Source organism: Cyclopterus lumpus, chromosome 5 (assembly GCF_009769545.1).
Source record: "Cyclopterus lumpus isolate fCycLum1 chromosome 5, fCycLum1.pri, whole genome shotgun sequence".
NCBI lineage: Eukaryota > Metazoa > Chordata > Actinopteri > Perciformes > Cyclopteridae > Cyclopterus > Cyclopterus lumpus.
The window spans coordinates 3098445-3228340 of NC_046970.1; the positions used below are offsets into that span (position 1 = coordinate 3098445).

Here is a 129896-nt window from a genome sequence, read left to right on the forward strand (position 1 = left end):
TATTTATAATATAACTTCTTAATAATATATATTCACATTCCTGCCCACTGCTATTAGGCTTTATAATAAATCACCTCTGGCCAGATCCTCCTCAAATGAACATCAATAAACGTTGCACCGCTTTCACTTTATACTTTGGATACACTTTAATTTTCTTTATTTAAATTCTTAAATGTAATATGCCCTGCTATTTTATTGTATTGTATATTTGTAAACATGTTTGCTGCTGCTTCACGTAATTTCCCCCTGGGGATGAATAAAGTAAAATCTAATATAATTAATTAATTAATTAAATATATAAATATATATTAATTAAATATTTATATACAGTATGTCTATTTTTATTATATAAACTTCTATATTTAATAACTTCTTAATATATAAAGTACAAAAAAATGTTTTATATATATATTTAATTCACACATGTGCTGATATTATAAATATTACAATGTAAACGCATATATTTGAAAAATAACTTTTACCATGACACATTAAACTAAAAAGGTGTAAAATACAATATTAAATACCATATGCTCATAGTCAAGAACAATGGTGGAGGAACGCGTTTTAAAAAGAGGTTTTAAGATGATTCTATCATCTTAATAAATGCATAACGCTGTCATCTGTAAAATGACATTTAACTATACACTACCAGCTTAATTTGAGGATATCATTTTGGAAAACACATTCTACAAAAATATTAGTACTTTAATCTCAGTATTGTTGAGTTTTACCATATTCCAGATGTTGAATCTGCCGATCCAAAACCATCCGATGTTTTATTGAGAGCAAATGCATTCTGCATTAGCCCCAAAGATTATGATGAATGTGGAAAACACTCTCTCTCTCCCTTTCTTTTTTAAATAATGTGTACATATTTTACAGAGCACGAAGGAAACATTAAGAAAGCAACTGCAAATGACGTAGCGTTCACAATATAATTTACTATTTAAAAAAAGAAAGAAAAAAGCAGTACAAGATGCACACATAACTTATTTAGTCCAAAAGACGTACGGTACACATGACAACGCTGTCGACACGGTGTCCAATGCTGCTGGCGAAAAGATGAGAGGGTTCACCGCAAGAAACTTCAGCTTCATTTTGGGGGCTGAGAGACAGAATTTGGGGTCAAACGACTATTCAAAAAGGTGTAATAATGGTAAAGGGTCCTCGAGTAAGAGTGCACCTCAACCAACGGCACACTTACCACACTCCGTCCGTCACAATGCCCCCAAAATCTTGACATAACAGTCATGAAGAGAAGACCTACAACACCAGAAGACATCCGAGAAGACGCCTGGGTTACAACGTCCCAGCTCCTGGAATGCCTTTGGTGACTCCTCAAATGATCACACCATACTCTTACAGTCTGGAGGTGACTCTGTAAAATGTCATCTCTATATCTATATGTAGCACAACGTTGCACCGGAGAATCGGTGGTCTCCACTGTGGGTCCAGGCGGTCTTCTGCCTCGGCTGAGGTTAAAGTCCTTGCAGCGCTCTGCAGTTGGCACAGACGCTCACCTTCTTCCTCACTAAGAAATCGCACGTCGACGCTCGCTCCAGTATGATCGGGTTTGTGTTCGACAACGGCTCTTTGGGGGGCAGTCCCTGGCACACCACGTAGTCCTCCAGGCCCAACAGCAGACTGACCACTTGCGTCACCGAGGTCATGCGCGCCGGGTACTGGTCGTACAGCGGGTGGGTGGGGAGCAGCGGCTGCTTCTGGACGGTGACCTGGTAGCAGAAGCCCGGGTCGATCAGCACGATGGTGTCGCTCAGGCTGGACTGTTTGGAGCACTGGATGAGCTGCAGCTGCGGGCCCTCCACCATGATGGCGTACCACATGATTGGCATTGCAGAGGAGCGCAACGACTGGAGCAGTGTCATAAGCTGGTTCTCTATGTCCGCACCACTCCCAGACGGGGTTTCAGCCAAACTGAAGATCTGTGTGATCTGCAGAGAGCAACTGAGGGCATTATTATGTGGAGAGATAGATTATATATATATATATATATATATATATATATATATATATATATATATATATATATATTATGACAACTAATGTGAAAAATGTAAGCAGGACAATTACCATGGGCAACTCCTCCTCATCCTCCTCCTCCTCCTCCTCATCTTCTTCATCCTCCTCATCCTCTTCTTCTTCTTCTTCTTCCTCCCCCTCCTCGTCGTCGTCGTCCTCTTCATCGTCATCGTCATCATCCTCCATTTCTTCGGCATGCTTTCGACCATCCTTGCCTGAATGCGATTTCATTGCATCCCATCTGCTTAGCTGGTCCTGAATGGATAAGGGGGAACTCCTGAGCTCAACTATTAACCACTACAGTAATTCATGTGCAATTAAAAACATAAAATCAAGTGGAATTTCAGCCGCATCAAAATCAGCTTTCAAGTGCAGAGCGCTGTATTGATTACAACAAATATCTATTGTGTTGCATTAGATCATGGGACAGTTCTAAACCAGTAATAAAACCTCAATGGTACTACATTTTCCAGTGGAAGTGTTAGTGGAGTATAAAGTGGCTTTGAGCCAGCGGTATAAGCTCACACTCAGCTGTTTATACAACAGTCCTGCGATAAAGCCTGAAGCCTGCGATAAAGTACATGAAGGTTAAAATGTTGCCTTTGATCGTGGAGGAGGGTCTAGTGGGGAGCCGTTTAATTATACAGACACACAAATATTTCAGACACCTCTTAGTCAATGCAACAGCTTCAGAAACTACAGCCTTCAACATGACCATGACAAGAAAAACACTATGAGCACCATTAAAGCTCAATTAGTGTATTGGCAGAAGTTTGTAAATGTGTGACAGCCTGACTAGCTACACTATATGTTGCTTACCTGGCACAACCTACAACAATATCTAATCTATCGAGACAAATACTTAAAGCAGAATATGGGCGCCATCAGTATTTGCACTAGAACCAGGATTATATGAAAATATGAAGCTTAATTCAGTCTTTGCCAGAAGACACTGTACCTAACAACAAACAGGTGAGGTGGCAAGCGCCACTTTATTTATATTTTGATGGAATGGTGCAGCCATAAAGGTCACGTGTAGTCTTGGTTTAAATGAAACATGCGAACAAGCCGATACAGAACACAAGATACTGTTAAGACGGTTTGTTTTTCTCTCCATTGACTACTTTGTTAAGACCTTGTTTGGATAGTAAGGGCCCAAAACACCCAATGCTAGATAATCAGATCAAGTGACAGACATGTTATAAAGAAGAGATGGGTGAGCAGGAACAGCTTGTCAGTGACATGCATCCTTTATAAGGAGATCAGTTTCCCTTTCGGGGGTGGCCTGGTGCCTAGAATGCACAGAATGGCGACATCCCCAGTTTTTATTCAGACCGGCTTTGTTGCATGTCAAGCACCCGCCTCTTCCTCTGCATCTAATGTGTACGTTGTCAACCCGTGCAATGAAGGCACCAATGTCCCACCAAATGAACACATGTGCCTTCACATTGCAGACTCATAAGAGAGCAGAGGACCGGGGGGGGAGCAGGACGGGTCCAACTTGAGACAAGACAAGGAAAAAGATCCATCAACCTCGAAAAAGGAACACAGGAGGTACAGATTGCTAATGACCATGGACTGGTAAAAATAAAAATAAAATTAAAAAAATAGGAATTGGAGGCAGGCCTGGATTCATCCCACTGAGCCACAGGACAAAACACAGCTTTTGAAACATAAGGAATTGGGACACGGTGCCAAAAGCATTCGCGAAGGAAAGTGTAAACAGGAAGCTCACATGATGCAATTGAGCTTTTGAAAACCATCCCGAAATCATCTCAAGCAAAAGGCTCCTGAACTTAAAAAAACAGACAGACGCACGACTACCAAATCACAAAATTAAAAAACACATTTTGTGCATAATTGCTACAACAACAAAAAAAGGAGGGCAGAATGTAAACTTACCAGTTCAGAGTTGCTGCTGATGAGGGGAACTCCGTCAGGAAGCCCATTCAGCAGTCGGAGATCCATCGAATTCAACTGCTGAAATAAAGCGCGTCAGCGTGGCGAGATAAGCGTGACATAACCAAAACACGGAGACAATAATCAATTTTTCAAACCTGCGCAGACGTTGTGTGGTTCCTTACATCCAGTCCATCGAAATATTTGCTACCGCTGGCCGCCGCTGTGTTCCAGTTTAACTGAAGCAGTGGAAGAATAAGGGTTGAAAGAAGAAAACCCCCCAAAAAAACCAACCACGACAAGAAAAAAAGAAGAAAAATCACCAAAGTCATGGACAACTCACTGGTTTTAAGTTACAGTCATCGTCTTCATTGTCGGTGAAGTCCAAGCCGTATTGTGATCCTCTACTTCTCTTAAAATCTGACTTCCGGCTATACGTGTAGTGAGGTCGCGGCCTGCCCGGCAGCAATTGGCCATCTGGCCCGTGGTCACCGTGTCCCCTTTGGTAAGGCAGCAAGTGTCTCTGCCAAAACGTTGCAGTGATATTTAAAAACCAAACACTGTGACATCCTTACTACGAGAAACAACACATTTGCTCAAACAGAATAAAGCCCTACCATTGCCTGTCTCTGACACTGGCGTAGTCGACACTTCTGCCTCTTCTTGTTGCTGCCTCCAAACTTGGGTTTGTCTACACAGAAATCACAAGTGCCGCAGTCTTTCCTGCAGAGACAGGCTTTACATTCTCCGCAGGACCGTCGCTTCCGCTTCTTATGCCACTGAATAATAAAGAAGGCGAACCCAAATGATCAAATCGCAACATACGACGCAATTTTATTTATTTTTTTTTTTTTTTTGAATGCTACGAGACACCAAAATGTGTTTTTTTTTTATGCCCATTTTTACAAAAATAAACACTAGACTTGGAGGAGAAAAAAAAAAAAAAATCAATATACATTACAAGAACGTTTTTATGTTTGGTTGAGGTGCGCATTGAGTTAGTGCACGGGGGGAAACAGCCTTAATAAATACACACTCGGGGTGTCTGTGTGGAGCGATGAGGAGGCCGTAACCGTCATCACATGTTGTTGTTTAATCATTTTAGGTTTTGACTCTTTAAATCACAGTCGTGGATGGAAACATGCATTCTTTCGCGTTTGGTTTTTCGCCGGTTTTCTGTATATAATATTAAGAGCTACATTGTGCACGAGTGTACTACTGGCTCCCTTTCATGAAACTTAGGATTCATCTTTAACACATGTCAACAAAAAACAACAACTTAAATCCTGAACTGGGAAAATTCTGTTCCCCATTGCTGGGAAAGTTCAATATGGGTTATTGTTCCACATTTATCAGCATATTTAGCGACATTCTGACTGTGACCATGCGGAGAATACAAACAGGCAGCAAAGCATGACACGACTACGACTTGTGTGGGTTTTTTAAATAACTCACGTCGTCATCATCGTCGGTTGACATGTCCTCGTCCTCGTCCACGTCCACGTTGACCGAGAAGTTCTCCGTGTCGCTGCTTTTGAGACTCGGGTGCTGTGCGAGTTAAACATGATCAGTCAAAGGGGGAAAAATATGTCCGCGATAACATCGAGTAGTATGATTAGAGGTGGACATTTTTGGTCTCGTATTACAACAAAAAAAAGAGAACTCACCTGCGAGTCTGTAAATTCACTCTGTAAAATAGAAATGGATGTTGTGAGAACTTACATGAATCCAATGAATTATTACAACCTTACATTGTGGGAAATTTGGAATAACTGAAACAAGTCGGACCCTGACTGTAAACATAGAAAAGCGGATTATTCTCGGGCCAATCGTCACTTTATTTTAAAGATAGTGACTGAACTAACAGGCAGTTGAAACTTATAGAAAGAAAATAGGAAAGAAATGATTATACAACAAACAAAATCTCCAGCGGTTTACATGCGCAGTTCAGCAAGAGCACACGGCTTGTGATCTTTGATCTGATCTCTTATATGTACATATTAGTGGATCATTTACCTGGAAACTCATGCTGTCCTCGTACATGTCAGGAATGTCATTATAAGGCTTTTGCGGCAGGAAGCCTCCACCTCCAGGACCCTGGTGGAAGATACACATGTAGAAGAAAGAACAAGGCATGAATGCACAAAGTAACAAACAATAAGCATCCAAATAAACAATAACCGTCATGTACCCGGCTGCTCACCTTGCGAATGGGACATATACATTTGCGTTTCCGACACAAGCGTTTCCTAGATTCTGGGCTCTGCAGTCCATGCTTGCAGTTGGCACACTGCCCACAGTTTGTTGTGTTGTGGCATCCCACGCATTGTCCACAAGGAATCCACTTTAGTTGGAAAAAAAGGGAGAGATTTGTTTATTCAATAATATCCATGTCTTATTTTGTTTGTTTTTTCGCACATTTTCATCAGTATTCTAATGCTGGAAACAACAGTATAGATAATATAGATTGTCTCACATTGCCAAATGTTATAAACACATTCGGTCTGTTTGCACAACGCAACTCGCTCACATAAATAATAATGTGTGAATTTTGAAATCCATGCTTTAAATAACGTGTTATTTGAAGCATTACATCCTAATTGGCCCTGTGCTTAATATGTTGGATGGTTAAAACGGGTGAAACGTGTAGATTTACCTTTCTGAAACGAACCATCGGATGTTCTTTAGACTTTGAGGCTGCTGGAATGAACAGAAATAAACAAATTGGATGAGCGCCCGTACCTCAGTTATTATTTTGACACTAAATTTTGCTCAGAATCGTGACGAGTGAACCGACTTACCCCAACAGTTGGGGCAGCAGGGCCTCTTCCGTTGTTTGTCGTACCATGTGCCCGTGAAGGAAATCCCACATCTGGCACAGACCCTGCAGGGAAGCACGATAACATTATTTATAACGCAACTCAAAACAAACCATTTTGATTTATAAGTGTCCTGATAATGACGTCAGCAGTTAAATGCTGAACATGTCAAATCAAGTAAATAATGGACTAACAGTGTGCTGTCCTCGGACCCAAATTCCCCATTTATGGAGGGGAGCAGGAGCGGTCTGGATGATGAGGGGAGGGGAAGTTTAATTGCATCTTCAGCTGGTGGATCCTCATTGCGTGAGCCTTTATTCAGCGTTGCTACTGCACTGTTCAAGGGGAGACTGGTCTGGCTGGATTGGAGGTTTTTGGGACCCAGGCTGGGGGTGGACATGTGGTGGGAGTCGGGAGTGTCGGCCCCGTCGCCTCTCTCCATCCAGCTGGACTCTGAGGAAGAACGCTCACGGACTTTTCTCTAACGGGATAAGAAACAGGGAGAAACTAACCGTTAAAACACACACACATAATGTTAAAATGATTTTTTAAATTTTTTTTATTAAAAAGGCCTTTACCTTTGTTCTGTGTCGAATTCTTATGGGTGGTGCTTCGCCATTGTAGAACTTTCCTGACTTGTATTCAAAGGTTGACAAGTCGAGCTGTCCCTCCATCAAAGAAATCAGCTCTACTCGGCTTCTCACTCGATCGCCACGCGGACTGTGAATAAATACCTAAATTACAACTTCAAATAGCTGGATGACGACCACTAAAATGGGAGAAAATCCTTTAGCTGCAACTAACAATTATTGTAATTGATTTATCCAGAGGTTATTCTTTTGATTCGTCGATAGTTTATTCTACAAAATGTAAAACGCCAATCAAAGGTTCCAAGAAATATATATATATATATATATATATATATATATATATATATATATATATATATATATATATATATATATATTCAAACTACAACCACATAAAAAGAGAAACGGCATCAAATTCTGCCCCATGAATGTCAAACAAGTGTGAGTTGAGATTGTTTACGTTTCTTCTCTGCAGCATTTACCTCAGGTAATACACATCCTTCTGTCCAATGCTAGAACCGGAGCGCCGGACGACTTCTTTGCGTTTCCAGCCCTCTCCGAGGATCGACCACTCGTCCCACCCTTCATCGGGATGCGATCGCTTGCGGCGGGGCATTTGAAACCTGAATATAAAACAGAGAGGAGACGAGAATTACACGCGCCAGAAATCTTTACACCACATGGGGAAAAAGAGGAAAACACTGTTGTGTGATGTATATTGAACACCACTATTTACCCTCTGAAAAAAAAAAAAAAAACATGCGATTATACTCTATTTCCGACCAAGCAGCAATAAACGTCAACCTCCATGCCAGTGAAACCATGCAATCATTGTATTTCAGAAAATGAGTGCAGCATCTGAGCACCACTGGCAGCTCCATGGTGAGAGGAGGAAACGATGCTTGGCCATGCAAACTGACTCTAATCCAGTATGACTGCTGCTCGTTACCAGACAAACAGGACAACACACAAGGGAAACCTACTGGTACACTTTTTTGAAGACCGTCTCGCTGCCGGCCACGCTCTCACTCCTTTCACTTTCTCCTGCCAGGCTTTCATCGTCGTAGTCATCATCCTCAAGGGGCTCAAACCAGTCGACGGGAGGCTCGCAGCCAGCGGCCTTAGCCGCCTCGTCCGCTTCCTCTGGCGTCTTCCTGACGGGGTCCGAGCCGACGACACTGGTCAAGGCTGCCGGCGGCTCCAGTGCAGGTGTCGGTTCAAAGGTCCATTCTGCTTCCCCGCTTATCTTCTGTGTGCTTTGCCCCCCCACGTCTTCCTCCACGGGCGCTCCGCCGGGGACCGGGGTCACCAGCGGTCCTTCGTTCATCGTCGCACCCGTTCAGGCTCCGAGCCGTTGCCGGTTGTCGTTTCCCCGCAGACAGTGGACGTCGCGTGCCATTTTATAAAAAGTTGTGTGTTTCCAGACTGTCCGTGGATGCAGCCCCCCCCCCCCCCCCCCCCGACTGAGCAGTCAGGCTGGGTGACAGCCGTTCAGTGAGTCATGACAGAACCTGGAGGGGGAGAAAGACCACGACGTTTAAAGGAAGTTTAAAACATGCCGTATGGCTCGTTGTGTTACTGTGACGTAACGTAAACAGACCTCGCCGCGAGGTCAACGCGTATGCGGGGCGGAGCGGCTGAAGGGACGGGGGTGACAGTAAAAGCCGGCCGTCATGTTTAGTTAACGAAACATAGACTTCCACACTTTAAAGAAACGCGAGCGGACGTCAGCGCTGGGTTGTAACGTGAGGAAATACTAAAAGCAGCCACACACACACACACACACACACACACACACACACACAAGCTAGCCGCAGATGCTCAAAAGTGCCGTTACGGCTCTGGTTCTCTGGTACCGGGGGTTGTTTTCTCGACGCGTCGTTCAGCGACACGCCGCGTAACGCCAGCAGCTTAAAGCAGAAACAATGGAGCTGGAAGCGGGAGTAACGTTAGCGCAAATAAGTAGTGTTAACGTTAGCCGCCGTTAGCTACAACGTCCCCCCGTGGCTCCTGTGTCACTGTGCTGGAACGGCTCCTCTGAGTGGAGCGACGTGTATCGCAACCGGTTTAGATTACGAAGGCCACACGCACCTTTTGGGGGTAATATCACCCAGATGCTTGGCACACTGGTCACAGGCACTACTTTCCGAGGCAGAGCTAACGTAGCTAGCTGGCTCCCATGCAACTGCCACTAGCGGAAACGGTTGTGGGGCCAAAGAAGAACTCGACAGCCAAGATGGTAATCGGCACGCTTGGACCTCCGGAGAGGACTGTCAACACCACACAGCGCTGCATACGTCTAACAACTAGGTTATACTTTACATAAATAAGAACAGTTACTCAATTTTTTGTTTTTAATGCTAAGTGGCTTAAGAAGTATAACGCGACGGAAAAAACTACTGAACAACAGCAGACAGGCGACGGTAGGAGTTAGCTAACGTTATATCAGCGAGCAACTCGGGCTAGTAATCCCATTAAATAACACCGAATGAGACATGTTGACTTCGATTCGTTGCTTACTCGTTTGAAACGTCACTGGTCCATATTCTGTTTTGGGCCACGGGGAAAGCAGACTGCACAGGGAAGTAAGACCTGGCCAATAAACAGGCGAACCGGGGGGATTTCTCTCTCATCCCGTTTTCATCCTCTTTAATAGCACGCTTCGTTTGTCATTTAGGTGCGCTGCGTTCACGGGTCATTCAAAAGAGGTGTGTGTGCGCGCGCTCAAGAGAGGCATTTGAAGTCTAGTTTATTAAGTTTTTTTTTTTTTAAAAGGTAGTGAAATTCAACTCATTCACTGCTATTCAGGCAATACACAAGCGTGGAGTGGACTCGAGTTTCTCCGTTGTAGAATGTAAACATTTGAGGTGGGAGGAGTGTAATATTAACATGTCAGTAGTTTTTATGAGGGAAATAAATTGTGTTTATTTACTTAATCAATATATGCGTGTATTCATTTTAATCAAGGAAAACATTCATTATGATGAGAAATCCTGTCTCTAAATTATACCAATCATAGAGCTCGGTGTCTGATTATTGACCAACCACGGACACCCCATCCCATTAGGAGGAGCATAGTAATGAGGTTTAAAATGTTCTGCGTTATGAATAAAGATCTGTTGTCCCGTCAGTAAGTCCTTTAAATAATTTATAGTATAAGTTCGATATGGAAAGTTTAGTTCTTCAGTATCTCACTGTTCAGTTGCTATGAACCTACACATGGTTATTTAGTTATTAAAGCTTGAACAAAGAAAAGAACAAAACACAACAACAGGGCATTAGTATGTCTTGCAACATCCTTTCACGTCACTGTTCTTGATGCAGTCTTTCTCTGCCGTTCCTCGGTCACATCCACTGATGCAACTAATCCCATTTGAAGACGGCAGTGATTGTTCTGGCTCGATTGTACTGGACTCTTTTTAATGGTCGTGAAGGATGGACCATCAACAGGACTTTGTGTCATTTTAAGCAACATATAAAAGTACACATTCTTTGTTTGGCAAGTTGTAATTGCATAATAATCACAGCACTCTGTGTACATTGTGTGTGCAAAGGCGAATAGAAACGACAAAGCAAGTTTACGGTGTTTATTTGTGGCAATCATACCAACAGCTGTCATTCATCTACCAGTCAGAAAAAATATATATATCATTTTATAGTTAATTATCATACAAAGATTTTAAAATAATTATCTAGTTAGAAAATCAGCTTTCATCCAAATGGTAGGAACTTTTTTAATCCTCAACACTCAAATATCCACAGTGGCCCACAGATCAGAGAACAGGTGGTGTCAACGTCGACTACCTATCCTTGTTGCTACGGAGATCGGTCGTCACAGGGTCGTGTTGAATGGTCTGGTGCAGCATCAGAGCGAGCAGACCGGCTCTGTTCGTCATGGCGGTCCTGACATTGCGCTCCTGTTCGAAGAGCTCGTCCAACTTGTACCACTGTGGGCGAGAAGAGGCGTAACGTCACGTAGGAGGCGTCGACAAAGAGGTCGTCCTCTTATCGGGATCAATCGACAACATGCTGGATTTCCAGTTCCTGTCCGCTGAAACCAACGCGACAGATGCAGCGTTTGACTCACCACCCTGACTCGCTCCAAGTCCACCTCTGCTCTCCTCAGCTTTTCCCAGTTGTAATGCTTGTTGCACTTCCTTTTGGGGACCCTACAGTAGTCTCCCGTCAGCTCGAACACGTTCTTCACGAGAGGACATCCACACACCTCATCCAATGAGATCTGGTCACCAAAACAGACGGAAAAAATAATGTAAAAACAAATGTTGACATGATTTCATGTTTGGCAGATAATAGCCTTCAACATTTTGGGGTTTTAGACCAAGAAGGCAGTTTTTAGTGCATCGAGGTACTCGTACAAGCGGCTGACCTTAGGATCTCTGGAATGTTCTGGACACAACACCTGCAGCCTCTTACAATAGGTTTTGCTTTGGGGATTGTACACGTCACAGAAGAGTCTGGTTGCTCTGTGGGGGAAGAAAAAAAACAAAACATGTTAGCAACGGAACTAAAATCAGGAAAGTCTTTTTATACTTTGAGAGTGTTTCTTCTTCTTACCCTTCTATCCGTGTAGGGTACATGGAGCCAAAGGAGGTCTGACTCTCATACTGTCAAGAAAATCCCGAGGGAAAGAAATTTTACAAGTATTATAGAACAGGTCAAATAGCAATACAATGTCAAGAATTGTCTTTATTCTTGACATTGTATTGCTAAGATTTGAATGCAATAACTTATTATTTAAATAAAATAAATAGGACAACAGAGGGGCCGCGGGTTGCTGACCCCTGGTATGGGATATAGTCACCTTTGCGTAACATCTCTCCATATGTCTCAGCGCCACTTTGGGATTGATGGGATGACTACAAGACACACAGAATATCTGCAGGTCCGTGTCCTCGCTGTCGCCTTCATTCGCCTGCAAATAGAAATGCAAAGACAATTTTTTTTTTCAGCAAAAAAGCATTACCTCTGCTTTTCCTCAACAGCCTCAAGTAAACGAAAAGCCCTGAACCGTGACGAGAGCCACAGGGAAATATCACGAGAAAAAGCAGTTGCAACAGAAACAAGCTGCGTGGAGCCGGAGACACCAACAGACTTAACAAACTGGTAAAGAAGTCCATATTGGAGCACTCGGGCCACCTCTCCACTCACTTACTGCAGGGACAGCGGAGCACGTTCTCCAACAGACTCATCCAGCTCCGCTGTCACAAGGACAGAGACAGGAGAACATTCCTGCCCACTACAATAAGATTATATAATAAATCCCGATAACAAAATCCTATAACACCGTTACACTGTTGTTGGTTTGGCTAAATATTTACACTGTAGTTTTGTTAATTAATTTAATATTATTCCATTATATATTGTGCATTTTATAGATTTGTCTTGCTTACCTGCATGTATGAATGCTGCTCTAGTGAAAACATGTCCCCTTGTGGGATCACTAAAGTAACCATCTCTCTCTCGTCAGCTCACCTCCTCGTCCTGCAGCGCCGCCTGCTGCTTGGCCTTGGCGATGATGCCTTCCAGTTCGTGGAAGCGCCGCTCCATCTCCGTGAGGCGCAGCCGGGCGTTCTGCTGCTCCCGGCGGATGCGCTCCAGCTGCTTCTTGCCATGCTCCTCAGCGATGCAGGGACTCTGCTGCCACTGCTGGATGCGTTGAGGGAGGATCTCGTAGATCCGACTGGAGAACAAAAGATCAATGCATTTAAATGGTGAAGAATAAAAACAGGTCAACATGAGGATTGTGATTCAGTTAGCTGAGATGCAAAAAAGCCTCAAACACTTTCCATGGGAGAGTACACCAAGGATGATGATGGGGGAGATAAAGAGGCAGAAGAATAAATAGTAATACTTAGTGACAAATCAAATCAAATCAGGTTGAGAAGTTTCCAACAAAAACTAATGTAATAAAACAGATAATTTTACCGACATTTCATCCTTGTTACACTAGGTGGAGCAATAGTACCAGAACAGTAATTATGTCGTTTGAGTACAACCAGGATATAAAGCAAATATTTTTTGACCATGGCGTTTATTCTAAACATAAGTCGTTCCAATTTTTTATTTATGGGGAAAAATCTCCAATAAAGCAGCAAATAAATTAAGCTTCTATTTAAAATTCACTTGAGACATCTGGATTACAGGATCCAGCCTTAAACACGAGTATGAAAAGGTGAAAGTAATCGTTCTCACTTGGCAGCCAGCTTCATGCCACAGTCCTCGGAGCAGTATTTGGAGTTGGGTCTCGTTGTCTCCACACAGCTCGGTCCCAGACACTGACGCTGCCCGGTGTTATCCCGGAGCTCGCCCTTCTCGCTGGTTCTGGTTCTGTCTTTGTGCTTCTGTTTCTGCTTGTGGCGCCGTGATTCCTTCTGGATAGTAACAAAAAAGAGGTGGACAGGATGTTATGGATATGTGGTATTACCATCTGCCATGTTAACGCCTGGCAGCACTCGAAATAATAATAATTTCTCTTAAAAAAAAAAAAACTTACTTTCTTGTCAAACTTCTTTTCTCTTCTCTTGACATGCTTCACCTTCACAGCTTTTTTACGCACCACAGGACTGAAGGGCTGCTCATCGTCTTCATCGCTATTCCATGCCTGAGTGAGAGGAGTGCAAAAAATAATAATGAAGAGACTAAACACACAGCTGCTGATTGAGTGCGTCTGGAACGTGCAGGTTTATATCCATCAAGATGGTGTCACGTGTTCTGCTACCATGTTGTTGTTATTCCCCGATGCCTTGTACTGCTGGTAGAGATCCGCCTCACTGTCGTAGTCGTCAGAGTATAGTCTCCGTCTGTGGTAGGAATTGTCTCTCCTTTCTTGCAAAGACATTTCCTCATCCTTCACACGCAGCATTTTCTATACAAAAACAACAAGCAAGAGGTTGCACGTTTCCAAAGATAGATATATAGATCTATATCTATCTATATATCTCCTTGGAAATGGCTTTGTGTGTGTGTGTGTGTGTGTGTGTGTGTGTGTGTGTGTGTGTGTGTGTGTGTGTGTGTGTGTGTGTGTGTGTGTGTGTGTGTGTGTGTGTGTGCATGCGTGTGCGTGCGTCTGTTGCATTGTTATTACTACAGAACAACATTCTAGTAATGGGACTTTAAGACCTATCAATATCAAAAAGATGAAAATGTAAAAAGTGAACAGGGCGAGTAATGTTAAATATTCTCCTACACTTGGGTGGAATAATCGTGTTTAAAAATTTTTAAAAAAGAGATGAAACGACATACCCTGGCTCGAACCTCACATTGCCTAAACCTGCACTTCTGTCTGATTTTGTTGGGGCCTCCAAACTTCTTCATATCCTTGCAGAAGTCACACAGGGCACAGTCCTCCGTCCTTCTGCAGGGCTCACATTCGCCACACATTCGCACCGAGCGCTTCACCTAAGGTAAATCAAACGACGGACAGTAAGCGCCATTGCAGCTGAAGAAATGTTGATTGTTTTACATCCTACTCTATTCAACGAACACTTGAAAACGGTTATGCATCGGTGTGACAAAAAGCTACATTATTTTATCATGTTCACTTGCGTCGGTGAAAAATAGTTATTTCAAAAGTCAAACTGCCTGAATGAATACTAATGCTAAAAGCAATGCATGTTGTTCCTCGTGTCAGTAAGGAAGGGATGCTTTTAATTTGGAGATCCAATTATCTAATTTTTTTGATGCTCTTCAGACATTGCATTCAAACCTAAATATTCATGTCAACTTACTTTAGATCCACGCCGCCTTTCACTCTTATAGTCAGGAGTACTCGGGGTGCTGTACTGTCTATCAGATCCTCTGTCATACTCCACCTCCTTCTCTCGGTTTTTCTTTGTTCTATACTTTATTTCCAGCGAGGAGTTTTTATCTGGTGACGGGGAGAAAAAAACGCAATAACGTCTTGTTAATTTTTGATTATTTGTGATGTATTCAACGTTGAGCGCAGCACTCTTAAAAGGCTGTGAAAAAAACAGATGTTTTTCCATCACCTTTGCATCTCGTGCAATACCATTCCCGGATTGCTTTCGCCTTCTTTTCAGTGATGTTAATGCAGTGGCCATGGAACCACTCATTACAGTTATCGCAGCCACTGTCAGTGAGGAGAAAACCGAAGGAAACCATGTTGATCATTGTTGCATCCATAGCCAGCCAAGTTATTGAAACTACAGGACTGCTGCTGTGAACTCACATCATGAAACAGTTGATGTCTGGTTTCCGGCAGATGCAGTAGAGGGGTGCGTTCTCCCCCTCCATACTGCTGGTCTCAGGCCCCGGTGCATGGTCAATGTCAGACAACTCGCTGTCCTAAGAAACAAATATATATAATAAAAAATAAGCATATCACAATCGGTGGAATTATAGTCAACGTCACCGATAACTGGTTGCTGTTACAGGAGAACAGAAGGCTTTATGTTGCATTTTCAATTATAAAACAATATTTTTGTTTCTAAAGTAGCATTTCACTTTGAAGAGTAGCTCTGCTGTCATTAAAAAACAAGCTGTCTGCTCGGTAACATGGGATGGTTCCTACTCTTTGACTGTCCCACTCATACATTCTTTAATGCAGAATATAGCTTTGACATATGTAATAATACACAGTGAGGAACAATGCATGGTGCCTAGTCTACATTTGAACATTAACAGTTGTAGCATCAGTAGTATCAGTTAGGTTAGTTAGTTAGCTAACGTCGTTGACCCTAACCAACACCATCTGTCATGACGTCGTCACAGCACTAGATATGTAACATTAGCTAGCATAATATCATCATTACATTGTAACGTATATAAAGATAATGTAATGTGTTGAAATGCGGATATACAGTTAGAAATACAAGGAGTTGGTCAGCTAACACGCAACCACAGTAAACTCCCGATTAATATTAATAACGACTTTGTTTCCATACAACTGTATGTTCCTTTCTGTCCTGCAGTTATTCGTAAGCTAGTCAGTTAGCATCCGCTAGCTAGCTAGCTAAATTGTCAGTTAAAGATAGAGCTGATGTTTTCCAGCCGATACTACCTTTACGATACCACACGAACACAGCTCGTCATGTATCCAACACCGTAGTGGTATTATTAGACATTTACACGACTTAACAGTTATATTTAAACGATATACGCTAACCTAAATGGGACCACAACATGCTCCTCCTGTGGGATGTAACTAAACTTACGGCCGTGTAGCAAACGCTAACCGACTCGTCACCAAAATTAAATTAACTTAACTAACTTTTGCCAAATGGTCTTTTTTGTCAACGTACCATTGTGAGAGATCCGTGACGTGAACCTGTTGGTCGTCCTGTAAATATAATGGGAGGGAAACCAACGCAACGCCGAACCCGGTGAACCTACTCGCTCGATAGCTAGCGCTCGTTTATTAAGGTTTACCCGGAATTAACATCGCTCACAATCGTCTGAACTCGGAACCACTCGGAAGAAATATCGTTAGTCCGTTGGTTAAGATTTCTTCTTCTCTGGTGGCAAATCACCACCGAGCGGCACACGACCGCCACCTGCTGTGTGTGTTAGAAGTTGCGTCTCTTAAGGATGTACATACAGACACCATTCAAATCAGTGTTAACGTTATTGTCATATTATCTCCATATCACACATGGAGATTTCGTGATATACAACTAAGTTATATCCTAATTTGATTGCTCTGTATTTGTGTGCATGTAGTGTATAGCTGGAAACATGAATCTGCTTTTCTCTCATTTCACATGAAATATTTATATATTTAATTACTAGAAAATATAATGTATCGGCATATATATTGCTATTGAGATAGGAAGATAGGAAATTAGCTATTGTGATTGAAGATTTTGAGCATAATACATCTACAGTAAATAAGCAATATTAGCACAACCATTGTGCGCGTTCCTGTTTGTACACGAGAGAGAGAGAGAGAGAGAGAGAGAGAGGGGGGGGGGGGGGGGGGGGAGGTAGAGAAAGAGGGATGTAGTTAAACCTCACAGCTGACATGTGCAGGATGCATCTGCAACGATATGCTGGATCGCCTGCTTCTATGGCCTGAAAAGTGAGTATAACTAGTTTATGACAACATTCTTATCACGCAGAGAGAAATACACAATGCAGGCTTTTTATGTATTCCTGTAAATGAATGATGCATCATATAAAATGTATTTAGAGGCACAGGGTTCAAGGTTTTATTGCTGTGGCTATTGATTCCATCCATCCGATGAACTGAATTAAAGTATAGTACATGTTAATTGTATTTTATTTAAGGTTGTCTTGCTATACCTTATTTACATCATTTGTATCCCCTAAATAAAAAACTAAACACTATTTGTCAAATTATAACAAATAGCTTGAAATGTGGATAAAATACTTCAGATGGACAAATAAATATCTGCAAATAAAAATAAAAATGCCACATAAGGTGAGTCTTATACTTATAGACATTAATTGTTAATGAATATAAAAATCAAGATCTCACATTCTCATATAACTGTCAGGATATCCCAACGCCGCCTTTCATCTACATTATAAATGTTGCCTAAATGGTGATAAATAATAGATTAACTTCTCTGCCATTTCCAAGATGTCCACTCACCACTAACGGCTTCAAAAGTGGCAACACACGTGGCTCTGTTGTATCTGCAGAATGATGACGTTTAATTGTACATCAGGTCAACTATAATAACGTAAGTGAATTTAGCAATATATAAATATATATATACATATATAAATATATATATTTATATACAAATATATATATATTTAATAAAGGAATTGTGCATGTTCCTTTCAGATGAACAGGTGTAGGTGACATGTGCTGTGCCACAATGGATACAAAACAGGATTCTGCAGATATGAATGAAAAGAAGGGTGATGGAAGTGATGGCAACCCAAAGTCCAATGACTCCCTGGCCACGGCTTCAGTGCCCGGTACCGACGACCCAACAGGTGGGTTCACAGATCGGTTCATGGTCATAAACCAACAAGGGTCGAATTGTGGTTTCTTCTAACAGCTGACGTCACCGTGTTTCCAGAGCGGATCTCCACTGAGGACCATGAGCCGTCTCCTACCGACACCTCTGTGAACGGGTTCCCAGAAGGTACTTTGACCTGTGACCTCTAAACAAGCTGCGTTTCTCCACGTGGGAGTTGTTGTTCTCTCGTGTGTTCACGTCCATGTTGTCACGGTGCAGAAACCAGCTCCCACCGAGACCCGACAGGTGGAGCGACCGGAGCTCCCATCGGCTGCCCGGTGGAGCGAGACCAGCCCCGGTGCGCCGCTGCGGAGGCCCGCCGTGACCGTGATGCGAGTCGGTCCCTCACGTCAACCCGCAGGAGTCCGCAAAGCCTCAAAGTCACCGGCGTCCACGCGCAGCCGGGTGGTGACGGTAGGACGCCAAACGGTTGTGCATCCCTTCTTGGTCTCCTCTTTCTCCCTCAAATTGATGCCTCACCTCGCTTCCTTTTCTTTCTCACCCCCTCGAGACCTTTGCGCCGCCATCCTCTTGGCCTGCCTCTTCTGTCACCCGCTGGACTGCTTACCGGCCGCGGCGAGAGGGTGCGCCGAGTGCGCGCGGTGGCTGTGCGGGTTCCTGTGCGGCTGCGAGCCCGGCACCCTGCGGCCCCTCCTGGAGGCCGCCGGCCGCCGCCGTGACCTCTGCGGCGGCCCGTGCGCCTGTCCCGGCTGCCTCCAGGCGTCCGAGTGCCTGGACCTCTCCATGGAGATCTCTCAGATGCTTTACCACTAACACCGAATGACCACAAGACACCGGAAACCAATGGGAATCATTTTTATTCGTTTAAAATCTCCCGGAAAAAGAAAGAAAAAGCCAAACTTGGGAAGGACAAGACACAAAAAGCTACGTCTGTTTATGGTTAACAGTCAGTGTGAGCACTCAGACGTGTCACGTGATTAGTAGCGCTGAGATGTGGAGCAAACCGGTCTGAACGACCAGAGGACACTTTTAAGAACCACCACCAAAACGCAATGGGGTTTTTTTTTTGGCTGCTTGAATAGTTTAAAAAAAAAAAGAAAGAAATGTATGCATATCAATATCTTGGAGGTTGTGTTCAGTGCGTCAGTGTTAACAAAACAAACATATGCAGGTATACTTTCTCAAACACACATTCATGTACTGTTAAATAAGGTCGCGTTGACCTTTGGACAGATTAAATGCCTTTTTCCCCCCAAAAAAATCTGTGGCTATTGTTTTATTTTTATTGAATAATAAATTGCATTGCAGGGGTTTTTCCACACAACAAACAGGTTATGACAGACGTGAGGCTAGTGGTTGGTTTTAAAAAAGGAGGCCAAAGCCCTGAGCATGAGATGCATCAGCTTTTTGATCGTCAACCCCCCCCCCCCCCCCCCCCCCCCCCGAAAGAAGCCACAATCTTGGTAGAGCATGCTAAATCAGTAAAGTCCCCCCAGTGACCGGACGCCAAGGAAAACAAGAGACAAATCACTGAAGACACAGATGTTAGGAGAAAACTACCAAGTAAACTGTTATTAAGGTATCCAAAGAACCGCACTGTAATGAACTACAGTACTATTGTAAAATTGTTCTGCATCTCTCGTTCGGTCTTGCATTTCCACTGGACTTCGTGAATATATTTAAAAAATAAAAACCGCTGATTTGTAATTTGTCGCTACTGTGGAAGAAGTCCCGCTTTGGCCGACTAGCTGCAGCAGCGAGTGAAGGTGCCATTGCTTTTTCTTTTCTTTTCTTATGTATTACAAATACATGCAATCCGGGCATCAGCTGTCCACCGTGTGCGATAGTAATAAAAACAGACAAACGCTCTCATAAAATGCATAGAACTGCCATAAAATAAGGTGCAATTAAATTGCTCAAAATAAAATATTCTTATATACAATATGCAGTAAATATCTCACAAATGTGCCAATTCACCGTAGAAAGATCCCTTCTGTAGCTGCTGGTGAGACAACCCAACGAACCCTGATTCCAGTCAGTCGGAAAAAAAGAAAATAGACTGCATGTGTTGGCATCTCATAATCAAGTTTTCTGTCTTCTTTTTCTTTTTATGCCGGTGTTGTGTTGTGAAAAAAGAAACCTCACAGCTTTCTTCCCTACAAACGGAGCACATAATAAATTCAAGCAAACTTTATATCCCTCTTAAATCTCTGAAGAAAATCTTTACACTATATAAGAATGGAAATATGTCTTAATGCTAAGTCCCCGATGATACAATATTTCATTCGAATAAGATTGCATGTGTGAACCCAGACATAATTATCTGACCAGCTCCAAACAGGGACAATAATAATTAGGCCTGTATGGCAAAAGAAAAACAAACAAAAATCAAGAACAACATGTTAGTTTTGATCTCAATCTTAGCTATTTTTTTGCTTTTTGAAGTTCAAATGCACAGTCCTATAAACAGGCTGACGTTTTTTGTTTTTTTTTAAGGATAGACTGCACATCCTGACATTCTCGTCCCGACAGACAGTCTGTGACCGACCACACGGGGCGCATCACAAGTCCTCGTCCATTTCAAGGCTGCTCCTGCGACTGCTGCTTTTCGAGGCACCTGGTGACAAGGGGGAAAAGAGCGGCTCCGCCATCCTGTCCGGGGACAGGGTGCACCCCTCGTCCATGAGAAAGTCCCCCAAGCCCACGTCCGGGTAGAGGGCCGAGGCCGAGGAGTCGTCCAGCTCGGCGAAGCTCAGGCTGCCCAGGTCCAGGGGGCTGTTGATGGTGACTCCTGCGGGAGAGTCCGAGGAGGGCGGGGACAGGAAGGAGGCCGGCAGCGGCTGCCCGATGCCGGCCGCGCCCAGGCCGAGGAGGTTTTGGGAGGACGCGCACTCTGCGCCGGGGGGCAGAGACGGACCGCCGTGCGGGACCTGCTGCTGTTGGAGCACAGATGGATCAGGACTCAGGCCGTGGAGCCGCGCCTGCATCTCCAGTTCCTGAAGAGAGCAGCAGCAGATGGACATTTCAGACGCCACGTTCCGGGGTGACTGGGATGAAACCTCGGGGCTCTTTGCATGTGAAAAGTGATTTCCTCCCGACAGTAAACAATACCGTAACGCGGCAATAGACAAGTGCTTTGCTTTGACTGATCAGTGTGGAGGCAGACTTAAGCTATAATAACTCAGTGAAACCAATCTTTAACACAGAGTATCACGCCACACATTTATCATCTCTGTGGTTCACTCGACCTGTATTTTCATATTTTGCTGCATTAGTTTCTGGGCGTCAACTTCTATGAAATAACGTAGCGACCAGGTGCCAGATCGTGAGCACCTATGAAAAGAGGAAGCTAAGACAAATGGCGGAAACTGCACCAAAAAAAAAAGAAGCAAAATATAGCGAGCAGCCTTATTCTGTCACACCTCGTTGAATCCAACTTGAAATATTGTAGTTGCCAACCACGGCCGACCAATCCGACCCATTCGGAGTTTAACCACCAGAACCAGCTGTCGCATTGCAAGTTATGGATCGGCCAATGAACACTGACCTGGATGCGCAACATGAGGCCGTGATTCGTCAGCTCCAGCTTATTCTGACGCATGTCGATGTCCTTGGCTCTCTGCTGCTCCTTCTGCAGCTTCCTGATGTAGTCCACGGAGGCTTTCAGTATGGTGCCTTTATTCCAGCGCATCTCGCTGACATCATTGTGATATCAGTATACGTGTATTTTACAGACAAGGGGGGGGGGACGCACAACAGAAAGATTTTTACTACACAACAGTTGCGCGGAGTGATAGTTCTGTAATAGTCAAGTGACTCGGGAAAGAAAAATGAATTTCCAGAACAATCGTACTGCGCTTACGGTTCATTCGTCTTGGGTATCAGAGTACCGAGCTCCTTTATGCGGTCGTTGATGTTGAATCTCCGCCTCCTCTCAACTGCCATGAGCAACACACGTTAGTTTACCTTCAACAATGAGCAATCAGTAATGCAAGCTTCGTCAGAAATAACTGGAAATGTGCAGAAGGAAATAGAAAATGGGGTGTCCTCAAGTTGAAACAGGCAAAATAAATCATTTCAACGGGATGTTGTGATTATTTTTATTTATTTTTTTTATCTAGATGGCACATTCGTTCCAACTGTATTTCCGAGGTGAACAGTTTTTTCCCCATTCAACGAATTGCTCAAAATAAATAAAGCTCGACTCACTGAGGTTATGGTTGTCTTTCTTCTGCCTTTCTTTCATTAGCGTCTTGGTTTCGACATCTGAAAGACAAATGCATCGTGTTCCAAAACGATTAAACATTACACATCTGAAGAAAGAAAGGAAAAATAGTTCTCCTCACACTAAAGAACAACCGGAGACGCGCACGTTTATAAAAGTTAAGATACTGTACCGATAATTTCCCTTTTAATTTTTGGAAGATCGGCAGGGCAGGAGTTGCTAACGGCGAAAGTCGGTGCTGCCATTCCAGAGCTGTTGTAGACATCCAACAGATTCCCCGGGAGCTGCAGGAAATTGAGCATGTTTTCATGTCATAGAGGGCAACTGATTACCATAAACATACAAGAAAATGTAAACAAAATTCAAAATAGAATCAAAGCTGGTGAGACGAACGCTACTCTATGGAGACATCGAGTTATTATTCCCTTTTTAAACTAGACTGTAATCAACGGACGCTGCTTGAGGATAAAGCACTGAATCAGAGCATTAAATATTATATATTAAAAGCTAATACCAGGAGATATTTTTAAAAAAAATAATTATATATATATATATATTCTTTTTTTTCTGTTAAATCACAAAAAGCATTTACCTTACTGAGCTTCTTTTTCTTGTCTTCCAAAAGCATCACCATAATCCTCATTTTATTTATTTTTTTAAAGGCAAAAAGTTTGTCAACACTCTTCTTCTGATCTGTCTTATCTTCTTATCTGTCAAATTAATGGTTAAACTGGCCGCAACGAACTTTCTTTCACGAGTGCAATCCACTCGCTTTCCCCGGCCTTGTGTCCTCGTATAGCTTTACCCCGCCCAGGCAGCACTTTTGTGACGAATAGTAACCGGGTGCCAAAAGTATATATTTACTCCTACGGCTTCAGAATTCCACACACGAAAGAGACCATCCATTCAGAGAATAAACACTCTGGGTAAAAAAAAAAAGGCTAATTGGTTGGACTTCCACAGCGAGAACAGGAAGTACATCAAATGAAGAACCAGTACATATTGGAGAAAACATCTTTTAAAAAAAAAAAGAAGGAAGTATTCACGGTTAAAAAATAAAATCAATACATTGATCTACATACCGTGCTAGGCAACTGAAGCCCTGAGTCAATCAACGTAATGATGTCGTCATTAAAACTGGATTCAAGACTAATGATGTCGTCAATCACGTCGTCAATCTAGATAAAGCAGACGGGAGGAAAAACACCATTGTTACTTAATCAGTGAAGCCCTTTGGGGTTAAATGTGTCGACATGTCTAGACATCGTGTGCTTTGTGACCTAAAACAGCCTCGTGGAAGTACACTCTGTAAGGACGGACACTAAACTTTTCACCCAGTTTAACTGAAGAGGCCTGACTTCACAGAAAGGGGGGTGTGCAAGAGAAGCGCTGGCATGGTTAAACTGTAAGTGCGGTATTTCACATCTTATAGTGACGACAGGCCAACACGGGTACGATGACAAAAAGGCATGCAGCGGGACCGTTGGACAAATCCTTCCAGAGCAAACAAAAAAAGTAATTAAGCTCGAAGTGAGCGAAAGGTTAGACATTTAACTTCTCCAAAAATTGCACTCCAAGTTTGCGGAAAGACGAGGTTTTGCAATCTGCAAATCACCAAAGCCACGCATGAGAAGTTAGAGGGAATTTCCCATACTTCCTCCTTGTTGGATCCGATGTTGAGCAGAGCCATTGGACTGTTGGGGACACTGCTGGCAGTGGGGGCAACTTCAGGGGCCGAACTAGACTGCGGCACAGGCGACAACCCCATGGTCTGAGTCACCGCGTTGTTGCCCAGGGTGGTGGAGAGGTACTGCTTCACCTGCTGCCTCTGTGCCTGCTGGATGTGGTACCTGGTGGGGTTCTCCAAGTGGGTCTGCACCTGAACGTTTAAAGAGTACGTTAATGTTCCGAGATAATCCGACTGCAGTGGACGGACATACGAACAAGGGCGCGCTTACTTTCAGCACCTCCACGGGCACCTGTGCCGGAGGGGGGCGGGCAGCATTCGGGGGCAGTGTGACGGAGATGGCTGGAGTGGAGTCGGAGGCCCGGAGCTGGGAGGCAGAGGTCTGCTGCTGGGCCTCGCGTCTCTCCTGCTCCTGGGCTTGTTCCCGCATCAGCTGCTGCCGCAGCAGCACGCGGGACGACATGGCGGAAGAGCGAGAGAGATGGAGATCTGGGGATGGAGCTGGAAACCAAACAGAGAAACAAAGAGGAGCGTTATCGATTGGTAATGACAGCAGTATTTGTGTTATTAAACAGCTCAATCCTTAAATCAACCTCCATAGTACTCCGGTGATGATGCTTCGGCTATCCAGATGTTACTTCCATTATTGCTACCTACGACATAATTACCAATTTGTATCATCATAATTTAAGATAAGCTATAATGTGGGCAATATCTTAACCAGAGCGTTAGTCAGCTGTTCTTTGGCAACCTATGGAATCTTGCTTGAAACAGCTCGTAAAGCCAACCAGGACGCGATTGTGAAACAACCAGACTGTCTTTGTCAATACAATTGATCACATCTGGGCCAACATCAGCATTCTTATTTCTCAGTGTGCATTCACAGAATTGCCCTCAGCTCGTGTACACTGTGCTGCACATAAAGGTCAACCCTCTCCAGACCATCTGGCCCCGTCGTGTCCTCCTTTTATCCGAGATGGTGTGGGCTCTCCAGGCTCCAACTAAAAGCGTGGATAGGTTGACTTACTTGACGCACACACCAGCCTTGACGCCTCACGGACTTCCGACTTGACACACGGGGGACTTCTCCGAGTAGAAATCAATTTAAAAAAAGGCACCCGACACACGTTTCCAAAAACAAAAAAAATGCAGGCATAGAATTCCCAAAACAGGCTGTCACAAGTTATGCAAAAGTCAACGTTACACGACGGCAGAGTGCTCCACGTTAACTGGTCGTCGGTGTCGCTTCCTTCTCGGGGGGGGGAGGGGGGGGTCGTCGTCTCCACACTGACAACAGTGACGTGTTCATTGAGGACCGGTGCTAATCATCTACTTTAGCCGTGTAGCTACTTTACTTTGAGCGCTTTTCGTAATCACTATTCGTGGTGGAGCTCTAAATCTCGCGTCACCACAGCAGTTATTGACGGCCGCGCGCTGCTCAGCGGCCCACGGCAGCCGAGGCTCGGAGCTACTGTTAGCTAGCTCGCGAGTATTCACGTCGGCGTCCGTTACCGGGACGTCGCCAGTCGCCAGCTGGAAGGAGGTTGGAGGTTCAGCGTGTCTAGTAAAAGGCAGCTGTGCGTTAGGAGCAACTTAAGACACGGTCACGGCAACGTAAACATAGGAAGTTGCATGTTAGCCAAACTAGCTAACGTTACCTAGCACCCGTTAGTCGCCCCCAAAAAGCGGACATAACCTCCAACTGGCGTTTTTTTTAGAGGAAAGGGCAGCACCTACTGTGGCAATGGGGTTGGTTTCGTTAGGTAATCACAGCCATAAATCTCCGAAGTCCTCCGGTTTCTTTGCCATAGTTGAAGTCGTTGCACACGAGCTCCGCAACAGCAGTTAGCCGCAGCACCCGACGGTGTTGTTTATCTCGCGCGGCGGGGTCATCCGTCGCGAGTTACCCGGAACTTGTTGACTGCTGTGAGGTTGCACACACTTGAAAACCGGCCTATTCAGTGTGCAGGTGTTTACTTGTAGGTGGGTTTATAGTTCAAATAAGATACAACTGTAAAGGTTTCGATTAAAACCAGTGCAAGAAAAGAAAAAGAAAAACTTTAGATCTGTATTTAAAGTGATTAAATTCTGATGCAAGTATCAGACATGCAGGAGAAAATCATTTTGTTCACATTTTCCAGTGATTTTAAAGGACCAGTGGCTGAACAGGGATATAATTAACCTTCTGAAAAACAACCATAAACATCTTCATTTTTATAATGAAATGAACAAAAGTATCACGGTTCACCTTTACTAGATGAATCTGAATACTGCTAACTTACATCAAAACGGACACAAATAATGTTTTTCATTTAATCTTTTTATTTAAAAAAAATCAGCCATCTGAAAATGAGAAGTCCATTGCAGCTGTCAAGGTGTCGGAGAGTTTGGTGGCAATTTTGTCTGCAGAGAAAACCAAAACAAATATTAGTTTAATTTTGCATGATTAAACATTAGTGTAAGGTAGAGTGAAAATGCATTACTCCTAACAGAAGCTCGCCTTTATGTGTGTGGGATTACATGCTGATCTTCTGCTACATGGGAGGTGGAAATAAATAAACTACAGACCAATAAAACCTTTTACACAGGAATAGAGGTCTCCGTCACGTCTAAGGCTTGCAGGGTTTTACATTCCCTCTAAATCTCGGGTGGCCTTGAATGCCGTTTGTTTCAATGAGAACAGAGAAAATGAGCCTTGTTGGCCCGTTTACAACCAAACTAACATGAGGCTGTGGAGTCATTTTGTTTCTTTACTTTTTCACAGATTAGGGTAATAGTGTGTTTCAAGAAGTCCTAGCATGATCACACCACAGACAACATTATAAATAGCATTTGGCTGAGACCAATATTCATACAAACCAGCTCTTTTTTGCTGCTTTTTCCTCTTCTTGCCGGCAGCCCGGAGTGCCTGACCCTGCTGTAGAGGATCTACATCAAAGATATCCTTCAAATCTGGAGGCCTGGCTGCAGCATCCTTTGCACGCGAGTTAGTCTTTGACCTCTGAGATTTTATCTCCACTGTCATTGGTCCAAACTATAGGAAAAGTTAAGTTAAAAGGAGACACATTTCTACAAATGTGCTAATTGCATACAGCATACTGTTATCAAGTAAACACTGCAAGGACTGTGCCGTTTCACACCTCTAGGTCCTTGCCATCCTCCATAGATTCAGTTTTGTCTTCAAATTCCGGCTCTTCCAAGAACCCCCCGACCACTTCCAGTTCAGACGGTGGTTCAACCGGGCCACCTTCTGTCATTCCAGTGGTTTCCATGCAAAATCCCATTTGGATATCAGGACAAGAGGATTCTAAAAGACAGCGAAGGTGTGGGGGGGGGGGGGGGGGTTACAACGGAAGGCATAACATTATGTTCTCACTTAAATCTAGTGGTGTGCAGACTTCTGGTTCATGATCTGGGGTTTTTGAAATACCAGCCCCTGAAACTACTTTACCGAACCCAAAAAAAAAAAGGACAAAACTTTTTACCTGCAAGAACCTCCCGGTTTCCTTTTTCCAGCTCATCCCAGTCAAACGCTTTACCCATCTCTGTGACAATCTCAGCGCTGACGTGTGTGGGAAGGGTGTGTGTCTCTGGAGGGTGTGTGAAGTAGCTGATCCTTCCACTAAATAACAGAACATGCGAAAGTTAGCACAATGTTACGACCTATTTGAATACGATTAGTCAAAACATCGAAAAATCGAATTGTTGACTTGCCCTGTCCAATCCATTAGCACACTCTTTGCAGCTTTGTCTGAGTCTGGCAGTCCTCCCTTCCTCAGTTTGCCTTGCCGTCGAGCAAGCATGGCCAAGAACTCCAGAGCGGTGTGAAAGTCTGAAACCCCGTAGTGCTCCATGATCTGTAGGGTCAGAAATATTACTGTAAGGGAGGTGTGCAAAAGACACAATCAGGCAACGCACAGAAAAGGGTTTAAGGGTTTGCTCCGACGCGACGGACCTGCGCCTTGTTGCAGCGTCGAAGGATGGCCTCAACGGGCGGCAGAGGATCTACGAGCTGTTCGATTTTCACACAGTTGCGGAGAATCATTGCCGCGTCAGTCGTTGAAGTCGCCATGACGATGCCGGGGCAATCCAAAAGCTTGATGTGTTTGTCCAGATGCACCTGTTGAAGGCACCTGAAAAAAAAAAAAAAATCCAACCCCGTCAGCAAGACTTAGACATGGACGAGCAGGACTTCAGGATCAGCAGCTCACGGTGTGCTTACTTGGTGACGCCGGGAGTGGCGCCGACATTACACGCTCGCGCCCGCTTCAGACTGTTGATCAAACTACTCTTTCCCACGTTAGGAAATCCTACAAAACAGAAGGGGGGGGGGGGGGGGGGGGGCAAATTATTTCACGTTGGACAACCTCGCCTCACACAAAGAAAGGACCCGGTGCACTGCCGGACGCGGCGCTTACCGACAACACCGACGGTGATCGCCGTCTTTATGTCTAGGTTGCGGCAGTAGTTGGCGAGAAGCTTCATCAAGCAGTCGGCGCCGATACAAGCACTGGTACTGAGCAGCTCCGCGGTGGCTTGCGTCACTGGTACATTGCTGCGTTTCTGTCCGTGGAAATAATGGGAAATGTTATTGTGGCTTCGATCTTAAATGTTCATTTTTAAATGATCAAGGTATACGTTTTAAAACTGCATACCAAGTTCTTGTTCTGTTGTTGAGTAGATGCTTTGAAAGCTACTGTGGGGAACTCATTACGGAGATATTTAATCCACTTTTCCACGATTTCCTTTGACACCAAATCTATAACCAAAGTATTGAAATAATTTCACAGAATAAATATAAACACCAACTACTTTGTCAGCCATTGAAATTGCAGAAATACAGACAATCCCTGAGAGATATACTTTCAAAATGTATTTAGTTAACGTACCAATTTTATTAAGCACTAAAACTATCTTCTTGTTCATTCCACTTTGAATGACTGCCTGCTCCACCTGAGGACATCTGCAGCCAAGAGGGTCACGTGCATCCAAAACCTCCAAAATCACATCTGAGGCCTCCACTACCTTTAAAGAAAAATGTTTTGTTTGGTGTTTAAAATCCACTTCACCGTGGTCTATCACAGCTGAAGGAATAGTGTGATACTGTTTTTCAACATTCATTGACTTCTGATTGCTTTAAATAAAAGGTGAAGAGAAAAAGTGTTGTGTATATGCCGTCAGGAATGAGCACGTATGCAGCATCTCCGTACCTTTTTAAATTCTCTGTAATATGTCTTTCTCGAATTCTCATTTTCGAAATTGACATTCTTCTCCAAGCTCTGCATGTCCATCTCCTGTGAACACAAAGAAGAAAACCCCAAGTCAACACAGTGGCAATTATGCACAGTACGCAGTCTATTTACGCTAAAAAGACGGACATCTTACCTTCTGATCGAACGCCCTCTGTCGCTGCACAATGTCATTCTGAAAGCTTTGCAAATTCCTCCTCTTCATCAGATCTTGTTCTCTGGAGATTTTCTGCCTGTCCTGGAGTTCCTGAAGCTAATGAGGAAATATATATATATATAAATTGAGAGATTGGTTTACCTCAAGATAATATCAGCAATGTAACCTCAAATGGGAGCACAAGCGAGACTTTCAAATATTCACCCTTTGCTTCCGGATTTCTTCTGGTTGTCGGGCATGTGATGTCTGCCCCGAAGCAGCGGCATTTTTTTGTCCGTCTTTAGACTGCAGGGAGAAAAAAAAACATACGAATAGCCTATATTGTATCATAATATATATTATTTTAGTTAATTATAAAAAGGAATCACAGTGCAACCAAAGTCATGTAACAATCCTGTTATTGCTAAATCTGCGAGGACTTGTAAATTGAACCAGAAGCGTACGCAATCAATCAATCAGAGATTACATTACAACCAAAATCTGACTTGTGAATTACATATCGTAAAATGTAGTGCCCCCATACACAAAGAGTGTATCTGCTATTAGTGTGTGTGTTAGCATGCTATACACAACCATCCAACAGTATTGAATCATCTGTTACATTTATGTTTTTCTTCTTTCCATCAATAATGACTATTTTAACAAATACAATTAATTAAAAAAACTTTATTCAGACACTAAATGTATTATTTGCACTAGAAAAAGTTTTATACCCAAAAGAAAAAGAATAAAACTATCCAATTGGTCGTGTTCCCACGTCGGGGTGATTACTGTAGTGTTGTGATAAATGTACACTCGAGTATGGCGATGCAGGGAGCTGGGACGGGATCTTCCAGTCCTCGCGATACTTGGCAGTCTGCGGGTAGTTTTAGATGAGCAACTCTTTACAGTCTCAGTGGCGCTTGGGTTGTCTTGACATTAGCACGTGACATGTTCATTAAAACCGAGACTGAAGCTCACAGCAGGTTTGGACTCGCAACGTTGAGCTCGAGTTAAAAAAGTTAGCCACGTTAGCCGGAGCTCGCGCTTACCTTAAACTTCTCGAGGAAGCCGAGACGTTTGGCTCGTTTTTGTTCTGTAAGAAACAAAAGAGTTCATATAAAAACCAGCCGCAGACAACGGAGTGAATACATTCTGTCAAAGATGTAAACACAAATCAAATACGTACTAGTTTTGGACATGGCTTCTCCGACGTCTCCTTCCTCCTATCGCAGTTCACGTGTGTGGCGAGAGGGTGAACACGCGCGCATGGTGATGACACCCACAACATCCGGGTACATTTCAAAATAAAAGAAGGGTCAAGCCAAAAGACGTGTGTTCAGTGTTTAGAGGAAACAAAACATAGCATGCAGAAGGAGAATGCTGACAGAAGCCTGCGAGGAGCCTGCTGGGTGGCTGAAACTGACCTTTGACCTGCCTGTGGAAGAGAGCAAGGGGGGGGGGGGGGGGAGGAGTTGTGTAATATTCTAAGCAGTGGTGTAAAGTAAAAAAGTAGATGTAAGTGTATGTTGGTTTTCTCTTACTTGATACTTAAGCTCTACTACATTTCAGTTGTTTTCAATTACTTCAATGTCATGCAATACCTTTAATACTCACATAATATCTAATTTCAAACAAAGCCTTTGAAACAAGGGAACACATTGATCTAATATTTAGGCTTTGTTTATGGATTGTCATGTTAAACCATTGGAGCATTTCATTTGAATCAATAATACATAAGTAAAGGCTGTCGATTTTTTAATTTTTTATTATTGTCATGTGTTAGAACTATGAGCAACTGTGCAAGGAGGAAAACCAGTGCCTCAAAAAGTTGACTGTATTACAAAAGATCCGACGACATGGTTCCCAGTCTCCAGCCACACCTTTACTCCACATCTAAATGGAGATGATGCACATGTTCTTGGCACTAATACATGAAACATGGAAGACTAATGTATATAAAGCACATCTCAAAGTAAGTAATACATTTAACCACAAGATGATTTATCGTTTACAGTTAATGTAATTTTCACATATTCATGTTTTAATTAGTGTGTAATCACCTGAAACTAAGCAACCTTTTGTTTTTGTTGGCTTAGAATGAGCCCTTCATATCTACATAATGGGGGCAGATCCTCTTCACAGAGTTATCCATGTTGCACTGCTGTGGCTAAGTTTCTAAGTAAACCCAGAACGGACACACCGAACACTGACACTGTTGTTATGTCACCTGAAGGAGATGCTAGTTCTCGACATGCTTGGAAAGGAGGGGTAAGCAGGAGTATTCAGGGGGTTGGAATCTGCCACCTCGACACTAGATGTCATTAGTCCAACTTTAGGAGATAATCCTCTCTGTATTTTCACTTTAGAACCGCATGTTGGTCACGTTGTGGTTTGCCTCTATAGCCAATGTCCATAAACTGCTCTTCCGCATTGACAATTCATAGAGCTAGGACTATATTTTAAGAGAATTATTTTGTTTTCAGTTGTGAAAATCATGCAGTCTTTTTCAGTTCATCCCAGGTGGAGGTTACAGAGAATCTGGAAGGGTGATCGTGGACTTCTGACTCATAGAATGAATCCCCGACTTAGTCAAGTACTTCTACAGTGTAATATTGATAGTATGTCAACACGAATGTTTCTGTTAGCCTAAACTACCACCAAGCTGGAGCTGCTACATAACCCTATTTTAAAAAGGGGTTTTAACACCTTTAAATATGTGTACGGTCTCGTACTAAACGGGAACATTCACACCAGTTCTAACGGCATCCGATGATCTCTGCACCACCAAAAATAAAACTTTCAGTATGCTTCACATTTATGTTCATTTGAAAAAAGACGTAAGTCATATCATAGTTCATTTGCAATATATATATTTTTTATGTTGTTTTTGTCTTTTGCCAGAAAGCTATATTTACTAAAAAAAAAAAAAGAAAAATGAAACGATACATATATACTGTACAAATCACAATGGTTCTCATTTGTTTCCCCAAAAAAGAGAATATCAACATCTTTATGCAGGAGCCACGGAGGAGACCTCTGTCTTTGATGTGGATACTTCAGAGCCATCATCTGCTTCTTTGCCAAAGAGCTGCATGATACATGTACGGAACTGACGGGGAGAGAATAACAACACGCATGTTAAAAATAAAAAAAAGAGTCTGATTTGGACATAGAAAAAGCTGACCAATGTTACAGTTGTGCTCACCTGCCGGTTCATAAAGACGTAGATAACTGGGTTGTAGATGGTGGCGCTCTTGGCAAAGTATGCAGGCATGGCAGCGGCCAGAGGATGGAAGGCATATCCAGGGTTAGCCGCGGCGAAGCAAGCAAAAGCTGTGTAAGGACCCCAGCAGACACAATATGCCACAATCATGACGACGACCATTCTGGATACTTCTCTCTCAGCCTTCTGGGTGGACTCTGATTCCTTCTGCTGCATGGCAACCTGTGATCCGCAAAGCAACACAGTGTGAGACGCTGCCCGGCGACGATCTGCTTTGCATCGAGCATACGACTGCTGGTGAGATTACTTACGGCACGGATAGCCAACCAGACGGCAAGGTAGCACAAGATGATGATGGCCAGAGGAATTAAGCAGCATGTAATCATCAGAACAACCATGTAGGACTGGACTCCAGGGTCCTCGCTTCCGCTGAATACATCCGGGCCGCAGGAAGTCTTTAGTCCGTGAGGCCAGTACCTGTTGCAAGAAAATGTTTATTTTACCGTTCTGATTCATTAAAAAAAAGCGTTAAAAAAAACAAAACACCAGGTTACCTGCTCCATCCAAATATGGGGGGAGCACACCACACGGCAGACCAGACCCAGGAGAACACTATGCCACTTGTGGCCCATTTGGCATCAAACTTGACGTTTCCAAAAGGTTTGCACACAACTATCCATCTCTCCCAGGAGATGATAGTCAGGGACCAGAGAGCGGTGATACCTGTGTAAAGAATAAGATGCTCAGTAAAGGTTAATTCAAAACACCTTCCAATCAAAGAGGAAAACACAGCGACCGCTTACCACAGACGGAGACGACGTAGCCCTCAAAGATGCACATTGGGTGTCCCAGGATGAAGTAACCAAAAAACTGGTTGCACACACTGATGGTGCTGGCAAACACTGTCTCTCCAAGATCAGCAATCGCAAGATTGACCAAGATCCAGTTCAGAGGGTGTTGGAGTTTCTTGAACTTGGCTGTGGCCACCAGGACGAGACCGTTGGTGAAGACTGACAGGCCGACCACGATGAACATCCAGAGGGTAGCGATGTTGTAAATCCATCGAGGAGCGATGTGGTAGTTGGGACCCTCGAAGGGATCTGAAAGAACAAAAAAAAAGGAATCTCATATTTAGTCCCACAGTTTAGAATCTCAATCTTCTTTTCAGCCCTTATTTATATATTCAATGTTGAACACAGCGTATGTAATGATCATGGAACCCGATGATCTGTCTTGTATTAGGAATGAGACAAAGGTATTTTTATTTTATTGTAATTTTAACTCTAAATGAATTCGGTTAAAATTATCATTTTTAAGACTTTGTAACTCCAAATGTCTGAATGAGTGTGTGAGTATTTCAAATAATTACCAAATTTGATTATTATTTTAAGTCTATCAAATTAAACCACATACTGACTTGTACTAAAGCCGCTGAATTCGCTTTTAACACAATAAAGTCGTGAATCATTGCATCTGAATCCGGTTCCATCGGCACAAACATCGCGTCGATTTCGCTCCGGGTGAAAACACAACCTTTGAGTTATTAAGAAGCCGATACCGTACCTCTGGTGTGATTGCTGTTTGTGTAGACGAAGACAGATCCTCGCGTCGTATCTTCATTGTACCGCCTGGCAGCGAACGCCTGTTTCCCCCACTCTTCTGCCATTCTGATCGTAAAGGGAGGTCCTCAGCAGTTGACCTTTCTTGTCACTTGCAACCTCCGTGGGTGCCTGGTGCTCCACATCTGACTTTAGCTTTTATACTCTGAAGCAGACGTGGACCTCTGATTGGATAAGGAGGTCAGGTTATCCGCGGCGTCCTGCTTGGCAGTGATACGGTGGCAAAGCCACCACAAGGAAAACTTATTTGAACTGTAATTAAAACTATTAGCTTATGACCTTAAGACGCAAAATGCCCAAATAATCTTGAAAGCGGATTGCCGCCCGCTCCCGTTAAAAAGGGAATTAGCTGCCGGACCTTTGACTGACACACAAAAGTAAACGTCGAGCCATCGTTTGATTTCGTCGACACTTGCAGTGGACAACATTGTCTTTTTTTTCTATTCAACTACAGCAATTTAGAATAAGTAATAAAGCAACCCCGAGTGTATCAAACGGTAACGTAAGCTTCAAAGCAAAAAAACGATTATTTTCTTATACTTTTGGATGAAGAGGAATAATTCCACATTGGGACGGACTAATATCATGAAATGCATCCGTTGTGAAGAACTGTGCATATTAAACGTGAGTTCATATTGTGTGTGTGTGATGTCGTGGTAAGTACGGAGATGCGGACCCCGGTGGGCACGAGAGGACAGCCAAGTCTTAAAGCAGCTTAATTGGACAAGTAGCGGAACTATAATAGTCGGTCAGTATTTAAGGTTGAGGCGGGGGAAGTAAGACACTTCTAATCCGTGCAGATTTGAGAGTTCACATCAGTACATTGGGGTTTTTAGACTCTGCTTTGACCCCTACAAGTCACGTCATAATCCCAGCATCAAAGGCAAAGGGGCGAGGGTATCTCATCACCATCTCTGAGCTGGCTTCTGTCTAAAAACACGTTTAAAAAAAGGATGCCGTGATGTGCACGCACGTTGTCTGTCTTGAGTCAGTAAACAGAGGGGGGGGGGGGGGGGGGGGCAGCGTTATTGGCTTGAATAAGAATGAGCAAAAAGAAACACGGAAATAATCAGAAATCAATATCATTGGGCATATTTGACCACGACACACTGGTTTTCAGTATTCGTAGTATTTAGTTGTGAATTTAAGATGGTTTGTTTTGGCAAAATGACGCCCGGCGGCAGCTGTGTCTGTCCAAAGCTCTCCAGGAAAGACACAGCCCAACAGGATAGTGTGCATTTAGCGGATCAGAGGAGCCAGTGATTAAGGAATTTGGCGTCCTCTTGCATTCTTAATTACTTACAGCTTATGTTGCTTTCTAACATAGTTTTAGAAAATGCCATTTAAATGATGCATTGCTCTCTATTTATTTTACATAAAGGCCAACTAGCATCCAACTAGCCCCGGCATGTCATGTTACGTGGTCCCCCTTCACAATACTTCAAAGGAGTGTGTGTGCAAGGGTTCTCTTGTCTCTTTAAGCGGACTAATTCTTCACACAACGGGTTCTGTCACTTTGTAATGTGCACGACCGATGGCAACAACAAGAAGGCTTTTCAAGCGTAGTGCCGCTTTCCTTATTTGTGCAATTCCATCACGCGGAGACAAAAGATGCAGACGTTTTGGGGAGAGGTCAGATCCGGGAGGCAGTGGGTTGCATCCGGGAGGAGGCTGTGAATACACACAAAGCAGGAGAGACAAACTGACCTCCAAAAGCAAGCGGACTGCCCGCAAATCCATAAATATTATCAGAAAGAATTCTCCAGAATGTGGCTTTTTCTCTCGAGGTTGACGGCCCTTCCGTCTGTTTCTGGACTTTTAGGGCACGCGGCACGAGACGGTGGTGTTACACTGAGGTGTGTGTGACTGCACCTTTCATCCTTTTAACAGCAATGTTGCTCAACTGAGATCGACAGCACTTGACACTCATATGTTCTCTCGTGTTTTTAACAACCATGCGGGGTCCATAGTTTAAAGTGTGAAATCAGTACACTTCTTACCCTAATCTACAGTTAATTAGACCCAAATGGGTCGGAACGCAGTAGCTGGTGCTCTGCCAGAGGGTTCAGAGGTTACACAGTTACTATCATGCACCACATCGTACAGTTTGAACCATTCGTTCACACATTGGCCTCTCAAAGAAGGAAAGGAGTTAACATTTAGCGCCTCTTCTTCAAGTCACGGGATCTTTTTGAATGGGTTTTTGGTTAGATGCCTGACATTTGATGGGGTTTTTTTTACGACATAAAGTACATCAGTAATTTGAAGCTTTTATGTGTCTATAACACGTCATCAGGCTGAACACCAGTCTGCCTCCAGCTCAGTGGGGACACGTGAAGTCCACTGTGGTGTCGTTTATATTCCCTTTGGCTTTTATCGAAGGGAATATCTTCCGGAGATGACCCACACAAACACACCATCTCGGCAGCGCTCTTTGTGATTCGCATTGTGCCGTTCACGCCGGTCTGGTGACCCACAGCCACACCAACAACAAAGGGGGATGGTGCGCTCATTCAGAGTCGCCGTTTCTCATTGTTTTGATTACATTTCTTAACAGTCTTTAGCAGTTTTGTGAGTGGAGACAATCGGAGGAGCCGGAGGAACCAGACATTCATTCAGGTGTCAGCCTCTGCACCAAGCAACTATAACCATTGATTAAAAGTGCCACTATATGTAAATGAATCTAAGCAAAGCATTAAGCCACACAACTAGGGCAGCAGCTTGTCCTCGCGGGTTCTCCCCATCTTAGCGTTGAACCGCTAATCAGAAGTGGGTTGACGCAGGTGAAGGTTTCTCATCCAGCACACCAAAGCAGATTATGCGGACAATTCAGGTTCTTCCATAAAACTGATTAACACAGAGTAATTACTTCTGGCGTGCTCACTCCGTAACGAGTTAATCTTTCCGGAGCGACAGTTCAGCTCAGATCACAGCCAGTTTATCTTAATCCCGTTGACGCTGTGTTTCTCGCGAGTCCACTTCTCGCTCTCTTGTGTCCGGCTCGCAGATTTTTGGTAAGAACTCCAAGTGGGAGGAGGTCTGCACGCCAGGGAGAAGACGGATCCTGAAAGGAAAGAAATTTGTGAACTTTTCTCCTATTTTTTTCCTTTATTTAAAAAAACAAAAACCAAAGTGTGTTTCCTCGTGTTTGACTTTGAATGTTCGTTGTTGTTGGTCGGCTTGGTTGTCTGAGGGGAGAGGATTCTGCTACGCATGTCATCATCCAAGATAACCGCTCATGTTCTTTTTATTCCTATTTCCCATGTGACGCCGCCATGTTTTTTTTCGAGGGTAGGTCTGGAATTCCGCTAGTTCTGAACTATTCGTGATTGGTAAAAGTTCACTACTAGCAGAACTCAGATTTGCTCCCGACCACCGACGGGAATCTGCGTGAACCTCCTGGAGCCGGTGTGGAGGTCTTGCTCCCTGGGCCCGGCTCGTCTGAAGAGCAGGTGGTCTGCTGCACTCATTACCTGGTGCGAAGTGAAGTCCACCTCCTCTACGGCGTTCACTTCGCACCAGGTAACGCTCCACGTCTCTCACGTGTTGTGCTGCCGGGTGTTGTCGAGGGACGTCGTGATTGAACTCATTGTTCTTGTTTTCGCCCTTTTTGCTTCTCCAGCTGACCCGCGGCGGCCTGAAAAACCCAGAAGCAACGCCGTCGACGTATCGATCGGCCCGATTGATTTTCATCGGGCAGGACACATGTAAACACGTGGGTTTGGTTGTGACATTCATCATTTTCAGATGTAAAACAACAAAATATTTGAAATATATATTTTTTGTCCATAGCTTGGCATGTGTAGATGTATTGTGTTTGATATATATTGTATGTTTATGAGCATATACAGGCCACAGTTGGTCAGAATAGTGAGGCGCACGCATTGTGAAATGGAAACTTGTGTGACTACACAGATTAATGGGTAATCCTATTCAGTTAACCCCCTTTAGCTTATTGTCTTAACGATGACATAGCTTGTTTCTGCTGCACATAATTTGTAGAAAAGTGTGTGTGTGTGTGTGTGTGTGTGTGTGTTTGTGCGTGTATGCACGTGTGTGTGTAAACTTGTGAACCACGCAGCTGCAACATTGTGACTGGATTTGATAGGAGTACGGCAGTGTTTTCAGTAGAAAGAAGACTTCATAATTATATTATAATAAATAATGTAATAGTATAATATATAATATGATATGGTGTGTTATATTATATATATTGGCTCGGCTTCTTTGTCAAAGTGGTGAGAAAAAAAATTGTTTTGACATGCCAGTTTATTATTATTATTATTATATTTATTTATTCTCATGAGTCCATAAAACACATATGGAGGAACATGTCTTTTAATTACTGGGACACGCATTACATATGGACCCAAGAACATCCCACTAATATCAGAAACTATCTGAATTTGTGTTGTTGCCCAATATTGTCAGTAACTGTCTCTCAAGCAGATATGAGCTGTAAAGTTGTGTGTCTGCTGTTTATTAACTCTAAGTTTAACTATAGTAAGCAATAATAATAATAATAATAATAATACTTAGAATGCCCTAGATGGACTAGCGGCCTGTCCAGGGTGTCCCCTGCCTTCGCCCTATGTCAGCTGGGATAGGCTCCAGCGCCCCCGCGACCCTAATGAGGATAAGCGGTATTGAAAATGGATGGATGGATGGATAATACTTAGAATTTTTATATAGCGCTTTTCTAGACACTCAAAGACGCTTTACATAAGACATAAACAAACAGAACAAAACTAAATAGAAAGACAAGGAGCAAACAAAACAAACAAACAAACAAACAAAAAGTGACTCCCAATAAAACAAATACAGTACAACTTTTCAAACTCTTTCCCAAAGATTTATTAAATACTACAAGCATTTGCATGCCAATGTTAATTGATTCATAATCAATTAATAATAATAATTCATTCATTAATCTGAATGTCTTAAGAAAAAACAAGACGTTAAAACAAAATGGGAAATCTGGCACAAATAATCACAAATCAGCGTTGAACTATTTAGAGAATAACACAATTCCATTTATCATGCTTTGTGTTTGTTCAGTATTATTTACAATATTTAAATCATCAACATTGAAAACCTAAGAATGTCCAACTTTAGAGACTTCAGTGACGGATTGGCTCATCGATGACTCCTCGTCTTCGCCTGCACTCAGGCCCAACATCTTCCTCAAGCATTCGCAGAACTGAAAGGGTAAAAAGGGGAAATATCATTTAATAACACGCAGAACCTTTCAGGTAACTCTCTTCAGAGATTAACGCCGTAACAATACACAGTGAATATATCTGTCCATGTAATCCAAAAATGAATAAAGAACGACATCTGCAGTTGTTAAACGCTTGTCAGGTTTTCTGTGTATGTTTTGCCACCACTAGAGGGCGCCAACCTGTTTATTGAGGAAGATGTAGATAAGAGGGTTGTAGACTGTGGAGGCTTTCGACAGACAGGAGGGTATGGTCGCCAGTCTCAGGTCGAATGGATGCCCGCGGTTGTTGATCACCCAGAGAGCGAAGGAGGCGTACGGCATCCAGCACACCAGGAAGCCCAGCACCATGATGACCACCATCCTGCTCACCTCCCGCTCCGCCTTCTGGGTGGAGGCCGACTCTTCCTGGGCCTTCACTGCCTGTTGGGGGAGAAGTAGTAAAAGTGGTTAGTCTGGATGGAAGCAGACACAGACACACAAGGTGTCACCCCATCGCCTACCGATTTCAGCATTCGAAGCAGCTGGGAGTAGCAGAAAATGATGGTGCAGAAAGGGACGGAAAAGCAGAAGCAGAAGAGGAACATCACGTAGGACTCGTTGTTGTATTTGTTGTTGGTTGTGTACCAGTCCGGTCCACAGGAACACTGCATGCCCTCTGGGATGTACCTGGAGAGACACACAAGATCCCGACAAGAGAGGGGAGGATTTTTTACTCCAAGATTGTATTCATTCAAAAATGTCTTATCTCAATTATTACACCAGTTATTAAAAACTGATACAACTGCATGTGTGTGTTTGGCCTTTGTTTACTGACCTACTCCACCCAACCAGAGGAGGAACGGCAGCAAACAAAGCAAAGACCCAGGTCATTGCGCAGCAGGCCGCAGCGTGGGAGGGCTTGAAGATGAAGCTGCCGAGCGGCTTGCAGATGACCAGCCATCTTTCAAACGCCACCACAGCCAGAGACCACAGGCTCACCATACCTGGACGGAGACAGACGTGTTATGTTGCGGATCTCTAATCGAAGCCGAAAACATAACAAAGCAGAGTAATCGGCTCTATAATGACCTATTTACACATCACAAGTTTTCATTTAAAGAAGTGAACTGCACTTGAATTCTAATCGTTTTAAAGTGTTTTACGTTAACAGGTGAAACCGTAACACAGTGTCTGATCGCACAATTGTTTTTGAGTTTAGACAGAAACATGAGGGCCAGTCCTCTTCAAAATATATGGCTGAACAGTTGTCCATTAAAGATTGTTATTGGCCGTTCTGACAACAGAATCCGCACAGTGGGGTTGTAAGAAAGATCTCAGATCAGTGTAAGCATCCACTTTTAACCAAAGGCACAATATTACATTACATTACATGTCATTTAGCTGACACTTTTATCCAAAGCGACTTACAATAAGTGCATTAAACCATGAGTCTAAACTCAGAACAACAAGAATCGAGAAAGTACAATTTCTTCAATAAAGTTAAACTACAAAGTGCTATCAGTAAGAGACATTTAAGTGCTGCCAAAGTGCTACTACGGCGCTACATTCCCTATTCAAGGTATAGTCGAAAAGATGTGTTTTTAGTTTGCAACAGAAGGTGTAAAGACTTTCTGCTGTCCTGATGTCAATGGGGAGCTTATTCCACCATTGACAATATATTACAATATAAACCTCAAAACACACATAAGCAGACGTCTTTGCCTCAACGGTCAAATGAGATATAAAGCACTCCCTCTATGATCGTATCATATTTAACAACCCTGGTCTTTAAATGAATAGAATGCGTGTGACTCCTTACCACCGACGGTTGCTGTGAATCCTTCAATCTTGCACCCCAGAGGACCAAGAATCATGTATCTGAAGGCGAAGCAGTAGAAGCAGGTGAAGGAGCCCACGGAGGCCACGAGGAGGTTCGCCACGGCCAAGTTCAGCAGGATGTAGTTCAGGTGAGATCGGAGCTTCTTATATAGAACGGTGCATGCGATAGTGAGGGTATTGATGGCTGTGCCGGCCACAAATAGGAAGAACATAAATGCCGACAAGGAGTAAAAGAGCGCCCGGCTCCCTAGGTGGTCTTGGGGAACCAGGTACGGGCTGAGGGACGTGATGTTGTTGGTGTCCAGAGGGATGGGAATCCAGAAGTCTTCTGGAAGCTCTGTTGAGCGAATCCCCCTCATTTCTTTCCTCTAGTTGTGTGTCAAATAAAGAAAGAAAACTAATTTAAATAGCACTGGCACACTGGATATGTTCAGTCTTCTCAACGAGGCTTGTCTCTCGCTGATGGGGCGTAAAAAAGTGCATTTATAGGACCTTCCAAAATGACTGATTAGGCTTTAAGGAGAGGCTTTAAAGCTTTGTTCACACAGTCAGACTAAATATATACGCATACACAACATGACCTCTCCCATCGCAACATGCGTTAATAGAGATTAGAGTCTCAGTACCAGAGCTCAAAGACCATATCTTTTACATCCTACACATAAGAACCGTATGTTTGTGGACTCATCTGATCATAAATGATGGTGAAGGTCATTCGGATGCATTCAGCCCTCATAAAGCCTTACAGGTACTTCTTCAATAACTGATTAAAAAACATTACTCAGAAACCGTTTCTTTAGGCTTTTAGGAGACATTAGTAAACGTGAAACTGTGAACAATTAAAACCCAAACCAGTAAAACAAATTATTTGATAAAGAAACATCTAAATAAATTCTTTTGCAACATGAAAGCACGTTTTGAACTAATATTTCAAAGAATCGGTTGATTTAATGAAATAATAAAAATGTGTTCTCAAAGACCCATGAAACTGGATTTTCTAATATTTTGTGAGAGTTTTAAATCATTAACAGCAACAACTAATTTTTCATATGACAACACAACTTGTACATTTACTGTTACATACAATTAACAATCATTAGTGGCAAATCTTGATGTTCAGGCTCAGCTGGACCAACTTTTGAGACTTCGGTCACTGACGATGACGTTGACGACTCTTCATCGTCACCTCCAGCCATCCCATTGAAACTGAAAGGGAAAACAACAGATCATCAAAGTAGTTCAAATATACATATTTGATTGTTTTCCTCTTGTATGAAGAAAACAGAAAATAATAAAGACGACGATCGAAATGTTGAACGTGAACCCTGCAATGGACAGGCACCCTGCAATGGACAGGCACCCTGCAATGGACTGGCACCCTGCAATGGACAGGCACCCTGCAATGGACTGGCACCCTGCAATGGACTGGCACCCTGCAATGGACTGGCATCCTGCAATGGACTGGCACCCTGCAATGGACTGGCATCCTGCAATGGACTGGCACCCTGCAATGGACTGGCACCCTGCAATGGACTGGCATCCTGCAATGGACAGGCATCCTGCAATGGACTGGCATCCGGCAATGGACTGGCATCCTGCAATGGACTGGCACCCGGTCCAGCTGGGATCGTCAGATATTCAAGATTTGGTAAAATCGTATACAAACATTATCTACAGGTATCTGAATCAAGGGCCACACAAGCATATGAATGTGTACACATGTATATGAATGTGTACACAAGCATATGAATGTGTACACAAGCATATGAATGTGTACACAAGCATATGAATGTGTACACATGTAAATCAAGGGCCACACAAGCATATGAATGTGTACACATGTATATGAATGTGTACACAAGCATATGAATGTGTACACATTCATATGAATGTGTACACATGCACTCTTGTTCTTAACAAGCCTGTTAATCCTACTGTTTCAAGCACGTTAATCCCACTTTCCAAAAGGAAGATCGCAGCAGGTGATCTGGTTTCCAATCTAATCTCATGCCCTGTAGCCCTTCATAATCCACTCTGCTGGGTTGAATTGAGCTTTGTGTTACCTTTCTGGCATTGTGCCCCCTTCCCTGAGTTCAAAGAGGGTGTTGGAGCTATTTAATTGATTTTATTATTTAGTTGTTTTATTGACAAGTAGTATTGTTTAATCATTCAGGTTGTTTGCTTATTTAGGTTAGATGTTTTGATATATTAGAATAGCTTTTTTCTTGTGATAGTTTTTAGTTTAGTTTAATTCTTTATTGTTGTTGTCTAGATATATTTAGTCTTTTGGTTGTTCATTGGTTCGTTAATTGGGTAACACTGTGGGCACCTGTGGTTATATGTAGGAGTAGGCAGGTACAGGACCAGCATGCACCTGGGTAGGCCTATGGTTTTTTACCAGTGCAGGAGAGGCAGCGTTAGGAGTTCCTTTGTTCTTTTGTTTGTTTGCTTGTTTTGTTTAGTTAAATAAATTATCAGAAAAACGGAATCCTGAATGGACAATGCTTTCTTTTGGCTGCGTAAACCACAAACCCATGGTGCGTCAGTGGCAATTTGATTTATGTTTGTTTTTGATTTGTTGGACAAATGGCCACTACATAAAGTAAAAAACCTTGCCTTTTGAACTCAGAGACGGATCCCGCACCAATGGACGGGTCGGGTCGTATTGGATTTCGGAAAGACGGGCAGAACGGATTATTGTATTCATAACTTTGGATCATCGACGGGGAAACTGCATTGGCCCGGATCAACTAAGAGCTCAACCTTCTCACAAGAAACTGGTACGTGATACGACCGCTGTAGAGGACAACGGCCAAACGAGTGGAGTTTAAAAGTCGCTGTTTACATCCATGTTTCGTGAAGTTTGAGTGACAGCGGTGAATCGCTGCATAGGATCATTGCGCAATACCTGCGCACCACCGTCATCGGCTTTGATTAAAAGCCCGACTTCAGTGTGTGTCTGTGTGTGTGATGAAACGGATCGGATCGGCCAGTGAGCACTCTGTTTGCTGCCCTTCAACCGTATTTATGTCCGATTGCGGATTTTGATTGCTGTGCAACAAGCAGTTTAGAAGAAGCGTTCAACATGTCTGACGTGGAGGCGAGTGACGTTGAATCGACGTCAGCAAAAAGGAACATTCAATTAACTTCTAAGGGCTTGGGCTTCTACACGGAAATGTGCCAGCAAAAGAGGAGTACAAAATGTAAACAAGCCAAAAGGTGTTTGGGAAACATACGTGCGTTGATGGCATCAAATGAAAATGTCAATTCAGTGACTGCTGAGCTTACTAAGTTCATCACGTGTTACCAAGACGCAAATGAAATACATGAATCTTTTGTGAACTTACCTTTACCACCAGATGAAGTTGCAAGGCAAAATAAGAACCACGAAGAAAAAATGACAATGTTCCATGATTTCACTGAAAAAGTAAAAGGCTGGCTGTCTGAAATGGGTCAACCATATGTGCAGCCAAATGAAGACCTCAACGACCAGCGTGTCGCAGATGAGAGAAACCCTGAAGATAGTGCTTCTAACGTGTCAAGGGTAAAGGTCAACTCTGTGAGGACACACTCCCAGCTATCACGGATTTCATCAACATCATCTGCACGCATTGAAGCTAAAGCCGACAGGGCTGCTTTGATGGAGCGGGTTGCTGATCTAAAAAGGAAACATTTAATAGAGGGTCAAGAGGAACGTTTGGAGAAAGAAAAGTTACGTTTGAGGAAAGAAAAGGAACAATTGGAGCTTGATACAGAATTGGCAGTAACAAATGCAAAGCTTCATGTCTTGGAAATCAATTCATCACAGTCTGTCTCAAAATGTTCGGACGGCATGAACTCTTATTTTGAAAACAATTCAATTAAGTCCCCATGCCCACACCTTTGTTCCAGTTAACATGGATGAAAGAGATCATGGGGTTTCTGTTTCTGATCCCATAACTCAACCACAGGTTGTCAGGCCTAAGCAAAGGCCAGCCACACAAACTATGAAAACCAAGCAGGACGTGTGCAACCTCAAACCCAAACTCTGACTGAGAACTATCAGAATGATATTGTAAATGTTATGCAAAGACAAAATGACATCGCTGCTCTGCTGGTTCAGCAAAATCTGTGCTCTGTCCTTCCTGTACGAAATATTCCTGTCTTTGATGGAGACCCTCTTCAATACAGGTCTTTCATCAGAGCTTTTGAAAATGGAGTGGAGGAGAAGACAACTAATTGGAGTGACTGTTTACACTTTCTCGAACAATACACCAGGGGGCAGCCAAGAGACCTGGTGTGCAGTTGTCAACATTTACCTTCAGAACAAGGATACCAAAGAGCCAAAAGTCTAGCAGAGCACTTTGGAAACGAGTACAAAATTGCATCTGCCTATATGGAAAAAATTCTCAGCTGGACACCTGTTAAAAGTGAAGATCTTAAAGCATTAAAATCATTCTCTCTCTTTCTTCGAGGATGCTCAAATCTAACAGAGCAAATGATGCATATGAAGGAACTGGACCTACCATCCATTATTAGGAGCATCATCTTGAAACTTCCTTATAAATTAAGGGAAAGGTGGAGAAATGTTGCTTGTGATCTGCAGGAGCGAAGTGGCCGGAGAGCACTGTTTAATGATCTTGTTGTTTTCATTGAAAAGCAGGTCAGAATTGCCTCGGATCCACTTTTTGGAAACATTCAGGATTCACAATCCACCAACTTGAGAGCCTCTAACATTGGTCATTTGACACAAAGGAAAAAGGGAAGCAGCTTTGCCACCAATGTTACTGCAGTAAAAGGAGTCGTCAGTACTCCGTATACAGAAAACAAGACCAAGTCTTTCTCTATTCACAACTGTCTGTTTTGCTTCAAAAGTTGTCACCCGATAGATAAATGTCCACAGTTTAAAGAGAAAGGACGTCGTGATAAGATCAATTTTATCAAGGAACAGGGTATTTGTTTTGGTTGCCTGAAAGTAGGCCACATAAGCAAAGACTGCAGGAGTCGCTTGGATTGCAATGTGTGTCACCAGAAGCACCCAGGAGTCCTTCATATAGAACGACAGGATAAAGGAACAGCCTTACATCAACCCCAACAGTCTGTGAGCCCTCCAAGTGTTTCAACTGCAATGTCTCAGACCTGTGGCCATATTGGGGCTGGTTATGAAGATAATTCCATCTTTTCTATTGTTGCAGTCAAAGTCAAGAGCCAGAGGGGCAACAAAACGGTGCAGACATATGCCTTTTTGGATCCAGGAAGTTCAGGCACATTCTGTACCGAGAACTTGGCAAGAAAATTGAACTTGAGGGGTAAAAGAACGAGTATTCTATTGAGAACAATGGGTCAAAAGAAGGTTGTAAATGCACATATTCTGTCAGGTCTTGAGGTGTCTGGCATGAGTGCAAATGATTTCATTGAGTTACCTGATGTTTTAACTCAAAAGACCATACCTGTTTCTACACTGAATGTCCCACGACAGGAGGATCTTGATCAATGGTCCTATCTCAAGGATGTTAAGCTCCATGACATTGATGCAGATGTTGCGCTACTAATTGGAACTGATGCTTCAAAAGTGATGGAGCCTTGGGAGCTGATAAACAGCCAGGATGAAGGACCCTATGCAGTGAGAACCAGAGTTGGTTGGGTCATTAATGGTCCACTGCGTGGCAGAAGCAGTACAAGTAAGAGTGGCTGCCCTGCTGTAACAGCCAATCGAATCTCTGTGGAACATCTGCAAGAAATGCTGGTTAAACAGTATAACCATGACTTTAATGAGAGATCATCAGAGGAGCAGATTGAAATGTCCAGAGAAGATATCAAGTTCATGAATGTTATGAGCACCACAACAGTATTAACAGGAGACCATTACTGTATTGATTTACCTTTCAGACAGGAAAATTCTGTCTTGCCTAACAATCGCTGTGTTGCAGAACAGCGCCTACAGAGCCTGAAAAAAAAAATGGATAAGAATGGCCCATTTAAGGATGAATACACCACATTTCTAAACAACATGATAACTCAAGGATATGCTGAGATGGTACCTGCTGATCAACTAGAACAAAGTGATGGAAAGGTGTGGTATATCCCTCATCATGGAGTCTATCATCCCAGGAAAGGCAAACTGAGGGTTGTTTTTGATTGTGGAGCAACTTATGAAGGGATATCACTGAACTGCCAGCTCTTGCAGGGCCCTGATCTTACTAACACTCTTATTGGAGTTCTCATCCGATTTAGGCAAGAGCCTGTTGCAGTAATGGCTGACATCCAAGCCATGTTTCATCAAGTGCATGTCTCAGAGGAGCACATCAACTTTCTTCGCTTTCTCTGGTGGCCTGATGGTGACACTGCACAGTCTCCACTGGAGTATCGGATGAAAGTACATCTGTTTGGAGCTGTATCCTCACCAAGTTGTGCAAATTATGCTTTGAGGAGAACTGCAGATGATAATGTCAAAAATTTCCCTGCGGAAGTGATAAATACAGTCAAAAATAATTTCTATGTTGATGACTGCCTGAAATCCATGGCTTCAGAGGAAGAAGCACTACAAATGATCAAGGACTTGAACGCTCTTTGTCATAAAGGAGGGTTCAATCTTTCAGGATGGATCAGCAACAGCCGCAGAGTACTGCGGTCAATCGCAGAAGACAAACGACCAAAAGAAATGGTGGAACTGGATCTGGATACAGACCAACTTCCAATGGAGCAAGCACTAGGACTACAGTGGAGCATTGAAACTGACACATTCAAGTTCAGGACCTCATTACGACAACAGCCACAGACCAGAAGAGGCATCTTGTCAGTGGTCAGCTCACTTTATGACCCTTTAGGATTTCTATCCCCATTTAGTATGCCAGCCAAGCTTTTGCTGCAGGAGCTTTGTAAGAGAAACTTGGGATGGGATGACGCTATTCCCCACTCCTTCTCTGAGCAATGGTCTAATTGGCTTGAGGACCTTCGAAGGATGTCTGAGTTCAAAGTGGACCGCTGTATTAAGCCCAGAGACTTTAGAGACCCTGCTACAGCCCAACTTCACCACTTTTCTGATGCCAGTCAGGTTGGATATGGAACTGTGTCCTATGTGAGATTGGAAAAAGACTGTAAAGTACATGTTGCATTTCTCTTAGGAAAGGCCAGAGTGGCTCCACTAAAGCAGACTACAATTCCTCGACTGGAACTCACAGCCGCAGTTCTTGCTGTTCGAGTTGATAAAATGCTTCGGAAGGAGTTACAATTTAAACTTGAGAAGTCAGTTTTTTGGACTGACAGTACAACTGTTCTTAAATATATCTCCAGTGAAACCAGGCGATTCCACACTTTTGTGGCAAACAGAACCGCTTTTATCAGAGAAACGGCCGATGTGGATCAGTGGAGATATGTGGGTTCTAAGGAGAATCCAGCAGATGAAGCATCAAGAGGATTAAGAGCTGAGGATTTCCTGAAAAGCAGGAGATGGATAAAAGGACCGGAATTTCTATTCAAGTCAAAGGAGGCGTGGCCTAAACTGGAGGTGGATCTCGATGCGATTTTAGCAGATGACCCAGAAGTCAAAAGGGACTTAATGGTGAATGCTATCATCAAGGACTTGGAGAATTCCACCAACCACCTGATCTCTTATTTTTCATCTTGGATTAGCCTAAAAAGATCTGTGGCTTGGTTTCTGAAGGTCAAGGAAATGCTCTTGTTATTGAGACAGAAGAGAAAGGAGTTTTGTGCTTCTGCAGGCCTCAGAAAGGACAATCTAAAGATTCAGGAACAAGAAGTGGAAAGAAGAATTCAGAGCTTTAAAGTCACACTCAAGGGACAAAGCCTAGCTCCTGAAGATCTTACAAAGGCAGAAAAATCAATCATTCAATATGTACAAAAACACAAGTTCACAGTTGAAATTGCCTCACTCAAGGGTGGCTGTAAAAACGTCCCCAAAGAAAGTCCACTGTACAAACTGGACCCAGTCATGGATGATGACCTCCTCAGAGTTGGAGGACGGTTGAGTAGAGCAGCATTGCCAGCAGAATCCAAACATCCGGTCATTTTGTCAAAAGATCTGCATGTATCCAAACTCATTCTGAGCCATATCCATCATCAGCTGGGACATGCAGGAAGAAATCACATGTTGTCCAGGTTACAGCAAAAGTACTGGATCATTAATGCAAACTCTGCTGCCAGGAAAGTCATATCTGACTGTGTTGTTTGTAGACGCAATCGAGGAAAGCTTGGTGAACAGAAGATGGCAGACTTGCCTGAGACGAGAGTGTTGCCTGACAAAGCTCCTTTTACAAATGTTGGAGTTGACTATTTTGGGACCATCAATGTTAAGCGAGGAAGAAGTCTTCTTAAAAGATATGGAGTACTTTTTACCTGCCTTACCAGTCGTGCCGTCCACTTGGAAGTGGCTTATACATTGGATACAGACTCCTGTTTAAATGCAGTAAGGAGATTCATCTGCAGACGAGGTCCAGTCGCCTCAATCAGGACTGATAACGGCACAAACTTTGTTGGAGCCAACCGAGAGCTGAAGGAAAGTCTGGCTGTTGTGAATCATAGCAAAATTCAGAGGTCTTTGGTCCAGGAGGGTATACAATGGAACTTTAACACTCCAGCAGCTTCCCATCAAGGTGGCATCTGGGAGCGCCTGATTCGTTCAGTGAAAAGTGTCCTCACCTCAATTCTTCAACAGCAAACTCTGGACGACGAAGGGCTCCAGACCATTTTCTGTGAGGTTGAGGCAATACTAAATGATAGACCCATTACAAGAGTGTCAGACGACCCAGATGACCTTGAAGCGCTCACACCAAACCACATTCTAATGTTAAAGGGCAAACCAATCATACCACCAGGACCGTTTGATAATGATGATCTATACATCAGGAAAAGATGGAGGCAAATACAGTACATGGCTGAACTGTTTTGGAAGAGATGGATCTCTGAGTACCTACCGATGATGCAAGAGAGACAAAAATGGACAAGGCCAAGAAGAAGCCTCACTATTGGAGACATTGTTCTTGTTGCGGACTCCACAGCTCCAAGAGGATCTTGGATGATGGGAAAAGTGTTGGATGTAAGACCAGATGCAAAGGGTCTGGTGCGCTCTGTGCGGCTTCAAACAAGAACAAGCATTCTAGAGAGGCCGGTGACAAAGCTCTGTCTGCTATTGGAAGCAGCAGTTTAGCATCATGGACTAATGCTTTCTCTACCTCTATTTTCTCTCATTTTTCTTTTTGTAGGTTCATCAAGAAGATTCACTTAAGGTTAAATGCATGGCACATAGAATAGTCCCTAATATTTCCTAGTTTGCCATTGAATTGTATGTTGCAGGAATAGCTCCGTTTGAGAATAGTATGTAATTGTGATTGTATGCACAATTAGGGGCCGGAATGTTGGAGCTATTTAATTGATATTAGTATTTAGTTGTTTTATTGACAAGTAGTATTGTTTAATCATTCAGGTTGTTTGCTTATTTAGGTTAGATGTTTTGATATATTAGAATAGCTTTTTTCTTGTGATAGTTTTTAGTTTAGTTTAATTCTTTATTGTTGTTGTCTAGATATATTTAGTCTTTTGGTTGTTCATTGGTTCGTTAATTGGGTAACACTGTGGGCACCTGTGGTTATATGTAGGAGTAGGCAGGTACAGGACCAGCATGCACCTGGGTAGGCCTATGGTTTTTTACCAGTGCAGGAGAGGCAGCGTTAGGAGTTCCTTTGTTCTTTTGTTTGTTTGCTTGTTTTGTTTAGTTAAATAAATTATCAGAAAAACAGAATCCTGAATGGACAATGCATTCTTTTGGCTGCGTAAACCACAAACCCATGGTGCGTCAGTGGCAATTTGATTTATGTTTGTTTTTGATTTGTTGGACAAATGGCCACTACAGAGGGGTTAAGATGTTGCAGAAGACGCTGACCGTCCGGTAGCTCTATAATATCACCTGCCTCCCCAAATGCAGTGCATTGCACGGTCCTTGTCTGCATCGGGTTGTTGGATTGACAGAGACGGAGGTTGAATACTTAGAAATTAACAAATGGAAAAGTTGTTGTTGAACTGCATAAGGACATTCAGAGCAACACAATCATATAAAACAATATGAACGCAGACGGTCAGTCGGCTCTGCAGCAGTATCGTTAGAAATAACAGAGCTTGATATCATTAACAGCGACCAAAATAACGTTAATAATAATAATAGTAAATAGTAAAGTTACTTTCACAACACAGCTTGTGTAACAGCTCACAAGTTGCAAAGCCATACAACACAACACCCAACAAAGGAAACTGCAGTCCAAGCCACTGACACCCAAAAAACATACAGACACCATATTCAATGGTTGTTAATTTTTTTTTATTTCATTTTTACACTTTGCAGATTATTTATATTTCTTTATTTTTAATCGCATATACCTTTTTTGTTGTTGTTCATATAACACACATACATTTACTGTTATTTACAATCATTAGTGGCAGAGAAGTCGACGGTCTCGATGTTCAGTTTAAGCCGGCCCGACTTTGGAGACTTCAGTCACTGACGATGTCGACGACTCTTCATCATCGGCTCCGCCCATCCCCATCATCTTCATCATGCATGACCGGAACTGAAAGACATCAAAAGGGAAAATACATTTACAAAAAAGCCTTATAAAGCATACGTGTTGTGGTTTTTTATTCAATGTGACGGGACGTCCAACTGACCTGTTTGTTGAGGATGACATAAATGAACGGGTTGTAGACTGCCGAGGACTTGGAAAAGATGGACGGTAATGAAGCTAACCTCAAGTCAAAAACCTGCCCACGGTTGTTGACCACCCAAATAGCAAAGGAGGCATAAGGCAACCAGCACACCAGGAAGCCCGCCACCATGAGGACCACCATCCTGGTCACCTCCCGCTCCGCCTTCTGGGTGGAGGCGGACTCTGCCTGGGCCTTCGCTGCCTGTTGGGAGAGAGAAAGGTGAGCCGAGTCTCATGACTCATGGCTTCTTCGTGTTTAGTGGTCCAATGCGCAAAATAGCAGCAATGTGACACGATTATTGGCCCAAACAACATTCTTTCATACCATTTTCAGTGTGATGAGGAGCTGGGCGTAGCAAAAGACAATGACTGCGAGAGGAAGAGCAAAGTGGGCGATGAAGAGATACATCACGTAGGATTCATTGTTGTATTTGTTGTTGGCGGTGTACCAGTCTGGACCACAGGAGCACTGCAGGCCTTCTGGGATGTACCTGGAGAGATAAACAGAAAGGTGAGCATGGCAACTTTGCCTCCCTGGTATCAGTGTCCACGATGTAAGGGTGATACTGACCTGCTCCATCCAAACAGAGGGGGAGCTGAGGCAAGCAGTGACAACACCCAGGTGATTGCACAGCAGCCTAGAGCATGGTCGGGCTTGAAAATAAAGGTGCCGAGTGGCTTGCAGATGACCAGCCATCTTTCAAAAGCAATCACACAGAGAGACCACAGGCTTACCATACCTGGAATGACATGAAGTGGGATTAAAAACAGGTTTTACCTCGTCAAAAAAGAAAAAGTGTCTCAAAGTTTGTCTTACCGCCAAGTGTTGCAATGAAACCTTCTATCTTGCATGCTAGTGGTCCCATGATGAAATATTTGTTTGAAAAGGAGCAGAGGGCAGTGAAGGAGCCCACACCGGACACAAGAAGGTTTGACACGGCCAGGTTCACCAGGATGTAGTTGAGGTGGGACCGGAGCTTCTTGTTTTGCATGGTGCATGCAATCGTAAGAGTATTGATGAAAGTGCCCACAACAAATATAAAAAGCATGAATACAGCCATTACATAGAAGACGCCTGAGCTTGCTAGATGGTCCTGGGGGACCAGGAAGGGGCTGAGAGATGTGATGTTGTCCGTATCCAGGGGGATGGGGATAAAGAAATCCTCCGGTAGCTCCATGACACGGCTGTGCTTCATTTTGACCCGAATGTGAATGAGGAAAAAATCAAAATGTGCTTTTCATGTGATGGTCCGCAAAGCGTCTCCTGCTCTATGGCTATGGCAGTCCACAACAGATGACAAGAGCCCCTTTATAAGGCGGTCCGATGGAACTTTTAATTAATTGAATGATTAAATAATGAATTGATTGGGTAAATAGTAAACCCCCGAGGATTTTCAAGGAGATTAGAGTATCTACTATTAGTAGTAGAAAGCAATGCGAGCTTTACAGACAGTGGAAGAAAACCAGGCCAGGACACGATTTAGGATATTATCAATCACAACAGTGAACTGATGTCATTACTTGGATGCTATTTCAGGTCAAACGCACAGTACATTGAGAAACACACATTGATGCTAGACGTGTATTTACCCATGAGTAAACATTTTAGTTGAGTGGACCAAGCTGGTTCAATTGGATCCAATTTGCAAGGAAGGCCATTGTTTCAGCTAATCCAGTCCTCATTGCTATTAGGACGGCTAATGCCATTGAGCCTGTCCTTTGGTAGCCTGCTTATTGCTGGTATTAGGAGGGATGATCTCTACCGTCATTATCGTATCAGGATCAAGAAAGGATTACCGTTGAGCGTGGATCTCAACACAAAGCGCCGCTTTTCCATTTTTTACACATCAGAATCAAATATTGCAGCGAGAGCTTTCGTTTGAGGTGAACTTTAAGGAAGATTCTGTTATAACCTGCTTCCCGTTATGGAAGTGGAGCCTCTTATACTGTATGGGAGCGTAAGTCTGCACTTCCTGTCTGAAAGGCCGCGCGAGGGGTTCTGCAATTTCTATCGGATGCAAACTTGTGTTATTACATTACATTACATGTCATTTAGCTTTTATCCAAAGCGACTTACAATAAGTGCATTAAACCATGAGTCCAAACTCAGAACAACAAGAATCAAGCAAGTACAATTTCTTCAATATCGTTAAACTACAAAGTACTATCCGTAAGTGCCATTTAAGTGCTACTAAAGTGCTAAACTACAAAGTGCTATCAGTAAGAGATATTTAAGTGCTACTAGAGTGTTAAACTACAAAGTGCTATCAGTAAGAGATATTTAAGTGCTACTACGGCTCTACCTTCCCTATTCAAGCTATAGTCGAAAAGATGTGTTTTTAGTTTGCGACGGAAGATGTAGAGACTTTCTGCTGTCCTGATGTCAATGGGGAGCTCGTTCCACCAATGAGGAGCCAGCACAGCAAACAGTCGTGACTTCGTAGAGTGTTTAGCTCGAAGTGAAGGAGCTACAAGCCGATTGGCAGAAGCCGAGCGAAGTGAACGAGCTGGGGTGTGAGATTAGACCATGTCCTGGATGTAGACCGGACCCGATCTGTTCGCAGCACGGTACGCAAGTACCAATGTTTTGAAGCGGATGCGGGCGGCCACCGGTAACCAGTGAAGGTCACGGAGGAGCGGAGTAGTGTGGGTAAACTTCGGAAGGTTGAAGACCAGTCGAGCAGCTGCATTCTGGATGAGCTGTAGAGGTCGAATGGCATTAGCAGGTAGACCTGCCAGGAGGGAGTTACAATAGTCTGCACCGAGCGACATCTCACACGGTGAACAGCACATGTTGGTTTCTGCTGCTCCGCCTAAAGGTCGAGTTGTGCCAAATATCTAAATTAAAAAAACAATTCAAAGGAGATTTGGCCTAATTGACTCCTTTATTTTGAAAGATGGTTGAAATAAAGGACTGAGACAGGACGGAGACGTACTAAAGTAAATTTAAATGTAATACTGATAGCAGGGTTGTTGTATAAAGTATATGAACAGACTTTTAGAATAAAAGGTCCGTTGGAAAAACTCCCTGGGTTCTTTGAGCAATATCAAAAGTAAGTTGTTCATAGACAAACAAAATATTGGACCTAAAGAAACTCAAATAAATGTTGTTTATAGGCTACATTAATTGAAAAAACTGTCAACCATGAATTCAACAAGTATTTGCACATCATTGATTTAATCTTTCAGCAGGTTAAAAGGGTTTTGCATATGATGCCATCTTAAATAATGTATGGGCCTAAGCAATAAGGATATTTTACATTTAGAATAAAAACATAGCAATGGAAATGTTCAAAACAGCTTCATTCCTCTGGCTGTGAGATTCCTGAACTGATCCTCCAACCTCCATATATATATATATAGTGTTTGTGTTTTCTCGTGAAGCAAAATGGGAGTAACGATCTGCATTGCGTTTGCGCAACCCTGTTGTACAATAACAATAAAATAAACTTGTGACCTTGTAAAACTCTTATGATTTCGTGACTTCTGGATAATAACGATTGTTTGTACTTTAGAAGGTTGATGGAAGAAAAAAGGCTCACACACTGATCTGCTGGGATGCTTCTACGCGTGAGAACCCACGTACATCTCCGCGACAACCGCCATCATCCTCGGACCGACGTCACTTGTGAGGATTTGACACGATGATCTCTTTAGGCTTCTAACGTTTAGTTCTCGAGCCGCTTCCTAAGACTCTTACCGTTCTGTAAACCATTACCGGAAGGTGTTTGTCTGAGCTCCATTGACCTGTTTAACCCGCTAACGAGATTCACATACATGTTGGCGAACGCCGGCTCTGTGACATGTGAAAAGGAACGGTGGGCCTGTGAGAGAACCGGCATGCCCTCGATGATCCAAACCCGTGTAGCTTCAGCAGGTGGTGAACTGTAAAGACCGCTCACTTAGTTAAACGGTAGATGATGTTTTGGAAGTTCAGATATCTCCACTATTTCTTTCTGTAGACCGATTCCAATGTTGGTGGGTTTTCTTCGAGTTACAATCTTAATTGTGAGTCTCTTGTGACTCTGAATAAGTCCCTCTCCTGGTCAGGAAAGAGAGTTCCTGCATGAGGAGCCAAGGAAAGAAGAGATTTGGATTAAAAGGAGCACACATGACACATTTGCAAAGATTTGGAGCTCATTTATGGAGTTTTTGGAGGGGGAAGATTTTGTTGTAACCCTGTAGTCTATCGTTTGTCACATCAGGGAATGTGAGAGCATTCTATTTGTGGGGTCTAATATGTATCTATCCGTGCATAAGATAAGATAATCCTTTATTAGTCCCTCAGTGGGGAAATTACAGGATTACAGCAGCATTGCTCACAGTAATAAGTAAAAAACAAGTAACAATAACAGAAATAAGATAAAAGAGTAAAAAAACAAGAAGAATATTATATTATATATCCAGGTTGTTGTGCATGTACATATCTGTGACCCTCTACTGTTATCTTTTATTTTTTTTAATTTATTTATCTATTTTGTTTTTGCTGAGAAACAGTCAGTAATGCCGAACAACAAATCATCTCTATTTGAAATACCTTATATATGTACTCTTTGATGTGCCTTGTCTTGTCTTGTGTTTGTGTGTAAAGTGAAAAAAACATTAAAAAACATTTGTCAAAAAAAAAAAAAAAAGGACTACACATTCCATATACATGTTACAACGGTTTGTGTTGTTGAACAATTGATCTGTTAAATTGCTGCTATATTAATACACACGACACTAAGTATCACTACTTAAGCACATTATGTATTGTGTCCGCTGTTTACACTTTTTAACTCGATGCTGTGAAACACGCCTTGACCTTATCTTTTATTGCTCTGGTGTATTCATTTGTATTGTGTGTTTACATTTTAACTTCTATTCTTATGCTAGCTGTAAATTCCTTTTATTTAATTTATAATGTTTTCTGTATTTATTTCTGTCTTGCGCTGCTCCAACACAATGGGGATGGAGAAGGGCTTATTTAATCTTAGTATTGGGTTTTAAACAAGTCTTCATACAATTGAACAGATTGCCTGTGTGACCGGCCCATCCAGGTTGTTGTCACTCATTAGCATGGCATGCCATTCAATTAGGCTCTAAACTCAGCCGCTGCATTAGTGCTGACCTTAAAGCTTAAATGAGAAAAAATCATGAACTGCTTACTGTACAATAACAAAAGGGCATTTATAAAACTACAATCTTGTAGCTACACATTAAAAAACTACTTCTGCAAACAATTGATATATAAATGTACACATCTGTCTGGGCTGTGTGAGATGGGATAGAATGTGGCTGTACTCTGTAAGTCAATTGTTGTGGTGTTTGTTCCTGTGACCTTTTCATCTTTCAGTCGACACATCGTTAATTGCTCGCTTTGGTATTGCACTATTACTGCTCCATGAACTCAACTAAAACAGACCAATTGAAATGCCAGGCACACCCAAACAGGTGAGTTTGATTGCCAGGCAATTAGACCTATCAGGGTGTCTGCAGTCTGTGCTTGATTGACATCTCCCTGTATCTTGTTGCAATTGGGAACAATAAACAATTATCTTTTTTTACTTTGCACTGGTGATCAGCCTCTCGTCAACCTGAGCAGAAACTTAATCAGAATAAGTAGTAACTCTTGATTTTATTCGAGTACACTGACAGCACACTAAATCATGAATAAAATATTTAACTGATGAGAAGCACAACTCCCTGGCCCTGTTGTATTCATAACTTAATCAAGTCTGCTATCTGATCTAATGTGTTGCAAAAAAAAGGATCAGTGTGCATTTGAATGAAACTGTAAGCGCATGCAGTCATTTAAATATGCATTAGATGGCTTCTTTTTTAAATTTCTATTTAGCATTGAAGCAATAATGAATACTATGTATTTGATTTTACATCAACAATTAATATCTTGTAAAATAAGACTATTTCAGTGTACTGACAAAACATAAACCGAACTGGAGATTGGAGATGAAATGTGAACATGAACTGTTTTGAAGAGAGATGTGGACAGTAATGCAGTACTTGTATCAGAGGAGGGCGCACTAACGATGGGTGTGGGCGTGGTAACTGCAGAGTAGCCTGCATGTGAGCGCTAATCTGTAAATAAGTGTGTTTACACTATTAGTGTGCATGTACAGGCATATCTAAGTAGGTATACAGCGGAATAAAATCAGCATCACCTTCAATATTAAAATAAAAGTGGTTTCAGCGCGGATGTCGCCATCTTTACTAAGGGACAATAAGCCGAGTGCTATAACACAAGTTGTTGTAAATTTCTGAAACCCGTCATATGTTTAGTTTCCATCGATTTCAATCGTTTCCAAAAGCACCTCGCGACGCAGAGCATCCTTCGCCTATTTAAAATGGCAAGTGACAAAAAACGTTATGCGTTTCTGTCGGAAATGGTTAGTGAGCAGGGTCTCCGTCGCCATGTTTACTTTGGGTGACGCCAACTCTCTTCCATTTTCCTCCGCCTCTGGTTGTCAAGAAGATGGCAGCTTCCAGGCAGGCATGAGAGGAAATACTTCTTCAAAAATCGAATGAATTTGGATTATTGCCTCAAGATAAGACCACATACGCGTGTTTTTGCAATTTCTGCATCGAAATAAGTAAGTGAAATTCGGAAATATTTGCGCCTTTTTCGGTTTGTTATGTTTTGTTGTGGCAGACCGCCCGGCCATTTTTCTTGTGGGAGCTGTAGAACTAGGCCGATTGTCGAAAAGATGGCTGCTTCCAGAGACGGCATGAAACATAATAACACTCTGTTTATGCAGTTTCACTCCGTTTAGCTGCGTTTTAAGACCGTTGTTGCAACTACACTTGTATCAGGTAAAATGTGCATTTCATAATATAACGCAATTACATTGCATTTAATTGTAATATTCGGCGACGCTCTGACAGATGCCAGCCTTATAGCTAACGCTTTTAGCTTGTGCAAATTAAGGGCAGCGACTAGCCGCTAGTGCTAACGGACTAAAGCTAACGTTAGAATCCATTCGATTACCACGATTGGGCTCAATTTGTTTGAATAGTTCAACAAGATATCCAGTGGCCGTTGTGGCGCGTGCCCCTTAAGCTGTTAAACCAAGCTTCTAGTATGTATTTAGTGTTACTAATTACGTTAAACTGACTGTAGATAATGCTAGGCTCGTTAGCTACAATATGGCGACTCCCAGAGAGGCATGAAAATAGCCGACTCTTGTTCACAGCTCTAACTGTGGATTACGTTTGTGGCGCGACTACGTGAGGTTCTGCTTTGTTGGCGTACTACCATTTCATTGTGTTTGTTTTTATATTTAGTGCGTTTCTTCGCTTGTGTGGCCGGCTAGCTTTCATCTATTTTTCTTTTTCGTTCGCTTCCGCCATTTTTCAGACGGGCAGTCGCGTTAGCGGCGGTTTGTTTGGTTACAAGATGGCGGCTTCCATGGGTGGAATTCAATGGTTAGAAACAACTAAGACACAACTCTATGAAAGATTCGATGTATTTATCAGCACGGCTGCATCGTCAAACAAACAGTATGAGCTATAAACCAGCAATTGAACTCAAGCTCGGTCTCCACGTTTTTATATGCGTTTTGGATTGATTGTGTTCAATAACCAACAGCTAGCTGCTAACACAAGCGAGCATTAGCTGGCACACAACGACCGCACAAACAGTGTTTAAAGTTAGCCGACGTTACGCGGCACAGTCGGTTCCTGCGGATGAGTTTCCGGAGTGGTTAACTCGGGAACACCACAGTTACTTCAGCAGTCAAGTGTAATGTTGTGTAATTATTCTCTTTGACAGAATCATGTCTGTCACTGGCTCCGCGGTGTCTGGGACCACAGCGTCGGTTCTGCAGCCGCGGTGGAAACGGGTCCTCGGATGGTCCGGTCCCGTTCCCCGGCCCAGGCATGGGCACCGAGCTGTTGCTATAAAGGAGCTTATGGTTGTCTTTGGCGGTGGAAACGAAGGGATTGTGGATGAATTGCATGTATACAACACTGGTAAGACACACACACACACACACTGCATGTCAAACTTTACCGAGTATTCGTTGCAGCAAAGCACCGCGTTGAACTCCGCAGATGTGAAATAACATGCAACTCTTTTTCTCACGTTGAGTCTTCGCCCTAAACGGATCTACGTTGTGTCTAAAGACCGATTCGTGATGTGCAGAACTGTGTGGCGTACAGGCCTCAGCAGGCCAAGCAAGTCCGTGACGGATTAAATGTGGCCCCCTCTACCGGAGACGGGGTGCACGTGCACGTTAAAAAAGGCGGGCTAAAATAAAATGGATGATGCTGGTTGGTTTAAGTATATCCTTGTGCCCCAATTTCCTGCACATAAACCAATAAGGACAGACAAATTCAGCACATTTTCTTCATGTATCCCTATCATTAAATGCCGATTTGGGTTTATGTTTAACGCTCATAGGAGGGTTGTTTCAGGGTTCTTCCAGCAGTTCACAGCCATGTTTAGGTCATAACATTAAGCCATGTTTAGGTCATGAGCCTCAGCTGTTAACCCCCATCGTCATTGTGTTTTTCATTTCTAGCAACGAACCAGTGGTTTATCCCAGCGGTCCGTGGTGATATCCCCCCTGGTTGTGCTGCATATGGTTTTGTCTGTGACGGCACCAGATTGCTGGTGTTCGGTGGAATGGTGGAGTACGGAAAGTACAGCAATGATCTCTATGAGCTACAGGTAATGAAAAAACATGAACCCACATTTGTATCTTACATTGAGACGATGCAATTGTTTTGATGTGTTCACAATTGTATAGTTATATTTGAAATGGCTGTCGTTGAAACTTATTCAAGCATGAAATGGAGATGAATATGTTTTACAATACAAACAAACCGTTTACACATATATATATATATATATATTTTTTTATAGATTAAAGCAAAGTGCACATTTTCATTCGGGAGAGATTGTTGATGTAGAAAAAGAGTTTTACTGGCAAAGATATAGTTTTAATGTTATGGTGTAGCTTTTTACATAAGCAGAGGAACAAGTCAAATAAAACAAATTAAATCCAGCATTATTACTTGTAAATTACACTGTTGTGCATGTTAATGTAAATGTACTCATAAAAAATAATGAATGATTCAGAGGATTCGCTAAGTTTCAGCAATTGACTGAATGTGATGCTAATCGGCCCAAGTTATTCTGCACCACTTCAAAAGCTTCAGTCTGCACAATGAAGGATATTTTAAATTGTAAATATGTTCTGTTTCTGGTTCTCACATAAAATAGATATTTTCCAATCAGGTTTTGTCAACCAGAGTCCAGATGATTTTCAGTCACTGGAAAATGAAATGGATCAATATTAAGTGGAAAATAAAATAACAAAGATAAAAGCCATATCAGATTGCCAGAATAGGCAATGAGGTCAACTTGAGTTTGTTACCGTTTCTGCCGACACCGGATGATAACATTTCGTCTTGACCATGTTTTTTGTTACAGGCCAGCAGATGGGAATGGAAAAAGTTGAAAGCAAAAAACCCGAAGAACGGTCCCCCTCCTTGCCCTCGTCTTGGCCACAGCTTCTCGCTGGTTGGCAACAAGTGCTACCTGTTTGGTGGACTAGCCAATGACAGCGAAGACCCAAAAAACAACATTCCCAGGTACATACGTTTTTACCGGCATGGCCTTTTGCTGCACGAGATGCTCGAGCTCCAACTCTAACGAGCTAGATTGTGACTTCTGTCTTCATCGGTCCTTTTCAGATACCTGAATGATCTGTACACACTTGAGCTTCGCGCGGGCTCCAGCGTGGTTGGCTGGGATATCCCAATCACATACGGCGTTCTGCCTCCTCCTCGTGAGAGCCACACTGCTGTTGTATACACGGAAAAGACGAGCAGGAAATCTCGCCTCATAATCTACGGAGGAATGAGTGGTTGTCGCCTTGGAGATCTGTGGACACTTGATATTGGTATGTTTGTACAAGTGGGCATAGAAAAATTATACCACTCGGAGAGAAAGTGCTGCTATTTATACCCAATTCGACCATCATCACACTGAGAGTACCACACTTTTCAGAGAGGTCTAAAAGTTTGTCAGTCATGTGTGAGAACATGCCTTACTCGAGGTATTTTAATGTATCTGGTTGCACGTCAAAATACAAAGGGGCTTTTGTGTAACATTCTGCTGCTGGTCCGTGTCTCCAGATACCCTGACATGGAACAAACCATCAGTAAGCGGCACGGCACCGCTCCCCAGAAGTCTTCACTCTGCCACCACCATCACAAACAAGTGAGACGACTGCGCCACCGAAGCAATAACACATGGAATGTTGTATTTAATCACGTCCGAACTCCCAGAAGATCGGGCCGTGTTTGATGGCAGCAATTCACTTTCACCTCACTGATTCCTTTTTTCTTCTCATTTTGCAGAATGTATGTTTTTGGAGGATGGGTTCCTTTGGTAATGGACGACGTCAAAGTGGCCACACACGAGAAGGAGTGGAAGTGCACAAACACTCTCGCCTGCCTAAATCTAGGTGAGTCTAACTCTGTATTTATGACACTTAGTTTCACTTGGAAGAAGTTTTGAGTAAAACGACCTTCACTGGAGTTAACGTTTGTACTTCGTGTATGTCTGTAGACGGCATGTGTTGGGAGACGGTGTTGATGGACACGCTTGAAGACAACATCCCGAGGGCCCGTGCTGGCCACTGTGCTGTGGCCATCAATTCTAGACTCTATGTATGGAGCGGCCGCGACGGTTATCGTAAAGCGTGGAACAACCAAGTCTGTTGTAAAGACCTCTGGTACCTGGAAACAGGTACGTGTCGCGTTAACACGGCTTTGTCATTTAAAGGGACTTCTGTGGATCAGCTTGTCAAATAGTGTCATTGTTGTTAAATGTATTGTCCTCCACCTCCCCAGAGCGGCCACACGCCCCTGCCAGGGTCCAGTTAGTCCGTGCCAACACAAACTCTCTTGAGGTGAGCTGGGGTGCCGTCTCAACTGCCGACACCTACTTACTGCAGCTGCAGAAATATGACATCCCTGCAACTCCAGCTGCAGCCTCGCCAGTCATGAGTGCCAGCCCCGTGCAGCCTTTGAACACCCCAAAGAGCCCTGCACCGGCTGCTGTAGCCCTCTCTGCTCAGAGCCTAACCCAGACAGGTATTGGAACGCCCGTGACCAATGATTCCTCTTTTCCAACGCTTCCAAATCCATCGTCATAACCAAACCCAGAAAACTCAGAGACTGCAAAAACACTGCACATAAAGTCTGACCATCGGTTCCCTTGTGTTCCAGCTGTCTTGAAGGTTGCAGCTCAACAGTCTGCCACGGGCACGTCTATTGTCACAGTCCGCCCCAGCCAGCCTGGGAAATCCCCCGTCACTTTGACATCCCTTCCACCAGGTGTTCGTATGGTAGTGCCTGCCCAGACCGTCCAAGGAACGGTACGACCGGCAATTTTGCACTGCATTTTTATCATATTAAAGATTATTTCTACAGTAAATATCATTATCAGGCGAGTGCATGTGGCTAATAATGTGTTTTGTTGTTGTTGTTTTTTCAGCCAATTGGGGGTAGCCCTCAGATGAGTGGCATGGCAGCTTTGGCTGCAGCCGCTGCAGCAACACAGAAGATCCCGCCCTCTTCTGCAGGCACTCTCCTCAATGTTCCTGCAGGTGCCACCATTCTCAAAACAGTAGCCGTTTCCCCGGGCACAACCACAATGAAGATGGCTTCTCCACTCATGGTACAGATCTCACTAAACATTCTCATTTCTAATATTCTGTGCGTTCTGCCTGTCCTGGGTCAATTCTGAAAATCACGTTGTGCTTGTAGGTCAGTAACCCGGCCACCCGGATGCTGAAGACTGCTGCAGCCCAGGTGGGCACGGCGACTCAGTCCTCCCCCACCACCACCAGACCAATCATCACTGTGCACAAGTCTGGTGCAGTCACAGTGGCCCAGCAGGCCCAGGTGGTAACCACTGTGGTGGGAGGAGTCACCAAGACCATCACCCTGGTCAAGAGTCCACTCACCATGGGGAGCGGTGGCACTCTGGTAGGACGATGTGGAAATTCTGTAGCACAATTTAAACCACCACGCACCCGTTGGTGATTTCACATGCATGCTGTAAATTGTGGGTTCTGTAAATTGCATTTTTCACATGTTTTTGGTTATTTATGTCTTGTCCCATGATTGTGACAACATGCACTGAGCTTTATCTAACGGGGGAGGGAGTAAATGTTGGACGACAGTGACTGTTGGTGGATTCTACTAAGAAAAAAAGCATGCATGCATGCTGTGAGTGATTTGCATGACTCGTGGTCAGTTAGTGCTGGAGTGATTTGTAGAGCCGCCAGTGGTCCAGCTTCCCACTGAACTCCCAGTGCTGTCCAATGTTTTCTGGCGACTCGTGAACTCGAGTCTCTCTTGTGTTGGCAGATCTCCAACCTCGGCAAGATGATGTCTGTGGTACAAACCAAGCCGCAGACATCAACCATCACAGGCCAGGCTTCCAATAACCCTCTCGCACAGCTCATACAGGTCAGCTATATGTGCGACTGCTGAAAAAAACAAAACAGGAGGTAGCTTAAAACTCCTGAGACAGGCAACAGATGCCTTTCTCCAAATGGTTTGCATAACTTGTGCCCGTCTCCCCAGTCAAAGGGTGCCCTCCCGGCCGGCACCATCCTGAAGCTGGTGACCTCCGCAGATGGCAAGCCCACAACCATCATCACCACCTCCCAGGCTGGAGGCGCAGGAAATAAGCCCACGATCCTCAACATCAGCGGCGTGTCTCCGGCTACCACTAAGCAGGGCACCACCATTATCAAGACCATCCCCATGTCGGCCATCATGGGCCAGGCTGGAGCTGCAGGTCTAAACTCACGCAAGTTCACGTTCCTAATTACATAACACAACGGCCTGCAAGTTTATGACTGAGATCAGTACAACAACAGAAGGGATGTTGAAGCAAAGGGTTCACAAGCTTTTTGCTGGTTGGATTTTCATCCATCCAGATCTTGAGTTGGCATAATCGGATGTAAATTAACTTGAGGCATACGTGCGTTGGTCCTTGCAGGTGTGACCACCAGTGCAGGCATGAAAACGCCGATCACAATCCTCACCACCAAAATGATGACCACTGGAACTCCTGGTAAAATCATCACCGCCATGCCCAAACTTGCCACTGCAGCCGGCCAACAGGGACTGACACAGGTAATCTGGCAGCAGTCTTTCTAGCCATCGTCATTTATGTTGCACGTGAGCAGACTGACCCTGAATTGTGTGTTTCTAGGTGGTTCTGAAGGGTGCTCACGGGCAACCGGGAACGATTCTGCGCACCGTGCCTATGAGCACAGTCGGTGGCGTTCGACTTGTCACACCAGTGACGGTATCTGCCGTTAAGCCCACTGTCACCACTCTGGTTGTCAAGGGGACTACTGGTAAGAATGACTGCGTATTTGTGATTTTTGTTTTTAATGCTTTTTATTATTAGATTACATTAATATGATCTTTGTACAATATACTTTGACCCGTTTTTGGTTTACATCTTTTTAATGCCACGTGTCTTCCTTCCAGGTATTGCCACTCTTGGGACGGTCACTGGCACAGTCTCCTCGAGCCTCGCCGGAGGCACGGTGGACAGTTCCAACGCCTCTCTGGTCACCCCCATCACCACACTGGGAACCATCGCCACCCTGTCCAGCCAGGTCATCAGCCCAGCTGCCATAACTGTCTCAGCTGCTCAGACCAACCTGACTTCTGCCTCCACATTGCCCTCCTCCACCATGACGGTGCAAGTAAGACCCTGCAGATTGTTGTCCATCGGGTTGTGTTTAGCAGTGTGATCGTCATGGCAACAGCATGTGCTGTACGGTTGTAATCACTAAGTTAAAAGTTGGGTTGTGCTAATGCCCATTTCTGTTACTACATGGCAATGCTACTGCTTTTAAAAAAACAATTGGATGAGAGTTCGAGAGAGACTATAAAAGGGCTTCCTTTTGAGCTGTAAGACTTACAGATAACTTAAATTGATTTACTGTCTTCTGCCTAGAACCAGCCCACCCAGGTGACTCTGATCACAACTCCCAGTGGTGTAGAAGCTCAACCAGTGCAGGATCTACCCGTGTCCATCCTGGCTTCACCAACCTCAGAGCAGCCCAGCTCTACTGATGCTGGAGCAGCTGGAGAAGGCTCTGGGACCGTCACCCTGGTCTGCTCCAACCCGCCCTGCGAGACCCACGAGACGGGAACCACCAACACAGCCACCACCTCCTCAGCTGCAATGGGAGCAGGACAGGTCTGTTCTAACCCGCCCTGCGAGACCCACGAGACGGGAACCACCAACACAGCCACCACCTCCTCAGCTGCAATGGGAGCAGGACCGGTCTGTTCTAACCCGCCCTGCGAGACCCACGAGACGGGGACCACCAACACAGCCACCACCTCCTCAGCTGCAATGGGAGCAGGACCGGTCTGTTCTAACCCGCCCTGCGAGACCCACGAGACGGGGACCACTAACACGGCCACAACTGCATCATCAAACATGTCTGCGCCGCGTGTATGCTCCAACCCGCCGTGCGAGACCCACGAAACCGGGACAACTAACACGGCTACCACAGCGTCGTCTAACATGGGAGGAGTCCAGCCGCCGTGCTCCAACCCACCCTGTGAGACCCACGTGACGGGCACCACCAACACAGCCACCCAGTCGTCCTCTACCATGAACGCAGGCCAGACGAGCACCGTGCAGAGGGTGTGCTCCAACCCGCCCTGCGAAACGCACGAGACGGGGACCACCAACACCCCGTCCACGGCCACCTCCAGCATTGGCGGCGACCAGACCAGCACTGCGGCAGGCCAAGTCCAGAGGGTGTGCTCCAACCCGCCCTGTGAAACACACGAAACTGGGACCACCAACACAGCCACCACTGCCACCTGCAGCATGGAGACAGGCGAAGGCACGAGTACACCCAAGTGCATTTAAATTGAATTGATTCTGAAATAAATGTATTGGTTTCAAGTCTAACTTAAATTATGTGTTTGTGTTCGTCAGAAGCCCAGCAGACAGAGGAGGGAGCGGAAGGTACCAGCAGCCCAGAGGTGGCCACCACCACCACCGCTGCTGCAGCAGCAGCAGCGACAGCAGCAGCAGCAACAGCAGCAGCAGCGACAGCAGCAGCAACAGTTGGCATGGTTACCACGGCTCAGGGCAGGGCCATCACTACTGTCACTCAGTCCACACCAGCCCCTGGACCCTCTGTACCTGTAAGAAATGCACTAATACACCAGCAAAATTAATAATAAGCGATCTAACAACCGCTGCTAAATTGTGGTAATCTCGGCCAATGTCTTCCTGAAACATAATTTCCCGTTGCGACCAATCTGTATGTTTTTTTTAAATCTTTTGTTTCTCTCCAGTCGATCTCGTCAATCACAGAGGGCGTGAGTACCGCTGCCGGCTCCACGGAGGAACCCATGCAAACTGATGAAACGACGTCAGCAGAAGCTGCAGAGGGGGCAGCCACCGCGATGGAAACACAAGCAGAGGTGAATAACAGTGATGTCACACAAAGCCGGTCCAACCGAAGAGTTATAGAGTGCATGTATGACCTGTAATGTGTTCTCCCAGGGAGGAGCAGCCACAGCTACGGCCATGAATCTACCCTCGGAGCTGATGTCTGAGGGTCAGGGTGCCACTCTCATGGTGACCGGGCTGTCGGACGAGGAGCTAGCTGTGACTGCAGCAGCGGAGGCCGCCGCTCAGGCAGCAGCCACGGAAGAAGCCCAAGCCCTCGCTATCCAGGCCGTCCTGCAGGCAGCCCAGCAAGCAGTCATGAGTGAGTTCAGCCATCGTATAGTCGGACCTCTCTGCAAACTTGTTTTTTAAATGTAGTGTCCTGGCTGTCTAGTAAAGTGGGGAAAGGGCATGGGAGGATTCATGTAGTCATACTCTCGATGTCTCAATTCTTACATCTTCTCTGTTTCATAGATGAGGGCAATGCCACCGGAGAGAGCCAGCAGCCCACCAGCATCCCCATCATGTTGACCCAGCAGGAACTCGCAGCGCTGGTCCATCAGCAGCAACAGCTGCAGCTGCAGGAGGCTCAGGCTGCCGCACAGCAGGCCGCCGTGGACTCGAGCGTGCCCACTGAGGGCCTCGCCCCCGCTGACAGCCTCAACGACCCCTCTGTCGAGAGCAACGGGCACAATGAGATGGCCGCGGCCGTCACCAGTGCCGTGGCGTCACTGCTGCCACGTGCCACAGCTGAGAGTAAGAGCGATTGCTTCTTTTACTTTACTTTTAGATGTTTACTTTAGATGTCTTTTAAACCAAGATTGCCTATTCCTTATCCTTCCACAGCACTTGCTCCATCGAGCACATTTGCACCCTCTGTATCGGTGGCCAGTCCAGCGAAGCTGCAGGCAGCCGCCGCTCTAGCAGAGGTCGCCAATGGGATCGAGGGAGAGGTGCGGTATTGGACAACATCCGGCTGGTCCAGCTTTGTCAAACAGGAGAAATGTAACCGTTTACCTCTTTTGTTTGTTTTGTTTTCTTCCAGAAACAAGCTCCTCAGCCAACTCCAGTGAAGCCTGTTGCAAAAAAAGAGAACCAGTGGTTTGATGTTGGAATTGTTAAAGTGACCAACATGGTGGTCACCCACTTCTATATGCCAGGAGACAATTCTCAAGGAGATGTAAGTTTCTCAGGAGGCTCCTCTCACGCTTCGATGACTTGACGTCGGAGTGCTCGGTGCATCTCTGACCTGTGTTGTGTTTGGCAGGATGACTCTGGCGTCATGCCAGACTACGGCCAGATGAAGAAAATGGAGCTGCAGCCCGGCACGGCTTACAAGTTCCGTGTGGCTGGAATCAACGCTTGCGGTCGCGGCGCTTTCTCCGAGATTTCTGCTTTCAAGACTTGCCTACCAGGCTTCCCAGGGGCACCTTGTGCCATCAAAATCAGCAAGGTAAACACCGCTTTCCTCGTGTGTGTGTGTGTGTGTGTGTGTGTGTGTGTACACAAAAAAATGTCGACGGCACCAGCTGTTCCACTGAGCCGTGCTCCCGGGCACCGAGTAGTAATCGTCCACTGTCCCGATGCAGAGCCCAGATGGCGCCCACTTGACCTGGGAGCCGCCCTCGGTGACGTCGGGGAAGATCATCGAGTACTCTGTGTACCTGGCGATCCAGAGCAACCAGACCGCCGAGGCCAAGGCCTCCACCCCGGCACAGCTGGCCTTCATGCGCGTGTACTGTGGACCCAACCCCTCTTGCTTGGTGCAGTCGTCCAGCCTCTCCAACGCCCACATCGACTACACCACCAAGCCGGCCATCATCTTCCGCATTGCCGCCCGCAATGAGAAGGGCTACGGTCCCGCCACCCAAGTGCGATGGCTGCAAGGTGCGCTGTCACAAACTTAATTATCAGATGTCTTTATTCTTGTCTGTGAGCAATTAATTGTCGTTGGATGCGTTTCAACTGTTTTTATGCTCTTTTTTTTTTAGAATCCGGCAAAGATGCCGCCTCTGCAAAACCGGCCGCCAAAAGACCCGGCACCTCCCCTGATACGTGAGTAGTGTCTCCATCCGGTGCACCATTGATACGGCGCTGATGAATACATTAAAATGAACACATGCAATACTTATTCTTGTTATGTGTGTGTGTGCTCTTGCAGTAAGGCTACTGGTCCAAAGAAAGCGAGGACGGACCAGTGAGGTTGCCCAGAGCCCCCCCACCCCACCACCCCCACCCCTCCCCCTGTCTTTTGTCCTTTTTTCCACTCGCTGTCCTTTTTATCAGGAAGACTGACCTTCACCCCGCCTCCACCTCCTCATCCTCATCCTAATCTCATCCTCCACCCTTCAAGTCTCAGACCAAGACGGCAAAGGAGGCAGAACAAGCGTATGAAGCCGAGATGAAAGTCAATCTGAGAGATGTTTCTGTAGATAAAAACCCTCCTTCCTCCTCGTTCTGTTGGTTGTACTATTTCTAGAGCAACGCAAACTTAGAAGCACATTATCTTTTTTCAGTCACATCCCCCTCCCATCGTTTAACATCTATTTTTGGCTTGTTTCAGTAGTTAAAGCAGAGTAGAGAACTGGGAGCCAGCCTGAGCTCATTGTTACCTTTTTGTCTTGTTTTGTGAATCCTGGGGGGATGTAGAGAGAGACTACACGAAATGATGTACAGTGTTGGAAAAAAAAAAAGAAAAAGAAAGCTGTGGAGGCATTAGTTTAGATAAGAGGAAAAAATCGGTATGGATACAAATAAAGCACTTGTCCTCAACGACAGAGGACATCATTCTTTTTCCCTTTTTTTTTTTTTTTTTTTTCAAAAACAAATTTGCTTCATCGAGAACCAAGTCTGTATTCATCGTGCTGGACTTGGGTCTCCTGTAAATGTCATCACTGCGCTTTTTACCCCCAAGAGGAGGACTGGTGGCAGACACTTCAAAGTGGACACACACAAAAAAAACAACAAAAAAAGAGAATGACGAAGAGATTTGTAGAGAATGAATGACAGACATTGCTAGGACTGAGACTTGCAGCACACACACACACACACACACACACACACACAATCGTCAAAATCTTCCCAAAAAATTAGCAAGCAATGACGCAGAAGATCTTTTGTGTAGTTTATTTTTGTATTTTTTAAGCTTTTTTTTTTTTTCTTCTTCTTCCTTTTTTCCTCCTGTGTGTCTGTATGTTGTGCATTTTAAACAAACAAAAAAAAAAAACATCACTTTTTAACAGTTGTTCATCCCCATAAGTTTGTGTTCGTGGGAAGATCGGTGGCTGTGTTGCGGTCGCCACTCTATTTTTAAAAAGAAAAGAAATCTTCATTCAAGTTGGTTGTGTGTTCTTGTTCACAGACGGTGGTGAAAGAGAAAGACTTTTTGCATTTGTTCCATCGTAGAACCCTCGGAGGTTTATAGGACTGAAGGGAACTTTGGACCCAGGGAGAGTTTTTACTTTGTTTACTTCTCAATGCTTGTGTTGCTTTGTTTGCCAAACATGGAGTTTTTCACGGGGTGTGATGAAAACAACATCCGATCTCTTTTTCGTACCTCTCGCTGCCCGACACCCCCCTCGCCCCCTCGCCCACCCAAATATCCCGATCAGTTGTCCTACGCTTTTTTTCATGCTCACCTCTTTAATTTTTTCTTTTTTTTTTTAGAAATGGCAAATTATATTAGTCGACATATTCTCCCCCCCCCCCCCCCCCCCATCCTATTTGATGTATGTGAATCCATTTAATAAATTTTAATTTGTTTTCCTTCCACGGCTCTGTATTTCAGACTACAGATGGTGTGCAGCTTACTATGATGTGTTAAACCGTGCATCTTGGAATGGGGATGTCTCGGGGAGAAAAGGCTTACATAGCTGGAGTGTACTCACTTGTAAATTAGTTCGTTCATAGAGCAAGAATAAAACAAACAAAAACACGACAACATCTTGGCCTTTTATATAAATTACCTGTAACAAAACTGTTTTTACATGTTGGTCATCTCTTGATTGCCTTTTGTGTCTTTACTTATAAAAGAAACAAATATATATATATACATATAAATATATATATATATATATAGTCTCCCTGATGGTTCTAATTTGCTTCTGTCGAGCTGATTCACTGCTATTTTCATTACAATGTGAGAAGTTGTACAGGGAGGTGGTTTCTGGACGTGAGTGTATATCTGCTTTGTAAGGGCGGTTTCAGTTGTCACGGTAACGGCCGGGGAGATCCGAGCCCGAGGTTTTTCCGCACGCCATGTTTTCTTCTGGCTGGCGCCTTTTTTTTGGGGGGGGGGTGGGGGGGGAGTGTTTTTTTTGTTTGTTTGTTTTTTTTCCATGTTTTGTGGGTTCCTCCCGATTTCAAACTCTTCATATGCATTCATCATTTTTGTGTGTGTGTGTGTCAGTGTGTCTGTTGAACAAAAACTAGACATGCATGCAAAACACAGTGTAATTTAGTAGTGATGCCTTAAGTTAGACCATAAGCTGAAGGTTCTCGAAAACAAGAAAAAAAAAAAAACTTTACTGAGTTTGTTCCTCTCTCTCTCTCTCTCTACGTGGTATACAATTGTGTCCTTTCCTTCCACAGTACCTTTGCCGGGTCACTATTTTTGCACCCTCGTTAGATAGGTCATCATCAGCAGTGCCGAGGTCTCTCTGAACTTTCCCTCCCCGACTGGGACGAGTGCTGCTCTCAGCACTCGCAGGTGTTGCGAGTTTCTCTCGGCTGTTTGCAGGTTATCTGGAAATGTCCTGTATTTTCCAATGTGTGTTTTTTGTACTGTAGGGAGTAATGTATCTTTTATCATCAAAAAATAAACATGTTAAACATAAAAAAAAAATACAAAAAATAAAGAGGTGCTGCATCTTTTTCTTTCGGGTTTGAAAAGTGCCGGGCTCACCTGTTGCACGGCGCTGCGAGCGGCTGCCAGGAACGGCCTCTCCACGTCCACGCCGTCTCTCGCGCTCCCTTCGAAGTACTCGGCGCCCACCTCCACGCACCACTGCAGGGCCCTGCTGGCCGACACCTGCGTCACAGAGCATCACACTGATGACCAGGGTGTTGGAATAATAATTTCATTATCATAAAGCTGTAAACAACAGCTGCCCTGCACACTTTGAATTGCATTCTAAAAAGGCAGATATTACAGCTCACAGGTGGTGGAAGCTGCTTTGTACTTACGTTTGTAAAGGAACCGTCGATAGATGTATTTATGTTTAAAAGGATGATTACCGGGCCTTATTTTCATTATTGATCAATCTGCCAACTATTTTCTCAATGTCATGAAAAGGCCGGCTTGATTTTTATAAATCCCTGCCACGAAAGAGTCTGATTTCATTATTTCTTTTTAAATACTGATGCTTTTATCACCTTTCAGAAGACACCCGTTAACCCCCCTCTCGTTTCCTTTCCCCCCTCTTGCACAACTCTTTGACACACCGGCTGACCTCGCGGGTGCTGAGGTCAGTCTTGTTGCCCAGCACAATGAAGGGGAAGTGTTGAGGGTCCTGAGGCTCGCCCTGGACCAGGAACTCCATCCTCCACTGCTCCAGAGCGGAGAAACTGGCCGCGGATGTGACGTCGAACACCAGCATGCAGCAGTGGGCTGCCCTGTACAGAGGAGTGCCCAGAGACTGGAACCTCTCCGTCCCTGCCGTGTCCCAGATCTGAGGGGAGATGAACGCACATGTTATAGCATCAGCAGCACTGCGCGTCACCGTGGAGGACAGGTGGAGGACAGGTGGAGAGGTGGACATGTGGACAGGTGGAGAGGTAGACATGTGAACAGGTGGAGAGGTGGACATGTGGACAGGTGGAGAGGTGGACAGGTAGACATGTGGACAGGTGGACATGTAAACAGGTGGAGAGGTAGACATGTGAACAGGTGGAGAGGTGGACATGTGGACAGGTGGACAGGTGGAGAGGTGGACAGGTGGAGAGGTAGACATGTGGACAGGTGGACATGTAAACAGGTGGAGAGGTAGACATGTGAACAGGTGGACATGTGGAGAGGTGGACATGTGGACAGGTAAACATGTGGAGAGGTGGACATGTGAACAGGTGGACATGTGGAGAGGTGGACATGTGAACAGGTGGACAGGTGGACATGTGGAGAGGTGGACATGTGGACATGTGGAGAGGTGGACATGTGAACAGGTGGACATGTGGAGAGGTGGACATGTGGAGAGGTGGACATGTGAACAGGTGGAGAGGTGGACATGTGAACAGGTGGACATGTGGAGAGGTGGACATGTGAACAGGTGGAGAGGTGGACATGTGAACAGGTGGACATGTGAACAGGTGGACAGGTGGACATGTGGAGAGCTGGACAGGTGGACATGTGGAGAGCTGGACATGTGAACAGGTGGACAGGTGGACATGTGAACAGGTGGACAGGTGGACAGGTGGACATGTGAACAGGTGGACAGGTGGACAGGTGGACAGGTGGACATGTGAACAGGTGGACAGGTGGACATGTGAACAGGTGGACAGGTGGACAGGTGGACATGTGAACAGGTGGACAGGTGGACATGTGGAGAGCTGGACAGGTGGACATGTGGAGAGCTGGACATGTGAACAGGTGGACAGGTGGACATGTGAACAGGTGGACAGGTGGACAGGTGGACATGTGAACAGGTGGACAGGTGGACAGGTGGACAGGTGGACAGGTGGAGAGGTGGACATGTGAACAGGTGGACAGGTGGCGCTACCTGAAGGGTGACCGCGTCCCCGTCTACGTTGATCGTTTTGGAGAGGAAGTCCGTCCCCACCGTGGCCCGGTACATTTTGGTGAAGCGGTGATTCACGTACCTGTTCATGAAGGAGGATTTCCCCACCCTGTGTCAACACACACACACGCTCATTGGTTAAAGGTGTAACGCACTCAGAGACATTTAGGCTATATATATATACATATATATATATATATATATATATATATATATATATATATATTTAGGTTTCACCTTTTTATCTCATTGCATTGGAATTTTTCTTCAACTTTTCCTCTCAGAATGTACTAATTAAAAAAAGTTGTAATGACTCTAATACATTCATAAAATACAATACTTTCTCTTAGAATATATAATATATATTTTTAATTATATGTTTAACAATTACAGACATCATTGCTCAAACCCACAGATTATGGAGTAAATGAAAGTGAAACTGCTGAAGTGCAGCGAGATAAAAAGTGTACAACGTGATATTAATAAAAGGCTCGTCGACGTTACCCGGAGCTTCCGATCAGGATTATTTTCAGTGTCAGCGGACTTTTCCTGTCGTTCATGTTCAGGTCGGTTCAGGTTCTGTTTGCACCTGAGCTTCAGCCGCTGGCGCCTTCAAGAGCTCCTCGGAAAGCTGCCACCTCTGTAGTTTGAGGATTTCAAAAGCCCTCGAGGAATCAAATTATGGTTTGGGGAAATAAATAAAAACCCACACCGGTGGCCTACAGTTCAAACACGTCTGAGTCTAAACATATTTGCATCACAATTGAATTGAATGTCCACGATATGTCGTCGTTTGTAGAATGTAGGAATTTATGAACCTGTATTATTTTGTACTCGTACTTAATGCACTTTTAATTGAAAATGTTCATGTAGCCAACGAAGCACTTTAGTGTCCAACTACCCAAACTCCACAAGTGTCACTTTGCTTCATTGTTCGCTGTCATGTCCGGGGGAAATTACACTATTTCCTACAGACCACGAAGGCACCATAAAACAGCTGCTTTGTCTGGTTGGCACTTAGCTGACCTCTGACCGGTGTGAGTCGCACCACAAAGGTACAGATGATTTCAGAATAAAAGTCTAAAGAGGCTGGAAACAAAATATAATACTCAGATAATTATAAAACACACAGATAGATGTTACCTGCGCTTATCTTTTTTTTAATGTTTTGTTTTGTTTTGCCATGTATATCGTTCTGCGGAAATTGAAGCACAACAAATATCTTAATTTAATACTTTTTTTTAAATTTTAGGAGATGCAGTCGTATAAAAGATTCAAGTGTGAATTTATTAAATAAATCTACTTGATTCTGAAGAAAAAATCATCTGCTCTGATTTTTTAACGACACAGTAAATCAGTAATTTTTTAATTAAAATAAATTACTGTAATCTCCTGCAGATGATATTTGATAATGTGTTGATGTGCCACTAGGGGGAAGTATAGGCCTCACCTTTCAGACAGGATTTCCTTTCTGCTGGAGCCGTGCAGGTGGTTGTATCTACAGTACAATATTTGAGGTTATTCGTTGTTTTTCATCTTTATTTTTCAACTGAATGTGAAGCTTCTTTATTTAACGCTCGGGAAAATCCTCAATATTGGAAGTAAACAGACAGAAAAGTCATCAGAGAAGAAGAAGTTCAAATACTCATATTTACTCACATTTTTCCTTTTCCTCTCAAAAGGTTTCAATGAATCTGCATTCATAAAATACAATACTTTCTTTCAAATCTTTCAGTATGACAAATATCACAATACAACTTTTGAATATATTGGAACATTTTATTATGTTTAACAACTTTATATACCACAAAAGATCCTATAGCAATAACACACCCGTGCACCCAAACAATGTTCAAACACACAGATCTGTGTTTTATATTTTTGTTGAGATGCAAAATGTTATGATATCTCACCATGAATGAAAAAGAAGGATATGTAATGTTTATAAGGGGACACACGTGTCGTCTAGATTATTTCCATTTCATGTATTTAATTGTAAATGTTTATATAAGATGTAATTTAATGTGCTGCCTTCACCAGGCCTCTCTAATAAAAGAGGTTTTGGATCTCAGTGGGACTTCCTGTAAAATAAATAAATGAAAAACATGTTGTCTTGGTTTTTAAACGTTTCACTCGGTGTAAACATCATGAAGCTGAAACCAAGAGCTGAAACTAACTACTGTATTATATGATACAGTCAGACAAAGAGTGTAACAACCTAAAAGCTACTTAATGGTAAAGAAAAGGGAAACAAACGGGATGTTAGGGGGTTGGAATAATGCCATAAAGTATAGTTAGATTACTATTGACACATCGACATGAATAAATACATTATAGAAAAACACTCCGGTTGAACTAGAAAAATGAATGACCAAAATACCAAAGTAAAAAAGAGAGGAATGTTCTACACACGTTGAGGTAACGCTCACATGCTTTTTACACAAAATCATGAATATAAAAAAGCTCTATGACACCTCAGTGAATGACAGTGGAGGGCCAAGCTCAACCACCCAACTTTATTAGTCATTGCAGGAGACACAACACACTCACACACGCAACACACTGCCTGATGCACCAAACATCACGGGAAAGAAGACCACGTGGATATCAGTTATGTGTTGACTAATGTGAGTAACTGATGAGGTACACAGGGGCAAAACAAAAATGAGGGAGAGAACAGTGTGTGTGTGCGTGTGCGTGCGTGTGTGTGCGTGTGTGTGTGTGTGTGTGTGTGTGTGTGTGTGTGTGCTCTCCTGCGGGGCAGAGATAAGACCACCGCCTACACAAAAGCCTGTTTCTTGGGAATTAGAACACTGTCCCTGAAGTCCACCGGTGACACACAGCAGCACCATCCGTCACCCGGCTACGACCTCCAACCTCCAAACTGTCCGTCAAGATGCTCCGGGGTCAGCTCAAACTGCTCCTGTCGAGATACCGTCTCCAGAGTGGGCATGTCGTGTGTGTGTGTGTGTGTGTGTGTGTGCGTGTGTGTGGGTATGCAGGTTTATGACTTACACGACCACAAACCTGCTGCAATGTCCCCCTCTGTGTGTGTGTGTGTGTGTGTGTGTGTTATAGAGCGCCGCTGCCCTATAATTCCTGGCCTCCTCCTTTCATCTTGATAACCTCTTATCAGAGCCGAGCAGCCCGTCCCTCTGAGAGGCAGCAGCCACATCCCTGCCCAGCTGTCCGCGCTGCCTCACAGACCTCGTCTCACTCTTTCCGTCGCGCGATGCCACTCTCGTTCACACGGGCTGGCGTGCTCTTTCAAAAGCGCACGTGAAAAACATTCACAAAAGCGAGTGAAAAGTAGATAACACACACACAAAAATTAGCCTCGGCAACCATCTTTCCATATGTTCTCAGTATTCTGTTCAGCTTGGAGCCTACCCAGCATGCACTGGGAGAGAGGAAGGGCACGGTTCACACATAGAGGCACCTTTGAGTTTTCATTCACCTGTATGCTTCAAACCCAGGGCCTTCTGTCTGGGGCAGCAGCAACAAGCGTACAGACCATAAACCAGGCTGGAACATAAACAGAGGCGAGATGCTTCAAATATCGCTCTAAAGAACTTCGCCACAGCGGCCTCCTTCCAACAATGCAGTTAATACATCCACTTGCTGGATAACCGAGCCCGCACCCACACTTTCAGATTGACTTTATTCATTAATCAGTCAATTACACTTCTTAAAAATGAACTAAATATCATAATTCTGTGCAAATACCGCAAACAATGCCATCCTGATAACCACACGGGTCACAGGGGAGCCTTAGTGGTCATTAGTGGACGACTTCCACACCTCTCAATACCTGTCTGTATTTCCTGATCCCTGATCTGGTCTAAAGTTCTGTGGACTCGCTCTGAACCCGGTTCTTCTGAACCCGGTTCTTCTACGGGTTGGTCTCTGTGAGTGCAGGAGACGTTCATGCCCGGTGACTCATTTACAAACGTGACCTCCATCGATTTGCATCTGACCCGACTCACGCGGTGCATCTCGCACCTCGCTACATCATTCGTTTTAAATGACTCTTTTTTTTTTTTTTTTAAAGGCCTCAATTAATTCCCAACAGTTTTTTCTCTCCCCCCCTGATTTCCCTGAAAACTGTAAAATGAACAAAGAGGGAGGAAAGTCGAGGATCTGCTTTGACTACCAAATGGCCGGCACAGTGACGGGCTTGTGCGGGGCCGGGCCGCGTCCAGACCGCGTCCAGACCGCGTCCAGACCGCGTCCAGACCGCGTCCAGACCGCGTCCAGACCATATCCCCCCTCCAGACCATATCGACCCCCCCCCCCCCCCCCCCATGACCGCAGCTCCTCTCCTCGATTTGCATTACTAAATCGGTCTCATCGGGGGTCCGTATGCACATTTCATGAACAGCTCACTGCTCTTCCGCCTCTATTTTACATTGAAGCGCGCATATCTGGTCACGCATGAAAATCTTAGAAATATGAACCCAGTCACATGTTTCTTTCTATCAGCCACAACTAATTGTTCGATTGTGGCTAATAGTGTGTGCATCATCAGACACAAGGCTGTTATCAGTCCGCTGCCGGCCCACAAAGGAAGAGCAGGGGGAACGAAGATTTAAAGAGGGCACCTTTAACCTCCGCATCAAAATGAGACGTCGACGAGACAAACACTTTACTGGTTGGATGAATTGCACAGTTTGAAATGATTTTACTTTTGAGAGTTTTAAATATGTCATATCATGCCCTCATTAGTGGTTTTTCTTCTCTCTGGCCCAAAGAGGAGTGTCTTCCAAACGTTGTCCCCCCCGACCCCTCCCACGGACTGTCTCCTAGCCCTAAACTTTGCTGCTGGGAGGAGAAGTTGTTCTTGTAGCCGGCGGTGGTGTCATAGTGAGACAGACGGTCCACCTGCTCCACACATTAAGACCCCCGAGGCCGACACCGCTCACATCCACTCAGGTAGGTGACCCCCTACGGCTCTCTGTCTCCTCTTGGTTCCGGTTCTTCTGCCGGCACCAGAATATAATCCGGTTGGCTGAGTAGAGAATATGAATATCTGTCTTTGTGAAACTTTCACTGCTGAGCTTTTACCTCAGGCCATGTGTTGCTTGGTGTGACTTGTAGAGGTGTGAAGACTTTGCTTTGGGGGGGGGGGGGGGGCCGAGACAGATTCCAGCTTTTCTTCATACCATTATTGTTATCATCTCGTCGTTTTTTATTTGCGGTTCTTCCTTCAATACATATTGCCATGGGTCTGTGTCATCATGACGACCATCAAGTCGTTTATATCCAATTTAAATCCATTCATCTTCTCAATCACGATGATTTCGTTTTTTTAATGATTAAATCTAAATGGGATTATTTCCGCCTGTTTTCATCACTGGCTGCTCAGTGGCTTCTATAAGTGTGATGGTCCTTCACACTCGGCCGTGTTCTTACACTCTCTCACACTTCTAGTCCGACGGGTTTCTATGAATCAGACGCGTTCAGGGCCGCGTTGTATCAGCGGGTAAATTTAGCATTATAATAACGCCGTCTATCAGATTTTTCTCAGACTTTATCAGACGCCATCAGCCTCTTCTCTTTCCTCTTTCTCTTTCCTCTGAAGATATGGAGCAACAAGGGTTCCTGAGTGCTTTTGCAGCGCTCAAAGAAATCGATTTGACATTGTGCGCTTTCATAATTCTTATTTTATTTTTTCTTCTCAAGTTTCAGCGTTTTTTACAAAGCGGTCTTCTTTTAAAAAAATTAATATTTTTAGTTCGTTGAATGGTCGTCTACTCTATACGACTAAACAGCGTATCATGAGTTATTCACCACCACGGGAAAAATGATCAAATGAGAACATCCCTCACAAATTGAGAAGGCTGGTGTGAAAATGTCACATAATCTTTGCAGCAGTGTGACAGGGGCTGCTGCTAATAATTTCACTGTTGTTAGTGTGTGTGTGTGTGTGTGTGTGTGTGTGTGGTTTAAGTGGAGTGCTGTTTGTTCAGGGCGTCTCCGAGGACATGTCCGTTACATTCTCCTAACTGGCACACGTATTGTAGAAAGGCCACCGGGTAACCGTTTGGTCACTGGCTGCATCGCGACATTTATAGACCCAGATATTTTTAGTTTTTACTTTCAGCCGCAGTCAAATGAGGATCCTAGAAAAGGAAGTTTGAAGAAGCCTGCTGTCGAGAGATCGCGTCCCTGATAACTTCGAGTTGCATTGGTTGATTTGAAGAGCGGAGTGTGGCGATAATAACGCAGGCCGGAATCAAAACAGTGGAATCAGACACAGTTATTGTGGCTTTTGAAAGAAGTCTCAAAGCGCTGTTGGTTTCTCACATGCCCGCTATGGTCGCGCCGCAGGTGCATCTGTCAGCATGGAGGATTTGTCCGAGCAGTCCCACTGGGCTTCTCCGGCTCTGCTCATCTCCGATCCTCTGGCCGGTTTCTCCTCTGAGCCCGGCCTCCTGCCTCCAGGAGAAGAGGGGGAAGTCTTCTTCTCCGGCCAGGACTCAGACTACAGCGGCCTGCCCTCCTTCTTCTCCACTCCGAGCCACAGCCGAGCGCCGCCCGCCTACAGACACAGCTCGGGTGAGTGCTCCCCGGCCGGCGGTCGACCCTTCCGATCTTCTCCAGCCTCCAAAACATGATCTGACTTTAATCTGTTCTGTCTTTCCAAAGTTCGACCGGCGTTCACCTCACCCGGCCTCCTCAGCAACCTCCAGCTGCTGGACGGGCCGGGGGCCCTGAGCTCGGCCTACGGCCACCCGGCCTCCGCCTGGAGCAGCAGCCCCCTCGCCAAGACCCCGCTGCACTCGCACACCCCGACCTCCCTCTACACCCCCTGTGTCACCCCCTCCTTCAGCCCCTCCAGAGACGGATACCTGTCTCCGAGCAGAGAGGGCAGGGAGAGCCCCCGGCTCCAGGAGGCCCTGAAGGCCGAGCGCCTCAGCCCGCTGGGGGGGTCGGGGGCCGGCAGCAGTTTCCTGAATCTGACCCCTGCTACTGGGAGTGTGTACGCTCCGTCGTCACACTGCCACCCGCACCTGCTGAGCCCCTACAGCTCGTACATGACAGGCCAACAAGACTACAACTCCGCTGCCCTCTACTCCAGCCCCGGAGCATGGATCAGCCCTTCATTCTCCCCTAAGCTCCGCAGTAAGATGAGGATATCCACTCCAGGTGAGAAGATTGGCTGTTTCCTCTGATTTCAGACCGGTTTATGATCCACGAATACAGACATTTAAGATTGAAACTTCATTCTAAAGCTGAGATATGGCACTAGGTTGTCCAGATGGTCAAATGTTAAGCCCAAACGTTGAACATGGGCAAGAAGTCCCTAAAGTGAGAAATGGACATTTGAACATCTGCAATGCCATGGCAACCGAGCAAATCCCTCTTTACTGCATCAGTCAACGAAGGATCTTTGGATAAGATGACGGAATCCGTTTCAAATTATTGCCTCGTTCATTTCAAGGAAGGTCTGTCTCTTAAATGCACATAAATATACTAAATAATGCAATATTCACCTTTGGATTTTGAACAGAGGCCAGAGAGTGTGTGAACTGTGGCGCCACGGCCACGCCTCTGTGGCGTCGGGACGGTACCGGCCACTACTTGTGCAACGCCTGTGGACTGTACCACAAGATGAACGGCCAGAACAGACCGCTAATCCGGCCCAAGAAGAGACTGGTACGACCCCACGGAGACCTTCCTGGACAAAACACAATATGGCGAAACATTCAACGAAATCCTTGCCAAAGCCAGATTTATTTATGTATTTTTTCCCGTGGTTTCAGATTGTCAGCAAGCGGGCCGGCACGCTGTGTGCCAACTGTCACACGAGCACCACGACGCTGTGGAGGCGCAACGCCAACGGAGAGCCCGTGTGCAACGCCTGCGGACTCTACTTCAAACTGCACAACGTGAGTCCGTCGTTTAATACTCGCACGGTTCATATTCCCCCTTTTTTTCTTCTCCCCCACGAAATCTGCTTGTAAAAAAGGAACTCTGGGTTTCCCCACGTTTCTCGTCCCCAAGGTCAACCGGCCCCTCGCCATGAAGAAGGACAGCATTCAGACGCGCAACAGGAAAGTGTCCAACAAGAACAAGAAGAGCAAGAAGGCGGCCGCGTTCGAGGCCTACTCGGATACGACTCAGCCGCCGTCCCTGGGCGACGACTGCGGGCCCTTCTCCCTCGGCCCCGGGTCGCTGCTCACCTACGGCCACGCGCCGCACCTCATCCCGTCGCCATCCCCGCTGCACCCCTCCGCCTCCTTCCAGTACACACACCACCTCAACGCGGGCATGATGCCCACGCTGGTGTGAAAGAGGCACCAGAAAGCGGTGTTTGTTTAGGGATGGAGGGGCCCCGCTCGCACGCCAGTTATTTGTGTGCATTTGTACATATATGCGTTTGTACATTGGACCACTTGAGTATATTTTCACTGTTTTTTACAAGATGTTAAGTAGGCTACGTCAGATAAAGCCACTCCACTGAGGTGAACACACTGATAAGGGAATTGTTTCAGCTGTGAATAAAAACACTCTTCTCTATTATAATCACAATGTGAGTGAAATTGTACTTAGTATATATATATATCACCAGATCGGAAATCTACAGAGGAAATAATAAAAAAAAACGTCTGACAGCTTTTTGTTTTTTGATTGCATATGAATGTCCTGTTCACCGGTTCTGCTCGGCCTCCCGTGTGTGTTATCAGGTACAATGGTGTCATTGTACAGGCAGCGCTCCGCTCGCACGCTGGGTCACCGCCATGCAAATGATCCGTTCTGCAGAAGTGGCAAACATTTAACTAAAGTGCAACACTTACGCCTGAGTTTTATATTTAGACCAGCTGATGAGCAACCGGGCTTCGGGTTCACACACGCACACACACACACGCACACACACACACAGGGTCATGTTTGTAGACCTATTTGTTATTATTACTAGTAGTATTTAAAAAAAAATCTTATTTGAGTCAAAATATACTTAAAATCATCACATGTTAAAGTATTTACTATGGAGCAGAATGGCCCCCACCAGAGTTATATTATAGATCACATTAAAGGTGGATTTAACTCACGTAAAGACATTTAAAAGTTGTACTGTCGGGTTTAATCTGCAACAATGTATCTTCTTCATAGATAATAGGTGTTTTGCATCTTCTGTGAGCTGATAGTAGCTTTTGTTTGAAGAAGAAAGAAGAAGCAAACAGTGTGGAGTAAATAATTAAATATCTATACGGTCAAAATGTAGCAGAGCAGAAGTGTAAGTATCAGTAAACTGGAAGTATTTTGGTCATTTCCACCACTGTTAATAAGTACAATACTCAACATGGACTTTCTCAGAAAACATCTTTCGTGACAGCCCAGTTTCCATGTACTTTTAGTTGTAAAGCCGTGTCTGTTTCTACTGTGATTGTCTGAAAGTTATATAGATAACGGTTTCATATCAACCTCGTCGCAATAACTGATCAGATTGTGACTCTGTGTGCAGGCGACACTCTGAAAGACAACTGAGAAAGAAGACAGACGCGTTCAATATGTTGTAATATTCCACCGAGGCATGTGTGTGTGCCGTGTGTGTGTCTGTGCAGCAGGGCCGGGGTTGTTCTCACAGCACTGGGAGATGACTGATAGGTTATCACTGAGGCCACAGACCCCAAACACCATCCACCTGCCACGGCAACGCTCCCTCCCTGTCAGTTAGCCGGTGAGGCTGTGATGACACCAGAGAGGGTTCAAATAAATCATCTGGTGTCATCCGGAGGCACGAGGAGGACCGCCCCGGGCAGATTCATTTGTAATCTTTCAAAAAATATATATACTGTATGTGTGTATTGTTTTTTTTTAGACAAAATCAATGTGTCGTGCTCGGGTCAAATGAAACGCGACGAAACTGACCACACACACACATCGCTGAGTGTGTTTTCACAGACGATTTGCACACGCTTCACTACAGACTTAAGAAATAAGACTTTCACTTATGCACGACACACACAGACACACACACACACACACACACACACACAGACACACACACACACACACACACACAGACACACACACACACACACACCCACAGACACACACACACAGACACACAGACACACACAGACACACAGACTCCTATCAGTGTTTTGGTGATAAACAAACTTTGAGGCACAATTCAATGACAAGAATTTTGCAGAGTTACTCATCAAAACACCCGAGAAGAACAAAACTATTCAAATAGCTGATATTTTCTTTTTTGTGCGACTTAATTTCATTCGCAGTCAACCACTGCAATTACGAACTCCCCTGAATCCCCCCCCCTCCCATGTGAGGTGACACATGGGAGGGCAAAGGGGTCAGTTTACAACATTGACCCTAAATCACAGAGAAAACCTTCGTAATCCACACCGTTTCCCTCCAAGTGTGATCAGAATTAGTAAAACAATCACAAGACAAGAAAATAAAAGTGCAACCAAAAAAAAAAAAAAGGCATTAAATTCACTGTCTTCTGTTTATCTAGAGCTGTGGCCGCCAGCTCTGCTCTGAGGGAAATGGCAACAAATGACGGGGATAGATTAGCAACCACAGGCTCAAGTTCACTCGCGAGCCATCCGTTGGTGGCCTTCTCTCTCTCTCTCTCTCTCTCTCTCGGCTCCTTCACTGTGTGTCTCTTTTCCCATTCAGCCTGTTTCATCCTGCAGAGCTGCACGGCGTCCTTAGCTTCAGCGGAAGCTGTTGTAACCGAGGAGCAAGAGTTTTGATAACGAGTTGTTTTATCTTTGGCTATGGGAGACTAATATGAAATAGAGATTATAACCATCATTGGTGGTAATCTCTTGATCGTGAGTCATTTCAAACAGCAGCTTTCCTGAAGGAGGAGACAACAGATGCTTTTCTGACAGACAGAAATCAATTTTAAATACAAATACACGTGTTTTATATCTAGAGGCAGAAATCAATTTTAAATACAAATACACGTGTTTTATATTTAGAGGCAGAAATCAATTGGGAGCATTTTAAATACAAAGTGCCACCGCCTGACGTGCGACACGCTGTACACGTGCACCCCCTAGCGGTAAGAAGACAGCGCTGCAGCTCCACTTTCTCTCCCAACTGACAGGAAGTAAAACTCTCCACGCTGCAGTTGAGAGATAACGCACGTGTGTGTGTGTGTGTGTGTGCGTGTGTGTGTGTGTGTGTGTGTGTGCGTGCGTGTAGCTCATATTGTGATGGCATGGAGCTGAATATGAAATGACATACATGTTTATTTAAAGAAACAAAAGACGCTTTTCATGCGTGTTAATATTTTGGGTATTTTTTGTTATATGAACGAGATGTTTTGCTATAATTGATATATAATCAAAGTGTTTGTTGATGTGCATATCAGCGTATTGGTATATGGGCATGGCACATTTTAACATTTAGACGAGACTGCGATTGAAATGTTATAAAGTCGTGGTTTGGAGTCAGTTTGCAGGCATTACTCTTTTCAGCTATGCTGAATATGAATTGTTCCCTTTTTTCAAAATACAATCTTAACATTACATCTCTCAGAGGGATTGCTCTGGAACCAGACGTGTGCGTTAATTGATGTAATAAACAAGACATTGTAACAGGAACATATTACAGAGCTATGGGAGTCCTATGGAGGATATGTTTGTTGGACTTGACAACGTATATAGATACAGCTCAAGAATATATAAAAAAACTCAAATAAAAAGACACAAGGAAAACATAAATAGATTTATTTCTTTAAGCATGCCTAAAAGTCCAGTACAGCCAACCAAAAGGAGCTGAGCAATACACAGTGAAAATGAAGCATAACTTATATTCTGTCTGTCAGTTTTGTAAGTAATCAAAAATTGGTCCTTGGATAACTGTTCCACTGACTCTTAGCTTATCAGGTTCATATTAAGCACTTCCCGTCAGGAGAACAACACCCTTCAACAACTTAAAATATGCTGTGTCACACACACACACACACACACACACACACACACACGCACACAAAAAAAAAAAGAATAGCCAGAGGATAAAGCAGGGTGTGAAGTGTAACGACTCACCAAGCGACATATTTATGGACGCACCCACAAACTGCTTTAGCCAACCCACATTCTGTCAGTGCACAAGCAGACTTGGGGCTCTTTATGTAAACATCAACTATTTAGTTTGACTTTTCTTGGCGTGACATCACACGGTGTGTGTGTGTGTGGGGGGGGGGGGGGGGGGGGGGGGGGGGACGAGACGCAGCGACTTCACCGCTTCTTGCTGATGGCCATGCCGCCGAGCACTCCTTTTAGCAGCGCCGCTCCAACGAGCAGCCACCTCCTCAGCGTCTCCTGAGATATCCTCGCCTCCGCAGCGCTGTCCCGCCCAAAGATCTCGGCAAAGCAGTCCTGGAATGGAAAAAATGGATTCAGACAAGGGAGAGAAGAGAGATGTTTTCGGTTTCTGTCTATTAAATATGAAAGTGGTTACCTACAAAGCGGAAAAGTGTCAGATAATCATTGTGCACACATGCGTGTTTGTCTTTGTGAAGAGATAACTTTAAGGTATGTATGCATACACACTATTTGCATATATTTGTATATGTGTGCATATACAGTTTGCACATGTGTAAATGTATTGTGTGTATATTTTTTAATTCTTTTTTTTTTTTTTTATTGAAATACACGTTTCTTTTATTCGTATTCGGAGGTATTGTGACTATAGATATATAGACAACGAAAAGTGTTGAAATAAAAATGAGAAATCTTGGTTTGCAGTGGAACAAAACAATAAAAAGAAGGACAAAAAAGTGGACTGATTAATATCAACTAGTCGGTGCCTTTTTAAAACTGTGAGAAGGCCTCAGTGGCCTCCAGGCAGCGAGTATCCGATAGGCGAATATCGGTTTGCCATTACAAAGGTCGACGCAGTGCTTTAAGTGAAGCTGCGTGTTGAGCTCATCCCCGGCCGACTCACCCATCCTCCCTGGCTCTGGATCCATGCGCTGATGTGCTCGTCCAGGTACGTGGTCATCCAGTCCGCGATGCGGGAAACCAGCTCGCTCATGTCCTTCTCGACGCAGTCCACACACAGCACGCTGCCGAAGGCGAACAGGCCCACCACGCGGCCCCAGTTGACTCCGTCCTTGAACACCTCGTCCATCACGCTCTTAAAGCTGTGGTAGGCCGTGACGGGGGTGACGTCGAGCTGCGAGGAAAGGTCACTGAACGCTTGCGTGAAGAGCAGCTCAAACTCGTTCGCCGAGTCCCGGAGAGCCGCCTTCACGGCCTCCACGTCACCGGACGGAGGCGATGACGTCCCCGACGGGCCGGCCCCGTCCCCGTCCCCGCCGTTGACCAGCGAGCCGTTACTGGATGCTGGGTCGGCTTCGTCTCCCTCCGTCCTCCCACCGGCGGCATCCTCCTCTGGCCACAGCAGAGAGGTTGGGTAGTTCTTCTGCGACAGCTTGTAGCTTATGAAGAACTCCACCAGCTCTCTGTTGATGTTGGACATTATTTCCACAAAGTGAAACCTCCAATGCACCGCCGGTCTAACGCGACCCCATCTGTCCTCCTGCCATTCCTCTCAGTCTGCCAGCTGCCACATTAGAGCTTCTTCATTCCAGATGTTGCTCCTCCAGCAACATCAGCCTTGAAGCATACAGGAGTGGGGGAAAAAGAAAGCTTACATTAATCCTTGGAGGCAAAAAATATTTGTATGTGTTTTTATTCTTTTTTGTTTGTTGCATAAATAGTTTAAATTAATTGATGCACGTGAAACTCTTAAAACACTTCAGAGAACATCAAGTGTGTCACAATATTGAAATGACCTCCACAGCATGAGCACACTAACACTGTATACGATGTTGATATATTCTACTACTACAGTACAGACACAACTGACAACTAATCCCTGCAACATGAATACTGCAGAAAACATTTTTTTTTTTTTTAAACAGCGCCGCCCGCGAGCTCAAAAGCAGCCGTGCACTAAATGATTATAATGTACATGAAGGCATGAACCTGCCACCCCTTGACAGCTACACGTCACGTAGACTTCCAGGTTTTTAGCTTCGCGTGCTAACTAGCTGTTTATAAACAGTCCACAGGAAAAACGCGTCAATACCGAAAAACGAGCTGCAACCGTGGGCCGTATGTGACGTCACCGCCGCTGACAGTTATACTTACAAGTGCTAAAATGTTGTTCTCCCCCTTTTTCAGAGTGCAGCTTTGGAGTTAGTAAAACCTGTGAGTTGTGAATGCAGACACAATATGGACATTTCTTCTTTTCTTTTTTGCAACTGCAGACCGTGGCCTGGACTGGGGATGCACGCTGGCGGTTGGCCAATACCGCTACTGTACCGGCCTCAAGTCCCGCCTCCTCCGGCCGCTGCACCAATCGCCGCTGCGACAGACCGACAGAACGGAAGTTAGGGGGCACTTGAACGCTCACTAATTGGAAAAGCATGTACGTTTTTCTTCTGGGTAGAGCGCACGACCCCAAATCTGTGTCGTAGTTTCAATTTTATACAAAAAGCTAAGACATTGTATTATTTAGTTAAAAAAAAATCCACTTAACGTAGAGCCCTAGATTGTAAAACATATGCAATGTTTTTACTTGTAAATAAAAGCTTATTTTACATATACATATTTTTTAAGTGTCATTTAATGTAGTGAAGACAAAATGTTGTAACAAATTAACTTTTACAAAAGCATATATTTGCAAAGCTTTTGCTGTAATTTCCTCTCCCTCTAACCACATCCTCTACAGTTATTAAGCTTAGTTTACATTACTATAAAAACAAGTACTTCTTTAAAACCTATTTTGTTGCTCTATTTAACGTGCAATGCTCCACTGTTCAATACAGTGTTAAAAAAAAGAAAAAGAACCTGTTGTATAAATAACCTGGCACAAATGAGCATCGTTACAGATTGGAGTAGGGAAAGAAAAAAAATCAAATGTTTTTATTAATCAAACATATTTACTAAAACATGTACATAAGCGATTAGCATATCCTACACGTTCTAAATGTGAAATGACAATATGATACAGTTCTTTGTCAGGAGGAAAAAGAAAAAAAAAAACCAAAAACACATGGAAGTGGGGAAGGAGGCATTATGATTTCATAAATTTGGTGACAATTAAAAGTGAATAATAGATTGCATGAAGAAACTAACAAAGAGGAAAGGCTAACATATATACAATGTCACTTACATATGCCATATTTATGCACTATACTGTAACTTCTTCTTCCTTTTCTCCAGCACTGGAACTAGGTCAACGTCTAGAACCGAAACGTTTTTGTCACATGCCATTTGCCCAACCACTTGTTGATTTGTAGACATCCTTTTTCCCCCTTTCTCCATCTTGATTTATACACCGTCTCTCAACCAAGACACACCGCTAAGCGGGGGTCACTAACAGGAAGTCGTCAAAGCATTTACGTTCCCATCTTGCAAAGCGTTCTCGTTCTCTGTGGAGGACTCGGCCGTGATCAAAGGTTCCGTCTCTTCATTCAGGTTTGCTGCCTCCTCAGATGTTACATTCTCGTCTTGGTTTGTGTCAACGCTTCCGTTCTCAGCAGGTCGGTTCTCAGTAGGTCCGTTCTCAGTAGGTCCGTTCTCTGTTTCTGGCTCACTGTCTGAGTCAATGGAAATCGTCTCTGCGCATGTATTGAGTTTCAAGGTGCAGTTTAGGGTCTCACCCTGCTTGTTTTGGCCTGTGCTTGGAGTGCCAGACTTGAGGCCTCCAGATCTCCCTGTCGAGGTGGCATCAAGCGTGCTCTCCACAAAGAGCAAGTCGTGCTTCACTTTGTTCAGAGCGTACATGTCGAAGCCGAGCAGCACCGACAGCTTCTTGGTCTGACATTGTCTCTCACACATCCTTCGCTTGTTTGCAAAGTGACTAGCGATGTCAGATTTCCAGAGCCACAGACTCGCAGAGAGCTTCTCCTCTTCTTGAGAAGAGAGGTACGGTCGCCGGTTGAAGTAGGAAGTCAGGAACTCTTTCCTGGCCTCGTACGTCTTGTGCTCATAGCTTCTGGGATCCAGAGCGAGGCCATCAGACGGATTCCCAACAGTTGTGGAGGAAACCTTTGACTCCTTGCTCAGTTTCATCTTCTTGGGGTTGGACATGGCCTGCGTGGGTGGCTGCCTTTTGAGAAAGCCGGCCCCCGACGAGTTGAGAGTCAAGGCAGACTTGAAGCCTTGGCCTGCCTGGTTCCTACCTACCGCCCTGCACTGCACAAGATGCAGCGTGATTGTGGAGGCAACCATGTTACTAGTGTACACTCCCAGGCAATGAATGCACTTGTAGGTCATCTTTTTTTCAACGGGGTGCATTGTTTGGAGCACTTGGTGTCTCTCCCTCAGATGCATGGCCAAAGAGTCTGAGATGGGACCTTTGATGATGGTGAAACACAGCGGACACAGAGTCTTCCCAACTTCACTCTTGTACGGCAGTACGGAGAAACTTCTCGGAAATTGGTCACTTTTCTTTTCAATGATTCTGGGATTGGTGAATTTACCCTGAGGTGGACCACTATTCTGAGCGAGGGCAGACTGATCTTTACCATTGATGGATTCTTTCATGTTAAAAGTGAGCACAACGAGCTGTACGTTACTGGCCTTATCTTGTTTGAGGGTGAGATCAAAGGTCAGGGGCGATGCACCAGGGGGTCCAACAAAGTCATCAGGATGAGACTGAGCAACATGCTCGATGATCTTCTCAACATTGTGGAAAGCAGAGTGGCACTGTGGACAGGTGAGCCCGTGGATTAGCATGTGGTTCAGCAGGGTGTCGCTGGGCAGATAGCGGTTGCAAAGCAAACACTTGCTGGTGAAGTTGTGTATTTTCATTATGTACTTGGCCAGTGCCCAAATTCTCTTCGCCTTGTGTGCACTCTCGAAATGAGCGTTGTAAAGGTTTTCAGGAAAAAGCTCATTGCAAACTGTACAAATCTTCCACTTCTGGGTCTGTGCCGTGTTTACACCGGCAGCGTTACTGTCAGCCGCTGAGCTGTTGCTAGAAACTGTGGCGCGTATCTGACTGGCTGTGATGGAGGACTGCTTCTTAGCAGGAGGGGCCACTGGCTTTAAATAGCCAATAACATTTTGTGCCGTTTGATCAGTTCTAACTTTTTGGCCCCTTAGGACCAGCGGGGCCTTCTGAGAAGCAACTGGCAAGGGTTGAGGCCTGGAGACAATAATGTTGGCGTGACCAATCATGGTGGTTACTTGAGCACCAATGCGCTCGTGGTACTCTACAACATGCTGTACTAGAGCCTCGTAGCTGCGAGTGGAAAACTGGCAGCGCTTACAGAGGATGTTGTTGCCATTCACAGGATTAGCCCCATTTTTGACGGATGATTCAGGAACCATAGCAAAATATGGCGAGACAATGTGCCGAAAGTGTTCTCTGTAGATGTGCCTTCTCACCACATTGTAGAGGCTGTCCCGGAAGGAGCATTTTTTGCAAAAGTACATTGCTTTCTCCATACTATCTCCCGGCTTGACCCGGTCAAGAAACAGTTTGTCCTTCTTTGCCAGTGCAGCTCCCTGTGGGTTTCCATACTTCTGCCGCGCTGAGCTGGGTATGTGGAATATTTTAACATGAGTCTCCAAAATTCTCTTGCTAGCCGTAAACGTGCAGTATGGACAGTTGAGCAGAATTTTACTCTCAAAGATTTTCCTGTGTACATTGCGGAAGTGATTCTTGTAGCCTGAGTAGTATTTGGAAGAAAAGGGGCACTCTGTGCAGCAAAATGGCTTTGATCTGTATTCCTAAAAAGACATTTGGGAGAGAAAAAAAGGCATCAAGATAAATACGGTGATTTGTGTGTAAGCATTTGAAAAGCCCTTGGACACAACAGTAAGATTCACCTGTGTTTTGGAGAAGGATGGATCCCATGTACAGATATCAAGGCAAAGACTAGCCTTTACAAATTGCTCATCAGGACAAAACTCTTTGAACTCCTGCGGAAGGATTTGAAAAGATAAAAAGCCATATGTTATAATAAACAATACGTAGTTTCCATACAATCGGGCATGGTCGACGGCCTACGATACTTACGTAACATTGGCCACGCTGACTTTGAATACATTCTGCTGACTCAGCTTAAAATTTCAGTTGGCCTTAATTGCCTTCACACGAGATACATATATTTTCTAAAAAAGACCGACAAGAGATTTAAAATACACAGCAACATCTATCTTTTGAAAACATTGCATGTCCAAATCACCTGTGAGCCATGTTTCTATTTATTCTTTCATTTAGAGCTTCTACTAAAATAAACTCACCTCAGCTGCCTCCTTGCAGTACTCCAGTCCAATGTCTTCAAGTGCTCTTTTCACTTGTTTCCTCGCTCTCCTAATTCGTGTCAGGTTGTTCACTGGAAGCTGATACATCTCTCCTGGCAAACAGAAAATAAATTGCTCATTAGTTTGGAGTAAATTTTAAAGTCACATCACAGGCAGCAGATTATCAACAAGTCCGTTTTTTTTAACAATAATTACCAACTTTAAAAAGAGACCAACTTCACACACAGGGCGACACGCCCTTTCAACGCGCGTGTCCGCTGAATAAATCACTGTCAACGGAGCCACTTATGGCTGCGTTACTTTCTCCGTGTTCATTACTTCAGTTTCTCCAGCGGCCCAGCACCGTTTCAGTGAGCGTGCTTTCAAGTTAGCGTTTAGCTTCAATTACTGCCGGGTCGACCCGCACACTGAAACGGAGCAGGTCCGAGCGCTCCCCGGCTCCAGCCTGCCCGTCACCTGGATGCATGTTCCAGCTAGACGACGGTCACTGGAGTTCAACAGCACATGTTGTTAGCTTTTGTATGCTATTAGCCATGTTAGCTGCGCTGGGCGCTAATGTACGCTTCAATCCCACAACATCACTTAGCTTAGCTAGCGCCAAAGTTGGCGCCGCATAGCCGGTTACGGTTATTTATTTCTTCCATTTTCACCGACGAAATCCGTGGATGCGTTTTGCTCACCTCGAGATACGTCCGGGGACTAGCTTCGCACGGGTTTCCTCGCTACATAAATTTGCGAACAAAAGACACTGCCCGGCTGGTCGGGTACGAACAGACTGCGATGGTGGTCGCTCTCCTCGGAGCCGGTGCGGATGCTCGGCTCCACGGCGAGCTAACGATGCTAGCTAGTTAGCTCTGACATCTGCTTTGCTGTCGCTACTGGCTGGCTAGCTGGAGGAGTGAAAGGCGGTGCAGAGGGATGCGGGGCTTAGGAAGACTCCCAGACTGACGACCGCCAGGACTACCACACGTACTCTGAGTAATTATTGTACTTGCACTGGTGGTCAATTCGGGCTGCTAGCTACCGTTACCTATTTCAAGTGAGCCAACTCTCAATCCAAAATGGCGACGACAAAAAGACGGAAGTCGTAACAGGGGAGCTGGGCAGGGGTTGGATTATGGGCTGGACGGCCCAAAGTTAGTGTTCATTGTGGTTGAATTATTACTGTTTCATTTACAGTTATATAAATAAATAAAATCACATGTAGCGTTATCACTCAGGAAGTGAGGTATCCATGTTCATTTATTGATTTGTGAAATACTTGTTTTTCTCCCTCAGAAATGACCACATGACCTCTGCCCATGCTAGGCTTTATTCAGTATGGCTTATAATTGATAAACTAATTAAAAAAACCATTCCATCATGTTGGATTTCATTTTCAGCCAATGCATTTGTGTCCAATACAAGAGCTAGAATGGAGGAAAAAAACTGTAGTTGTCATTCCAGCGGTTCCAGGACTTCCAGAACAACAGTGCGAGGCCCTGTCATCACCAGCCTGGTGACCGTCCTGTAGTCCAGGTAGAGGACACACTGGCCATTCACCTGGCACACAAACTGCTGGACCTGAAGAAGACAATGTGATTGTTGTCACAGAGTAAAATATGACACTTTTCCATTTTCAGCGCCATGTGTGAAACGTATATATCTGACCTTCACTCCTGCAGCTGCTGAAGGGCTTCCGGGGTCAACGGCCTGCACATAACAGGGAGCCATGCCTCTGACAACAAAGCCCCAGCCCATGGCATCTCCTATCACCTGTGATGACCCGAGAGTGAGATCCATTACACAATCTGTAGAAATTAAATGGAATCGTTTCTTACTAGTGAGATGCATTAGTCCACATGGAATAAGTATGTGTTTAGTCTTTGTTTCGAATGTAAACTATGAAGGAGCTATGAAGTATGTATCTTAGTTGACACATAAGAATGGTTTTGTGTTGACATCACAAAACATGGAGGCAAAAGCTCTCCCCCGAGTTTCCACTTTAAAGGAAGGTTTTTGTTTTGTCCCTTACTGGCATCATCATTATCCAGTGTTCATCTTTGGAGGACTATTGTTTAAGTTATGCTGAATACATTTTAAAATCCTATACATTTTTTCCCTATCCATGATTAGATCTTTAAAGTAACTCACCGTCAACACCCGCTTGATTAAAGGTGCCCCAGGTGCGAATAATTCTTCACACGTAAAATTTCTTCTCAGCACTGTAGTGTTAAAGCAGTTCAGACATTGGGACCTCAATATACCCAATAATGTTGTCTTTAAAGACATTTTAAAAACATTTCTCACGTGAATATTACTTTCACACTCGCCTGATTTAGGATTGCATCTCACTGAAGACAGCTGGACCAGAGGTGGACATCCAGAAGACTGAAGCTGAGGGGAGTTCAAGCTGCCTCTACGCCCACTGGTAACCTGCTTCAGATCTTTACTTAACCTCACTGCAGTTACATTAGCAGTAACGTTATAATGTGATATAATGTTGACATTCACAACAAATTGTATAAAGTGCCCAAAGGGCCAGAAAGTTATTTTACCGGACTGGAAAGCACTGTTGTCTTCCTGGGGCGGGCTATCAGCATTGCTGTCCTCTGGTGTGGACGCTGCCACATCTTCGTTGTTGCCTTGTTCGCTTTCGCTCAACAGTGCAGATAGGCGCCGTCTGCGGCGGAAATTGATGCAGAACTGATAGAGCAGTCCACTGTCAAAGAAATCGTGCTTCTTTGCGACTAGTGGTGGGAGTGGGGGGGCGGGGAGAGAGGGAGCACAAAACATCACGTTTTACAATTAATGGGATGAGTTGATGAGTGCATTTGCTTTAGATGGCAAAAGTCCCAACTGGCCACCCGCTTGCAGCCTGCCCATTCCTGGTGCCAGACATCAAAGGGGCCAATGAGGGGCGACCCTCACCGTGCTGAATGATGCCATGCTCCTGCAATGCGCGGCACAGCTCCAGTCCCCGGCACCGGCTCTCCGCCTCCCCGTTGTGAAGGAGCCAGTCGATCAGCTGGCAGCCGGAAAAGGAGCGCTGGTATGCAACGCCGCGCTCCTCTCTTAGCTGCAGAATGGACTTCTTGTCCCCTATGAGACTGAAGAAAACGGGATGTGTCATGTGTATGCAAATTACTTTGAAAAAGTGCTGGTTGACGGTACAGTTCAAGAGCATACCAGCACAAAGTATACAGCAGCTCTTACTGTTCATAGAGCCGTTGTCCTCGCATGAAGATTTTCACCTCTCTATTGAAGGGAAACGTGCCATCATCCTTGCGGAAACGGTACAGGAGTTTGGCATCCTTCAACACTGGCCTCTTATCACAGACTGAGAAAAGGCAACGTAACAGTTTCTCATAAGTTTTGAAATTAGCGTGTCAACATTTTCCCTTTTTTGCCTTCCAATATCCCCCCCCCCCCCCCCCCCCTCCCGCTGACACTTGTGTGGTGGCGTCCTCCTTACCATGGTGAAGGATGTCATGATCCATGAGGTGCTGCATGAGGCAGACGGCTGTTGCTCGATCCGGAGCTTCCTTGTGGCCCACTAGCCAGTCGATGAGTTCCTCTGCCACAAAGCAGTTCGGGTACGTGCGCAGGTGGTAGCGTCGGTCCTTGATCAGTTTTCCGTCGTGGAGTCTCAACCTTGAAATTAAGTTAAAATCAGGCACCGTAAACCTCGAATCGCCTTCAAGCCTGACCATAGATGAGTCATATACACCTTCGCCCCCCCTCCCCTCTCTTCATACCTGAGTTGTTCTCCAGCAATCATGACTTCTCCTTTATTTTGTCTGGCTATGGCTTTTCTCCGAATGCTACTTGTTCGCTCCATGTTTGTTACATGTGGACTGGACGGCTACGTGAAGCCGACTCTCAGTTATGGCCCTTTTTGTATTTACAAAATAGCCATTGAAACACACAGAACCCCGTTTGCCATGTGGGAACGGTGTTGTGTATACAGAAAGAAGCAGAGACCGGACAGACTGCGTCCGCCAAAAGAATACTGTCCAGTGTTGACGTTTGTGTTTTTTCTCTTCATCCTTATGACACAGAGGTCACATTTCCTTTTATTTATTGCATTTTGAGAGATACAAGTGACTGACTGTTATCCACATGATAGCCCTTTGCTAATTGTTTTCATGGTGCTAATTGGCCAGCTACGGTCAGTTAATGGATGCTGTGTGATAGTCTCTAGGTTATCTATGGATGTTACAACTTCCTAGAAGACACGTCGTTATGGGTCCGCAGTGGATGAAATTTAATGAGGTCAACATTTTAAAAATGTGTGCCAGTGACGGTGCTAGTCCTCTTATTATATGTGTTTTTTCGGTTTCTAGTCTCTAGGTTATCTATGGATGTTACAACTTCCTAGAAGACACGTCGTTATGGGTCCGCAGTGGATGAAATTTAATGAGGTCAACATTTTAAAAATGTGTGCCAGAGACGGTGCTAGTCCTCTTATTATATGTGTTTTTTCGGTTTCGCAATCGATGGGAACACAGGTCATGAGTCTTGAGATGTGACCGTGCCTGTGCTTCCAGCCATTCAGGCTGCATATAAATCCTGCCTACTTCGTAGCAGAATTGGCAGCCTCGACCATAACCACCTTCTAAAGCACCTGCACGGACGTGTCGGGTTTGTAGGTGGATTGGCACACAGCATTGTTTTCCCGGCTCCACGTAATGCCCTCGGTTCTCGGATGCAAATAAAGCGACGCCTTGTTTCCAAGAGCTGTTGTTGCGATGACGGCTTTCATTGATTATATTTGTGTGTAGGAATTCAATGTTTTCAGGAGGTGAGACCGTCTTCCTGCATGTGTTTTTGCGGCGAAATATGATCCCGGTGTGTGCTGGCGATGTGCACTTAAGCGGTTCGCATCCTATCTTTAGCATAATGTCCCTGAGCCATCCTCGCTCAGTCACACTGTTTCCTCTTTTCCTTTATTCCCAGCAACTAACGCTGACTGAAACAATACTGCTGCGTTCTTGGACAGCATTTTCTATTGGTTTTGGCTTGAGTCCTCTATCTTGTCAGGAAAGCGTTCACTATCTTTGGAGTAAGCACTGCCTGAGAAGGTCACCTCAGGGCAGGAACATCGCTTAACCCTTTGGTACTCTGTGCAGCTGTGGCACCTCTGGACACCGCTAGGGGTGACGTCCCCGAACCAGACGGCACATCCTGGAACATACCAGGTTTTTATTGTGCCAGAGATGTTGTCCTGATTTATAGTGGGATGCTCTGGTTGTCGGGGCCGATGGCCGACCTTCTATAAAATCAACACACGTTTCAGGGCTCTGCCACAGACTGGGAGCTCTGAATGCACACGTTACATACAGTAAATGCACAATTATATGTGGAAATAATCCAGAATTCATTCAGCATTGTAACTCTCAAAACAGGAGTGATGGAGCTTGGACATATCCCCAAAACAAATCAAATCATCAAAAAACAAACAAACATAGATACAATAAAAGCACAACAATCTAAATGGGTTTAGAGCATGGTTCCAAGAAACTTTTTTTTTGTGATACACATTTGCTTTGGTCAATATCTTGACAATACAAGTAATTTTATACGAAAAATAGCTTTTGATGACTTTGGATAGGCTTCATTCAATGATGGTCCACGGCAAAGTTGGAGCAAGCCATTTTGGCATTATGAAAGTGAGAAACCTATAATGATAAAGCCCACAAAAAGACATTTAAATGGCATAATAATAATAAACATTACACGTTTCAATAGGGCCTTTGTTGTCGGTGCTCGGTCCCTAATTAAAAAAACACACAACAGAAGGAGCTCGACAGCCCTGTTTCTAAAAATGTTGTTGATTGAACAATATGAAATGTTTGACTTGTATCCAAGGCATGCACAAACACGCAATGTGTTAATTCACCTACACAAACACAAGCTTGCTGGCCACAGAAGTAAAGAGTTGTTCCTCTTGTGAAGGTCGGTGACGGTTCAGTGTATTTTAATCTTGGGGCTGCTGCGGTGTCCGCTCGTGGCCACCAGGTGTCAGTGTTTCCCCGTGGAACGAAAGAGCGCAGCGAGCACAATAGTGTTCAACGGGATTGTCTTTTGTTGTTTAAGTAAAACGAGGCAGCGGCGACAACTTATAGAAATCACCACAAAAGCAATCATGCATTTAAACCAATGGCTGAAAGAAAATACTAATATTACACGGGTGGCCCCCCCATATGTTTAACGTATATATATATATATATATATATATATATATATATATATATATATATATATATATATATATATATATATATATATATATATATATATCGGCTTGAAACCAATAAGAGCCCAGCCTGCACGAGCCCGTGTGTGTGAAGGTATTTGACCGGGCCGATGGATCTAAACTAACATCCGCCTTCATGTAAAATGGAGGACAAGGCAAACAGTTAAAAAAAGCATATTGCAGAAGATGGTGTTCCGCTGTGCAGACATTTATAGGTTTTGGTCAAATGATCATCACGAACAGCCCGTTGGGGGGGGGGGGGGGGGGGGGGGGGGGGGGGGGGGGGGGGGGGGGGAGGGGGGGAGGGGGGGGAGGGGGGGGGGGGGGAGGGGAGGGACAGACTGGTAGCGGCTCCTATGCAAATCGCCCCTCTCAGCGTGTTTTTATTGGAGAGCAGCGTGGAGGTGTAGCCTGGAAGGCGTGACATCATGCCAATGCAGCTTTATGAAGAAAGTGCGCTTCTCCCGAGCAGGCAGAAGAGGTGCGTCCAGTCCGCTGGCGTCATCCGTGGACTTCTAGCGTGAGGCGACTGAAGCCAACACACACACACACACACACACATACACGCGCACACACACACAAAAAAAAGGCTGCGCGGTGCAGAATCCCCAGATCGTTCTCCACAGAGTTTCACAAGGTGGGAGAGGCTTTTACGCACGCGTGTTTCTTCTTTTTTTTGTTCCAATCCTTCTGAACTGAAATCAAAGTTTGGGATTACTGCCGGTTTTTTCGAAAGTACACGCGGCATTCTGCTGACTGTATGAAATATCTGTGGACATTCGGAGCTCTGTGAAGAGACCAGCTTTTTTTTTTTGCCATTCAACATGAGCGAGTCACAGTTGGGACTGCAGAAAAACCCCATGGATTTCGTCAGCGACTTCGACTTGATGAAGTTCGGCGTCAAGAAGGAGGCGATGCAGGGGATCGACCGCTCCTTCGTCGGGCCGTGCAGCCAGCTCCAGAGACCGGACTCCGTTTCCTCCACGCCCGGCAGCACACCTTGTAACTCGGTGCCCTCTTCGCCAAACCTCAATCCGAGCGAGCAGAGAAATAACCCCGGCGGCGACCAGTTCTGGATACCCAACAACGGGGGTTACCCTCAGCAGATGTACCCTCAAGCTTTTGGGCTGACACCCGAGGACGCAATGGAGGCCCTCATCGGCGCCACGGCGCAGCAGGGACACCCATCTGTGCCCCACGGACACCAGCCGCCCCATTTCCAAGCCGAATACGAAGGCTACGGCCACCTCAACGAGCCGGTCCAGCACTACGCGGGACTCCCGGGTCACCCCGACATGCAAGGCATCCACAGCAGTCACTGCCAAGACCCTTACATCAAAGACGACATGGGCTGCGCGTCTCCCGACTCGCAGGACGACGAGCAGGTCCTCGGTGCGCACCACCAGCACAGCCGCCACGACCGGCTGTCCAGCGCCGACAGCAACTTCTCCGACGACCAGCTGGTGTCGATGTCCGTCCGGGAGCTGAACCGGCTCCTCAGAGGCCTCGGCAAGGACGAAGTCATGCGTCTCAAGCAGAAGCGCCGAACCCTGAAAAACCGAGGTTACGCGCAGTCCTGCCGTTACAAGCGCGTCCAGCAGAAGCACGTTTTGGAGCACGAAAAGACCAGCCTGGTGTCCCAGGTCGAGCAGCTGAAACACGAACTAAACAGGCTGATGCGGGAGAGGGATGCATACAAACTTAAGTGCGAGAAACTGTCCGGTGCAAACTGTTACCACGAAGCCGGGTCCACCAGCGACAACCCTTCCTCACCCGAGTATTTAATGTGACTTTGGTAATGCTCCTGCAGAAGTGCTACTTTGACACGGGGAGGCATTGTGTTGACAGCCTTAACCAACAAGCCCGTGGATCCGCCAAGTTGTAGTTAATGTTGGATGAAAGGATATCGCTCAAATCATTGTAATAGATATACAACTAGGCAACAAGTTATGACACGAAATTACAATAAAGCATGCATGCAGGACATGCATGAAATGTTTTTTTTTGTTTTTGTTTTGTTTTTATACAGGTCGTATCTGTATTTTGTCTGAAAGGACATACTTGAAATCAGAGAACATTTCCTTTTTATTAATATGCAACTTTAATCCTTCTGCATTAGTTACTCCTCAATCTTCATTTTAGTGATTTTTTTGCTTTGCTTAGTTTTTTTTGTAGCTCAAATTATATTTTGTGTCCATGCTTCCTTTTAAAAATCGACAACATACAAAGAAGAATTATGTTCAAACGGCATTTCTATTATTTTTTATGAAGCTGATTCTGCTGGACAGATGTTTTCCTTTTATTTGCCTTTTTCTTTTGAAGATAATATATGATTATGCAAATTGTTTTTCATCCACTATGTTTTTAATTTGCTATGGATCAATAAAACTATTGTGACTTTTTAAAATTGTGTCTCATCGGCTAATAGAATCACTTTCTCACGACAACAAAAAACGTCCACACAGGGAAATATTTCGGCTCCCTCAAATGCACAATCTTCTTTCAAGATTCCATCACACCGTAGTTGTTGGTATTGTAATTTGTTATTCTTATGAGAGCTATTACAACAACAAAAAAAGAAGTAAATTCACACTCGCAATATACAAATGGAAACAAATACTTTAGAATTGCTAAATCCACAAAAGGAAACACACACTACATCACATTATAGTCTAGATAGGTTGAGACTAATTTGTGCGCAGTGTAGACGCTAAGACCACACGCACAGTGCCTCTACTATAACTTACCTTATACTATGATATTATTAAATATACATTAAACAAAATTATCCTATTATTATTATCATTATTATAAGACCAGGAGCACAGTATCAGTGTTGTGTATCTGTTGGTTCTGGTGATGAATGAAAGGACGAGTGGCTTTCCCTCCTTCCGTGACCTTTGCCCTTCATGGAGTGCTGCTTCCTGTGGGACCCCCGGCACAGGGGCCTGACTGGCAGGGGCTGTGGGGCACAGATAAAATGGAGTGGAAATCAGGCTTCCCTTCTGCTCTCTTCCTCAGACAAACAGATCACCTCTGCATTCATTAACAGAGGAAGAGAGGAACAACAACCTCGGCGCACACACTGCGCCGCGCTCCCTCCGGAGGAATTTTTCCCCTTTTTCTTCTTTTTTTGCCCCCCCTCCCCGTTACACTTTTGAAAATACTCTGGCAAAAATGTTCCTGACAACAGATCATTCCCAGTTCAGGACTACAATAATATTTGGATGACCGTAATAGTACCAAGGCCATTGCGATAATGTGTGATAAGTGGCCACATTGTAAATTGAGTTTATAACCTCTGTCACGGCCTGTGTGAAGACAGACAGAAATGTAGGGAGTTTTCCACCCTGAGAGGAGACTTTCTCTTGGTGAGAATTTGTCTGGGCAGGTGGCTCTGTTAACGGCACACCGCCCTTTAACCTGGAAAGCAGGTTCTCTTTCCTCGTGTGACCCCCCCCCCACTCCCCACTCGACAGTGTTGACCTCACCCCTCTGTTTAGAGACAGCGGCTCTAAAAAAAAATCACACCACAGGTGCAAAAAAAACACTTTCCTTTCTGAAAACAGGCCTAATCCCTGAAGGTCGGGCCCGCTGCACCGGGAGTACGTCGTGACGTACACGAGTGCGTTTGTGAACACACGAGGATGCAGCTGAAAAGAACCAGATGGTTAGGGCGATGAATAATGCTCCTCTATATTTTAATGTCATTGGGAAGGGCTCGTTAATCAGTGGCTCTTATATATGGCGTGAGACTTTGTTTACGGGCACAGTTTAGTTTTCCTCTGTTTCAAAAAGTGTACTCGTAAATATACCTATTACCAGTAAAACCTACTCACACGACTGCTGGGCAGAGAGTACAACTCCCCGTCAATAGATACGGAAGAAGTTTGTTATCAAAGTAGTTCAGGTACATTGTGTTGTTCCTTTATTTCTTTCGTCTTATATATAAACGTGCATATCTTGATGTATTTTCTAAATGACTTTTTTTCTATAAAGTGTTAAACCGCTGAGTGCTTAAAATAAATTAAAACCTTCCACACATCTGCAGCATTTGTAAGGGTAAGGGTGTATTTGCACATGCAAATTGGAAGAAGAAAAAAAACTGGGCGCACGGTATGCATGTTTGTGTATACTTGCATATGTTTAACGTTGCCTGCACTGATGCATTTTTAGTAGGTGTGGTTTTCGTTCTTTTAAAAAAAAAAAAAATCACTTCTTTGTTCCGTGTGGTACGTTTTTTGCGCACTTCCATACATCACATGAGCATATCTGAGCAACGGGCGGAATAATACAGTGGAAGTGTTTGGCGAGGAGAGCGGTTTGTGGTGCTGTGTGACAGTGTGCAGGGTGCCATTGTAGAAACGATTAGCCAGCTCTTTTCCCTCGCATGTGATAGGCTGGTAGGGCCCTGATGTGGGAGCCTCACACTACCCCTCCTCCTCCCCCCCCCCCCCCCCCCCCCCCCCCCCCTCCCCCCTAGCCCCGGTTCCCTCCCCTCCCCGCCACCAACACCCCGAGCCCACAGCGCCTGAGGCTGGCTACTGAGTCAGCAGGAGGGAAAGGTGTCTGCACGGCTGTGGCATCAGAACAAGAGAGAAAGCAAAATAGCTGGAGAAGGATAAAGAGCAGTGGAAACGATTTAGAATAGACACGCTTGCATTTTTAATTTTATTTTTGAAACAGATGGAGAGAAGGAACGATTGCGCGAAGTCAAAATAAAATAAAAAGAAGAGGAGAAAAAAAAAAGAGAGCCAGAATGCGATGATGAAGCGGGGATAAAGAGGAAGCATCATCACCTCCTACATTATTTCAAAATCTCTTCTGCAAAGGCCTTTTTTATTACATCGTGACTAAGATGTCCACTCTCGATGGAACCACGGCGCACTTTGACACGTCGAGTGACGCCCAGTCGATGGCCGGCGTTCAGTGAAAGCACTTCAACGTGTCCCATCAGAATTCGGTGCCCACCTCTTGGCCGGGTGCACAGGGTTTTTTTTTTTTTTTTTTTGCCGAGGCCCGGCTGCATCTCAGACAGCGGACACAGACAGAGGAATGCTGCAGAGACTCACCATTGTGTGGGGAGAGGCAGAGGAATGCAGGCTGCCAGGCGACGTGCGCTGTCACCAATGAACACAGCCAGAGGCCTCGAGCCCACGAGGGCCGACCGGCCCCACAGTCCAACATATCTCGCCCCCGTCCATCTGTGATATCATACCTATAGCGCCTGTCGACGGTGTTTCTATACACTGAGTATCTCGCTGCGACCGTCACACAAAAAAACACACACACACACATCAAGAGATTAGATACAAAATGGCCCATCGAATAAGAATCAGTTGATCAGCTGAGTAAATATTCCTTTTAAACAAACCCCGGTTGATTAAACTGTGAATCTTGCATTCACATTAATGATTGGCACTAATCTCCTGTGGCTGAATGTCAACTGACCAGACATTTGACCCCCAATAGCAAGCCGTTTCCAGCCTGAGCCGGTTCTTCCACCCGATGTTTTGCAACAGTTAAAGACCGTCTGTGGAGATTCGGCTTCACGTGAAGCGCAAGAGCGAGAGATTGGGGATGGAGGACAGGATGGACGAGGGGCTTCCTCTTTCACTTCCTATATGAGGGTCCAGTCAAGTGACTCTTTGTGAGAGTGGTTGGTTTGTGTGTCGCAGGAAAACGCAGCTTCGACGGCTGCGGTTTCCGCTCAGGATGTCCAGTCGTTTCTGCGCACGGTTGTGACACTGTGAATCATGCAGCGATCACACACGCACAGGGACACGTCTCCATGGACGTGGCACACACACACACACACTGCAGACATGCCTATGCAAATACAGACGATCATGTGTGTATGCGTTTTCTTGCTCTCTCACACAGAAAGCCTCTTTTTTTCTTTTTTTTTCGCTGTTGCCACATCGCGAAAGATTCCATGGTAATTACTATTGTAAGCTACTACTGGTAATGACTTAGATTATCACATGATGGGCCGTGCAGCCTCCAACGGAGTGGATTAATGTGTAGCCTCAGAACTACAATAAAGATTATCTCGCTATCTTATTGGCTGTAATAAGGAATCTCGCTTCCTGGGGACGTTGTGTTTCACATGTTTGTGCATGATCTCCTGTGGATCTGATAGGAAGGTTCCTTGATAAAGTGCTTGTCACGTTTCAGTAGACATCCCTGACAGAAGTGTGACAAAGTCCTGTCACATCACAGACCCTGGACTTGAGTTACAAAGGGTGAACTACTGTATGTAATGATTATACAGGTTCCTCCCAGCGTGACAGAAGCGTTATAAAACAGCCCGACCCTGTTCACACAGGATGGAAAACAGAGGTGTTTTACTAGCATGCGACGTGGACTGTGCATTGGGAGATCATTTTAGATATAACCCAATGACCACACCCTCAACACCGTGACTTTCTTCCATACGATGGACACGCGGCGTATTCTATTTTTTTTTCTCCGTGAGTGACACTGCAGTTTGCAGGATAAATAAGAGGCCAAAGAGTGAACGAGGGGTCATTAGGAGAGAGCAGAAAAGTAGAGAAAAAAAAAAAAAAAGAAGAGAAGGAATCTCCTTTCCTTTCATTCCCTGCTAGGATTTCCTGTTCTGTTTTATGGGGGTCATGCAGCTGGCAGGCGCCCTCCTGTTTCTGTCCATAATGATGACAGGCGTCCATTAGTGCACAGTAGAAACACGAGCCACAGAGGTTAACCCCCCCCCCCCCCCTGACAGCCTCTTCCCTTTCCACAGCCCCTGGCCCCCAGTATACAGCCTACCTATCTATAGGGCAGATAATTGTGGCTTTCAGTTGCTGTTGGCAAAACTTTGCTGATTATGGGTCAGCTCCCGCTCAGACAACAGCATGTGCAGCCCGGCGAGTTTATCGCAACGTGGAGAGGAAGATCCGGCCCTCCGGGAGCATATTATGTCTCTGGTATATAACAAACTCGCATCCAGGAAGAGTAATGGTGGGACTGGTTTTTGAGAGGAGCGCTGCAGATGAAATAATACATAGTTCTTGCTACCGTTAAGAGAACAAAAGAGAGAAGAGAGCATGTTGTTGTTTTTTAGTGGGGTTTGTTGTAAGAGATCTTGGAAATGAATGATGGCACTGCGAGTTCGGATGAATGGTGGCCGAGGAAGACTATTATCTTGTTCAGGTTCAGTTAGAAAATCCAAAAGAAATGAGATTTCTCCCGTTATACTGTGAGAGCGACTCATAAAGAGTGGGGGTCGCAGTTGAACCAATGATGGGGTTTGAAGAGTACCTAAACCCCTTCTTCTTGGTTTCTGCGGGCGTCACTGATATGAGAATATGGCAGCGGTGTCATACGTTCTGGTAAAGTCTAACAGGCCTCCTTGGAATTGGGTGTTACTCTCCCACTAGTGTGTCATGTTAATGTCTCCCTTATGTCATAACTCTCCCCTCATGTGTCTCACTATGCTGAACTTAAAACCGTATAATTTGTCCTTTCGGACGATTTTAGCGCAGTTGATCCGTTTTTTTTTTTGCCGTCCTCTACGCAGCTGGAGGATTTGGCCGGGGCAGTGTTCACATGCCCATTCTTTTGGTTTTTTTGTCCATCTTTGTCACCATGGGCGATGTTAAGCCTCCGCTACAACAACCGAGTGACAACCATCTGTGTGCTGCAGTCGGGGAGAGAAGCTTGTGATTCGCCAAGACACGGCTTATAAGGACTCTATTTAAGGGGATGCAGGCCCTTAAACTGCAGTGAACCCATGTACTTGTTTGCTCTTTTTTGTGGTCAAGATACAGGAAGTACTTTGTTCTGGGATTCAACAGCAGAATGAAAAAAAGAAACTTGAACTTCTCAAAAAAATTAAATCAAAGGTTACAAGTAAAAAAACAACCTTTAGGATCGACCAATGTCATTTGACAATACTGTCCCGTGATTTAATTGTCTCATGGATACATGCTAATTGTGAACTTTGACAACCTGCATTATCTATTTTTTTGGGCCACTTAGGGGGAGCAGAAACAAACTGTAAACACCAACATGTTATCACCGCTTAAAGGATCAGTTCGACCTTCCGTCGCAGACTGAAAACTCATCTGTTCAGACTGCACCTTTGCCCTGAAGTGATAAAATGAGTATCTTTCTCTTGTTGTCTCTAGATGTAGCGTCCACTCTTTGTGGTCGAACCCAGTAAGTCGCTGTGGATAGAAGCGTCAGCTAAATGAATGTAACGGTGTGTTTTTTAGAAGCTACAGCCGTGCTAGCTAGCTAGCTAGCTCTGCCCAAACTTAACAAAACCCACCCTCCAGCCCTCCAAAAGCTCCCGACTTAGCGCCGCGTATCTTGTTTAATTCCCGGGGTTCAGACTCCACGATGTCGTCCCCATTACAGCCCGCCGCACTGCTAGCAAGGTTTAGGAACGACAATGGGCTTTGGGTCGTGCAGCGTGTTATAGCGACAAGCTACGCTGAGATGGTGGACAATTCTCTGTTTATTTCTTTCTCATAGTGATGTGAATGATCTCTTGACACAACCAGATGAATGCCTACATTTATACTCTGCGGCTGTGTATTCTGTGCCAGGCTTTTACGTTGCTGCATCTCATCGAGCGTAGCGTATCATTTTTCTAGCTACATTTTTCAGGAAGTGCGCTTTCTGTGAGCTCTCCGAAAAGCAACTCTGCGACCCCGTGGAAGCTTTTCTGCAGACGTATGAAGTGGGCGTCTGAGTCTACAGCAATGCTAGCGGCTCTGAGAGGCCGGAGGCCTACTGAGCACCGCTAAGGCTCAGTTCTGGGGTGCTTTTAGCTAAACGCTACAGTCGGCATGCTAACACGCTCGCAATGACAATGTTAACGTGTTGATCCTGAGCACAAATTAAAATGTCCACCTGATGACGCCAGAGAATCACCCGAGTTATAATTTATCCCGAGGGAAACAAAATAACATGGCAATCCATCCCATAAATGGTGGCAATAGAGGGAAAGTCAGGGGATCCCCCAAAGTCACTGAAGAGTATCTGTGCAAAATGTCGTTCCACCCAATGAGAAATATTTCAGTTTTGACCAAAGATATGGCCTTACAGAGAGAACTATTGATTAAAGCTGCGTGACGTGCTGGATTGAATGATATTGTGTATTGTATCCTTATTACCTCCACAAAGGAGGTTGTGTATTTGGGGTTTTATTTGTTTGTCTGTTCGTCAGCAGAATTATGGAGAAAACTACACGTCCAGATTTTCGGTATTGGTTGAGTGTACCACGGGCCAACGAAGGACCCATTACATTTGGAAATAATTGGTACGACTGCCCTTTTAAAATAAAAAAAAACATTTTAAAAGCAGCAGACCAGTTTTGTAGAAGAGAAAGCGAGTTGTGTGAAGCAACACACTGCCCACACGTGGTCAAGCAGCGGCCTGCAGCACTAACATGTCCGGGCTGAACAACAACAACACAAGTGGGTGGCCTCCCGAGTTGTAACCCATCCAACTCTGACCTCCGCCTGCACGTCAGGTGTTGAGAAACGTTCGACTGTCCAAATGTTGTGGGAACCCGTCATCTGTTGGCCTCCCGCACGTTGTGCACTGCACTCCGGAGCGCAAGCGAAAGCTCAAAAGCCCAAAATCAGACAAATGAGTTTTTAAACAACACCGCGACAAAACTATCAGACTGACAACACCCGAGCCCAGAGGAGAAAAGGAAGAAGAAGAAGGGAAAAAAAGCGATATTGAAATGCGTGTCTCTGCCGTTTGGAGCGAGTATGTCAGCTTCGAGTCTCTTTTGCACAGGCGAGGTCAAAAGGTCACCATAAGTCTGTGAGTGACAGCAGTAATGGAGAGCGGAGCTATATTTAAATCCCGAGGAGAGGAACAGCCTTGACTCATGTGTGGACCTTGTGCATCCTCTTTCCGCACAATATAAAAGAAAAGAATCTGCTCATCTTGTTAGGTTTCCGAGTATCTATATGACTCCCTGATTGCGAAATCTATTAGTCTCTCTATTCACTCATCTATTGGTTTAAAATAAAAGAATGTGTATTTTTTGTCAATGCGCTCATATCCCCTCTTGAGTAAGAAAGTCGGTTGTGTTTTATTGGAAAGAATTAGGTATCACTGCCTGGTTCGAAAAGATTTCATTGATCCGTCCGATAAAGTGAACCCTCTCTTTAAAGATTATTTCCCAATGTCCTGCTCAGGGAGTTCAGCTGCTTTGTTGTCTGAATAGATCTGGAGTCTAACTGTGTTGATTCGTCTGTGGCAGCTGAGGTGTTTAGTAAAGGCCGCTGTGGTTGATTGGTGGAAGGAGTGGAAAGCAGGAGCATCGGGCTTTCCCACAGAACCAGCGGAGAAGACTTTGAAATAGGAGCAGCCTTTCTCAGAAGCTTTATCAAGCCCTGATCACCTGATAAATCTGTCAGAAGCCGCAGCCCCGTCCACAGAAACCTGTTATTCATATATGCTAGTAAAGCAGATCTTTTGAAGGACTAATCCTTTAATCCTGATTCATTGTTTCATCAGCAGAAGAAACACTTGTGTTTGCTGCGAAGACTTAAACTTGTTATCGAGAGCACTGCTTCCCAAATCTGTTTAAAGTGTCACAGGAATGTTGGAGATTAATGGGGAAAGTGTGGCACATGGATCGTACACTATCCCCTCAGCCTTTGTGTTTTTAGACCGGCTCTCTCCCCCCCCCGCCCCCCCCGGGGGCTACTTTGACATGCACATGCATACCTATCTGTGCTGCCATCTCTTTACAGTATATCTGTGTCAGCAGAGGGCTGAGGCAGGAGCATGAGAAATGGAGGCGAGCTCGGTCCTCAGTCCCACGGATAGGGGCTGTGCACTCAGCTGTAAACAGCGTCTGTGTGTGTGTGTTTGTTTGTGTGTGTTTGTGTGCGTGTGTGTGTCTGTCTCATGAGTCTTTATTTCCATCTGTTTTCATCACCTCTGGAAAGGTGGCATGACGAGTCTTCCCACAGGAGCGGCGAGAGCGTCGCCGTCCCGCACCTTCCTCCTCTCCTCACCTTACTTGATGACATGGGCCTTATCGCTGCATCTGCCGGCCCAGTTAGCCCTTCCCCTTTGTTTGAGGATTATGGGATGCTACTGCACCCATTGTGAGCTACGCAGCGCTAAGTTGGTAGCTTTCCGACACAGACGAGGCACACAGATATCTTCCTCTGGCCGTAGTCGGAGTCGAACAATTATTTCAGATAATCTTATGCGTGATTGAATAATATCTGTGGTTGCTGTGATGAACTCTCTCTGACTGCTAAAATATGTAAATATCTTCTTCTTTCTTTTTTTTTGTACTCCACATTGCATTTAATCATCATGCTGTTTGGCCTCGAGCTGCGTGTAGGGGGGGGGGGGTTGGGGGGCATTGTTTAGACCCACAAGTCAGGAAGCTGTGAAGCCACGCACCTGATATGATTGACAAAAATACGAGTCCTGCGTAATATTTCACGGCAATAAGAGGTCAGAGCGTGATACATTTCATTCAGGTTTGACTTGGGGAAATGTTTCGCAAAAAAAAAAAAAAAAAGTACTGACAGCATCAAAGAGGGGATGCCTTCGCTCCACAGCGAGCCACCATTACAAAGAGAGGTTGACCTTGCCTTTGGCCTCTTGGCTGTCTGACAAAGCAATCCCCATGCTCTAGTGCAGTACGGCTGTCCTCTAAATGAAAGTAGCTGAGAGGCGAAGGGCAAAGAGGCCTATGGAATATCAATGTGCGATGCTCTCAATTAAGATTAAAGCTTCAAATGGAATCCTATGGAGCCGCTTCCCTAAGAAATGCTTGACATTTTACCCTTGCTGACTCTGGCTAAAAAAAAAAGAAAAAAAAAAAAGAGTCCTGCGCCACCAGTACCACCACCGCTACCACCCCGGCTGCTAACTAGCTGCCCCTCCTCTGCAATCCACTGGATTCATTCTGTAGATATTGACTTAGGCTACAGTCACACTTCTAAGAAATAAGTGAAATGGATCATCTTACTGCCAGTGGATGATAAGAATACTGAAATATGAAAAAGCATCTGGATCAGCAAAATGACAAACTGGGGGGGGGGGGGTTGAGGGGGAGAATATGAGGCATGATAAACCCTTAGAGACAAATTCCCAGCTAGACGGAGAACTAAGGATAGGAAAGAGGGGAAGAGAGGTAAAGGAGAAAAAGAAAATATACACATCTGCAACGTGCACATTTTACATATATATATATTTAAGAGAGAGCCTTTAGTTTTTTATTTGCAGTACGTGTATACTCTCTGAAATGCACGTAGACGCCACAGATACATGAAGCATATTGGACATTCTGATCTGAAATAGATTTATTCTATCACTATATTTCACGTTCAGTTGAATAAATGAATCATAAATACATTTCTCTGACAATTGCACACAATATATTGTCTGTGTATTTGCGACGACCAGACAGTCAATTACAGTGCTACCACTCTGTGCTTTATTCCCTATAATTAGCACAATGTTCCAGATTTATTTAGCGGTTTGTTAAGATTCAGCAGATGTTGTTTCTGGGCCCGGTGGCTCCAGTTTGAATATAAAACACGAGCCGGTATTTACATGGAATATGCGGCACGTTTCCTGGTGATTTACAGAACATGATGTCAGTTTTTTTTTGCATCTGATCTTGTAGATTAATGCAGATTATGATTTTGTTTACAGTGTGTATCTGCCAGTATCATCGTATCGGAGCTGTGCAAGCATTTCTTGTTATGACTTTGGTACAAAAGACACAGGGGGGGGGAGAGGGGGGGAGGAAGGGGGGGGGGCGACAGTATGTGGCCATTTAATTCAAGACGGTAAATTAGTGTGAACTAAAAACACACATCTAGTGGTTTTTGTTGAGCTGGTGAAACTCCAGGTGGGGCTAAGCTATATGTATAAAGGTGATATTACATTGTATTGATGTAAGTAAGAAAAGCAGGGGCTGATAATGAATGCGATGTAGAAAATAAGATCAAAATGGAGCCTACGTGTAAACTCCACCCTTGATAAACAGAATTCCACATCACGCTCCAACTCTGCAGTTAACTGAATCAATGCAATTCCACTTGTGCTGATCTTGCAGACTGAGGCCCTTCCCCCACCCTCCCTCCCTCCCTCGCTCTCCCGCTCCCTTTCTCTCTCTCTCTCGCTCTCTCTCTCTGTATAACACACACACACACACAAGCCCGTCTCCCTCCCCGTGCAGGTCTACCCATCGTAACACATTAGCAGTAGAAGCCATCACACAATCAAGACAAGGCAGCGTATGAGACGTCAGGCCAATTTGTTTCCTTCTTGGAGCTACATCACATTAGCAGGGTGGCTATACCCTTGAGCTAAATCCAAGTTCACACAGAGGGAGCGGGGCTGCCGGACAGGAGGGCAGCGATGTCAGCACTTTTCAGATGGCTGCTGACAGCAGACTGACATGTATGAAAAAAAAAAAAAAAAGCTTGATAGTTTGAAATATGGTCCTTTTTGGATGTTTCTTGTTCATTTCCCGAGGCCCGGAAGAGAAAGAGTGCACCGTCGGAAAAATTAAAAAAAAAAAGTTCTTCAGTCAGAGGTCAGGACATCAAATGAATCTGTCGGGTGAAATGAAAGGACCAGATTTTTATTTCTGCTCTCATCAGTATCTCCTGCCTCCAAACAAATGTGATATGACTTTGGCCTCGCCCGCCCTGAACCAGAAGACAAACTATGATTGGGAGAAACCAGTCAATAGTTCACTTATCTGATGTCTGTCTTGGCTTAATTAAACATATAATTGGCTATCCAAGCACTAATGATAGCCATCCCATTACCCATGAATCCAATGGATTTGTCATAACCACCGCTTGACCCCGATGTGGATAGAGCGACCTTAGGTACGGGGTCAGAGTGTATCCGCTGTTCACCGTGGTTGGAGACTGTATTTCCCATCGCATGTCTCAGAACGTGGCGCTCAGCTCTGCCAAAAACAGTTGGAGGGAAAAATGCAATTACTGCAAGATTATCATACTGCTTCCGTTTGACTTTTCTGACTGAATTCATGAATATATATGAATCCATCTTGCATCTCAATCTGGAACAGCCCCCCCCCCCCCATCTTAGCCCCCCACATCTATGTTTGGCTGGTGGCATTTTTCTTTGTTTCCCTCAAAGTGTGTTCTAACAGGAAGATTAAAGTGTTGCCCTAAAAATGAAAAAAAACAGACCTGTAATTATAAAAGAACGTATGAAACATGAAGGATTTCAGACCGCTTTGTCTTTATTAAAATAAATCCCAGAAACTTTAAGTGAGATGGCATATAGGATGTGTTTTTCCTAAATATTGTTGTTGTCAGGTAAAAACTTCCAAAATGTCTTTTCAGGGAGTAATAAACACAACCTGTTTTTTTTAGCATGATGACGAAGCATTTTTGAAGTTTATCCAACTGGATTTTGAAAGGTTATCATGAGATTCAGGCTCGTACGGTTTCTTCAAACCATAGCGGACCTTTTAAATAGAAGGAATATTCTATTTTGTAAAGATTGATACCCCTCTCATATCTGTCCATCGAGTATGAAGCTAGAGCCAGCAGACAATTAGCCTAGCTGTAGCTACGTCACTGGGAAGTAGCTTTCTTATAAAACTACAAAATGTTGGTTTCATATTTTAGTTTGTGTACATATAAAACAAGATAAGACATTTAGAAATGTTGGTCGGTGTATTTTTTTTTACTTCAGACTGGCTAGCTGTCCCAAACACACACTTTCCTTTCTTATGCTAAGCTATGCTAAGCTAAGCTACTGTCTCCTGACGCTAGCTTCCTACTTATCAGACAGACAAGAAAGTGGTATCAATGTTCTCATCTCACTCTACACAAGAACATTGATTTGAGTTACTATTTGAAAATGTGATTTTAGTGTCAATACGATTCCAGATCTTTGTTTTTGTATACCTTGTTTTTTATGCTACATTTTACAAATGCTAAATGTTGTAAAAAATACAAAGAGAGACACAAGACCTTTGAGAAAAACAAAACAGGAACTCTATCTATTATGAATATGACTAGTTATTGAATGTCAGTTTTGTTTTTGATAATTGATTTCTTGTAGGTTTCCTTAATCAGCCCTTACATAACAAATAAAGCCATGAAGCCAAAGTAAACAAGAGCACAACTAACTAAAGTTGAATTCACTGAATTAACTTGGTACTTAACAGTTTTATATAATATTTGTAACACTATAATCAGTTAAGGAGGTCCACACTCAAATCACTGCCTGACAATATACCCATACCCACACACACACACACACACACACACACACACACACTCAGAGCACCCCTCTCTCCCTGAATGTATCACCAACCTTTGGACTTCTCCACTACTCCCCTTAATAGCTCAATCTGACGGATCATTTAAAAGCCAGCTGAAACAGACAGATGGGTAATGGATTGCATGACAAATCAATGCCGGGATCAATGGAAGACATGCATCAATAAATGGATAGAGAGCTGCTGAAACAGACACCAGAGTTAATGTGGAACAGTGTAGAACATCATTGTGTGGAGCACACAGTGGAGGAGGCTAATACGAGTCGCCCTGGCTGATAAGGTGTCCTTTTGAATAATGGAGACAACAAACTGACAGTGATAAGCTAAACTTAAGCTGAGCTGCTAAAGTGTGGCTGAGGGAGCTGCGTATTTAGTGCCCATCCCCAACACACACACACACACTCTCTGTCTCTCTCGCTCTCATAAAGACAATTCCTCTGCCTACTGTAGCTCCACAGCAGTTTCCTGCCAATTCACACGAGTCTAATCATGTGACAACCCTGATCAGACCGAGGCTGTGGTGAGCTGGACTGTACATACAGTATCACCGGCACAGGAAGGCTAAGACAAACAACTAAGTAAAGGACAAATCTGTCTTGTTGTTTTTTTTACAAAACACAACGTCCCCGGGACTCTTCCCTCTGTCCTCATCTGGGACGTATGAGCAAACCTGAGTCACCTTCATCGGGGACAAACTCCATGCTTGTTTTTCAGACGTCCGTACAGAATGCTGAGCTAACGCGCAGGCACACATGCTGTTGTGGTGGAGCAGCTCAAGTGTTGAACTTGTGTCAGACCCAGGTGGCGTTGTGACCAGAGTCTGACTCATCGGTGCAGCACCGGACGCTCCAGACTTGTGGTTTAAAAAACCTTCGACTGCGCGAGGCATCCCACTCGCTGATAACTACATTTAATACTGGTGTCAGCCATTGTTAATACGAGGCATCGCAATAAACAAAATAAATTGGATTCTTAATAAACCTTCGGCTTACACGAGCAAGTGGCGAAGACACTACAGCTGTTTCTCATGGGCCCATGCCATAAATCTCTGTTGAATGGCTGGTTTAAGGGTGGGTGCTAAGGAGCAGCTGTACCCGTCTAAAAATAGCGGCAAGGCTTCTGCCGGACAGCGTGTTAAAGCTCAACATGCAGTACAGCACAAAGAGCCTATCAACAATACCTTCCACCTGCATTAGCCTAACTGCGGCCTGGCGTCAGCATTATAACGCAGGAAGTGACTGACTGTTGTGCAAACTGAACGTCCGTGCATGTCACCGCGTCTGACTCACACACACACACACACACTCCAACCAGCGGCCGGATCCCGACCACATAATTCAGACGCACTTTATTTTCCCAACGAGCTGAACATTCATTATCAGTGTGTCGTGGCCCGAGGCAGAACGCTCCCTTCCTTCGGTGTGGTGACAACCACCGGCCGGCCCCCGATGGAAAACAAAGCCAAGATGGCACAGCAAACACGAAATCATTATGACAGGCAGAGTTCAACATAGTAGGACCGAGCACACTAAGCACATTTTATCTGTGTTTCCTTTTAGGCAGGCTTATTCCCAAAATAACAGGAAAAAAAAAACCCGGCTGAGATTCCTACATCCAGCCTTGCTTATTCAAGCTGGTGATAAAAAAAAAAAAGTGTGAGTGTACATACATGAGCCAGTGTGTGTGTGTGTGTGTGTGTGTGTGTGTGTGTGTGTGTATTTGGGGTGGACACACCTGTTTGGGTGTACTGGAGGGTAAATGTGATTGCTAAACACAGAGGCTGGCAGTGTTTAGAGATGCCAAATTGCGCCTCTGGGAGTCACTATATCTCACAATCTGACTAATGAAGGCCAAGTAATCAAGCTTCAAACTCATCAACCATGTTTGCTGTAATTAAAAGGTTTATGTGCAGCACCAGGAGAGCCGTTGGACTCTTTCAGTCAGTATCAGAAACCAAACCTGATTTTTTTTTGGTGTTATTTTCCAAGAGCCAGAGAACAAAATCGGACAAATTTGACACGGAATCCACTCCTCCGACGGCTCCCTTCAGTTTATACAACAAATACATCGGTTGTGAGTCTGTGTGTTCACACTCGAGTAGAGAGGAAGCCTGAATAAATGCACACGGCGATGGATATAAGTCAAATAATCAATTGCATGACGCGTACTGTCTGTCTGCAATATCCTGATCTACTCCGTCCTTTGGGACTCGGAGGGGCCGTTAATGTAAAGTGCTGCCGTCACACGGCACAGCCCCGGGCCTTCAAATCTACATTTCATACAGTAAGAATCTGAGAAAGACAGAAACGCTTAATGCAAACACAAACATGCAAGCGTGATAAATACATGACAGTTTGTCCATTCACATGCACGTCCCTTTGACATTCAGCGTGGGACCTCACCGTTGTCCCTGGTTCCACACACCTGCAAGTCAAAGGTTATTTTACATCTGCATGTGTGTGATTTGTCATTATGCACAACAGCATGCGCGTGCTGACTGACTGGATTAGGCCATAACACAATATTTGGTAGGGTATAATGTTACACCTTCTGCCAGACATGCTGACATCCACAAGAATTTTACCCAGCATGCAGCATGAGAAGTCCACCGCCACAATTCTCCAGAGATCTTAAGTGACCCGATGAGGACATCAGACGGTTTGAGCTGTTTGTCTCTTCAAAATAAGTCCGCTACGAACTCCAACATTAATATTGTGCACTATTATACAGTGTGAGACACAATTTATATAATAAATCATTTAAAAAAAAATGTGATTAAACACTGATAATTCAGGCGAGTGTTTGTGGTGAAAAAGACAGAATGGCGCTGTTTCATTTAAAGAACTAAACTATGAAGCCTCTTCATAAGGAAGGAAAAAGAACCAGTGAGCTGGTTTTAGGTAAGGACAGAGCTCCCTCTGGTGGCTGAGTCCTGCTAGTGTCACAGCGAACGCTCATCACAAGTCAAACCCCCAGTGAGTAAGTACAAAATAGGCTCTTTCTATCAAGGAAAGAAAAACGTAAATAATAAATATAGTGTTTTAATTGTCACGCGCGAAGTGCAATATGAGAGCTTCTCTGTGTGCCAGTGAGCCTAACGCACACCGTTGTGTGTGTGTGACCCCCCCGCTGCGTCCTTGATTGCAGACAGTGTGGCTCTGCAGCAGCCAATTAAAAACAAATACCGTTCTCTCCGCATTTCACCACCATTGTTTTTTACTTGTGGATCAATTCCCTGCAGATGCTCCATTTCACATAACGGCTGCAGCGGTTTTCTTGATGCGTTTGCCCAGCGAGAGGTGCACAGGCGCCGCAGGAGGGCGGCCTGCTGTGCTCCTCTTATTGCCGTGTAATAGTTTGAAGTGTAGGTGATGCTAATTCTGGGTGCTAATATTGGGGCGTCTTGTAAATGAAGCATACTTGTAACACTAAAGTTGTAGTTGATTGCAACGTGTTATAGTTACTAGTTGTAATCATGCTACATTGTGAGCTTTTAGTACCTTTCTGTGGAAAAAACAAACCAAAGGTAATATCAACAAATCAATAGCGGATATGGGTGAAACTAATTAACCAATATATTCGGTATTTAATATTGGGTAAGCAATCTCCTTGGCCATTAATAGCAGCCCGCAGGTTAATTAATTCATGAGTCATTTAGTTGTGGAAGAAATACTAGAAAATACATATCTTTCTTTAGTAAAAGTGCATCGCTAAATGTATGTTATGGTAGCAGAATGGAACAAATCAATATCATTTGATTATCACTGAAGCATGAAGCAGCATTTAGTTGTTGCAGCTCGTCAAAAAGAGCAAAACGTACTAAATTAAAGCTGCAAGTGGTGATGATCGGCCCCCCCACCTTCGTGCACGTCACTAATGAAAGAAGATCTCTCTGCCGAGTGCAGTGATGGCCACTAAAAGTGACTCAGCGGTTCATGAGTCAGGAAGGAAGCCGGGCCTATAGGTGACGTGACATTAATATACTCAGACAAAAAGGTGCTTCGTTACAGTCGCTGAGTAAATTAATTTGGTTACTTTTCCGGAATAAATTAACAATAAGCCGTCGTAAAAAAAGAAACTGAACTGAATTTGAAACGTGCACTTTGAGCACAAGTTGTTTCAAAGACCGTGTGATGCACTTTGAACGGCGCTGACCTGCGTGAACGTGTCACCTGTCGTACAAACACAGTCCGATTGATCGATTGACAAACATCGCAATGAACCTTTGTTCAATGTGTTTATGTTGAGTATCGACTTTAATGCTGCGTGTCTACTGTACATATAGAAAGTAGAGTAAATAGCAGAAGGTTTGTTTTTCAAAACCGCGATGCCGTAAAAGTTCATCCTCATGACTCATGAGTCTACGACTTCATCTGTAAACAGGATCCCGTGATCACCTTCAGATCCTCGCTCTCCTCCACGCGTACTCCAACATAACATCAACGGGTCTGCGAATACAGCTATCTGTTCATCTCGATATGGGATAGTTACACTTCATACCCAGTTAAACATTAGTCACCTACATCTCAGAGTGAGTAACACATTTATAACTGAGCACACGACTTGCTTTGATCATTCACAGTGGGGCCTTTGTACTTTTGGTGTCAGATATGAAGACAAATAAACAGTGTGTGTGCCCGGCTCAGCAGCACATAGCGCCCAATATGGAACCACGATTCAAAAGGACTTTAGATTACTGCTAATAGCGAGGAAAACGGCAGTTTAAAAATCCAATCTGTGTGTCTAAATGAGTGTTCATTTGGCATTCGTGTTCCTCCAAACGAGCACCGTCAGACAACCACTTTGCCTCTTCGCTGATTCAAATTCATGACGTTTTTTTTATTTGAATTCTTTTGGAAAACGTTTCTATTTTGTATGCGCTCCGACCTCCCCACAGGCTGGAAGATGGGGGCTGGAAAAGAGGCAATAAGCTACTCGCTGCCCAATAAAAAAGGGGACTGTGAGTGTTTCCTCTTTAATAGCTTCAGAATACCTGAAGATGAAATATAAAAACCATTGAAGCAGCTCATTGGTCTTGTTCGTCGGTTCTCAGATCAATCTTTGTTATCACCAGACACAAATGGTGGAAACATGATTTAGCGTTATTGTGGTCATATAAATGTAATATGCGGGGCCATGATAATAAGTTTACTTCACACTTGTGCCAAAGAATGAAACAAATGTGTTGTTATTGTTTCAAAATGTTCTCTCCAAACAAATCATTCATACAAACAAAGCTACAAAAATACAGACGTCAATACTTTCAATAATTCTACACTGGATCACACCAGTATAGTCAAAGTACAGTCAAATAAAATGTATTAAAAAACTGTGCATTCGAGAAAGAAAAATATTGTTAAAAAATATATATATATTGTTTTTGCCAGAGTTCAGTTGAAAATGTGATGTTTATAGATTTTTAAATGAAATTTTAATTAATTATTACAGTCAAATACAACTACTACAACAGCTTTCACAACAACAAGCAAGTTTATGATTTACAGAAACATTGCATGCAAATAGTCTCTCTCTCTCTCTCTCTCTCTCTCTCTTCTCTCTCACACACACACACACACACACACACACACAGCACTCAGTCCAAACATATACATTACATTTATATAACCACAATAAATAATATGTTCCCCACTTTCTTTTCCGAGTGATGATATCATAAAATATGATGAAAGGCATTCAAAGCTTAAACCCTCAATTTAAAGTGTTGCTTGTGGCGCTCCCCGTGGACACACGTGGTACTGTTACCGAGTCCCGGACCTCCCTCACAACAACGAGCAGGCGCCTGACAGTCTGCGACGCGCAGTCCTGGTTCTGGTTCCCCTGGGCCTGCATACCCGCAGTAAGGAGAAAGCTCTGCTCCGCGGCCGCAGGAGGAGACGCTTCTCTCTTCCTCCGGCCGGAGCTTCCGACTGATGGAAGCCGGATCTGGGTGTGTCCGCGGCGGAGGGATCTGCTGTGACTTCTCCCTGATTGATGACTCATGTTGGTCCTATAGAGCCATCGGTATTTAGTTGAGGCTTCATGTCCAGTTAAAAGTTCCTCACAGATACTTTAAGCTTTGAATGTGACACTTTTTATTTTCAAAGACTTGAATGACTGAATGAAAAATACTTTGCTCATGATCTGCATGTTGGAATTGCCACGGATTACATTTGTATGTCTCATTTATTGCATGCTTATAATGCTATAATTTTATATTTTCATATTGTTAATGACATTTTATGGCAAAATATCCTATGGCATGAGCTTTCTATGGCGCCATTTAATTACATATAATATTTCATGACTCTTTCGTGGCTTAATGTATTAAGACGTGTTTGTAATTTGAATGCATTATGACATTTTATGTGAAACATTTCTATGATTCGTATATACTATTTCTTAATAAAGATAAAGAGGTTTTACCCACAGCCAGCCAGTAGCAGCAAACAACAAAGATAAACAATGTACAAGATAAAAATACACACGGATAAACAATGTACAAGATAAAAATACACAAAGATAAACAATGTACAAGATAAAAATACACACAGATAAACAATGTACAAGATAAACATACACAAAGATAAACAATGTACAAGATAAAAATACACAAAGATAAACAATGTGCAAGATACAAATACACACAGATAAACAATGTACAAGATAAACATACACAAAGATAAACAATGTACAAGATAAAAATACACAAAGATAAACAATGTGCAAGATACAAATACACACAGATAAACAATGTACGAGATAAACATACACAAAGATAAACAATGTACAAGATACACGTTACAAATGTTACTAAAGTAAAATAAGTGTGTGCGTTTGTCTTATGACATTTTGTATGACTTTTTCATGACAGTTTCTATGACATTAAATGTTTTATGAATTTTTTTTATGGAATACTGAAACAATAATACAAATATCAAGACAATATGTTACTGGTGTTTCCCCACTGTGTCTTCTGCTCTGCTTCTGAGGAGCCTCCCTCTGGTTCTCCGGCCACTGCAGCTCGTGCTCGTGGACATTGATGCAAAATAACACATTAGACACAAATATAAAAGTAATTTGACAGTTTCCGTTTGCAGCTGTGTGCAGACTGCATGGTGCACCTCGCCTCACCTTGATGTCCTCATCTCCATCCAATCCGCTGCTCCTCCCTGAGAACCAATAGAGTAGACCGATCCGCTCTTTAAATGGCCTTTAATGTCCGTTTAAGGTCCTCTGAAGATGATAACAATGACCATGATAATCTCGGTAGGTGTATATCACACTTAATGTGTAGTTTATTACAGACTACAGTGCATCCTATACGTTCATTATTTTTGTATGAAGTTCACAACGAAGCTAAAGGAGCTACTGAATTTAAAATATGTCCCACACTTTCAATGTTCCAACTGCAACTGTCGATACGATGAAACACAACGTCAATAAAGACCACGTCGCACACATTTAAACCAATTTTGGCGTATGAAATAAAGAATTTGAAGAATTTGCACTGGTAAATTATCTTTAATTTCATCTTGTTTCCATTTATTTTGTCATTAATTCATATTTTATATACAATTAAGCTGATATGAAAGTGTGTTTTTTTGGAAACACTAGGTTATCTCCGTTTAAAAAAATAGATATGCTGCAAGAGTTGCCTCAGAAAAAAAAGGCACACACACACACACCACTTGTTTCCAATGGTGTTCCTGCCAGAAACAGTGGTGGAATAATTAAATCGATCAGCCATTAATCTATAAATAATCAGTCACAAGATACATTGACCCACCAGTGATTGAACATCTAATTGGAGAGGAGTGGACTTAGTTTAGATTTCTCTCTCAGGTTGGTTTATTAGTCCTTGGCACACACACACAGACTACCGGTCCAATATGCTCATTAGCTAACGCTTCACTTATTACTCACTTACTTAGAACACGACACGTTGTTGTAATACGGCCCAGAATTAGTCCAGTAATAACAATGCTGTCATGAAATGGGTTAATTAGCCACTGCACCAAAAAATAATAATAAAAATGCTGCTGAAAAATGTTGACGCATGCAGAGATGAATTACCTGAACAAGAAAATGATTGAAGTCTGTACAGTATGAAGGGAAACAGGCGGCACACATTAGCTGCTTCGTTAATCATTTGTCATGCACCCAAAAAAACAGATCTTACTGTATCACTTAGTTTATTACTGTATCGCTTGGTTTATTACTATATCTCTTAGTTTAGTTTATTACTGTATCTTAGTTTATTACTTTATCACTTAGTTTGTTACTGTATCACTTAGTTTATTACTGTATCTTAGTTTGTTACTGTATCACTCAGTTTGTTACTGTATCTTAGTTTATTACTGTATCACTTAGTTTATTACTGTATCTTAGTTTATTACTGTATCACTTAGTTTATTACTGTATCTCTTAGTTTATTACTGTATTACTGTATCTCTTAGTTTGTTACTGTATCTCTTAGTTTATTACTGTATCTCTTAGTTTGTTACTGTATCTCTTAGTTCATGCTGCTTTTATCTCCAGCAAACATCATGAGTGCACATACAGTAACTGTAGGTCCGTGGTCGAATTTAACCAATTTATAACCATTTAGTTAACCAAATAATCACAATTGTGGCCCACCGCGTGTTTGCAGTTTAGTAAGATATTTAAACTGGTAAAAGGTCAAATAATGCAGAGTAATGCAAACGAGATAATTTCTATAACCCATTCGTTAATCATTATAATACAAATACAGTCGAGCTTCCAAATACAAACAAAGGACGTGCCGCGTGTAACCAATAATGTACGAGAGGTCTCGGTCGGAATGACATCACGGTTCTCCAATGACTATTTTGAGAACATCCTTAGAACCCTGCAGTCTAGATCACTTTGAACTACCCCCCCCCCCCCCCCCGCGCATTATTGCCGCTTTTCAACGAGGCTTCATGAATGTAATCTTCTGTGACGAGTTATCCATTTATCCGTATTGAAAGGATTTATTGTTGTTAGCCCATCGAGGGCGAGACGCGTCACATGACGCATCGGGTCCAGTCTTCAAGTCGACGTGACACATTTCCCATTTCACACATTTCGCTTTAATGTTTTTGTAAAAAAAAAAAAAAGTTTCTTAATCAATGCGATTTGCCTGAACGGTGCCGACATACCATATCTCAGTATTCTTCTCTTTTTTAAAGTGTCTGTGAAATGTATGCCCGTGAGCTTAAAGTGAAGCTTTAAATGGAACACAAATTGTTTGAAGAGCCAAAATAAAATAAGCATCCATCAAGCGAAACACTCCTGTTTATTCAGAAAGCGCCGAGAGAGCCAGCTGCTCTCTTATATGTCGTTAGCAGCCAAATGGGATTAAATGATCCAAAAAAAAAGAGCTTCAGTGTATTTGCTTTCCAGTTTTAACCGGCTCAGCAAAAATCATTTTCCTTAAAACTGACACGGACAAACAATGCATATTGCTATGTGTCCTGGGAGAAAAAAAACAATTATAATGCGTGTTGATTATGATACACTACATGAAACACAAGACAAATAGAAGAAAGCTACAGTTCCACTGCACTAAACCGTTTACTTGAAGCCCTCCGTCTCCGTCTCCGTCTCCTGAAGACAGACTAGTGTACACATCTGGCTCTCGGCCACGTGCCGGGGCTTTCAACAAGCAGTCTGGGGTTTGGTTCCTGCTCACAGTCCGTGTGTGCCCTCTGCCCGCCGCGGGTCATGTTGGTGACGTCCGCCAGCTCTCGCCTCTCGGACACCCGGGTCACCATGTGCTCCAGCTTGGAGCGGATGGCGGAGTAGTGGCGATGGCGCTCTTTGGTCAGCTTGTGGAAGGAGTCCTTCGAGGTGCCATCTGGAGAGGCCGGGGCCGGCGAGCCCCGTCTCGGCGAGGTGAGCGACGGAGAGGGCGCCTGGTTTGGCACTGCGCTCGTCGGTGCGATGAGGTCGGGGCGCTGCGTGAGCTCGGGGTCGGCTCGAGTGTCGCCGTCCGCCACCGACCGGCCGGTCTGAGTGGCGGCGTGGCAGCAGACGGGCGCCGGCTCTTTCTCCGCTCGCTGATCCGCAGGAACAGTGGCAGCGGTGCTGCCGGCCAGGATGTCCTCCTGCGTGTCCTGCGGCTCCGTCCAGCCGTCACTTACAGTGGAGGAGTCGGACAGCGGGCCGGATCGGGGGCGGTCCGGAGTCGAGGGTTCGCACGGGGTCCGGACAGTGACGATCGGGGGCTTACGGCTGGGCGTGCTGGTCAGACGAGGGGAGCAAGAGGCGACCGAGTATTTGAGGAGGACGTGCTCGTAGATGGCGCTGTTTCGCACACTCGGAGGTCCTCGAGTGCTCATGGGTAACGACTGGGCGTAGAGGATGCGGAACTCCTCGTCAAATTTCTCTGTTATCTGACCGGAAAGCTCGATGAGGTTGCTGCTGTTTAGTTTGCCATCGGTCCAGTTGTACCTGCACAGGAAGGACATTTAGCATGCTTGACAGAGAGTACGTTGCTACAATTATCCCAAGGATGTATTCATTTTAAAGTCTGGTAAATCTGTGGGTTCCATGCCACATAATAAAACAGTTAGCAGTCTGTTACCTGTAGGAACCTGTCGCCACTCTGTTTCCATCAATCAGCATGAACCGCTCGTGTACCTTCCCGGTAATCCTCGCTCCAGATCTCATGTAATAAGTTGTACCAGTTATGGTTCGCACTCTCATTTGCTGAAAAGGATAACAAATTATTGAGATATAAAAGTGCAGACTCACACCAGTCATATATCAAATATTAAAAAAGGGAAATTATTTGGTATTTGATGCCATCTGATGTGCACACAGAGCCACACCCAGCTTTACTAAAAACCAACCACACACCCGGAGGTCATCCAGTCGAACGCCGACATTTTTGCACATCTTGAGGAAAGCGGGGGCGCTCGATTGGTCCAGCAGGATGTAGACGGGGACTTTGCGCTGAGAGCAGGCCTCCTGAAGATCCTTAAAGATATCCAGGTCCGTCAGGGAGTCAGTAACTATGGCAATCACCTGCAGTGGAAAATTACAGAGGTAATATAATAGAATTCCTTTTTAGGGCCCCCGCTCACAGACGAGACACACGACTGTTTTTATTATTGTCAAATGCCAACCTTATTCAAACAGAGCTGTGAATCCCTAAGACACATGTGTGTGTGTGTGTGTGTGTGTGTGCTGATGAGCTTTCTACTGACTGTGGTGTGTTACCATGGCAATCGACACGGTAACACTTCTTGGTCAGCAAGCAAGTTACTTTTATACAGAAGACAAGAAGGTGCACTGTGTTTTCCCCGAGCGGAGTTCACGTTGAGAGATTTCTCTCTTTTTTTTCGCGAGGAAGAATGGAATTTCCCGTGCTGTGGTAAAGGTTGTGTGGATTAGACATGGGTGTTTACATAGCTCAGATGTATCGCCTCAAACTGGTTTCATCCACATGCAGCTTTGTGAGGAGTCCCCCCTCCCCCTCAACTTATTTGGATGATAGCTTTTTTTTAGGGAAATGTGTAAAAACAGATTTACATTTCACAGAAATACAAGCTCAGGCTGTTCCTGTGAGCCGACTCGTGACAATATACTGTAGATGCACGAGTGTTGTCAGTCGGCGGCCTCGTCGCACAATAAAGCACTGTGTGCAGCGAGTGGCTTAACATTACAAAAAGACAGAAGACAAAAAAGGTTGAACGTGACGGATATTTGTCTCAGGTTTCAACTGGTTGCCAGCTCACTGTATGCACCACCACCACCACCACCTTCTAGCTGTAAACCAGAGAGGGAATCCAGCATTTCAAGGCTCTGTAATGAAGGAGGGAATTCACACTTTGACAGAGGGGAGCAAAGCAAGTCGAGGCCCATCTGGCAGGCAGGCCCTGCTCCAGGCCGGAGGTGCTGCTGAAGCCACACACACACACACACACACACACACACACACACGCACACTCCCTTCCTGCCGAATGTTTATTTTCAAAAAACAGAGGCGAGACCTGACAGCTTCCTGTCAAGGAGCGTTTCATGAATATTCATGCTCCGTTTTCTGTTTGTTTAACGGTTTGATCCTTTTTGGTCACGGCTTTCTTTCTGATGGAGACTTCAAAACAATAAAAAAACAAAGTGTTCAGGCTGATCAAGGACATTCCACGGGGACAATGGTGGCACGCATTTTAATAATACAAACAAGATTTTTTCCTCTGGCAACTTTTAATAGGGACTACACACACACACACACACACGCAACACACACACACACACTTGTGGCAGGGGCTATTTGATCAAATGTGAATTTTAGAATATATTTATACAATAATTTATCAATTTGAATTTGGACACAACCAAAAATAATGCTGTTTTCTGATAATACCACACAAAACTATGCCGTCTCTATAAAATATAGAAATATTAGACTATAAGAATAAATAAAAAAGTTTTTAAAAAACGACTCATTATTAAAATGTGGGTTATCAGATGGAGAAGTATATGCCCTTTTTAATACTTTATGTGCATACCTCTCTGGCACTTTTAATCATGCGCCGCGCAGCCTCCTTGCAGCTGTAGATGCAGTCCCCGTAGCTGGGCTGGAAGTGGGCCACGGCCCGCGTGACACCCCGGTACGAGCCGGCGGTGAAGCCGGGCCAAGCCCATCTCCAGCAGGGGGGCTCCACGTCCGATACCTCGGGGAAATAGGTGACGGAGGAGCAGTCCATGGAGCTGCCGACCGACTGCTCCGGCGCCTGGTCCTCCCCGTGGGAGCAGGGACACGCACCGCGGCAGCACGGCGGCGGTCCTCACGCGCTGCATCTCATCGTCCGACAGGAAGTTGGGGATCTTCTCCTTCCCGAGGAAGTCCAGAAAGTCGTCGAGCCCCCCCGACAGCAGCTCCTCCAGAGCCAGTCGGTGCCTCTCGTTGTACACCTCCTGCAGGTTCAGGTCCTCGACCCCGGTGGGTTTCGCACCCGACCTCAGAGTGCGAGTCGTCCAGGTGCTGCGACAGGCGCCATTTTGCTTCCCTTTCTCCTCGAGAGAGACTCTTCCGTTGCAGGTGACAGGTAACGTCTCGACCTCACCGGGAAAGACAAAATTCGTATTTTCCCTCCGTTCCGGTCCGTCGGGGATCCGGATTGGCTGTTCGGACCAGAACGGCGTCTCCGGGTTCGCTGAGGCGGACTGTCAATCAAATGTAAAGCCGACGTCATTGGCTCGTTTGGAGGCAAACAAGCCTCCTGGAGGTCCCTCTGCGCTGCCCTGATCCGGTTTACACCGCACAGAGCATGCGGGCGCAGGGAGCGCTCACTCTGACGCCTTTTCCCAGGACCATGGACATTGTGATTCCTTGAGACCAGTATCCTTAATCTCAGTAAAAAAAAATTAAAAATAAAACCTCACCATTAATCTCGTTCCCCTTTAGAGTAACATAGACAGGTAGAAAGCGATATTCCAAATCTTGCCATGTGGCTGTCATCTGAACTCAAAGGTGTTGCAGTTGTTTGCAGTCAGTAGGCGACGTGTCTACAGACGTGTTTATGATTGTATGTCTTTTTTTTTTTTTACGTATCTGAATGTCACGAGAATATTCAGCCATGCCAAGGTTACAGGAAGAAGAAAAAAAGTGTGTTAAAATCGTGTACCTCTTTGTAAACCAGTGCAAACTGTGGGTAACCATAGCAACAGTATCTCCTTATGAGGGGATGCTGGTGCATGAACTTAATCTGACCACAAACTAAAAAAAATAAACCTCTATAATTCGAACACGGCCTCCATCTAAACTGGATTAGTGCTGAAGATTGGTTCAGGTGGGCACACCTGTGCTGACCTTATCCTGCAGCAGGCGATAACCTCCAGCTCTGTCGTAGAAAATAACTGTCAACCTACAAGCTTAAACAAACCTGCGTGTTTGTATGCGATTTAGATGACAATCAAGAGAAACATGCTCTGTGTACCGTCTGAGCGGTATTCAACAGCCCTGCTGTTCGTAGGCCAACTGGGACTTAAAAGCAAACCTGCGTTAGAGGAGATCGTGCCAGAGGAATCCGACGGGTACCCACTCCCCCAATGCTAAGACTGTATTGTTACACTGTACCATCATATATGTGCACGGAATATGACATGTTGTCATAGTGGAGGCACACGTCTTTCAGTCCTATACCTGATCATGAACCACGACTCACTCCAGCGGACCGGCTGGGTTTTAGTTTTAACCACCGAGTTGTTCCTCTTCCCTCATAGATCATCTTTGTTTATCCTGACTGTACACAGCCACAGGCACCACGTGAACCCAGTCAGGACAAACTGGGAGGGAAGAGCAAATCCATGTTTCCTAAACAATGGAGGCCGGTAGTAGCCCTATATGTCCATACTTTTACAACAGACATTGAGAATGTGGTGTTCATGTTGCATAAGGCCTCTGGCTGTCGTCCCCGGACCTGTTACACAAACACAGTGCACACATGTCTAAATGCGTCATATTATAGGCTCCTATAGTCTACGTAGGCACATAAAGTACTCTTAATGCTCAGTGGTTTCAAAGTAACCTTATTAATGTACTACCATATCCCACTTCTCTTGTCGATATGACCTTTATTAATATCCTTCTAAATATTAGCATAGTTCTTCTTTAATTCCTGTTTCATTAGAAGCTCCATCTAGACGTTTACTCAGAAGGGCCAACAAGGTCACGAGGGTCACAGCCATACAAACCACATTCTGCACAACAATAAGTAACATTGGTCATTTTATCAAACGGAAAACGTCATCGTATGTTTAACTCTGAACGTGCACGTGTACAATAGGCTGCATGTAGTGTTCGTGTGCGTCAATGGTCTCCCACTTTTACGCGTGTGCGTAAAAGTCTATTTTAAGCCGGCGGGCTAATAGGACTGAGCTTGAAATGCCAATTCCCACAACGATTATTATTAGTAGCCCATCATTCTCCTAAAAACGGCATGGCATCTATAGCGAAAAAAAGAAATAAACCCATGTGACCTAATTCATATGAAGAGGACCTTTTGGGTTGATGAAGCTCACTGAAACGGCACATGCCTAAACTCCTTGTCATTTCACAAATGTACACAATACAATCCATCTGTTCAGCCTGCTGCGCGGCGCCATTGTAGCTATGTATAACCCGATCTGTTGGAGCGCTGCCATGCCACTATAACGACTTACCCAAATGTGCACTGGGCTCAGTATACGTAGCCCCCCCCCCCCCTCCTCCGCCTCCCTTCTACACACACTCGCACACACATCCCCATCTCATCCCCGCCCCTCTCCAAAAAAATTTTAGATGAAAGGGCTTTTGGATTTTGGATGACGCTCCGAATCACGTGTTCATAGGAAATAGGCTACACTCGCTATAAATTTTTTTTTGGAGCTGCCTCGTCCTGCGCCGCCGACCATAGTTGTTTTGTTGCCGTCTCCATACAGTGTGGCTGCGGGGTGGAAAGGTAATGTAATGTAATGTACCTTGCCGTGGTCACTGACGGGTTCACGCCAGTTCACCGGGGTTCACTTGAGGAGAGCTCCAACCCCCTGCTCGCCTCCTCTTCTTCTTCTTCTTCTTCTTCTTCTTCTCCAAAACGCAACGATCGGAGCTAATCCAATATTATTCATTGATATATTAATGTCGGATTCCATTTTTCCCACCGACTGTTGAGGTAAGGACACATCTACTCTTCCGGAACGCGAACGCCTCTTCTTTATTGGCGAGGCGCCGATCTCCCAAAAAC

At 44.4% G+C, this 129896-nt stretch overlaps 17 protein-coding genes across 25 annotated transcripts in view; 5 read left to right on the top strand and 12 right to left on the bottom strand.

Moving 5' to 3' along the window:
• Positions 1-924: 924 nt before the first annotated feature.
• mbd1b (methyl-CpG binding domain protein 1b) lies at positions 925-9579 on the bottom strand. 4 transcript variants are annotated; one of them, XM_034532394.1, is made up of 17 exons: positions 9443-9579; positions 8335-8862; positions 7834-7974; positions 7340-7481; positions 6956-7242; positions 6744-6826; positions 6599-6642; positions 6146-6286; positions 5959-6039; positions 5610-5630; positions 5398-5490; positions 4560-4721; positions 4286-4465; positions 4101-4181; positions 3946-4020; positions 2095-2298; positions 925-1955 (listed from the first exon to the last, which is right to left on the bottom strand). In XM_034532394.1, the coding sequence occupies exons 2-17, from the start codon at positions 8676-8678 to the stop codon at positions 1482-1484; spliced, it is 2553 nt and encodes an 850-aa protein (XP_034388285.1). In that variant the 5' UTR covers positions 8679-8862; positions 9443-9579; the 3' UTR covers positions 925-1481. The 4 variants fall into 4 exon arrangements, with proteins under 4 accessions (XP_034388285.1, XP_034388284.1, XP_034388282.1 ...); XM_034532393.1 differs by having other exon boundaries at positions 3946-4023; positions 6599-6639; positions 9443-9578; XM_034532391.1 differs by having other exon boundaries at positions 3946-4023; positions 9443-9578.
• A 1344-nt stretch (positions 9580-10923) lies between these two features.
• cxxc1b (CXXC finger protein 1b) lies at positions 10924-16895 on the bottom strand. The gene is made up of 14 exons (XM_034532396.1): positions 16633-16895; positions 15561-15676; positions 15361-15461; positions 15100-15239; positions 14615-14770; positions 14091-14237; positions 13866-13973; positions 13565-13743; positions 12845-13052; positions 12174-12284; positions 11927-11976; positions 11739-11835; positions 11439-11591; positions 10924-11298 (listed from the first exon to the last, which is right to left on the bottom strand). Exons 1-14 carry the CDS (start codon positions 16633-16635, stop codon positions 11152-11154), a joined length of 1716 nt encoding a protein of 571 aa, XP_034388287.1. The 5' UTR covers positions 16636-16895; the 3' UTR covers positions 10924-11151.
• Positions 16896-17345: 450 nt separating this feature from the next.
• Positions 17346-19098, top strand: si:dkey-245f22.3 (uncharacterized protein LOC492819 homolog). The gene is made up of 6 exons (XM_034532059.1): positions 17346-17408; positions 17934-18036; positions 18144-18298; positions 18364-18450; positions 18544-18738; positions 18836-19098. The coding sequence occupies exons 3-6, from the start codon at positions 18163-18165 to the stop codon at positions 19096-19098; spliced, it is 681 nt and encodes a 226-aa protein (XP_034387950.1). The 5' UTR covers positions 17346-17408; positions 17934-18036; positions 18144-18162.
• Positions 19099-19712: 614 nt separating this feature from the next.
• On the bottom strand, positions 19713-26118 carry tfe3b (transcription factor binding to IGHM enhancer 3b). Of its 3 annotated transcripts, none has more exons than XM_034532732.1 (9): positions 25935-26118; positions 24469-24698; positions 24165-24389; positions 23593-23688; positions 22683-22794; positions 22495-22551; positions 22148-22223; positions 21833-21998; positions 19713-21281 (listed from the first exon to the last, which is right to left on the bottom strand). In XM_034532732.1, the coding sequence occupies exons 2-9, from the start codon at positions 24658-24660 to the stop codon at positions 20847-20849; spliced, it is 1359 nt and encodes a 452-aa protein (XP_034388623.1). In that variant the 5' UTR covers positions 24661-24698; positions 25935-26118; the 3' UTR covers positions 19713-20846. The 3 variants fall into 3 exon arrangements, with proteins under 3 accessions (XP_034388623.1, XP_034388622.1, XP_034388620.1); XM_034532731.1 differs by lacking the exon at positions 25935-26118 and adding an exon at positions 24791-25196 and having other exon boundaries at positions 21833-21980; XM_034532729.1 differs by lacking the exon at positions 25935-26118 and adding an exon at positions 24791-25194.
• A 378-nt stretch (positions 26119-26496) lies between these two features.
• Positions 26497-30889, bottom strand: gnl3l (guanine nucleotide binding protein-like 3 (nucleolar)-like). 2 transcript variants are annotated; one of them, XM_034532728.1, is made up of 15 exons: positions 30772-30889; positions 30635-30678; positions 29808-29888; positions 29583-29699; positions 29408-29491; positions 29087-29222; positions 28853-28956; positions 28616-28760; positions 28420-28507; positions 28153-28330; positions 27912-28054; positions 27683-27819; positions 27338-27504; positions 27057-27231; positions 26500-26600 (listed from the first exon to the last, which is right to left on the bottom strand). In XM_034532728.1, exons 1-15 carry the CDS (start codon positions 30782-30784, stop codon positions 26533-26535), a joined length of 1680 nt encoding a protein of 559 aa, XP_034388619.1. In that variant the 5' UTR covers positions 30785-30889; the 3' UTR covers positions 26500-26532. The 2 variants fall into 2 exon arrangements, with proteins under 2 accessions (XP_034388618.1, XP_034388619.1); XM_034532727.1 differs by having other exon boundaries at positions 26497-27231.
• A 1706-nt stretch (positions 30890-32595) lies between these two features.
• LOC117730764 (red-sensitive opsin) lies at positions 32596-34474 on the bottom strand. The gene is made up of 6 exons (XM_034532733.1): positions 34372-34474; positions 33612-33908; positions 33363-33531; positions 33120-33285; positions 32791-33030; positions 32596-32694 (listed from the first exon to the last, which is right to left on the bottom strand). Exons 1-6 carry the CDS (start codon positions 34472-34474, stop codon positions 32596-32598), a joined length of 1074 nt encoding a protein of 357 aa, XP_034388624.1.
• Positions 34475-39522: 5048 nt separating this feature from the next.
• LOC117731427 (blue-sensitive opsin-like) lies at positions 39523-41825 on the bottom strand. Its single transcript, XM_034533790.1, has 5 exons — positions 41447-41825; positions 40463-40631; positions 40149-40314; positions 39829-40068; positions 39523-39627 (listed from the first exon to the last, which is right to left on the bottom strand). The coding sequence occupies exons 1-5, from the start codon at positions 41823-41825 to the stop codon at positions 39523-39525; spliced, it is 1059 nt and encodes a 352-aa protein (XP_034389681.1).
• Positions 41826-51923: 10098 nt separating this feature from the next.
• Positions 51924-53400, bottom strand: LOC117731457 (blue-sensitive opsin-like). The gene is made up of 5 exons (XM_034533838.1): positions 52978-53400; positions 52732-52900; positions 52486-52651; positions 52123-52362; positions 51924-52025 (listed from the first exon to the last, which is right to left on the bottom strand). Exons 1-5 carry the CDS (start codon positions 53354-53356, stop codon positions 51924-51926), a joined length of 1056 nt encoding a protein of 351 aa, XP_034389729.1. The 5' UTR covers positions 53357-53400.
• A 4849-nt stretch (positions 53401-58249) lies between these two features.
• hcfc1a (host cell factor C1a) lies at positions 58250-71051 on the top strand. Of its 2 annotated transcripts, none has more exons than XM_034531925.1 (28): positions 58250-58750; positions 59929-60128; positions 60680-60828; positions 61594-61754; positions 61857-62065; positions 62301-62385; positions 62526-62632; positions 62737-62916; positions 63021-63263; positions 63399-63547; positions 63667-63849; positions 63939-64160; positions 64545-64646; positions 64764-64980; positions 65185-65321; positions 65401-65548; positions 65685-65905; positions 66160-67066; positions 67162-67373; positions 67527-67655; positions 67738-67945; positions 68098-68379; positions 68470-68576; positions 68669-68803; positions 68891-69076; positions 69213-69510; positions 69615-69678; positions 69785-71051. In XM_034531925.1, the coding sequence occupies exons 2-28, from the start codon at positions 59933-59935 to the stop codon at positions 69822-69824; spliced, it is 5277 nt and encodes a 1758-aa protein (XP_034387816.1). In that variant the 5' UTR covers positions 58250-58750; positions 59929-59932; the 3' UTR covers positions 69825-71051. The 2 variants fall into 2 exon arrangements, with proteins under 2 accessions (XP_034387816.1, XP_034387815.1); XM_034531924.1 differs by having other exon boundaries at positions 58517-58750; positions 64764-64992.
• Positions 71052-71916: 865 nt separating this feature from the next.
• Positions 71917-74984, bottom strand: si:dkey-13a21.4 (uncharacterized protein LOC494576 homolog). 2 transcript variants are annotated; one of them, XM_034531926.1, is made up of 5 exons: positions 74859-74984; positions 74337-74463; positions 73074-73292; positions 72527-72652; positions 71917-72405 (listed from the first exon to the last, which is right to left on the bottom strand). In XM_034531926.1, the coding sequence occupies exons 1-5, from the start codon at positions 74912-74914 to the stop codon at positions 72319-72321; spliced, it is 615 nt and encodes a 204-aa protein (XP_034387817.1). In that variant the 5' UTR covers positions 74915-74984; the 3' UTR covers positions 71917-72318. The 2 variants fall into 2 exon arrangements, with proteins under 2 accessions (XP_034387817.1, XP_034387818.1); XM_034531927.1 differs by having other exon boundaries at positions 73066-73292.
• Positions 74985-78993: 4009 nt separating this feature from the next.
• On the top strand, positions 78994-82973 carry gata1a (GATA binding protein 1a). The gene is made up of 6 exons (XM_034533509.1): positions 78994-79286; positions 80685-80912; positions 81003-81503; positions 81868-82013; positions 82121-82246; positions 82362-82973. Exons 1-6 carry the CDS (start codon positions 79067-79069, stop codon positions 82647-82649), a joined length of 1509 nt encoding a protein of 502 aa, XP_034389400.1. The 5' UTR covers positions 78994-79066; the 3' UTR covers positions 82650-82973.
• Positions 82974-86048: 3075 nt separating this feature from the next.
• LOC117730382 (bcl-2-like protein 1) lies at positions 86049-88664 on the bottom strand. Its single transcript, XM_034532065.1, has 3 exons — positions 88496-88664; positions 87285-87958; positions 86049-86716 (listed from the first exon to the last, which is right to left on the bottom strand). Exons 2-3 carry the CDS (start codon positions 87819-87821, stop codon positions 86576-86578), a joined length of 678 nt encoding a protein of 225 aa, XP_034387956.1. The 5' UTR covers positions 87822-87958; positions 88496-88664; the 3' UTR covers positions 86049-86575.
• Positions 88665-89245: 581 nt separating this feature from the next.
• Positions 89246-93708, bottom strand: adnpa (activity-dependent neuroprotector homeobox a). The gene is made up of 4 exons (XM_034532063.1): positions 93307-93708; positions 92606-92718; positions 92189-92281; positions 89246-92089 (listed from the first exon to the last, which is right to left on the bottom strand). Exons 2-4 carry the CDS (start codon positions 92711-92713, stop codon positions 89726-89728), a joined length of 2565 nt encoding a protein of 854 aa, XP_034387954.1. The 5' UTR covers positions 92714-92718; positions 93307-93708; the 3' UTR covers positions 89246-89725.
• Positions 93709-94053: 345 nt separating this feature from the next.
• On the bottom strand, positions 94054-96446 carry si:dkeyp-97e7.9 (DEP domain-containing mTOR-interacting protein). The gene is made up of 9 exons (XM_034532064.1): positions 96364-96446; positions 96081-96259; positions 95822-95945; positions 95537-95715; positions 95164-95355; positions 94939-95067; positions 94760-94830; positions 94277-94381; positions 94054-94189 (listed from the first exon to the last, which is right to left on the bottom strand). The coding sequence occupies exons 1-9, from the start codon at positions 96444-96446 to the stop codon at positions 94064-94066; spliced, it is 1188 nt and encodes a 395-aa protein (XP_034387955.1). The 3' UTR covers positions 94054-94063.
• A 2820-nt stretch (positions 96447-99266) lies between these two features.
• On the top strand, positions 99267-101271 carry LOC117731265 (transcription factor MafB-like). The gene has a single exon (XM_034533493.1). It carries the CDS (start codon positions 99689-99691, stop codon positions 100652-100654), a length of 966 nt encoding a protein of 321 aa, XP_034389384.1. The 5' UTR covers positions 99267-99688; the 3' UTR covers positions 100655-101271.
• A 22000-nt stretch (positions 101272-123271) lies between these two features.
• fam83d (family with sequence similarity 83 member D) lies at positions 123272-128325 on the bottom strand. Its single transcript, XM_034532060.1, is given in 7 exon segments — positions 123272-124617; positions 124751-124875; positions 125026-125193; positions 126681-126920; positions 126922-127338; positions 127985-128039; positions 128318-128325. Coding segments are annotated over 7 exon segments (1848 nt in total). The 3' UTR covers positions 123272-123782.
• Positions 128326-129403: 1078 nt separating this feature from the next.
• si:ch211-232b12.5 (zinc fingers and homeoboxes protein 3) overlaps positions 129404-129896 on the top strand; it is a 13940-nt gene continuing 13447 nt past the window's right edge. The window contains 1 exon segment of the mRNA XM_034531886.1: positions 129404-129824. The gene's annotated coding sequence lies outside the window, so the exon portion shown is untranslated.

Coding starts and splice junctions, on each gene's coding strand:
- hcfc1a (XM_034531924.1), top strand. CDS start 59,933: ATGTCTGTCACTGGCTCCGCGGTGTCTGGGACCACAGCGTCGGTTCTG. Junction 61,755..61,856: donor CCAAAAAACAACATTCCCAG/GTACATACGTTT, acceptor GGTCCTTTTCAG/ATACCTGAATGATCTGTACA. Junction 62,917..63,020: donor CCTCTGGTACCTGGAAACAG/GTACGTGTCGCG, acceptor CCACCTCCCCAG/AGCGGCCACACGCCCCTGCC.
- LOC117730764 (XM_034532733.1), bottom strand. CDS start 34,474: ATGGCAGAAGAGTGGGGGAAACAGGCGTTCGCTGCCAGGCGGTACAAT. Junction 33,909..34,371: donor AAACAGCAATCACACCAGAG/GTACGGTATCGG, acceptor TTGTTCTTTCAG/ATCCCTTCGAGGGTCCCAAC. Junction 32,695..32,790: donor ACGTCTTTATGAACCGGCAG/GTGAGCACAACT, acceptor TCTCCCCGTCAG/TTCCGTACATGTATCATGCA.
- LOC117730382 (XM_034532065.1), bottom strand. CDS start 87,821: ATGTCCAACATCAACAGAGAGCTGGTGGAGTTCTTCATAAGCTACAAG. Junction 86,717..87,284: donor TCCAGAGCCAGGGAGGATGG/GTGAGTCGGCCG, acceptor TTTCCATTCCAG/GACTGCTTTGCCGAGATCTT.
- mbd1b (XM_034532391.1), bottom strand. CDS start 8,678: ATGAACGAAGGACCGCTGGTGACCCCGGTCCCCGGCGGAGCGCCCGTG. Junction 4,466..4,559: donor AGTGTCAGAGACAGGCAATG/GTAGGGCTTTAT, acceptor ACGTTTTGGCAG/AGACACTTGCTGCCTTACCA. Junction 4,182..4,285: donor ATGACTGTAACTTAAAACCA/GTGAGTTGTCCA, acceptor CCACTGCTTCAG/TTAAACTGGAACACAGCGGC.
- LOC117731427 (XM_034533790.1), bottom strand. CDS start 41,825: ATGAGGGGGATTCGCTCAACAGAGCTTCCAGAAGACTTCTGGATTCCC. Junction 40,069..40,148: donor TGCTTCGAATGCTGAAATCG/GTAGGCGATGGG, acceptor CTCCCCCAACAG/GCAGTGAAGGCCCAGGAAGA. Junction 39,628..39,828: donor ACATCTTCCTCAATAAACAG/GTTGGCGCCCTC, acceptor TTACCCTTTCAG/TTCTGCGAATGCTTGAGGAA.
- si:dkey-13a21.4 (XM_034531926.1), bottom strand. CDS start 74,914: ATGAACGACAGGAAAAGTCCGCTGACACTGAAAATAATCCTGATCGGA. Junction 73,293..74,336: donor GGGACGCGGTCACCCTTCAG/GTAGCGCCACCT, acceptor ATCTCCCCTCAG/ATCTGGGACACGGCAGGGAC. Junction 72,653..73,073: donor CTGACCTCAGCACCCGCGAG/GTCAGCCGGTGT, acceptor TCTGTGACGCAG/GTGTCGGCCAGCAGGGCCCT.
- gata1a (XM_034533509.1), top strand. CDS start 79,067: ATGCCCTCATTAGTGGTTTTTCTTCTCTCTGGCCCAAAGAGGAGTGTC. Junction 79,287..80,684: donor CACCGCTCACATCCACTCAG/GTAGGTGACCCC, acceptor GTCGCGCCGCAG/GTGCATCTGTCAGCATGGAG. Junction 82,247..82,361: donor TCTACTTCAAACTGCACAAC/GTGAGTCCGTCG, acceptor CTCGTCCCCAAG/GTCAACCGGCCCCTCGCCAT.
- tfe3b (XM_034532729.1), bottom strand. CDS start 24,881: ATGATGATACAAATTGGTAATTATGTCGTAGGTAGCAATAATGGAAGT. Junction 24,390..24,468: donor TGCCCGTGGAGGTGCTGAAA/GTAAGCGCGCCC, acceptor TTAAACGTTCAG/GTGCAGACCCACTTGGAGAA. Junction 22,795..23,592: donor GGCTTCAGTTGCCTAGCACG/GTATGTAGATCA, acceptor AATTTCCTGCAG/CTCCCGGGGAATCTGTTGGA.
- adnpa (XM_034532063.1), bottom strand. CDS start 92,713: ATGTATCAGCTTCCAGTGAACAACCTGACACGAATTAGGAGAGCGAGG. Junction 92,282..92,605: donor ACTGCAAGGAGGCAGCTGAG/GTGAGTTTATTT, acceptor ATCCTTCCGCAG/GAGTTCAAAGAGTTTTGTCC. Junction 92,090..92,188: donor CATCCTTCTCCAAAACACAG/GTGAATCTTACT, acceptor ATGTCTTTTTAG/GAATACAGATCAAAGCCATT.
- gnl3l (XM_034532727.1), bottom strand. Junction 27,820..27,911: donor GTGCTAATGGATTGGACAGG/GCAAGTCAACAA, acceptor TCTGTTATTTAG/TGGAAGGATCAGCTACTTCA. Junction 27,232..27,337: donor AGGATGGCAAGGACCTAGAG/GTGTGAAACGGC, acceptor CTTTTCCTATAG/TTTGGACCAATGACAGTGGA.
- LOC117731265 (XM_034533493.1), top strand. CDS start 99,689: ATGAGCGAGTCACAGTTGGGACTGCAGAAAAACCCCATGGATTTCGTC.
- si:dkeyp-97e7.9 (XM_034532064.1), bottom strand. CDS start 96,446: ATGGAGCGAACAAGTAGCATTCGGAGAAAAGCCATAGCCAGACAAAAT. Junction 94,382..94,759: donor TAATCAAGCGGGTGTTGACG/GTGAGTTACTTT, acceptor GGGTCATCACAG/GTGATAGGAGATGCCATGGG. Junction 94,190..94,276: donor CAGCAGCTGCAGGAGTGAAG/GTCAGATATATA, acceptor TGTCTTCTTCAG/GTCCAGCAGTTTGTGTGCCA.
- cxxc1b (XM_034532396.1), bottom strand. Junction 15,240..15,360: donor GTATTGCACGAGATGCAAAG/GTGATGGAAAAA, acceptor CCCCGTCACCAG/ATAAAAACTCCTCGCTGGAA. Junction 11,299..11,438: donor ACTTGGAGCGAGTCAGGGTG/GTGAGTCAAACG, acceptor TCTCGCCCACAG/TGGTACAAGTTGGACGAGCT.
- si:dkey-245f22.3 (XM_034532059.1), top strand. CDS start 18,163: ATGTGCTGTGCCACAATGGATACAAAACAGGATTCTGCAGATATGAAT. Junction 18,451..18,543: donor TGTGAACGGGTTCCCAGAAG/GTACTTTGACCT, acceptor GTCACGGTGCAG/AAACCAGCTCCCACCGAGAC. Junction 18,739..18,835: donor CGCGCAGCCGGGTGGTGACG/GTAGGACGCCAA, acceptor CACCCCCTCGAG/ACCTTTGCGCCGCCATCCTC.
- LOC117731457 (XM_034533838.1), bottom strand. CDS start 53,356: ATGAAGCACAGCCGTGTCATGGAGCTACCGGAGGATTTCTTTATCCCC. Junction 52,901..52,977: donor TTTCATTGCAACACTTGGCG/GTAAGACAAACT, acceptor ATGTCATTCCAG/GTATGGTAAGCCTGTGGTCT. Junction 52,652..52,731: donor CCTCTGTTTGGATGGAGCAG/GTCAGTATCACC, acceptor TTATCTCTCCAG/GTACATCCCAGAAGGCCTGC.